The following is a 124,078-nucleotide window of genomic DNA, read 5'->3' as shown; positions in this document are numbered from 1 at the left end:
TTCTGTCTTTCTTTCGCACAAACAAAATTGGAGCTCTCCATGGTGAAGTACTCGGCATGAGCCATTCGATAAGGGTTAAAGAAATAAGATAAGTACTTGAAATTAAATCTATAGTGAATTCCACCTCATGGTCTGGTGGTAGCCGACGTAAATCATTAAGAAAAACATCAGGGAAGTGTATAACTAACTAAACATCCTCCATACGAGTAGAAGTATCCTCGTTCAGCACCACATAAGCTAGGTAGCCCTGACACCCTTTCCTCAACAGTCTATTCGCTTTCATGGCCAAGATAACACCTTGTCTCCTCGCCAACAAAAGTGATCACAGGCAAGCCCGGCCAATGGAAAATGACAACCCATAATCAAATCAGGGTTGCTCTGAGCATCTTGCAGAGTGATATGATGAACACGGCCCTGCGCCTGCTGCCGGCCTCCACGACCTCTATTTCCTTAATTACCTCGTCCCTAGACACTTTGTCCCTAACTGGGCTGATGCCATCGTGTTATCCTTGGCTCCACGAGTCAAACTATACCTTTAGGATGCAAAACGGATCACGAGAACTCAAGAAACCATAACCTCCATCGAGGTGAAGTTTGCTTCGTCATGATCCCGACTTGATTTCAAGGCTTAGTAAGAGTTGGTCGGTTTTTCCAAGAATTATTCCGACCGTTTTCCGTTAGTTTTTGGACTTCTAATAGGTGAGACATACCCCGAGGACGAACGTGGACAAACAAGGATAGGCGGCTATGATCCTGCTACTTATCAGTAAGTAGACATTTGCTTTATATATATATATATATATATATATATATACACACACACACATATATATATGTTACGGTTTCCAGAACGTTTTTCCTTAAATGATTTATGCTTTGAATGCCATGTCGTAAATGAGTTGCATTTTGAGTATTGCACTGTTATACTTGTGAATTATATTGTGTGTTGTTGCTGAGACTCAGGTAAGCTTCAGGTGAGTATGATGTGATTGAATGGAGTGTATTGCATTGGTATACATACATCTATTGAGAGCTCTTCATGGCGGCACCTCGTATTAGTGCTCCTGCCCGGGGCTAAGGTCAGCCTTTATGTGATCGTTCACCTCCCGCACCGTACGCTCACCTTGGAACCAAGTCTGGTGCTAGTCTGTAGTACAAACCACAATAAATAGTTCCGACTTGTAGGTCACCCGCGATTTATCACGCAGCCTTCACATGATTGTAGCACTTGAGTGTACATATTTATACCCAACTTATCATACAGGTCACATTAAGTGACTCTGACTCGCGTGCTAGCCTAGATTGATAAGTTATAGATCCAGTCGTACATGTCACGTTAGGTAACTCTGATTGGCATACTATTTTATATTGGTTTCACACCTGGCTTACATTTATTATTGCTGAGAAATTATGACATGGCATACTTCAGTTTTTCACTGATCTTACGTGTTGGTTTCTATACCTATGTAGTATTATTATCTGAAAACTATACGGGTTTTACGGAGAGGGGTTATTATTTTCAAAAAAGATAAATATGTTTTCCAATGCTTTGTTTTTGCCCACTCACCCTTCTGTTTTGTGCCCCTCCAGGTTCTAGGTAGCTGATTGTCTTTGGTGGCTCATGAGGCCTTTTGAGAACTTATTGGCTTCGGGTTCCATCAGAACTCAGAAGTTAAGGGAGTTCGGGCGAGAGCATTCCTAGGATAGGTGACTCACTGGGAAGTTCTCGTGTGAGTTCCCAAAAACAAAACCATGAAGGCGTGGTCAGGGCCCAAAGCAGACAATATCGTGCTACGGCGGAGCCAATCTGTAGCTTGACTGGGTTACTTTCACACACTTAGTATTATCTTTAGTATAGCTAAGTTTTAGTTGGTTTTTTATTTATTTGCATTTTCTTATTATTGTATGCACTTTTGTTGCGCACTTGGCTTCGTCACCCTCATGTGATGGCCAACCCGTCTCAACGTCGGTCAAGGTGTGTCAATTTGGTATCAGAGCATAGGTATCACAAGTGCAGTCAAACTGAACAAGTACTAATTATACAAACCAGGGAGAAAATCCCTACACTTATTTGCGGAAATGTCAGAACCGCAAGGAAATCCTCGTGAGCCACCAAAGATAATCAGCTACCTAGAACATGGAGGGGCGCAAAATAGAAGGGTAAGTAGGCAAAAACACAAAGCATTGGAAAATGTATTTATCTTTTCTGGAAATAATAACCCATTTCCGTAAAACCCGTATAGTTTCCAGATAATAATACTACATAGGTATGGAAACAACATGCAAGATTAGCGAAAAAATGAAGTATGCCATGTCATAATATCTCAGCAATAATAAATGTAAGTCAAGTGTGAAACCAATATAAAATAGTATGCCAGTCGGAGTCACCTAATGCGACCTGTACGACTGGATCTATAGCTCATCAATCTAGGCTAGCACACGAGTCGGAGTCACCTAATGTGACCTGTACAATAGGATGGGTATAAATATGTACACTTAATTGCTACGATCACGTGAAGGCTATGCGATAAATCGTGGGTCAACTACGAGTCGAAACCACCTATTGTGGTCTGTACTACAGGCTGGCACCAGACTTAAATTCAAGGTGAGCGTGTGGTGCGAGAGGTGAACGATCACGTGAAGGCTAGCCCTAGGCCTGGTCGGGAGCACTAATACTGGGGTGCAACCATGATGAGTTCTCAATAGATGTATGTATACAAATACAATACAATCCATTCAATCACATCATACTCACCTAAAGCTTACCCGAGTCTTCGCAGCATCACATAATATAATTCACAAGTATAACAGTGCAATACTCAAAATGCAACTCATTTACGACGTGGCATTCAAGGCATAAATCATTTAAGAAAAACGTTCTGGAAACCGTAACATATATATATATATATATAAAGCAAATTCCCACGCATTGATAAGTAGCAGGATCGTAGCCCCTTAGCCTCGCCTATCCACGTTCTTCCTCAAGGTACGTCTCACCTATTAGAAGTCCAAAAACCAACAGAAAACGGTTAGAATTATTCTTGGAAAAACCGGCCAACTCTTACTAAGCCTAAAAGCCTTGAAATCATGTCGGGATCGTGACGGAGCAAACTTCACCTCGCTAGAGGTTATGGTTTCTCGAGTTTCTTTGATCCCTTCTTCATCCTAAAAGTATAGTTAGACTCATGGAGCCAAGGAGAACACGATGGCAGTGTTTCTAGACTCGATATGTGGACGTTCGATAAAGTCGTGTTGGTGTGGGGTTCTCGGGTATACAGATGGCAAGGAAAAATCGAGAAAAAGGGAAAGGGAGAAAGGTATGCATACGTGTGTGTGTGTGTGTGTGTGTGGTCACAGATTGGCCAAAAGAAAAAGAAAATGTTTTCTGATTGGGCCATGGGATATAAGCTTAAATAATTGGTTCGAATAAGGAAACAAACTCAAAATCTGATTGGGCTCAAAGTTGTAGGAACCAAGGTGCTTGGTGACTAAGAAATAGTCAACCCAAAAATATAATTCCACCCATTTACAAATTCGTTTGCTAGTAACTTTTTCGTTATGACTCCAATTCGGCCTTAATTCGCGTCAACGCGCTAGTGACGTCGGGTATGATTTAATTACGTCTGTGAGAAAAATAATTTAGAAATGTATATGCACATCCACATCACTAAGCCAATGAGGGCAATATCATCACTTTACACACTCAGGGAGAAAATATATATAATAATTTGGGACGGGTCATCACATTATTCCCCCTACACAGTGCCTTTATTTATAGTAGTAAGGGAGGGAAGAATCCTCCTCCAAGGAATACAAGTCTTAATAAGGAAGAATAACTAGTATCAATCTAATCTAGGATTTACACAATCACACTTTAATACAATGTTTATAACACTCACCCTTAAAGTGTAAATACTCAAGTAGATTCGGCATCATGTAGAGTTGAGGAAGTCGACTCGTCAGCATTGATTTTAGGAACACGCTAGTCTCAAAGTAAAGTAGGAACTTGCATATGGAACTAAGTCTCACAAAAAACCTAATGGCTATGGTAAAACCTGAGTAGGGACAAAATCCATAGTCTAAGGAAAAGTGCGTGAGAAAATGTAGAGTCAAATGAAATGACTATGGGATGTTTTCAGGGATATCATCAACCCAAGGTGGGTGCCTCGTCAAAACCTCTTTAGGTAGCACAAACCAAAAGGGAAAAGTGCTCCTAATCATAGGGAAAAAGAGTACATTAACATCAAGCAAGTATACTTTAGGATACTCCCCCTAAGTTTGACATAATTCTAAAGAGAACTAACAATGTTACAACTCAGAAAGTTTATGCATACCTATTCCTTGAACAAGCTTCTGAAATGTCACCTTTGGTAGTGATTTGGTAAAGAGGTTAGCCAGGTTGTCTAGTGAATAGATTTGCATGACTTCAATCTTCTTACGCACTTGTTGTTGATGCGAGAAGAAGAATTTCAATGCAATGTGCTTGGTGTTATCTCCTTTGATGTAACCCTTCTTGAGCTGTTTGATGCATGATGCGCTATCTTCATAGATCGTCGTCGGGACATCAACGACGAGGTAAAGATTGCAGGAGCTTCGATTATGGCCCACAACTGCTCTCAACCAGAAGCATTCCCAAGTGGTTTCATGTCAAGCAAGTATTTCAGCATGGTTAGATGAAGTGGCAACTAAGGTCTGTTTAGTTAACCTCTAAGATATTGCGGTGCCTTCAACGGTAAAGATGTAACCCGTTTGAGAGTGCGCCTTGTGTGGGTCAAATAAGTAACCTACGTTAGCATAACCAACAAGGCGGGAATCGACTCGAGAACCGAGGGGGTTATGGCATCACTTGAGGATTCGTAGGGATAAAACAAGCCCAGATCCGTAGTACGCTTAAGGTAACAAAAGATGTGTTTAACACCAGTCCAGTGTCTGTGTGTTGGCGCATTACTATATCTTGCCAAAAGATTAATAGCGAATGAGATGTCGGGTCTAGTGCATTGAGCTAAGTACAATAAAGTGATTTTCACACTTATATAAGGAACTTCGGATTCCAAAATCTCTTTTTCATCCTCCTTCGGATGGAAGGGATCTTGTTTTGCATTGAGCGATCAAACGACCATAGGAGTACTTGAAGGCTTCACTTTATCCTCGTTAAAGCGGAGCAACACCTTCTGGGTGTAGTTCGATTAATGTACTAAGATTCCATCGGAACGGTGCTCTATCTAGAGGCCAAGACAGTATCGAGTCTTTCCTAGATCTTTCATCTCAAATTCTGACTTTAGGTGCGAGGCAATTCTGTCGAGCTCTTCTGGAGTTCTGATGAGGTTCATGTTGCCGACATAAACTGCAATAATCACAAAAACTGGAATGTGATTTCTTAATGAACACGCAAGGGCATAGTTCATTGTTCACATATCCTTGACTAGTCAAATACTCCATCAAACGATTATACCACATTCTTCTGGATTGCTTCAAACTGTAGAGTGAATTTCTCAGTCGAATTAAGAGCATGTTCTGAGGTCTGGAATTATTTGATCCAGTCAAAGTAAGTCATTCGGGAACTTTCATATAAATTTCCTTATCAATATCCCCATAAAGATACGCAGTTACTACGTCCATAAGTTGCATACTCAGTTTTTCGGAAACTGCCAAACTGATAAGGTAGCGAAAAGTAATCACATCCATAACAAATGAATAAGTTTCATCATAGTCAATCTCGGGGCGTTGTGAGAAGCCTTGCACAACAAGATGAGCTTTGTAACGCACAATTTCATTCTTCTCATTACGCTTCCAAACTAAAACCCATAACCAATGAGCTTCACATGTGAAAGAGTAGAAGCTACAGGTCCAAACACCTTACATTTTGCAAGCGAATCAAATTCAACTTGGATTGCTTGTTTCCAATTTGACCAATCAATTCTACGTCGACATTCATTAATGGAACGGGGTTCAATGTCATCGTTCAACATGATTTCAAGAGCTACTGCATATGCTAATGCATCGTCGATTATCATCTCATTTCTACACAAACATCATCCAAGCAAACATAATGGATTGAAATCTCTCAATTCTCATGAGGTGGTTTGGTCTTTTCAAGAACGCTTTCGTAATCTAGAATTTCCTCATGAGTTGGATAGAATGAGTAGGTGACAATCGAATTCATGGTAGGCCCAACAACCTATGCCATGGGTTTCCTCTTCTATGGGTGTGAATCCTTTGAACCAAGAGGTCTACCATGCTTTTGTGTAGAGGCAGAGGATTTGCTAGCTGCTAATGTACGTGGTTCATCCAAGATGTCTCAAACGATCATACCAAAGTGTAATTTCGTGCACAGTCCCTGAGGTAAAGTCAGCCACATAGTGGCTCTCTATAGGGCGTATGGTTGTAGTATACAGACCACTCGTGATACGCTCCATCTTCTCTAGAATACGCTTCTGGCCATATTTGTATGAAATGATGCACAAAAATTCAACTTCGTTTTCTACATAGGTTTCAGTGTAGTAGCTATTGTCTAATTATTGTCTCGAATATCTTTAACGCTTAACAACGTTCTTCCAGAACGTGGAGAATAAAGTGCCTCTTGAATGGTCAAAATAGTGCCATTGGACAACATTATATGAGCCTTTCCGTATCCTTCGATCAGGTTGGATAGACCTGAAAGGGTTGTCAGAGATGCATTCTTAAGTATGAAGTTAGTCAAATAAATGCGTTCACGCAAATAGTGTGCGTGGTTGCACTATTTGCTAGACAACTACCTATGCCATTAGCCATACCTAGAATAAGATTAATTGAACCAATCACATGCATACAAGTTCAAAAACTTAAATCCATTCAATTAATTTTTTTCAAGAAAAGTTTATGAACTTCAGGTTCATAGTACCCGCAAGCAAACGCATATATATACAAAAATATGCAACAAATATATACAAGTAGGTCTTCGAGGCCCATGATTATAATTGAAATAATTATTTGGACTACAGGCCAAAATTAAAGTTTGGGTGAAAAAAATTAAAACCCATAAGGCCTAAAAAAATAGGCAATATAATCGATGTTCCAAAGCATTGGACCAAAACCCTAATGGGCTTTTAAAAACCATAAAAAGGAGTGGGATCCAATCCCAAAAAAATGGGCTGGAATGGTCACAAGCCGAGAGTCAAGAAGCGGGCCCAAAACTGGGTAAGATATAACAGCCCAATGGGGGCATCAATTGTGTGCTTTGCAGGCACGAATGTACCAATGTGTGGTTGTGATTGGGTGTGGAGCGGTGCAAGGGAATACCACAGCCATACGGGGTTGTGATCATGTGCTTCATAGTGCACTGAGATACCATAGGTCACGTGAGCTGAGCCAAAGCAATGGGCTGTTGGAGGCGAGCCCAAAGGAAGAAGAAAAAAAAATTGTTCTTTTTTTTTCATGCTGAGAAGAAACCAAGGCCTAACTGGGCTCGGGTTTCAGTCCAAGAACACCCCAGCTTCGCTGGGTATGGTAATCGAGGAAGAAGGCTGGCGCCGCCGCTTCAAGCAACCGTGTTTTGATCAAATAACTTGGAGCAAGTAACAGGTTTGACGTGGAACCTCGATGGTGTGATGGAGAAAGAAAATCTCGACATCCATAAATAGAAAACCCTTGGATTTGAATTAGGGTTTTAGAAATTCGTGGAGATATCTTGACCAAGATCATGGTCGACGACGATTGCAAGTTGACGACTGCAGGTTGTTAGAGATGGCAATCGTGGTGACTGACCATGGCTACAGGCCATACGTGTGGTGCCATGAAAGGCGTCAGGATTTTGAGCAGGTGGACGATGTCAAAACGACGTCATGGCTCGAGGTTGCTGCTCAGTGTAGGTTCTAGAAACCTAATTTTCAATTTTTTTTCTTTCAATTCAATTCATGCATAATCAAACTATACAATTAATGCATTAACAGATATTTGATTCAATTCATGTTAATATCAATTCACATAATTCAACAATTATGAATATAATGCATACACAAATTATGTAGAATCTAAAATCCGAAAAACGTAAAGCTGGTTATGCACTATGGTGAATGTTCATGTTATCAGGGTTGTAAAAATATTGAGATAAAAACTGTTGTTTTGGGAGAACCTAATTGCATGATGGTATTGATGAACTAGTTTGATGCCGAAAAATCTTTCTTCAATTTTAGCTTTCCATCTCCAAAGCTTGTTTCACGTTCAACACAAAAAACTTAAATTAAATAAATAAAAGTATATAAATCAATATAATCAATCAAGAATAATTGAAATGTAATAGTCCTGTGATTGAAGACGAATAATTTTCAAGTTAGATTCCTAAGCACAGCGGTAAAAGCGTGTTGATAACATGTTGTGGCTTATTTTAATCTGACAAGGGAGAGAGATGACACACCCCAACACAGAATGTTCACTAGGACTCCGAATCGAGCTGAGCTAGCCGAGACCTGGAAGGTGACAAAGCCATAAAGTGTAGTGATGTGGAAAATATGAATAAATTTAAACCTAAAAGTGCCTAAATATAAGAGTGCGCTGTGAGCAAGAATGAACCCATTTCACATGTGATTATAGAGCATACGTAAAGTACAATAAGGTAAGATAAGGATTATACCATCATAGGTAGCCACCTATACTGAGATATGCCAAGAATCCTCGTCGATACGAAAGCTCAACTGCTAAAACCTGGAAGGGCAAAAAACAAAAAACGTGAGTGGGCAAAAACAAAGCTTTTTAAAACCATTTCTCTTTCCAAAAACAATAACCCTTCACCGTAAAACCCGTATAATTTCCCAGAAAATAGTAATACATACATATGTAGAAATCATGCTCAAGAGTAGGGAAAACCAAGTATATGCCATGTCAAGTATCTCAACAATGAAATAAGTAAGCCAAGGGAAATAAATCAATGTAAACTGATATGTCAGTTGGAGTCACCTAATGTGACCTATATGACTGAGCCTATAGCTCATCTACCAATTCCTACACATGAGTCGGAACCACCTAATGTGGTTTGTACGACATGCTGGGTGTAAATAGATACGCTCAAGTGCTACGATCACGTGAAGGATGTGCAAAGTATCGCAAGTCACCTACAAGTCGGAACCACCTAATGTGGTCTGTACGACAAGTTGGCACATGCCTTGGATCCAAGGTAAGCGTGTGGTGTAGGAGATGAACGATCACGTGAAGGCTAGCCCTGGCCTTGGGCAGAGCACTAACACCGGAGTGCAGGATAATGAGCACTAAATGCATCTAAACATAACCATACACACTGCAATTACTATCATCAATGTGCACTCACCTAAAGCTTACTTAGGCGTCCGCAGCGTCATGCAATAATATGCATATCTATACTAATGCATATACTAAAATGTAATGCAGTTGACATGGCATTTAAAAACGTAAATCCATTTAAAACCAGTTTTTGGAAATCGTAAAGCATATATACATATATATAGAAAACAAAAGCCTACTCATAGAACATGACGTCAGGTCGAACCCGCCTCGTGGCCTTCGAAGATCCTTGCAATGGTTTCACCTAGAAACGAAACCATTATGTAATTATGTATAACATATTAACGTATAAACAAGTTTTCCAGATTTCTTTTCATGTTTTTCCCCTAACTTTAGGAGCTTATTTCAAGCTCAATTTTGAACCAAATTCAATGATTCAAAAGCCAACTAGAAGCTAGGAATGTGGGAAACATGTTTGTACCACTTTGAAGTCGAATAGTAGCCGGAGTTGACCGGGGAAATGGTCAGAAAGTCGCCAAATGGCCATGGTCAGAATGTGGCCAAATGGCCACGGGTCCAAGTTTTCCAGAATCTGGGAAATTTCATCCCAATTTTCAGAGATAAATTTCTAGCTCGATTCTCAATCAAATTTGATGATTCAAGAGCCATATTAAAGATAGAAGCATATAGAACAATTCCATACTAAATTAGAGCCGATTTTATGTCGGTGTTGGCCGGAAAAATGACCTAAAGATGGTCAGATGGTCACAACCAAAATTTCCAGAAATCTGGAAATTTCTTCCCAACTTTCATAACTAATTTCTAGTTCGATACTTAACCAAAATTGATGATTCAAAAGCCATTTTGAAGTTAGAAATATAGAGAACAAGACCATACCAAAGTGGAGCCGATACATTGTCCGAGTTGGCCAGAAAAATGACTTGAATGTGGCCGGATGGCCACTGTTCCTTGCTCAAAATATGGGTGTTTCCCGAGAGGTTTTTCTGCATTGACTCTACCAAATCGCATTTTGAATGTTAAAGACCGTATCAGGAGTTTAAAAACGATAAAATTTGAGATTGAGGGCTCCCGAGGCTTACCTATGATCGGAAAATCAAAAACTCGCCGGAGTTGGGTTCACTAAATGATGATGCTTTGTTGCATCTCCATGCCGCCGTGACCATCCCCTCACCCACGTGGCAACCCGTGAGTGGTCTAAGGGTGGGATAAAAAAAATCTCCACTTGTGAAATTACCGCAATGCCCTTGTATTCAAAAATTCGTAAAAGCTTCGTAATAACTCTGAATTCAATTCCAATTACGCCTACGCGTTCATACTATCGAGTACTTCAAGAATACGTTAAAAAAATATTTCATACGTCTCACTATACGTTGGTCAACGAAAGTCAATACCCTCGCCTCTAGGGTATTTTCGTAAATTCATATTTTTAAAATTTATAAAATCGTAGAACTAAGGACGGGTTATCACATAGAGGCGCAAGAGAGAGAGAGAGAGAGAGAGAGAGTAGGGAGATAGATGTATTTGTAGGGTTGTATAGATGATGTGTTATTCTTACTATGCGGTGTCTTTATTTATAGCAAGAAATACAAGCAGTAATAAGGAAGAAAATTAGTTTTAAATCTAATCTAAAATTTACACAATCGCACTTTAATACAATGTTTATAACAAGAATGATAAAATGAAATAAATTGAGCACCAAAATTGTAGGGAAAATATTTAATTAAAAAACAAAGTGTCCATATCAAAACCGACCTAAAAAGAATAATTCATACCACCGTCAAAACCGAAGCAAAAAGCCCTTACTTTCAGATCGATTAATCAGGAAAAAAAAACAAAACAAAAAACCTCAGTGAAATGGAGGTGTACGGGCAGGAATTGGTTCTGATAACTGGGTGCTCGGAAGGTGGGATAGGTCACGCACTGGCACGCGCGTTCGCTGCAGAGGGTTGCGTGGTGGTGGCGACGAGCAGGTCAGTGAGATCGATGGCGGATCTTGAAGGGGACTCGCGATTTTATTTGCAAGAGTTGGACGTGGTTTCCGAGGAGAGCGTGGAGAGGGTGGTGTCGAATGTGTTAGAGAAGTACGGCCGAATTGATGTGGTGGTTAACAACGCTGGGGTTCAGTGCGTTGGTCCAGTCGCTGAGGTCCCTCTCTCTGCTCTCCAGCACACTTTTAACACCAATGTTTTCGGTACTCTCTCTTCCAATCTTTGATTTATACTTGCTGATTGCCTCTCCTCTTCGTTCATGTATTGTGATATCATTCTTGTTTTCCTGTCGTATTGGGGTAATATAAACTCGGTAAGTGATGTTTGCGCACCTGTTTTTTACTCTTGTTTGCTTTTGTCACTCGGTTTTATTTTGATTTATTCAATTCAAATGTCAAAAATTAACAGGTTATACACCGGTTGAAACGAGGTGTGTGGAAATCACTTTCCTATAAGCTAGTTTATGGATGGATAATTACATTGTTTTTCGCTCAAATTGTGTAAGAGGGAGTGCAAATGTCACTTGGTGAAGATAATCTTCTAGATAATACGGAGATGGATGAAAAATGACATGCATGACATGAATCTTGGGTCCATGTAAGGAAAAAACAACGGTTAACTTGACGGTTCATCTGATTAAGACGGTAATTGTTGAACGGACTAGTAACTTCAAGGGTTGTAAGTTTTTGTATGCCATGGACCAAATGTTACATGCTCTTAACCTTGAGAAAGACTTTTCATGGCACGGAACGTCATGGTTCTTGTGCATCCGTGCCATGGAAGTTTTGGAGTGGTGCAAAGTACAATTAACCCTTCCTCTAATTATGCGAGAAGTAGAAGAAAAAGGTATTTGGTGTCATGTGTTAGCATGGAGCTAAAATGGATACATGAATTTATGTGGCTACAAATATTATGAATGTTTTCTTCATCTTGTTTCTCTATTAGTCCCGGTTCCTATAAGCATAACAGAAATCATAGTCATGCATCTTCTGAAATCTCATCTTCTTAACCGTTGCGAGTGCATATACTCAAAGGAAAGGGTGTATAAGCATAACAGATTGCAATCATCTATTAGTGTCAATACAACGGTGTCATCGCGCTCCAGACTCCTATATAAGTCGTATTGGATCATTCTTTCAACAACATTCATCTTCTTTTGATTTTTGTATGCAATACAACAGCTTGTAAACTTAAATATGCTGATTTCGGAATATGCATTGCCTCCGACAGACTGCAAATTATATATCACAACTCAGGAAGATTACGTTGCTAATCTCAATGATAATACAAAATTAGTCATTAGTCATTCCATTCTTGATCAAAGTTGTGCAGATGGATAGCATGAGTGCTTTTTGTAAACATGATGTTATGCTATTGCTTAGGTTCCGTGAGGTTGATACAAGCTGTTATCCCCCACATGGCATCAAGAAGAAAGGGAAAGATTGTAAATGTTGGAAGTGTTTCTGTTGCGGCACCTACACCGTGGGCTGGTGCTTACACAGCATCCAAAGCTGCTCTTCATGCACTCAGTGATTCTTTAAGGTTTGTGTTTTGTGTTGTGTTATGCTCGGTAATGAAGTTTTGTTTACAAACCTCGTACTAGCAACAAAATAGTTCCTAGTTAATGAAACGTTTTGATTTTTCTGGGATTTCATCTGAAGATATCATTGGTTTGTGGGGAATAATGTTAAGATATGTAGTTGTACTTCTCTTCAAAATCTTCCCAGTTGACCTACACGTTGGCCACATGAATTTGTCCAATTTTGTACAGCTTTGTCGTCTTATATTGTTTTATTTCGCCTGTTTATGGTTCTAACCATCCTCAAAATATCAATGTTTACTAGATTGGAACTGCGGCCCTTTGGAATCAGTGTGATCACGGTTGTACCTGGAGGAATTAGGTCAAACATCGGACGCGCTGCTTTAGCCAGCTACAACCAGATGCCCGAATGGAAGTTATACAAGCCGTTCGAAGCAGCAATCCGCGCCAGAGCCACTCTCTCACAAGGTCCTAAATCAACCCCTTCAGACGAGTTTGCAAAGAAGACTGTGGCTGCCATTCTGCAGAAGAATCCGCCAGCTTGGTTCTCCTACGGTCACCTCTCTACCATTTTCGCCATCTTATATCATCTGCCACTCTTCGTTAAAGATTTCGTATTGAGGAAAGCAATGAAATGTTGACTTGTTACTTTTTATTCTGGTTGTTTATATACCTACACTTCGTGTCTGCGATCTCTTAATACACATTGTGAGGACACTTCGTATGCGTTTTTCATTTGGTTACAATAACTACCCAGGATTATTGTAAGAAAACATACAATTATAAGTATATATCAGATCCGCAAAGGGAAAATTTGAGAGATGAAACGCGACACCAAAATGAATAAACAAAAATTTGATCTCACTACAGAATGCTTTTCCTCAAAATTTCACTTTGGTTATATCGCCTACCTTAATTATTTAAACCTCACATTTGTTACACTGTCTACCTAAGTTATCAAACTCACTGAGAGTGATGAGGATGAGCATAATACACCATTCCAACTCACTGAGAGTGATGAGGATGAGCATAATACACCATTCCGGGTGGCTGCTGAAGTGGCCGGAAACTAGGAGCGGGTGGAGGCGGCTGAGTTAAGGGTATTGGTTGCTGCTGGCTATTTTGTACAGGCTGCTGAGCCAAAGGCACCAGTGGACTCACCATATGAGGTGGGGGAGGTGGTGGCCCTAGAGGCAAATGTGGAATGCTACCATAACCATATGGGCTCATGACCCCTCCTGACGGCTGTAAATATTGTTGAGATGGCGGGTTTGGAAGCATGTGAAATTGACCTTGAGAGGTTGGGGCTTGATTCTGCGGTTGGGGAACCAATGCTGATTGGTATGAATGGTTTGGCTGCACAGAAGGCGCTTGTGATGACATAAAAACATTGGCATCCGAAACTGGCACTGACCTCTCAGGTTTGGATATTGAATCAGTGCCCGGCATAGACGTGGAGGGCTTTGTCAGACGAGCATTCTTCGCTTCTTCAGCAGCAAATGTTGAAAGAACAGAAGTCATAATCAATTGAGAAGAACTTGAAGCAGCAAGCTTGTCTGCAACCAAGGCTGCAATGGCTGCAGCTGATTTCCTAGGTGTTTGTCCGCCTATAGAATTTCCATCAGTGGAAGGACTGGTCGCACTTGATGGTTTAAACACATAATCTTCATCATTGAGCCGCTTCCGCATGTTGGTGGCTTCTTCTGCCTGTGCCTGTGCTACCTACAGTCATCAAAACATAACATATCAACTTCGGAGTTGGGATACCTTGCACTATTGTCATAATAATAAAGCTAACTAATGGTGTTCCAGCTATCTGTACCGACTGCAATCAACCACTAATGACAGAGAAAGACTCATGTTCTATATACTTTGACACAATACGACAAAAACCATGTGTAAAATAATTTAAACATCAAATAAACTGAGGGGACAAGATAGTATGCTTTTAAGGAACATCAGCATGTCAACTGTTTTTATATACTGAGATCAGTGCAAAGCTTGCTAACACGATATTTTAGAGAACTTTCAAGAATGGGAATTGAATGCATCTATTACCACAAAGGTCATTGAAAACTTGACATGATGCAATCGGACCTGGCCAGCTATAAACGGGCTACATTTGGGTGATTTCCAAGTCCAACGGAATTGATGGCCAGGTAGTAAGAAATAGACTACAAAATTAGATAAGAGGGGATTAGATATGCATTTCATGAGTATTGCAAAGGCATGCGAGAGGGATTTGAAAATGACTACTTGGAAGGAATCATTTACAAATCCCTCATACATGCCTTTGTAATTCGCATGGTGCATTTCTAATCCCCTCTTACAATTTGTAGTCCATTCCTTACTAGCTTGGCCTCAACCCCTTGAAACTTGAAAATCCGTCCACCCAAACATAGCCTACATGTTGCGCCCATGAACAGCTAAACAGGTTATGACTTGGAGTACACAACAACAAAACAGGTTATGAATTGGAGTACACGACAACAAAGTTCTTTCACAGAACAGTATCAAGAGCAACGAGAGAGCCGGCCATCATTACACAAAAAAGTCCTAATGTCAAAATTCTTCTCCGTAGTTGATTTCTCTAGAGGGATTTGGTATTTCTCATATTTTACAAGAGATGCTTACTTATAAATCTGATCCTATTAGAGCTCACCAAGAAATACTTGGTCCTACAATCATTGGAGGAACGATACCTAAACCTGAGGATGCTCCAGAATCATTTCAATTGCTCGCTCGAGAACTACGATAACTCTTCAAGTCGTTTAAGATTGAAGGCAAGCCATGTATTAGAAAAGAAAAATCAAGGCGAGCCACTGTAATGGAAAGACGAAAGCCCATTAGAATGTCACTTTCTCGCTTTAGGAAGTGTGGCAGTAAAACACTTGGTCCAGATTATCTCGGAGAATTCCAGAGATCAAAACTCACACCAACCAAATGAACAGTTCCAAAAGAAAGGAAATGATGAGAGGTTCTATCCTGTTTTCATTTCCATCTTCTCAGAACTTGCACCTGCCTGTGGAAGAGGACAGTAACTCATTGTGTTCATTATTTTGGGTGCTACGCAGCTCATAAATGAGTCCTACACATCCACCCATTTATATTACCTCTTAATTGGACTTGAATGATCAACCGATTCAGGTCCATGACCTCAATTGGGTCTAGGAAATTTAGCTGCCGCTTCTTGTAACAGTTCTGGTGGTCAACTGGATGCTACCTTATGACATAAGCGGTTTTCTAGCATTCTAAAACATGAAAATACAATGTCCCACAGATCCATCAAACAATCTCCCAAGAAATACTATACAAGCAAAAGCAATATTCTACACTAGCGCAGTGGATTGAAGAGGAAGGCCCCTAATCACCAAGGTAATCCACAACTTGCCCCAAGAAATACTATAGAATGGTGATCAAATGGTGAAATTTATAATATGCTAATATTCCCTTCTCTTAAAACTTTTCTTTTTGTGGTCTGACATCTCTTAAAAACTTAATAGATGAAAAGCAGAAAATACAACTTTTTAAAAAATATAATTATTAGAGGCATACCTGCATATGAGTTCGAACGTTCTCCAGTTCAGATTCCTGAAAAGATAAATGATTCTACGAAGTCAGCAAAAGCATACACCATGAAACAAAGTGTCTTGTTTAAGGAGCACTACATTCTTGCTTATTTGCATGCGTCAGTATTGAAAACATACTCAATAATTAAAGAAAATGATGGTATGATTGGATACCTGTTCATGCAGAGCTTCTTTTAATTGAGATACAAGTGCTACTCTACTTGTTTCAACTAATTTAAGTTTATCGATACACTGCTTCAAAATATTTTCTTCCTCCTCTACTTCTTTTGCTAAAGTTTTCCGCTTTGGATCTTTTGCTGAAGATAAAAGAAAATATGCATCAGAAACAACAATCTTAAAAATCAAGGCAAGATTCCATTAAAAGGATGTAATTTGGAAACAGCTGACAATATATCCTGTCAATTACTCTAGTTAATACCATAAATGTTCACTGTATAGATTTGTTAGTTTACCATTAGTACAGGCAATGTCAACATCTTTCTCCAACTTCCTTACACGGTGAGCTGCAGACTTGCATTTACTCATCTCAGCATCTTCAGTGGGATGTTCACTGATCACCAAGTGAAATGCGGATACAATCTTCTCAGCTGGGCCTCCAATAGAAAGTTTCTATTTTCCAAATAACATGAAGTTAGAAATCTTTCAACAAGTACAAATGTACGAGCAAACTATGTGTCAAATTGAGCAAAGACTTATTTAAACAGAGATGGTAGTCCAAAAGAAATAAAATGAAGCAAAATGAGAAAAGTAAGAGCAGGCCCTTTTTCTCACCGTTCTGATAGAGCGTGAATCTCTTTTTACAATTCTGACTGAACGTAAGCGCTTTTTGCCACTGAGTTCCAATGGTGGAGGCAGTTCTTCCCCAAGCATTAGTTCTTTGAGGCTCCTTGTACGAGACCCAAATACTCGTCTCTCTTCCCAAATACCAACCTATCAATTTTGTAAGCGACAACAAAGTTAAGCCATTCTGCTTTACATCTTAAAAGAGAATAATAACCAGTTGGTCAAATATTCTTAAATTGGTTCACATACATAAAATAGCATTCCTTACGCCAGGTAAAGAGGAAGGGAAGAAGATTTAAAAGAGAATACTGACCAAACCCATTACCCAACTCCAAATTCCAGAACTTGACTTTTCAATTACAGTTAAAGGTCATGCTGTTAGTGTCTGGGTTGATTATATGAAACAAAATCAAAGGAGGATCTTACTAATCTAGATACAACTTTCTTTCCATGATCATCGCCTTGCTCATGAACAACTTTGAGAGCTGCTGGAAGAACCTTCCAAAACTCAGCAACAAATTCATTTCCTTTCCGCTTACTGTTCTGCAGGATGTCATTTGCAAGATACAAGAGAGGAACTTTCTGAACCATCTGTGCACTATGGAATTGTTTATCCCATGTTGCAACAACCAGTTCTGCTTTGCTCCGGTGAAATATGCACCAATGCGACAAAGCTTATTACAAAGTCAAGGCAACACAGACATTAAGCATCACTTCCTCAAAATTCATACAAGATAACAAGAAATATACACCTGGATATTGTTCTAACTCATCCTTAAAAAAAAAATTACAAAAAGAAAAGTGCTTTAATCAAATCAACAATATATACATTTGTTCGCAACTCATTTCATCCTTTGCTGCTGAAGCATCATCCCACCAATCTTGAGAGGCAAGTTAATGATACCGATAGGGTTAACCGAATGGTGTTGTGTGCCTACTTTGTCTAACTATCAAACCATCTCGTTGAACCACTGAACAAGTTGAGAGTGGAGTCGCAATAAATTTGGGAAATTAACCTTTATTCGTTTATAGCAACTCAGAATTTAGTGTCAGCTATTGTTTACATTTCGAACTTTAGCAACCTACGTCAAAAGAGAGAAAAGCCTATCAAAGTGTAACCCTATCAAGCAAGCATAACCGAAACAGAGAACCAGAAAAGCCAAACTACCAACTCCAGAGATATGTTAATTCATCAGTTAGGTCAAATAACAAGAAAGTATCATTCAGAGAAAATTAAAAGGGCATTGTGAAATCTTCGAACGAAATAAATAAAAGGAAAAAAAAGGATACTTTCAATGCATTGCTGGGTGCTGTTGAGCTTGGAGAGCTTGTCTGCAAGTATCTGCTCACTGAATACACTATTCATATCCTATTCCAGCAATGCACTTTCACCACCCACCCCTCCAACAATTTATACAAAACAAAACGCCCCAAAAATCATTCGAAAACAATAAAAATCTTTGCACAAAATTCAGAATACCCCACAAATTTTTCAACTTTAACCCTAAACTCGATGACGAAAGAGCTCCAGTTAGCGAAAGGCAGCAAGAGGATTGGAACAAATGTAGAGGAAGAGAGAATCAGAGATGAGAAATGTTGCACTGGGGAATACGACTACGTTGAGCAAAATTATAGAATGCCGAATTTTTATGGGAGGTTAAAGCGGGATTGATTTATAAAGAGAAGAATGGCTGAATTTGCAAAACCCTAGAAACGGTTTTCTATTTTTTAGTTGCAGGTCCCAGGCCAAGAAAAACGTTTCAAAGAAGGAGTTGATGATAAAAAAAAGGTCCCCTTTTTTTTTTTAATTTTTTTTATTATTATTATTTATTTATTTATTTATGGGGTGTTAGTGAGTCATAGGGACATTTGGCGCAATATTTTGACTTTTTGTTGAGGGAAGAAGTGAGGTTTTGTCTGACGGGATATTCTATTCACACATTTTTTTTTTAACTTTTCACATATTTTCTGAATTTTCGGTCGTCGAAAATGAATTGAAGAAGGTCAAATGACAAAAATTAATAAGGAGTGTGTGAGAAACAAAATAGGATGTGTGGGTATCACAGCCCTTGTCTGAAACTCACACAACTAAAAATAGATATTCAAACAACTCACTCATCCCATTCGATTCACTTTCTCTTAACAACTAACTATTTAACTTACTAATGTTATTGTTTTATTAAAAAAAAATTTAATTTAAAAAAAAAAACGAATCTCTAAGTTGCTGATCACGCTACAATTTAATGATATTCTTTTTCAATTTAAGTAAGAGGATTTAAATTCAAATATCATAGATGTAACATCCCACATCGTTTAGGGGAGTGGATCCTGTAAGCCTTATATATATATTCCTATCTCTACCTAGCACGAGGCTTTTTAGGAGCTCACTGGCTTCGGGTTCCATCGGAACTCCGAAGTTAAGTGAGTTCGCGCGAGAGTAATCCCAGGATGGGTGACCCACTAGGAAGTTCTCGTGTGAGTTCCCAGAAACAAAACCGTAAGGGTGTGGTCGGGGCCCAAAGTGGACAATATCGTGCTACGGTAGAATCGAGCCCAGGATGTGGTGGGGACCCGGGCCGGAATGTGACAATAGATGCAAAGTTTGATACCAATTTGTTGCCTCGCCCTTTAGTTTAAATATATTTTTGTATCAAAAGAAAATCTCCAAATTACCCATTTTTAATGAGGACAAAATATTGGAAAATCGAATAATTTTTTACTCAAAAAAATAAATAAATAGAACAGCACATGGGGCTAAACAGTTTTTGGTCTACCCCTTTACAACAGAAAAAAAAAAAAGGGCAAAGGTATGCAAAAATTGAGTTTCATGCAAAATGGCACAAATTGAGTTTCACATAATATTAAAGTTGAGTTTCAAGGTGAGTAGCAAAAACTAAGCCTAAAAGAAGTTAATGTTTCACTTTAAAAATCCAATTGTCAATAGGAGGAAAAGACCCAAAATCACTTTAAGGGAGCTATATTCACATTAGGATTTCAAACAATTTGAAAATATTTTCTTAAATGATAAATTGCATGAGATTTGTGGAGACTTTTGCAAAGACTAAAATATAAGAATTTTTTAATATTGTCGTATAAGATTTTGAAATATTTTCTTGAAATAAATGGCTAATACAATTGATCGGGCAACGATTAAACATATTCGGGCAAGCTTTATTCATAGTTGAGTAAATTTGTTCACCGATCGTCCAAATGTTAGTATATGTAGAAAGTGTTTGTGAAAGAGAACTTACTACAAGGAATTGGGGAATCAATACTACAAGTAATGTAGCAAAGCAATACAAAAGGAACTTGTAAAAGAAGTCTTGTAAAGCTTTAATGTCTTTTTGTATGTTGAGTTGAGTCTTCTTTTTCTTTCTTTTTGTTGCCTTTTATAAAACAACCTTCTACTTCTTGAGTAAGCTTTTCCCTCTCAGTTTATTCCTTCAGATCCAAGTTGTTGATGTGATTGTTGTTAAAGGATAATTTTCCTCTTGCAAACTTGAGCTTTTATCCGCTCAAAACTATAAGTTCGCCACTGAAAAGTACTTTTCCTTCTTTCTTTTTGCTGCCTTTTATAAAACCACCTCTTACTTCTAGAGTAAGCTTTTCCCTCTCAGTTCATTCCCTCATATCCAAGTTGTTGTTGTAATTGATGTTAGAGGATAAGTTTCCTCTTGCTAACTTGAGCTTTTATCATTTCAAAACTACAAGTTTGCCACTAAAAATTACTATTTCTTCTATAAAAATGACTTAGCAGCCTTCTTTCTACGTGAAAAGAGGGTTTTTTGCCGCCCATAACGACATGTCATAAAGTGTTTTGCAAAAATTGGGCTTGGCACTATTCAAATAAACACCCAATAAGTTTTTACACTTAAATCTAGTGTTTTTTTGCTCGGAGTTGGACGGGGCCATTGCTTGATTTCAGTCCAAACAAGAACAACCAGCACATCTAGAAAATTCTTATTCGGCCAAGTACATTGAAGTGCAACCTCTAAATTTGTTTGATGAATCTACTAGGGAGGTAACATCTAATATATTAGAGATGCAAAGTTTAGTTTTACCAGTGCCTGATGTCTTTATGTTTCAGATTCCAGTGTTACTATTCCCTATGTCCCTCATGCCACTTGTCCTTCAATTTCTTCCGTAGAAAGTAGTTACTTTTGTCGTGCTAACTGCCAATAAGCAACTTGTTATAACCTGTATCTTAAAATAATGTATTTTATTCTCGAAAAGTGTGCAATAATCAAAATGCCCCTAGTGTGGCTATCTTGAATAAATGTGAACCTCTGAGTTTAATTTCAATTTATCATGTTTTCTTATTTTATTAAATTAGTTTTCATACTCCCAAGTGTGCGGGCGAAAGCAGAATCGAATTAGAAGTTACGAAAGTTGAGTTGTGATTTTTGGAAGTTGGAGGGCAAAACTGTAATTTCCTTGAAAATTTTAAAGTTGGAGGGCAAAACCAAAGTGAAGGCTCCTCTTGGCAGCCGACTTGGTCTTACCTCACACTGTCGGAATACCAAGGTAAGTCCAAGGGTCATCCACCCTTGACATATTCAAGATAGTACACAATTCCACCTGGACTTCTCCGGGTGTATTTGCACTAAAATACACCACCGACTTCTGCAAGACGGTAAGCCTTCAGGAGGCGGTCCGTGATCTCACAATTTTCCTTTGTGGCTGATAAGAAGATCAAAGTATCATCCGCAAAGAGGAGGTGGGATAGTGTAGGTCTGTGGGCACTAATTCGGATTCCCTCAGGAAAACCCATCTCAGTAGCCTGCTGGAAGAGCTTCGATAACACTTCACTAATTATGAGAAATAGGGAAAGAGTGGGTCTCCCTGGCGGAGACCAGGAGTTTGGATTCCCTACCTTTATAAGGTTTAAGATTCTTTCCAGTTTAATTAATATTAGATTTACTTTTCTGTTAATTTTCCTGCGTTCATTAGGTTCAAGACTTTACAAACATCCCTTGTTATTCACAAAAGAAAATAAAGACGAGTTTATGAATAGAAAAAGTTGCATTTTCCAGAGATTGAAATTCTAATCCCACCCCTGATGCGATTCTAGTTATCTTTTATTCTTGTTTTAGTTTAAGCTTTATGTGTTTTTACTTCCTCTGTACTATTTAATTTCCGATGCCCAACTTTGGGCGACTCCTTTGTACTATCTTTTGTTGACTAATAAAGCAGTTTAATAAAAAAAATTAATACATTGTCGTTTAACCCAAGGTCCCAATCTTCTTCCTTAGATGCCCTGAACAGGAGTAGCGATAACCCAGGTCAATGTCAATTGTAGACCCCCGAGAGAGCTTTGCCAATGCACGAAAGTCAAAAAGTAGCAATGGATCCTGAATCAATTGTTAAGAAAGAATCTCATATTGACGAGAGAGTGAATCTTGAATGAACTTATAATAGGTTATGTTACTCCCCATATTGCTAATTGGTTTTATGGTGAAACCTCAATTCCTTCATCAATCTCGATTCAACCATGGTCTATAGGCAACACAAATCGAAATGCCTCTTGGCAAATTGGAGCCACTTTGAGTCGTTTCCAAGCCGAATTCTCGTTGCCAGATTGAAGATCTCGTGCTTCTTAGTTTCCAGCTAAGTCAAATATATGGACATTCCTAGTAGCGGCCGGGATCGTGACACCCCGTAATATAAACCCCATTAATACAATGTCCAACGATCGCAATCACATTATCAAGTTAGTACTCTGACGAAAGGAGGCCGATGTGTTTGAGAAGCATGTCCGGGGTTGGGTCAAAGCTCTTTGAATCCTTCCAGGCAGTAAAATGTTAGAAACCACCTAAAACAAGATACAAATGTACAATCCTGATTAACCGTGTGATAGAGAAACATTTCATCCAATAAAACAGACTCCAATAATTTAACTAAAGGTGAAGTTTGGGAACGCCAAGATACAAATGGATTCATAAACACAAGAAATAAGGCTCCAGTTTGGAAAGTTTCTACTAATAAACATAGAAACTAAGTCTCAGGCCCTCAACATAATAAAGCAGACTTGATAAAAAAACCAAAATCCTTTACGATGCGATTACAATGACCCTTCCCTGCATCTAACATGCTGACCGACTGACCCCAAAGAGAATCTGAACACCACCCATGGTTGGATTTTGGCACGCTCCTACTGCCTCGTATTTCTTTCCTGTTGTGCTGCAAGTTTTTCAGCCACTTGTTCTTCTGACAAAGGCAAGTAATAGATTCGGGGAGTTGACTTGGTTTTCCGAAAGAGATCATCCAAGGTGACAATTGGAAGATCAAGCTTCTCCGGTAGAGGCGGTGGAGGAGGCAGAGGAAGCCGCTCTCTTGCTGGGGGAGCTGTAGGCAAGGGTGGTGGAGGAGGGACAGAAGCAGGTGGTGGAAGCTGCTGCTGCCTAGGTTGACGGGGAGAAGGCTGCGGCTGTGAGGTGGTCGCGGCAACAGGAACAGGACCACCGCCGACAGGTGCAGCAGGAGTCTGAAAAGCCTGAATCCGTGTTTGCACTTCCTGAGGATCAACAAACTCAACCGCTAAGAGGCGCCCACCATTGGGCGGCCACTGTAGGTTATACACAGCATTTCGTGTCTCCAAGGCTTCTTCCACTGATGAATACTGCATCAGCACAGTAATATCCACAGTAAGGGAAGAGTTCCATTTAATTTAGAGATTAAGCAGAAACAGACGGTAAAAGCATAGTTCCAAACGAGCAAATCCAGTGGGTGCTTACAGTAACATAGCAATGAGTTTTGATGTGGTCCATCCAGAAATCAGTAACAGACCCGGTTTTTCCTAGAAGTTCTTGCACAGCTTTCAGGGTGAAAGGTCGCAGAAAATGATCAATTCTAAGGGAATTAGTTGGAGCCTTCTGTGATGGTGGAACTACAACAAATAAATGATATACAAAGTCAAAACATGTGTTGATACACATTTCCATATTAACAAAAGACCAATGACTCACCAACACGTTCTTTGGGAGCTTCCTCACTCATAGTAGAGTTTGATCTCGAAAAGTTACGCTTTAAACCGGTGGTCTGGAAAGTTTCCTTGGGTGTGACCGTCAGTTTTTGAATAGGACTTTGCAGCTCTGGAACTTTAAGGCTTTCAGAGTTCCACCTGCGCCTTTTTATAGGCTCATTGCTTCCAACTGCTGCTTGATCTGCAAGGGAATTTATCCAATGAAAAGGCCACAACAATACTTGATTATTTAAAGGGAATGGAAAGAAATAGGAAAAAAAAAAAAAAATGAAGTGCAGAACCCAGCAATATCATTTGGAATTACTACAAGATTTATGCCAATGAGGATACAGCAAGCAAAGGCAAGAATATGCACAAAACAGAAAGCAAAAATAAAAACTCTCTGGCTGTAAATAGAAAGTGGCTATAGTCCTCTTACTGAATAATTAAAATGCTGACCATCAAACCTTGATTTCTAAAGGAAAATCAATGTAAATTTAGAAACTGATTATAGTCGTCAAGATTAGTTGCTATACACAAACTGGTACATTCCTCTTATTATATACTAAGAATGTCTCTTACTTATTCCCCAACACACATTTGAAACAGTAATTCAAGTTCCTATAAAACATTGATGTACACCCTCATCTTTCTAGGTGATATATTCCAACATCCTACATTTTTTTTCTTTTTAAATAAGTAATCCAATACCCTAGTTATTAAATTCAAAAATAGCTAGACAAATTCATTAAACGTCATCACTGGGTTTCATCAATCCCTTCTCTTGAAGTTTAATTTGTTCTCCGAAATAAGTGATACAATTCATCAGTTAATTATACACATGCAATTATTGCAAGCAGGCAACGTAATATCATACATACTCCATCAGATATATGTTACCGATCAGTAGAATAAAAAAAAGAAAAGGAAATAATCAGAAGCTGATGACAATTACATATGTTGCACAAGTGAAATGCAGAAACTTCATGCAATCCAACTCAAGCAGGAGTTCTCATAGTAACTTAGTGATGTGACAATTGGGTGGAAAAATATAAATAATCAAGAAACTCCAGCTAGAATGCTCACCATTAAGCTTTCTTTTCTCAGCAGGTGGGGCTGTATGATTCTTGATCTCAACATTTTCATCCATTTTGTCCAGGGAAATATCATCTCCCACAATATCAACATGACTTTCCTCATTCACAATGGGTACATCATTTTTCTCACACATCTCTCCCACATCGTCAGAATTATACTTTGAATCAATTTGTTTACCGTCCAGCACATCTTCTTCCATAGAATCATCTCCAGAACTTCTCTCTAAATTTAATTTTTCAGAGTACCCCACATCAGCACTATCATTTTTCTTGCTTATGTCTGCATTTGTATCATTGTTGTCAACTTTCTCTCCAACAGAAGCTTTGTCCTGGTGTGGATCTTCAGCATCCAGTGGATGTGAATCACCACTGACTGGGACAACAGTGCTGGATGATGGGTCAACCATCTCCGGGTTAACATCTAATTCTAATTTGACATGGTCAGCAATTATATTATCCTTTAGTTCAATCTTTTCATTAATTGACACAGAATCAGTAGAAATAGAATCATATTTTACTTCAAACCCTAAATGGCTGACCTCAGATACCTGGTAGTTTGGAGCAGAAGAGTTGACCATGACATCCCTGTCTGTAGGCTCTAAACTCTCTTTCTCCAGTTGGGGCTTTGAATCCTCATCCTCCAGCTGGACCTTAGGATCAACATTCTCCAGCTGGGGATTTGGATTCTCATTCTCCAGCTGGGGCTCTGGATCCTCATTCTCCAGGTCGGGCCTTGGATCCTCATTCTTACGATATAGCTCTGGATCCTCATGCTCCACCTGAGGCTTTGGATCCTCATTCTCTACTATGGGCTTTGGATCCTCATTCTCCACTACGGGCTTTGGATCCTCATTCTCTACTAGGGTCTTTGGAACCTCATTGTCAAATAGGGGCTGTGAATTTCCAATTCCCTTATTAGCTTCAGTGTTCTGTGAATTATCACCAACAAATGCTGCCTCAGACACCTGAGTCTCAGTGACCCTAACACTGGTTTCCACAATAGTTGATTGAACAACCAGCTCCTCTTCAGCTATGGCACCAGCATCTTTATCAACCAGAACATAACCTTCTTGAATACCCCCTTGATCCAAGTCTGTAGCACTGGCATTAACATCAACCTGAACCGGCAAATCAACTTTTCCAGTCCTTTTACGCCCACCAGAACCAGTGCTTCTAGGTGTTTTAGCAAGAACTGCAATTGGCTCTACAACTTTATCACCATAAAGTCCGTTATCATGGGTCGAAGCATTTTCCCCTTCAATTCGTATTGCTTCATCCAACCGTTTTACCAAATCATCCTTCAAGCCCTTGGTTGTCAAACTTCGCTTCTTAAGCTCCTCTTTTAATTCTGTAACCTTCAAAAGGTTGATTGGTCGGTCGCCAAGAATCGGATATTGATATGACATCTTCCTACTAAAAACACACTCCAACCCTGATTTAAGAAAAATACAACTAAAAAATCAATAACTCTACCAAAATCAGTAACAAAAGGAAAGCACACAACAACAAATAAAAGGACCATGGTAATACATAAACAATACAGCTACCAAATGCCAATATGGAAGTAATCCCTGTTTAAAAGGTCAGTCAAACACTGCTTCTATTTAACAAAGCTAACATAAACAACAAAACACGTTCTGTACGTCTCAGAAACTCTGCCTACCATATGTTGTTTGCTGTTTAACAACTATGCATATTCTTTTACAATTAAGCCATTAAGGAAAAAAATAAAAAAATAAAAAAAAATAAATCTCCATTAAAAAAAGAAAAGAAAAAACATTTGATAATTTTATCAAAAAGAATGACAAAAGATAATATAAGTGACTTATTCCAATCAAATAATACGAAGTAAATGAAACTGACTTTGACCTGTATAGTAAAAATGATAGTAAACTACCTCAGTCGAATAAACGTCGGGTTGGGCAAAAACATAAAAATAACAATAGTCCCAGAATATGCAGAAATGCTTCCATAAAAATATACGCAAAGAACGAAAGATAACGTAGTAAAAATTAATAATGCAATTTCGGCAATCATACAATACGAAACCCTGAACTGAAAATTTCGTGCAAATCATCATATCGAACGAAACAAAAGGTCGTACCTTTGCTGCTGAAGATAGCACAATTATTATCTAATAAAATAGAGAAACCATAAAAGCACGAAACCAAAACCCTAGTTACCTAAACGCATTGCAGGGGAACGAAAAGGTAAAGTAAGTGAGAAGACTTACAGGACTGAATGCTTGACCGGCTGCTGCCACGAAAGGATCAAAAGGCCCACAAAAAAAGGGGAGTGGACAATTGAAAACCCTAATTTGACAACACAAAAACCACCATTAGAGAAAGCATCAGCATCTATGAAGAAGCAAACCCAGAAAACAGATGACAAAGCTAAATCTGAATAGAGATTCTCCCAATTGGAAGAAAGAGACCCGGCGCTGGGGTCGGTGTCGTTGTTTCCTGAAAACAACCAAAACAAAAAACCAAAAAAGAAAAAGAGATAGAGAGAGGGAGAGAGTATGTAAAAACAAGTAAAATTCTTTCTTCCTTAATTTCTCTTTTGATTTGGGGAATTTGAGCGTTTTCTCGGAATTGGGATTTCTAGGGTTCCTTCCTATCTATTTTGCTTGTCTAGTTTTCTTCCTTCTTTCTTTCTGTTTGAGAAGACGAGACGGAAGTGGGTTTCTTCTAAAAATACGATATGTGTTGTTATTGGTTTCCCGGAAATACCCTTCCCACGTGGCGAAGCTCGGGGATCTGATTGGATAGGTTATGAGGCTCAGGCCCATTAGGCCCGTCAAGGGAGGAAAATGATCCTCGTCAGATTTTTTTCTAAAGATCTTAAAAGATCTTATGATCGTGATCATTCATCGTATATCGTGCGATCAGTTTTTGTTAGGTACTATTTATATTTAATTTTAAATTTTAAATTTTGAAATGATTTCTAACCACACGATGTACGATGAACGATCACAATTACAGGATCTCTAGAAAAATGATCTAGCGAGGATCATTTTCCGTCAAGAGAAGATGGAGAGACATTTTTGTGGGACTAACTTTTAACAGCAAAGATCTCGTCAACGCATGATGTTATCAATTTAGACGTAAAATCTTATCAATTTAGGGTGGACGATTAAACTTATTGACACACTTATGAATACAAATAAGTTATACTCAACATGCATTGGTATTATATGACAGAGTCATCATCTCTCTTTAGTACAGATAATATCGTTTGTTAAAGAAAAAAACATGCAATGATAGAGCGCACAACTATTAGCAACCATTTCGGTTTTGTTTGTTTAAATATAATTATTGTTACAGTTATCTTTGTCTTGAATGACAATTGGGTATCTTTGTCTTGAGTGGTGAAGGTAGAGATGATCACTTGGATCATCATTCTTGCTTGTTTGAGGCTTGGATGCCTCGAATGCAACTGAGGACTGCTCGTCGCTAATTGCCATGGATTATGGAGGTGAAAGGTGTGACTTCTAGGGTTTCATTTTGGTTCCCAGGAAAGAAAAGCCCTAAAGCTCATGGTACCATGTAAGAAATACTTGGTTTTCAGTGTATAATTTCATCAGTCTAAATGCTTGGTTTTGTATAATACTAGCACTATGTGGCCTCATTTGGCACACCGTATAAAGCACCAGATAGTACTAATAATATGGAGTATGGTGTTTGGTGTCTGTTTGTATTAAATAGTCATCGGATTAAATAATCCGACCCACCTATTTTATCCGGTGAATACCCGCTTCCTTATACTCTCCAAAAGCACGGGACAATTTAGTCGACGCTCTCTCCCTCCCTTCATTCTTCCCCTCCCTATATTCTTCTTCTTCGTTTCCCTCCCTCTCTTCTTCTTCATTTCCCTCCCTCTTTTCTTCTTTCCATCTGCTTTCTCTGCTTACAAAAACCAACCACACTCCCTCCATTTTCCCAATCAAAACTCTCCAAAATTCCAAGCAGCTTCCAAGAAACCAAAGAATCCTACAAAACCCAATTCCTCCACTGATCACCATGAACCACCACCACCACCAGGTTCCATCCAACCACCCAAAACAAGACTCTTCTCTCCCTGCATCTTCTTCTGGCTACCGCAGGATCTCCCATGCCTCTTTGCCGCTGCATCTCTCTCTGCTTCCTCCACCACAGACTCTTCGGCGCTCTGTTTCGGATCTCAACAAACAAAGAAATAAAGATTTGTCAAATTTTTTTTCCTTCCTTTTCTTATCCTGTTCAGTACCAAACACAGTATAAATAATACGGTTATTAGTTCGATGCAACATCAAACACCTAACTAATTTAGTCAGTACTATCTAGTGGTTATTTATCATATCCGACAGAAATAGTCAGTACAGTCCGAGCTGTCAAACGAGGTCATATATATTTAAACACACACAGGCCTCGTTTGGCAGCTCGGACTGTACTAACTATTTTTGTCGAATAAGATAAATAGCCACCGGATAATACTGACTAAATTAGTCAGGTTTTTGGTACAATATCGAACTAATGACCGTATTATTTATATTGTGTTTGGTATTATACAGGATAGGAGGAATTCAAAGTATTAATACTTTTAAGATAAAAACTAATGATTAATGGGAAAAAAAAAATTACACATTCACGACCACCAAATGGGTCAAATTAAAAAAATAAATAAAAGAACAAAATGTTTAATTTAATTTCCAATTATGCCTTGTAATTATATCTTTCATTTTAACTTCCAATTTAACATTGTCCAATGTTTAATAAGATTAAATAAATAAAATTTAAAAGTTAAAAAATTAAAACCAACAGCCACTCAATTTCTTCTTCTTTTTGTTGAAGATTAATTCATTATATTTTTTTTTTATTGAAATTCATTCTAATAATTCTGAAACTTCATCTTCTTCACCTGCAACCTTCATTCTTCAAAATTTTTATCATAAATTGAAACTTGCCACTGGCTCCATGACTTTTACAGTCTGATTTTAATCGCCTTCCTCACTGTCAAACCCTAATCCCATCAGTGGTGCGCTCTCAAAATCTCCCAACAGTGCCATTGTTAGAGCCTCTATAGCTAAATCAACGACGAGATCCTTGGCCCCGCCACACCCCCCAAACTCCCTCCCTCTCTCTCCCTTCTTCTTCTTCCCCGATTGATTTTCAACTTTGAAGCTCTGCAATTAACACCCACGGACTCAAAGCCTTCGACGCGCGACGGCCAGGCCTCAGGGCTCTTGTAGCAAAGGAAGACGTGACGGCCATAAGCGTTGACAGCGTTGGCAAGAATGACGACGGTGAGAGGGATGACGGCGAGAGAAGGTGTCATGGAGAATGAAGAGCAAGAGAAGGAGAAGGGAAACGAAGTGCGAGAGAGAAAGGAAAGGAACCAGGCTAATAATCCTCTCTTTTTGGAAGGGTTTATTATGCAGGTGTATACCCTGCTAAATAGGCAGACTGACTAAATTAGTCCAACGATTATTTAAAACAGGAGGACACCAAACAACCGGGTTCATATTATTAGTCCTATCCGATCTCTTATACGACCCACCAAACGAGGCCTATGTGTGTGTTTATCTATGTTGGATAACAACCACACACAATGTGTGTGTTTATGTAACATTCCACATCGTCCAGCGGAGTGGATCTTGTAAGCCTTATATGTATATTCTCATCTCCACCTAGCACGAGACTTTTTGGGAGCTCACTGACTTCGGGTTCTGTAGGAACTCCGAAGTTAAGCGAGTTCGCGCAAGAGCAATCCTAGGATGGGTGACCCACTAGGAAGTTCTCGCGTGAGTTCCCAGAAACAAAACCATAAGGGCGTGGTCGAGGCCCAAAGCAGACAATATCGTGGTACGGTGGAGTCGAGCCTGAGATATGGTGGGGGCCCGGCCAGGATGTGACAATTTAAATATATGGCAATTTTAAAAAGAAATTAGAATTAAAATAGAGCTTTAATCGAATAAAAATTAAATTAAAAGGGGAAAAGTAGGAAATGGGAAAAAGAAAGTGGATGAGTAAAATTATGGTTATGTGTGGGTGAGAAAAGAAAAAAAAATAGCAAAAAAAAAAAAAAAAGAGGATTTTTAAAAGATTTTGGAATCATGGTGTAGTCAAATTGGGACTTAAGAGGATTTTAAAGAATGCATCCAAATCTAGAGTTAGTCAATAAGAAGAGTAAAGACTACATCCAAATCTAGGTGTAGTGAGAATGCCAAAGATTAATTTGTTAGGATTTTAATGAGTGAGAGAATTTGAAACAAAATGAAGAATCAAACCCTACCTCCTTTGATTTATTTTCACGCCCCATAAGCTCAGTCAGAAGAGAATCTGCCAACCTTTTAATCTTAATCTATACCTTCCTTATCTTCATAGTAGAACATGTCAACCTCTTTGTCTTTGCATTGTTCTTTGTTGCATGTAAAGATCATTTTGATTTATGTTCTTGTGTTGAATAGGTTTGTTAATTTTGAGATTCTTTGGTTAATTTGGAAAATTGAGATCAAATCATTCATGAGTTTCTTGTTTTAGTTCTGCAATTGGATGATTTTAGTGTGATTGTTAATTTTTTGAATTTGTGTTTAATCTTAAGGTGTAGTCAAATTAAGATTTGACAGGATTTTAATATACTTTAAAAATAAGGTGTAGACAGTTAGGATTTAAAAAGAGGATTTTAATAGATTTTGAAGTCATGGTGTATTCAAATAAGAATTTAAGAAGATTTTAAAGAATAAATCCAAATCCAAGGGTAGTCAATTAGAATTTTAAAGAATACATTCAAAACTAGTTATAGTGAAAATACCAAAGATTTACTAGAATTTTACTGAGTAATGGATTTTGATGGATTTGAAGGTGAGTGGTATAAATACCAAATGCCATCAAGAATCCAACCCTCCCCCCTTGATTCATTTTCAGCCCCTTAAGCTCATATGGATGAGAACGTGCCAACCTCTTCGTCTTTATCTTTACCTTCCTTTTCTTCAGAGTAGAACCTGTCAGCATCTTTTGTCTTTGCATTGTTCTGTATTGCCTGTAAATACTGTTTCGATCTGTGTTCTTCTATTGGTTTGTTAATTTTGAGATTTTTTGGTTAATTTGGAGAATTGGGATCTAATCATTTGTACGTTTCTTGTTTTTGTTTCGCAATTGGGTGATGTTGGTGTGATCTTTAAATTTTGAATTTTTGTTTAATCTTAATGGACGATTCTGATTGTCGTTGTCGTTGTTTAGTGGTAAGAATAATGGGTCACTTTTATTTTGTTTGATTGATGATCTTTAGGGTTCACCACCCCTCATCCCTCCCCTCGACCCACCCAATGCAACTCTAACAATGGTACAATCCCAATTGAATTCTATCCTTGTACAATTTCAATCCAATTACAGTTGTAGAATTCACAAAAAAATAAAATTGGAAGAAAGGAACTTGTATATTCAAAAATACATAATTATGGCCTCCTATAATTTGCACATTTGATTCATACAAAAGATTTGAATGGGTTCATTTCATTTTTTTTTTTAATTTTAATTTTGTGGTCTGATCAAGTATAATTTTATGATTGATTGAGTTTGAAGTGGTTGGTCATGGGTGGATGTGAGTTTAAAGGAGGGAAGATTCAGATGACAAAGGAAGATAAAGAAGCAAGGGCTGCCAAACTGAAGAAAGAGATATCTAAACTACATATTAATGGCACTCCCTTTGTCAACTAAAAAAAACTAATGAAATTACAAATATAACCTTTAATACATAAATGAAAAGAAAAAAAATGTGGGCATTAAAGAAATTTCACACAAATAAGTTCTTATTGTTTTTTTCTAAACCTCACACCATATCAATCTATCACTACGCTTTAAACTCACTATATATATATATATATATATATATATATATATATATATCTTTCTCTCTCCTTAACTACCAACGCTTTTTTTTCGGATGACTGCCAACCCTGTTAAAAATAGATAACTCCTTCCCATAAAAAAAAAATTAAAAAACAATATTTGAGAAAAATAAAAATTATATTTCTCACACATTGCTAGCATAAATTGGTTGTTGCTGGTGGTGAAAAAGGATTTGAGAAAAATATAATGCTTTTTATTATTAATATTTGAAAAAAAAAATATCTAAAAAATGCTTTTTAAGTGATTGGAAGTCTATGAAAATCCACCAAAATCTATTATAGATTTTGCTTCCACACTCTTAAGCAAGAGTGTGGAAGGCTTTTTGAATTTTTTCTAGTTAGGTAAAGTGTGAAGCTTCCTCCTTTCAAGGATGTGGGAAGCTCTCTCCCTTGGGTGTGGGACGCTTTCTTCCTTCAAGGATGTGGGAAGGGAGGAAGCTCTCTCCCTTCAAGGATGTGGGAAGCTCTTTATAGGACCTCATAAATTGATTTTGCTTCCACACTCTTGAGCAAGAGTGTGGAAGGCAATCTATATGTTGTAGTTATCTCCTATGTATTGAAGTTTTTGTTGACCTCCTTATGCTTAAAATTAATTAATGATTATTAAGCAATTAATTAGTTGATTAATAATTAATTAGTAATTAACAATTAATTAAGGGAATTGTTATTAGCACTCCTAAAATCTCATTTGGCACTCCAAACTTTCTATAATTAGAAAGAAAATACACTTGTGAGGAGTGTGGAATGAGATTTTTGGAATGCTAATAACAGTTTCCTTAATTAATTGATTAATAATTATCGAAAAAAATACTAATTAGTTAATTAATTGGTAATTAATAATTAATTAATTTAGGAGTTTTTTTGAATTTTGAATTTTGAATTTTCGTAGCTTGTGAGGATGTCCCAAGGCTTGACATGCGGGGCTTTCTCATGGTTGAGTTTGAATCTTTGCCCATGTTGGACTATATAAGAAGGATGAGTTTCCACTTCTTACATTGCTTTCATTTGCTCCTTGTGTAGTGATTTTTGAAGATAGAGTGCTCTTTGGTCGAGAGGGGTTTCGACGGTGCTTGACACCATTCTCCGGTTAGTAGCCCTTTCTTTAGATCAAATGCATCCATTCTTGTTGAATTGTTTGAGTTTCTATGCATTTGGCTAAGAACATAATGAACTAGTTGAATTTCCATCATGACTTAGGAGCATTTTAGACCTCAATCCTCCATGTAGTAATAGAGGTGTGTGTTTCTATTTGTTGTAGACGTCAGGGTCTAAACGTTTTAGTGATGAGGGCTTCTCTAGCTCTGGCTTTAGGTTCGAGCTGTCAAGGTCTTCCTTAGAGTCTTATGAAGAGGATGTGTTGGGTGACTCTTATGATCACTAAGCGTGCCTTCCATCTGATGAAGAGGCGGGTGAGGAGCATAGGTCTAGGGACAGAGCCTTAAATGCTGGTGCATTTACTTCCCACATGTCGGTAGTTGAGGAGGGCGTCTTCAATGCTATACCTATCTTTTGCTCCGAGTTTATGGCGAACCACTTAGATAAAAACTTGCTAGATAGTAGACACCAGCTTCAGGCCTTAAAGGAGTCTTGTTCTATACCCAACAACGTAGGGATGTGCTTGGTGAATGACGAAGAATTGCCTATTAATCCGTGAAAGGGTCATGTCATGTTCTGTACCTTAAATATTAAAGAAGTGGAAGGTAAAGTTGCCATTGCATCTATTGTTGCAAAAGATGATTGCCCTCATGTGGTACGTGTCTGGGCAACTCAATCCTGGTCTATGTGAGACTTTGATTGGGACTTCCATCATCTGGATGGAGTGTGGTCTAGGTGAACCTTCCTTCCCTTAATGGCGGTATTGCTTTAAGATGCGTCCGGCCAAGTCGTCCAAGGGCTATGTTGAGTATGTGTGTCAAAGTGAGAAAAAACATATAGTCTTTGGTAAGAGATAAGCATATTCTACTTGGAAAAATCATTGGTGCTTCCTTTACAAGGGTTAGGAGCATGATAGAAGTACCACGCCTGAGCGACGCATTTCTACCCACTTCCAGACGTTAGGTTGTAATGCATCCATTGTTTGCATACTTTGTTATGTGTTGTGATCTTGACTTGCTTCTAACACTTTGCCTTATGTAGTGTCGAAGAAGGCTATCAAATTGTCTGTACAAGAGTTTGACGATGTAGAGAAAGTTTTGAGGGTGCCAAAAGAGGATAGACACTTAGGCAAGCTATGACCTTTATTTCAAAAGTACGGTTTTTAGCCCTTATTGTCTAAGTGCCAGAGACAAGCGAGTAAGTCATATCCTATGTTTAACCTTTTTTGTTTTTTTTTAATTTTTAAAATAAAGTTGTATTTCTTCAAACAAAGTTGTATTCCTTACTTTGATTTTCCTTGTTCAGTGGAGAAGGTGAGCAAGAAAGTAGAGATTGGCATTAGGAAAGGGAAAGCAACCATGTTAGTTCCTGTAAACGACATTTTGTTTTACAAGGGGGTTTGCAAGCACAAGGTGAAGCCAATCCCTAGGCTTAAGTCTCAAGAGAAGGTCCTTAAGATTGCCACCTCCAATAAGGCTGAAGTTGAGGCCATTAGATGTGCTATTGTCATAGTTGCAAGGGAGGAGAGGCGACTGTTGCCTCCTCCTCCTAATATCTATCGCATATATCCTCTAATCATGGAGCACGCTGGCCAGAAATGTGACCCTAGCTCTATCCGCAAGAAGAAGTATAAGGAAGAGGCTGGTAGCATCCCCTAGAAGGACTTGAAGGTTGCCATATAGCCAAATAGCTTCAGGTACATCAACAATTGCCTTGCAAGGCGCCGATGACACGTCCGACACTAATATTCACCAAAACACCAGGGTAGGCACGTGCTGGCCAACACCCGAAGGTGACGAAGTCATATTAGGATTCATGAGAACTAAAAACAAATAACCGACATAAATAAAACTTGTAAATTTAATTATAATGAATATGCAATTGTGGATCGTGTTCAGAGCATCCAACTAATTTGAGACACTAAAACGGAATAATATTAAATTGAATGAACAAAGGGATGAGTCCTACACCGAGAGGACTCGAAGATACTGATATGGGAGTGCCTTGACGCCAAGATTGTACGCCTCAATTCTAAGTCCTAAGGGGGCGCAAAACAAAGCATGAATGGACCAAGTTGATATATGAGTAGTACTAAAACAGTTATTCATCAATGTACTAACCCCCCAAAGTTTATGAAAACTAGTATAACATAATAAGTAATAGGTTTTCCAAAAACCCTAGCATGCCATAAAACTTCATAAAACATATATTATATATAGTGTGCTTAAAAGTGGTATCAAATCGCCCGAATGCCATACATCACCCAACCAAATATAAATATCTTTCGGCCGAAGCCATCTACTAACGCCTGATCGAAACCATAGATAAATACATTTCGGCCGAAGCTATATACAAACGCCCGGTCAAAGCTATCTATAAACGTTTCATAAAACGTAGCCATTAACTCATGCTTTTCATGTATATATTTCTAATAATAAAATCATGCATTTTAGAAGGGGGTCCACTCACAGATACTCCACTGTCGAAGAGCCGTGCAAACTAGCGAAGATGGAAACGTTACAATAAATTCACCTAAGCACATAAAAGGTCCAATTAACAAAACTCTATCATAATGATTGAATTCCAGAAAACAAACGTCAGATTACTCTAAGAGGGGTCTCAGGAAAATTTGATAAAAGTCAACACAAAGAATATTCCAGGGATATTCCAGAGAATATTCCCTGACAAAATATTCCCTGACATAATATTCCATCTGGGTCGGGTCGGGTCGGTCAATGGTCAACGAGTCAGATTCAGGTCAACGGTCAATGAGTCGGATTCAGGTCAACGGGTTAGGCTAAAGCTTAGGTTGAGCTCAATAGGTCGAAGGCCTTGGGTTTAGTGGGTATGGGCCTAGTTAGTTAAATTGGGTTGGGCCCAGGCTAAAAGGTTGGGCTCGGAGCTAGGTTTTGGGCTAGGTTTGAAACTGGTTTATGAATATTGAGTCGGATCGACCCATTTTAGGCGGGGTTAGCTGGTTTCAACATAGAAGAACACCAGAGCATTCCCAGCTCCGATCAACTCCAAAATTTGACAAACACAAGTCATGCGATACCTGGATTTAAAGCTACAGAGGATGGGAAAAAAACAATACTAAAATTTGGTCTAGCTGTGGTCGGAGCTGGTCGAAAAACAACTTGGAAGTCAAGAGATTCCACACCAGAATATGGGGAAAATCCCTCCGAGTTGTTTTCAAGCTAAACCATCACCTACAACGGGTATACATACTTTATAAAACAAGGCAAACAACCACTAAGATATAGAAATAAACTCTGAGGCTAACCTAGTCGGAGGTTGATGCTTGCCGGATTTCACCAAGTTTTAGCACCGGTTTTCATGGTGCTACAACCTTAGTTTGCAGAGGGAGAAGAAGAACGAGGGATGTGAGGAGGTTCGAAAGATAGAAGGTTGGTGTGTGTGGGTGTGGTGCCGTATGTGTGAAACTCGGGAGAGGAGATGATGAGAGTGAGCTATGAGAGGGCTGAGAGAAGAGTGAGCTATTTTGAGAGAGAGTTAAAGTGAGAGAGAGAAGATTGGGAACTTAGAGAAGAGAGGGAAAGTGGAATTAGGCTGGGGACAAAATCAGAGGGTGGCCCCCCTTGGGCACACCAATTAAGACCAAAAGCAATCCTATTTCAAAGTATCTAACCCAAAGTGAAAATTTACAAAAATACCCTTCCATTCCGTAAATTCCAGGACGAGTTGTTATAGCCGAGCTACTATTAACGAGTTCGATGAGCCACTAGTTGAGAATGAATCGGATCGTGATCGGATGATGAGGCTATCTGCTTATGTAAGTGTTACTTTGTCATTTCTTTTCTCTTCTTTTTCTTTCGTCTTCATTTTCCCCTGGCACCACTGATCATCTTGTCATGTAGGTTATGACCAAGTACGATGATAGACTACGAGAGGTCGAGCGATACAAGGTGAAGTTTCAAGAGAACAAGTACCTTGTGGATGACACCAGAAAGAGGAGCAAAGCTTGGACTGAGGCCGTCGAGCTCAAGGACCAAACCTTAGAGAGGTTGAAGAGGTGAAATGATAAGAACTTACGGCTTAAAAAGCAGTCAGAGATGACTATCCTCAGCTTCTAAGGTTAGAGGGGAATGGGATAGTGCCTTGGCTGAGGTTGCTGAGCTGAAGAAGAGTCTCCCAATTGAGAGGGAAACTACTGTGCGGGAGTACTTGGGCACCCAGGCATTCTGTTAAGTTATTAAGCCTCACTACACCTAGGAAATTCGGCTTGAGAAAAGAAAATGGATGGCCATTCTTAAGCGATACCACAACAGAGGCATCATCGACAAGTACCGTAAGAAGATGGACAACGAAGTGGTGAACCCTTCGTCTTCGAACTCGATCTTAGTAGTGATGAGGAGTCTGAGGATGGTGCCAGTGCTGATGAGCAGACTTAGCAGGGTGAGGATGGTCCCGGAGATGCCAAGGATGATAGTGATGGCGCTGGAGGTGAGACGTAACATGATGTTATCGAGAATTCAGCCTCAAATGAGGATGATTCGTAATGCCTTCACTTCCTACATGCACTAGTTTGTTGTATGTATAATGTGTGTTAAGTTAGGTGCCTGACGTCTTTTTGTTTATGGATGTTTACGACATTGTACCATTTATTTTGATGTTACATGCAAAGTATTTGTACTATTATTTATGAATGCTTGGCTATGTTCGAATGGATCCTTTGTTTAGATATAACCCATGACTTGGGTATAATTGAATGAATAAACTTTGAAGATGTTTGTTTATTTATGTAGTCTTCTTGACAAGATAGTTAGACTTTATTTCATGTTGAAGCTTTAAACTCGAGTATGCAGTGTCATTTAAGTTGAGGTTTTGAGATAGGATTTTATTAGGTTAGGGTAAGACCAAGTGTTTTAGTGCTAGGAACGTAAAAGAGTTAGACGAAGTTGTCTGAATCACCTCTTTATTAAGTTCATGCCAAATGACCTTCATTACAAAAGAATCGAATGCTTGTGCTTAACGCTTATAGAATGTGAATATACTTGTAATAGTACTTTAGGTGATCAGCGTTCCATGGATGGCCAAGGGTCTTACCATCAAAACTTCTGAGTTTGTAGAAGCTAGGGCGACTGATGCTAATAACTTCAAATGGTCTATCCCAGTTTAGATTAATTGTGTCTTCGCTCGAGACCTATCACAGAGTAGTCTTTTCTTCAATACCTAGTCCCCCACTTTGAAAGATTAAGGCTTGATCCTAGAGTCCTTATAGTTGGAGACGCGTTGCTTATAAGCGATGTTCCTCAAGTGAGCCTGGTCCCTATGTTCCTTGACTAGATTTAAGTTGAGGGTGAGATGTTTGTCATTTTCACTTTGCATGTAGTTCTTAACTCGGTATGTTGTTTTCTCAAGCTCAACTAGGATAACTGCCTCTGTACTGAAGGCAAGTAAGAATGGAGTTTCTTATGTTGAAGTCCGATACGAAGTTTGATATGACCAAAGAACTTAGGGTACAAGTTCTGGCCAACAACCTTTAGCCTTATCCAAACTAGTCTTCAAGGTGCACTTAATTATCTTGTTGATGGCCTCAACTTGTCTGTTAGCTTGAGGATGAGTTGGGGAGGAGAAACATAAGTTGGTGTTGAACTTAGAGCAGAAAATCTTGAACTTCTGTTGTTAAACTGTTGTCCATTGTCAGTGACAATTGCATTGGGAATGTCGAATCTGCAAAAAATGTTCTTCCATACAAAGTCTTCTATCTTTGCCACAGTAATGGTTGCCAAGGGTTTTACTTTTGCCTACTTTGTGAAGTAGTCAACTGTAACGATCGCATAATGGACCTTGCCCTTCGCTGCAGGCATTGGACCTATAAAATTAAGTCCCTACTAGGCGTAAGGCCAATGGTTGATCATAGGAGTGAGAGATGAATAAGGGGATGAGGAATAGTTGCGTAGTGTTGACATTTGTCACTGGAGTGAGATATTTTGATGGCATCCTGATAAAGTGTTGGACAATAATATCCTTGGTAAAAAGCCTTGTGGTCTAGGGACCTAGATCCAACATGATATCCACAAATTCCTTCATGTATCTCTCAAAGGACAATTTCCCCTTCAGCAACTGTAAAACACCTTAAGTATAGAAAGGTAAAAACTTGCTTGTAGAGTTGGTTATTCATGATTTGGTAGCTGGTAGACTTTTATTGAATTTGCTTAGCTTAGACTTTATCTTCTGGGAGGGTGTCATGAGTAAGGAATTTACAAATCAAGGTGATCTAATTATCCTTCTGTTATAAGTTGCACATTTCCATGGCCATGGTGTTTGGTGCTACCAACAACTTGACATGAATGTTTCTTCCAATCTCACATTCCACTGCTAAGGCGAGGCAAACCAAGGCATTTACATGATTCTTTACTGCTCAAGGGACTTAGGTGATCTGGTAGTGGAAGTGCTTAAGAAAAAGTTGTTCTTACGCAATATATGCTGCCATAAAGTTGTCTTTAGCATCAAAGTTGTTTGTGACTTGGTTAACCACCAACTGAGAATCACTGAAGATATCAAGTTGTTTAACTCCAAGGTGTTTGGCCAAATGTAAACCTGCCAGGAGGGTTTTACACTCGACCTTATTGTTTAACGCCTTGAATTTGAAGCGAAGAACATACTTCATTGCAACTTTGTTGGGCGTAGTAAGGACCAATCTTGCTCCACAACCTTATTGGTTGGATGAGCCATCGACATAGAAAGTCCATACTGGGAAGATTGGTTCTGGTTTCCCAGCCTCTGACGGTAATGAAGCTAACACCTCAAGTATAGAAGAAATGTTAATAGGATATGTGAATTTGGCGATGAAGTTTGCAACTGCTTGACCCTTCTCAGTTAACTTCGGTTGATAAGAGATGTCAAACTTACCCAATGATATTGACCATTTGATCATTTGCCCTGAAGTGTTAGGACTTTAGAGTATCTGTCGAAGGGGATGATTGGTGAGTACAATTATAGAGTGCGATTGGAAGTAAGGGCAAAGTTTTCGAGTAGACATGATCAATGCTAGAGCTAATTTCTCAATGTTAGAGTACTGTGTCTCTGTATCTCGTAAGGCTTTGCTGATATAGTAGACGGGTCGTTCAACACTACCATCCATTCAGATGAAAACAGAGTTGAATGTTGAAGCCAAAATAGACATATAGATGATGAGAATGTCACTAACTTCAGGTTTGGAAAGTAGAGGGTTCTATTCATGTACTTCTTTAGGTTCTTAAATGCCTCGACACACCTATCGGTCCATAAAATGCACTTCTTACTTCCCTTAAGTGCTTTGAAGAAATAAGCACATCTGTCTGTAGCCTTATAGATGAACCTGGTTAAGGCTACCACCTTGCCAGTAAGGTTCTAAATGTCTTTTGAAGTTACTAGTTCTTTATGTCAAGGATTGCTTTGATCTTCTCGGGGTTAGCTTCAATGCCTTGTTGGCTAATCATGAAGCCCAAGAATTTGCCAGAGCCCACACCAAAGACACATTTGTTTGGGTTCAACCTCATTTGGTACCTTATTAGGATAGTGAAGGTTTTAGACGGGTTGGTGATGTGTTAGTCAGCATGCTTGCTCTTGATTAGCATATCATCAACATAAACTGCCATGCTCTTGCCAATCTGTTCGGCCAACATTGAATTGACTAATCCTTGATAAGTCGCACCTGTATTCTTGAGGCCGATAGTTAGCTTGGTCTTGGGGTTAATACTTAAGCGATGACAGATGATATCATGAGAGGGTGACAAGGTGGTGTCAATCTTCACCATGCGATCTAGACAGTCTTTGAGATAGAGATCTTCTCCAACTCTTTAGCAGGCAGCACTTGCTAGGTGAAAGAGTCATCTCGAGGATTATTGGGTTGACCGTTGCCCTTACGAATAGCCAAGTTGGCTTCGTCCAAGCTGGTCTTTATGACTTGATCATGTATAGAGAGGGTTCTTTGGGCACAAGCAAGTGTTGTTGCTTAACTGAAGTGTTGTAGCATGATCGTGCACTAAGTTGATATCCTTTGATGTAACCATTGCCAGAAGGTAGTGGAAACTTCATCAACAACATATGTGTGGATACCATGGCCTTGATATCATTGATGCATGCACGTCCAAACATGACATTGTATGTCGTTGGGCAGTCGGCCACTAAGAAGTTAGTGGTAATAATAGTTGTGTAAGGGCATGTACCAATGGTGAATGGTAAGTGTATGCTCCCTAATGGTTGCACGATATCACCAGAAAAGTTTATCAGGGGAGATATTGCGCGATCGAGCAAGTGTTCAGCTACATTAAGTGCCTTGATGTGTGAGCCTCCACAATCAATGGGTCATTATGGGCATGGATGATGCCTAGTTCTTCCTCAAGGTAAAAGCATATTGAATCCTAGTCAGGCTTTTTATATTTACCTCCCCTGATGTCTTCCACATAAACACTTGGTGAACATACCTTAAAGTTTGTTTACTATTTTTCATGGCCCTGTTGAAAGATTCAAGGAAGGGTGTGCCACCATTGATAGAATATATCACGTTCACCTGGGGTTGGCTACGATTATCCATTTAAGGGTGAAGAAGGAATTGATCAATTTTCCCTTCACGTGCCAAAGCTTCGATATGGTCATGGAGGGTGACAAACTTCTTGCTATCATAACCGTTATACTCATGGTAGCAACAAAACACACCCATGTTCTTTGTGGACTTATAATTTAGCTGCCTCGGCTTTGGTTTTGGTATCAAGTGAGCTATACTAGGGTAAATGGCTGCGTATGTGGCATTCAAAGGTGTGTATGTCTCATACCTTGAGGTAGGGCCTGTCTTGATCTGCACTTGGCGCACTGCGTTAACTGCCTGAGGGCGGGCGTTATCATAGTGATACCTTTGGTTATCCCAATAGTGCTCCTTACTCTTCTTATTAAAATGAGACTGTTAAGGATGGAAATCATTCATCTTGCCCTGAGATCGATATGTCTGTTGTCCTGGCGACGTGCTAGGTAAGGCAGGGAGAGATGCAATAGCTGTTTGGAAGGTTGGGGTTTTCTTACTTGGTTGGATCTGGCTCTTACTTCCCATTTGTTGATAAGGGTTTTCCTTGATATGTCCTTGCTTCGGCGGATGAATGGTTGTAAGTCTACGCCATCACCTTAGAGTAAGTTTTCCAATTGTTGGCATTGATCATGTATTTGAAGAAATAGTCACGCAGGCCTACCGTGAAAGCCTTGAAGGCAGTCTTGTCATTTGCCTCAACGTAACGAGAATACTCATGGCTGAAGTAGCTGGTATACTCACGTAATGACTCGTCTGGCTTCTAGGGAATAGTGTACAAGTCATCTGCAGAGTGCATGCGATCGGTTTGGAAAATGTGTTGAGAGACAAACGGTTTCCTCAGCTCCTCAAAGGAATCTACCGTCTCAGATGGAAGATGGCAATACCAGTTCAGGGCTCCACCGGAGAGGGTTGGAAAGGAAAAGAAAACATTGTTCTTCATCAGTATGCCTCTGGTATGCCATGGTGGACTCAAAAAGGTTAAGGTGTTCAATCAGATCATGTCTGCTAGTATATAGTTGTAAAGCCAGCTTTTGCTTCTTTTGTGCTTGGTTGATTCCAGTTAGGTATCTCGGCCTAACGTTCGGCCTTTAACTTGTTTACTTCATCAATGAGCTATAGGACAAGGGAGTCCCAAGTGGAGTCATCAATAAGTTTCCATCACCTATTGGAAGTAGGGAAGTTTGATCAAGGACATGTGATCTTTCCTTGGATTCACCGTACTAGCTTATAGGGCATGCCTGTTGGTAACCCTTCGAGTCTCCTACATCCTTATGTTCCTTCAGGACTTGTCGCTCATACCCTGGATTAGTAGCTGGCCTAAGCCATGCTAGAGGACTTAGTCTTTTAGAAACCTTTAGGTCATTGATCTTTGAGCTTATATAGATAGGGTTTTCTCGACGTTTCCTCAGAAAGTCTCGACAATCGCGATAAACAGCCTTCGATTCTTCCACTCCCTCTGTAAGGAGATGCCTCCCTCCATTTCTCCTGCTTTGGGTCGAAGTAACTGGGTTGAAAGAAGTCTCACGTTAATCAACACATTGATGAGTCACTTGCACCTCATCAGGAATATCCATGTTGAAGACCAATGACCCCCAGCATTGGGGGGCACCCAGGTGATGGTTGACGTCCACAAAGGTAATAGGTTCATGTGATTGAGTAGCCTAGCCTCATGGAGCATCTTAAAGAGCTTCTCATACTGTTCTTGAAGGATCTCATTCTTCATTGCTATCTTGTTGTTCTGAACCTTCAGCTCTTCAACTTTAGCTTAAAGAGCAAACTTCTTTTGTTCTTTCCTTCGTTGCCTCACATTAGGCACGAAGGAAGTGTCGTTCTGTGTGCTGTGGCTTCCTGTACTCTCTATGTTGGAAAGGGATGTCTGGTGAAAGGTGTGTACAAACAATGGAAACCAGCTTGAAAAAACTAGTGAGAGTAGGAATAAGTTTCGCTTTCCATAGACGGCACCAAATGTTGATGCACGAAATCAATGAGACTTTGGAACAACGTAAAGTGTCAAGTTTCTAACCTTCAATCGGTTGCTTCGGTCACCTAGTGATGATAATATGTAAAAAGATAGAGATAGAGTAGGGAAACAAATACAAGATGTACGTAGTCCACCTTAAGTCTGGCTACGTCCATGAAGTAGAGGAGTTCTCATTAATAGTGAAGGGTTTACACAAATACATAAGTTCAAGCATAATCATCATTAGTGGGTTCTAATGACTAGTTTAAGTACAATAATGATATTAGGGATTAATTGTAGGAGAATGGTCTTCTTTTATATTTAGGGAGAGTCTCCAGCTTTTGTCCATGGTCGATGTGGGACCATATGAGCTTTATTCTGACGTTGACATGTGTAGTGCTGTGATTGGCTTCTTGGTTTCAGGGAAAGTCTTGTCTTCGGTAGTGGCGCCTCAGCATGAACCCCTCAGTGGGTCTTTGAAGGTATGACGTTGATTGGTGCTTGGTAGTTTTGGCATTGGTCAAGTATGGTACAAACACTTATGAACTTAGAATTCTACATACTCCTTTAAAATCCATCACTTAACAAAATCTATTAAAATCCTCTCAAATCCTTTTTCACTACACTATCTGCAAACGCCTTGTGTCATGCCCTAAAACTGGACATGTAACAATACCGCGTCCCATTGACAACGCGATGCTATAACTTCAAATGCTTATAACACCACGGTCAAACGCTTATAACACCACATCCTCAACTAAACTTATGGCAATATTTCTCAGTTCGGCTCCTCTTGTCCACATCTTTACACATTTGGTTGACGTTACAACAAGAAAAAGAATTCATCGGAATAAACCACTACAGGTGATCATTAATATGACTACGGATTTAATTTAGATCAATGACAATTGCCTACAAACATAAATTATAAGACCACCACAATATAAATTATGCTTCGGTTCGCATAACAATATGAGTCATGCGAATTATGCATCTTTTTATGATTTAATTGTGATTCATCTACGTAGCATGACATTGTTGGAAAAATAATATCAATTACAATATTAAATCACATGGAAAATCAAGAAATAATTCATACAATTGTATGTCATATTAATGCATGCACATGAATAACCAATGTTAAATAAACATGATGGATTAGAAAGACTTGTAAATACAGTCCAGACAAATTTTAGACACTCTGTCCTTAAGACAAGTTTACGCTCCACTATAGTGCTCATGGTTGATTGGCACTTGTCTCCCAAAATAGCAACCACATTCTTGTAATAGTAGCACTGCAAATCACAAGACTCTAATAAAGTATGATTGTGCTAAATAATGTATAATTATTAGAGAGATGGGCCAAAGGCCCACTTCCAACAACACCGATATTGTCCCCAACTTGATAATTACCACCTGCACATTCCGCCAGGTGTGGGGTTTAGAAAAGATCTCGGTGTTAGTTAGAGTAGAGTTAGGTAATTTAAACACTTATTTTCTTATAGATACGGTCGATGTGACATATTTCAACACGCCTCTTCATATGGGACCGAATTTGTGGATCATACGTGGGAGATCCACACCTTGACAACCACATGGAGCCAAGGAGACTCACCCTACACACAAGGCCAAAGGACCCATCATCATCGCTCAGGGCCAAGGGGACCCACCCATCACTTGGCAGTACAGGTCATTTCCTTGACTCTAATACCATGTAGAATTATTAGATAGACGGGCTCAAGACCCACTTCCAACAACACCGATATTGTCCCTGACTTGGTAATTACTACATGCACATTTCATCAAGTGTGGGGTTTTTCACAAAAGACCTTGATATTAGTTAGAGTGGAGTTAGGTAATTTAAATACTTATTTTCTCGTAGATACGGTCGATGTGGGATATTTCAACAAATACTGTCACATTCCAGCTCGGGACGGATCACTTCCCATGCCCGCTCCACCACCATAGCATAATATTGTCCGTTTTGGGCTTACCATTCTCTCACGGTTTTGTTTTTGGGAACTCACGAGCAACTTCCCAGTGGGTCACCCATCATGGGATTGCTCTAACCCCCTTCTCGCTTAACTTCGGAGTTCCTACGGAATCCGAAGCCAGTGAGCTTCCAAAAGGCCTCATGCTAGGTAAGGATGAGAATATACATTTAAGGATTGCACCCCTAGGCGATGTGGGATGTCACAATCCACCCCCTTTAGGGGCCCGATGTCCTCGTCGACACACTACGGCCAGAGTTAGGCTCTGATACCAATTTGTCACATCCCAGCCTGGGACAGATCACTTCCCATGCCCGCTCCACCACCATAGCACGATATTGTCCGCTTTGGGCTTACCATTCCCTCACGGTTTTGTTTTTGGGAACTCACGAGCAACTTCCCAGTGGATCACCCATCATAGGATTGCTCTAACCCTCTTCTCGCTTAACTTCGGAGTTCCTACGGAATCCGAAGCCAGTGAGCTCACAAAAGGCCTCATGCTAGGCAAGGATGGGAATATACATTTAAGGATTGCACCCTAGGCGATGTGGGATGTCACAAATACTCTCTCATATAGACTCAAGGGAACACTACATAACTCTAACAATAGTAAATTATGTGTATGGATATGTCAATGTAGAAGTTGTTCAATGCTTATAGGGGGTTTCCTTATTTATAAAAATTTTAGATACCTCTTTAGAAGGCATGTGACTATTCATGAAATGTCAAAAGTTGCAACTCTTCATTAGAAGACACATATCTTTCTAACAAACCACACCGATTTTAATTTTCATTTAATTAATAAATTTAATATTATAATAATAATAATGTTAAATTTTCCAACCAACATTGCATTTCATTCAACCGTAACAAATATAAATTATTTATTTTAATCTATAATATAGTTCAATTCATCATAGGCAATAAATAATTGTATTTACCTTAACTTCATCTCGACAACACCACTTAATACTATGGTTTAGTGATATTCCTCTTCACTTGTAAGTGAGAGGTTATAGATTCGATTCTTGCCAAAGACGAATTTAAACCACATTCTTGCTGGCCCCTTATGAGGCCCACTCATCCTCTCCTTTAGTGTAGATAATATAATTTGTGCAAATTGTTCAAACAAAAAGAATATAACATTATTTGTTCAAACAGGAGGAAAAAAAAAAAAACTTCATCTCGACAACTATGGGTGTTACAACAAATTAATGAAGATTATGACTATCAACTTCCAAGCGATAGTCCCAATTATTTTCACTGATTGCAATAACTGATGAGTCTTTGATGTCACTCAGTACTACGGTCTGATTGTATTCATTTTCACTTGAAAGTGAGAGGTTTAAGGTTTGAATCTCGTGGATGGCGAATTGGATACCAAATTAGGCTGTCATTTGTGTGGCTTAGTCGAACTCTCCATTCCCTTAGTGTAAAAATATCGATGTACTAAAAAAAATGATGAGTCTTTGATGACCGATTAACTTTTATACAATAATGTGATTCAATCAGTTATTTATTAAATATTATTTTATCTATTTTTAAATACGTTCAAAACATTTTAAGAGACGCATACCGCCGATGATAAAAAAAAAAGGTCTTTTGCACGTGCACAATAATATGATTTAATCAGTTGTATTATTTTCTCTATTTTTAAACACTTAAGAGGCGCGTAGTGCCAGTTATAAAAAAAGTCTTTCACATGCATATAATATTATGATTTAATTAGTTGGCAAATGATCTTTTTTTTTTTATAACAAACGATGTTATCTATACTAAGGGGGAGGGGGGTTGACTTAGCCTTACAATGGGCTAGCAATAATGTAATTCAATCAGTTGTTTATCAAATATTATTTTCTCTATTCTTAATGTAAATTCAATAGAATGTAGATGAAAATTGAAAGACCGATTTTATTATGTGGATTCAGCAGCTTTGTTTGGTTTACGAGGGGTTTCTTCTAGCATGGTCTAATATTATTTATTTACTTCAAATACATTTAAAACGTGTAAGTCGCACGCGTAGCACACCGTGATTCAAAAAATATATTCTACACGCGCTCATGAATGAGATCGTGACTCAAAGTTAGTCGCACCAAAAAGTCTCTCCGTCTTCTCTTGAGACTCTTGTTATTTTTATGTTTTTGCCCAACGGGAAGTTCATTCGACCGAGTTAGTTTATTCGCCCCAAATAAGTAGCCATTCAGGTATTCTTCTGGTGCATTGACATTGTTACGAGTATGCATAAGAAGAAAAGAAGAAAAGAAAACATTTCGAGGAGGTATTGTTTTCGTTTAACTCATAAATCTTATATGATATCTTTTATAATTGACTGTTGCGAGTTAACTCATAAAAAACAGTTGCCGTGATCGGATTTACGCAAGATATTTACTGCACGGTTGACCTTGACATTTTAGAATTAGGGAAGCTATTAGAATCTGTATGTGATTTGGAATATTGTGTCTGTGTGTGCTTGTACGTCTATTTATATCCCTGGATAACTGATTCTCAACATACCTCCTTCAAAAGTAATTGAAACTAACTGCCTTTTTGCGGATGAATTTGGAAGCAGAGCATCACAGGAAAAAGAAGAAGACGAGGTTGAACCTAAGGGGGCAGCAGAAGAAGCAGCCGACGAGGCCTCCTCTCCATAAACCTCGGGGTTTTGGCTATGACGACGATGACAATGATGTTGAGTAGGAAATAAGTCGGCAGGCTTCCAAGAACAAGTCTCTGAAAGATGTTGAGGAGCAACAGAGGAAGGCCCTTGAGCAGGACCCGTCGGTGTTCAACTACGATGGAGTTTATGATGAGATGAAACAGAGAGCCATCCAACCTCGGGTACAAGATCGCCAAGAGAGAATGGCAAGGTACATTCCTGGTATACAGAGAAAAGCAGAAGAACGAAAGCGAAAAGCAGGAGATAATATATGAGAGAAAACTACAGAAAGAGCGAAACCAAGAGGATCACCTCTATGCAGACAAGGAACGCTTTGTCACAGGTGCTTACAAAAGGAAACTTGCAGAGCAAGCCAAATGGGCGGAGGAAGATCGACTGCGTCAACTTCAGGAGGAGAAAGAGAAAGACTTGACTGATTTTTACTTCAACCTTCAAAGAAATGTTGCTTTTGTTGCAGAAGATGTGAAGTCCAGGAAGCTAGAGACGCAGGAGGAATTAAGCAGGCCAGATAAACATGACGACAGAGATGGACCAAATGCTGTAGCATTGGAGCCATTGGGGTCTTCCAGTGTGAGAGAGGTGCATCTAGAAAAGCAGACCGAATCAGGCAAGCCAAACAAACTAGAAAAGTGGCCAATTGGTTAATGAGTTGTCGCTCCGTGGAGTGGCAAATCAAGGGGTCAAAGACCTTGAGGGACCAACCTATTTCATAGGTTGTGAATTGATCTGGTTCGCAAAGCGGGACTTCTGCCTCGTTACATTGAAGCTAATCCAAGCGAACGGCACTAGTGCACTTTTTAGGTACGAATTATGGTCACTGAATCACTGAGCATGCTAATTTGAGAGCTACCTTATGCATTATTTGAAATGCCTCTCTCAAATGTGACAACTACAAGCCAATAGCTAGTGGACTATCGCAAACCGAATAATAAACATAAAAGGAAAAAGAAAATGTCCCTCGAGCAATATAAACAGGAAATGTGTTTCTAAAAGATATGAAATTGCCAAAATCGCCAGGTGATTAAACATAACATCATTATCTGTTACTCACTTTCTTCATCACTTTCCTGCATGTCTAAGTGATTCATATTCCTTTCCAGTGGTGGAAGCCCGTCGTCGGAATCACAAGAGCCCTCCGCACCGTCACTGAGAGAGGACAGGTCTGCTCCTCCTGTAACAGCAGAAAACAAACATACGCTGAGATTAGCATACTTTTCTCCACAAAGATGCTCTTTGAAGAGATATCATCTCCGTTTGATTGAAATAGAAATCGCCTTGATGAAGACATTTAAGCAAATTGGCACCCTCAATGCATTTAATCTTACTACTATCTTGGTTACAAAACGTGATAACAAATTTAAACAATTTTTACAAAACTCAACAAAACCACCTCCTCCTGTGCAAAGGAGAGGGTCCACTGTTGGTTGGTTGATCAGGTCTCTGTATGTGCCAAACAAAAGGTAGGGGGCGCCCTTCATCAACCACCACCCCAACACTGTATTAAGATGAATAGGCTGACAAGCAGCATTCAGACGAAATGCTCCCGAAATCTTATGGGACATGACTCATGAGTCAAAACAACAGATCAGATCTTGTAAAAAGAATTTACTTTCTGTTTTTAAAAGTAAAAAGTACCTTTTACTTCTCTAGGAGCCTTGGGAACCTGACTGTTTTGTGAAAGCCAATCATTTTGGACTGAAATTATTTCAGCACTGTTTTCACATTTGGAGTATGCCTTCAGAAGTTCCCTGCATCGATGCCAATGGTCGAAAAAGTGTCAGAGACATAAAGCCAAGAATATCCTTCAGTAAAAAGTCTGGCGAATACTGAGCTACCATGATACCAGGGTGGTCATTACTTGAACATTAAGCAGTTGGATATACTGAAATTTCAGCCACATTCAACTAGTCAATCCAGAATTGTATGGAACTTTCCTTTTTAATTTGACTTCAGTCATAAATTACCTTGTCCCTAGAAATCATTAGCTAAATCCTCCGAAACTGTAAGGCCAGAGACTGAGGAGGAAAATATGAAGAGAATAACAACCTAGATCAATCTGAGAGTTAAAAAAATAAAAAGGAAATTTATTTAGCTTAGATCGTTTTTCATAATCAACCAGGACCAAAGTATGCTAGATGCATGTCATCGAAGGCTAGACATCATTTCGTGGATTGGTTGGACATTTTCTGGGTCAGCTATGGGTTTCAACTGACATAGCATTAATTTCTTACCTGGAGTATGATTTCTGATGAACATATTATGCAAAACTAAATACAACACCCAATAAAACATAATCGCATACCTATTGAGGGACAGGAAAGCATGACCCCATTTGAACTTTCCAAGCAACAAATTTGCAGTTTCTTCTTCGCCACTGTAAAATCATATAAAAGAAAAATTAAGGAAAATAGGCAACTGAATGTCTGGCAGCAACATATCAAACTGTTGACCCAAATAGAGAGAGAGGTCCACAACAAAGAATTTCATAAAAATGAAACGATCCTTTGGAGCGTACAAAAGACTTGGGAGGAGGAAAAGAGCTCCAAAGCTTAAGTCTTGATTATCAAGTAGGATGAGGTTTGGGCTGTACTGTAACCCAACAGTTATTATTATGGGAAAGAGTAAGCTGTCATTTACCCCCCTCAACTATCACGTAGTTATCAATTTACGCCTACATGAACCATATAAAAATGACCAATTTGAACCTCACCGGTAAACTTTTAATTCTCTATTCAAGAAGTTGATAAAAGTAAGGCCACACCTCCATGCCCCGGCCCCCCTCCCCCACACCATAAAAAAGCGACTCCTATCAGCCTCTCAGACCCATGACTTCTTGTACACATCAAATCAATCTAAACCGGAGAGAAAAGTTCTCTATTCTCTCCAGTTCACATATCATGAAGCCAAAAAAAAAAAAAATGAAAAACATATGTGAAACGAGGAGAAATGATGCAGTCACCGCAGACCATCACCGTAGCTGAAGGTGGATGGGCTGGTGCGCGAGTGTGTGCGTGCGGTGGTGCATGAAAGGGGATGAGAAGGGCTTCAGGGAATTGAGGGTTAGTTTTCTTTTGTAGTTTTTAGCTTTAATGGTTGAAAATGTATTTTGTTTAAATTTAAATAAATCGTTAATAAGAGAACATATGTTGGCACACGACAGTTGTTAAAAGAAAATTAGATGGAAGTTTGTAAAATTGACACCAAATCCTAAGTTGGCCATTTTTATTCGGGTTAATTGGTTGAAAAGTAGATCAGAGAGCAAATTGACAATTACGTGATAATTCAGTTACTCTATGAAAAATCTAAAAGTCATAGACCTTTAATAATATTTTTTTGAGCAGATATACCTTTAATAATATTTTTTTTGAGCAGATAGACCTTTAATAATTTTATTTTAGAATTTGTGAAAGTAGTAGACATAAGAGATTGCACTGGTGTAATTAAAGACCAAAAAGGCATCAGTGGTAGACAAAACCTCTCACTCTTGATGGTAATGAACAGAGATTCTAGTACCATATGAACAGAGCTGCAGATAATGCCTCCACACAAGATAGTTGACAGGGTCGACCATAATTTACTGGATTTGCTGCTACAAACCAAGGCACTGCAAATTATATAATTTGTAAATGTTAGGGAGCTAGTAAGAAGAAAACTGTTGAACACAAAAATTTAACTTCATGCATGTGCTAATTGCAAAAGTACACTCAATCATTCATCACACAATATAACATGATTATAACAAGCAGCAGAATATAAAAATGATAAACAAGGTTGCTATCAATTTAGACTACTAGCAAAGAGATAATTTAACATACTAGATAAATGAAATTTAATTAAACAAGGTTGCTCAGCCTGGAAGCAATGCATATCAGCTCCGTGAGTTATCTTCGCCCACCCGTGTCTCTGTTTAGAATATTCTAGTGTTGTTAACCATATGTGATTGGTAAAACCACAGCAGTAATAGGTTGCATTTCAATACCATTACGACCCCATCCACTAAAATTAATATCTACAAGGAATGACCACATGGAAATTATCATATCCTGAGAGAGCTTCGTGTCACACCCACTTCCGCAATTCTGATGGCATTTTTAAAAAGGCACATAACAGTCTCTGATTTGCAGCTACCCCCAGTTATGTTTTAGAAATTATATAGCAAAAAGCCAGACAAATAAATGAAAAGATATAACCACTTTAGTTAGAAACTGAGAAATTCTTTTTTGAATTTGTTCAATCCTTCTTTCCCAGTTAGTAACAGTCAGTATTTTCAGTTTCATATTTCACTAGGGCAGTCTATTTGTATTTTCTTAATGTATTTATTTATTTTGATACTCCAAAGGAATATTTAATTTCATTTTCATCTATACAGACAGAGAATAAGTGTGGGTGAGAGACTTTAGAGGCTTACACACACTTCAGAGGATACACTTAAATTTATCGCCATATGTAATCTCACAGACTCTTTCCAACTTTTGTTCATATAAGAGTACGTAACTACATATAAAAACTAAGCACCCATCCAGTTGTGCATTTGAAACTCTATCTTTGGCATATCAAATGTATTTCATATTTAATGTTTTGGTACTGCATATATAATTCCTTTAATGGAAATGTTGGACACTCCTGGTTGTTTGTAGCCACAAATCATACCATAACTAACATGCTCCAAGCATGCTAATTGATTGAAGAATCAAAGCTCTTACAGAGGCGAGGAGCAGTGCAACGAAGCTTCACAAATGGTACATCATCCAAGCGTGCCCAAGAGCAATCCACAACAGCTAATCCTTTTCGCTGGATTAAACTATAATCTTCTCTTGAGACACAAAGCGTCCCAACTGGACTGCAGAAATGGGAAATAACATTAGTAAAAGAAGCCATATATGAACCATGAAGCAGTAATGTCAATTCAAATGCATAACTGTTTAATGCAAGGAACAAAAGAAAGTATATACGTTTTTATAATGAACCATGAAATAATGAATGTCATTTAAATATATAAACTGTTAAACAGAAGGAACAAAGGTGCTACTACAAATTTCCATTAGAACTATAACAAGAGACTCTCCTAAAACTCATCTAAACCCAAAGTTTCTACATTTCAATCACCTTGCCCACCTCCCATCTGCCAAGATCCAGAGCAAAAATTCTTCAAAAACTGAAACATTCACTCTTTGGAGCTCAGATATTTGGGGTGTACATGCAGATGAAGCAAAACTAATAATTTGAGGCGAATGCAGAAGGCTATAATGATCCAACAACGCCCATTACATCATCAGAAAGATCAAGTGATGCTCACTTGGTTTTTGGAATATAATGTATTTAATTTTTCCTGTATAATATTCCAGCGCAGCTAGATACTGATATAAAACTAACACAATGCAACACGACATTATTAAAAAAAATTAATTAATATCATAGGTATGCTAAGGTAAAACAAGATAATTTCTTAAAGTACCTCAAAACAATGCCTCCAAAACCATTATTGACACGCAATTCCTGCAAGAATTAGTATGAATATTAACACTAAAGAAATTGCAAGAGGGAAACCATCTAATAAATCTTAAATTCCATGATCCAGGTTTTACAACTTTAGGAAATTGCATTTAGTACTATGAGTCTATGACACAATTTTATTTGTCCCATCAAGTTTCCAACATTTAAATAATATGTACTTCCATTGTGTCATAACTGTAACCCAATACACTTCACAGCATTATAAATAGTTTAATACATCAAGAGTTAAAGGCAATCTTCACATATTTGGTCGTGAATATGCTCAAGGTGCTCATAATACCAATTAGAAATACTTAACGAGGGAAAAAGATCGATAACCTTCAATGCTATGCAGGAAATATTCAACATACATAAGACGGAGCTTGTACAAAAGACTTATCGATTACAGTCGGCATCCTTCCTTTTCACCTAAAACATGTAAACTAGACCTATTTTCCATTTAAATACTTCCCTTTTATGATTGAAAAAAGTTGTATACATAATATCTAACAAAAATTTCAATGCACCAGTTACATTTACGTGAAGTAGGGATCCTACAGCCAAAATTCTGATTGAATAGATAGTTGGAAAGAAACCCGGTAACATAAAAATCTAAAAGCCAAGAAGTGATTCAAAAGGAAAAAAATAACTGGACACTTACCTTCAACAAGCCAAATCTTGAAAGCTTGCGTCCTGTGCATCTTTTTGCATCACATTGACCAAAATCCTGAATCAACAAAACAACACCAATTGATTTGAGGTTCACAAAATGGACTGAAATTGAGGATGCCATTGCAAAAGTTCATTTCAGATGGACAGAGTCAGGCCAAAGGATTCGGACATTATCTCAAACAAATTAATCGACATCAAATGGCAACTGCAGTAGATTTATACACCTTCTAAACATGACCACAAGCCATTACAGTTTAAGTATAACCAAAAATAACAATCGAAGACGAATATTATGAGGTAAATCGGAGACACAAAAGCACACTGATATGATGAGAAAATGGAAGTTGAAAGAAAAAGCAAAGAAATGCATACCCACATTGCAAGCTGGATTTTGGGACCTGTTGCTGTTGGCTCCTCTTCAGTAGCTGCAGTAACCAACCAAACAAATCAAAAATCAAAACCCAATGCCTCCATAGCAGGAATTATATCAAACACCTTGCGTGAAAAAATGGAAAATAAATTGGAGACCTTGATCAGATGGTAGGGATTCGTCAGACTGTGGAAAATGGTGATGGATCCGACTAGATTGCCCCCGGTCACGGTGAGGCTTATGGTTCTTGAACCGCTTGTTGTTACCCATTTCCTGTGCTTTCTTTTGCTTTGCTTTGGTGCGGAATCTGCGCCACCGTTCTTAGCTCTCCTCACACAGGGTTTTAGAGTGGCTCTTGGCTTTGGGGCGGGTGTAAGCTCGTTCGCTTGCTGGGCTTTTGTTCTTCGTTTATTCGGGTGTATTCAATTGAAATTAGCATACATGCCCACACGAAGTCTGTAAATATTTTTTAAGGAAATTTTATACGGTTTGCTACCACACACCTTATTTTACTTCTCACAGATCCTTGATAATTTATGTCTGTTGATCTTCTTCAATTCATCGAATCCGACAGTTGAAAATTAAAAAGGTGTGTGAGAAGTAAAATAGGATGTGTAGATATCACACCCCAATTTTATTTGAAGTATGTAGTTTCTTTCTACACTCAATTTATTCTCTTCATCAATATTGTTAATTTTTATTAAAGAATTAATATCTCTTTAAACCCAAATTTATTACCTAAATTATCCTCTCAAACCCAATTCAAAATGTAAAGTTATCTATATAGCCATTCCTTTTATAAAATAACATTTCTAATTAAATGTTTTCTTTTTTCAAAAAGGCGTTCTTTGCCCCTCTATAATTGCATACTGTATAAGACTAGCATTTCCATAGCGGATTTTTTTTTTTGTTTTTTTTTCTTTCTACTTCCAAACCTATCCCTATACTTGGGATCTAAGAGATCCTTCCATAGACTTGAATTTGCCAGAGAATGCAATGCAAGCTCCAATTTAGTCCATCACTTTGCCAGAAAAATTTGATCTTGATGTTTTGGATTTGGACGGAGGCATGTTCGATGAGGGGTAATATTCTCATAAAGCCCTTTTCATTCATCTTTTTGTTCTGCTTCTAAATTAATGTATGTGCAAATAACCTTGTTTCCTCAGGGCTTATGATAATCATCACGCAAGTCAGGAGGACATCACACTACCAAGTTGTAAAAGTTAATTGCTGTTTGGATTTCTCATATTTATTATTTGTCTTAATTATGTTCATTCGAAGAAAGTCTTAAAAAATTTTAACTTTGTGTTACATATCAAATTCCTATGGCAACATACCGTTATGTCACTATAACTTTTGATGAGGTTCACATCTTTTCTTTTTCAATGATAGAGTTTATTGTTTCTGCTCATCTCTAATGATAGTGTTTTGGGGCGTAGACAGACGGCTGAGAAAAACAAATACAATATAATATAAAAAGTATGAAATTTAATCCAAAGAAGAAGCAAACGAACAAATTATCCATAAATCGAGTCAAACCTTAATTGGAGGATTCAAAACTTCAAAATCACCATCCATCAATAGAAAAACTTGTTTTTCTCTATCAAAGCTATTAGGGTTTTAGCCATAATGAATGTAGGATAAACGAGGGGTGATGCTATAGTTTAATTATAGTGTGTGGATTTATTAATAAATTTGAGTTTTATTACTAATTTCCTTTTGTACTTGATATTAATTATGCAATAAGTTAAAATGGACAATTAGCATTTAAAATTTAAGTTGGGTGTAGAAAGAGGTTACATGGGTTTAAATAAAATTTTCCTATTTTTTATTGTATAATGTTAGGGAGATGAAAATTTTAAAACTAATTTGCAAATGATGTGTCACCAATAAGAAATAAGCATATTAATCAACACTTTAGTAATAATTCAATCATCAATTTCCATGGCATTTAGTTTATAAAATTTAGTCTACAAATTTAATCTTCCAAGCATTACCCAAATTATTATGGTGAGTACTGCTAGGTATACTAAATATGTGAACTATGGTGTATGTTCATCATACACCTAATCATCTGTCACACATCCTCTTACTTAACTTTAGTCAAAATTGAAAAAGTAACATTTAATGTGAAAGTTAACTAGAATTAGATGAAATGACATATGATAGATAATTAAGTTCATGGTAAGCATACACCATAGTTATGGTGATAAGCAAAAATGCTCTCCTAAATTTGTATACTAAATTTGCAAACAAAGTAATGTGTCACCAATAAAAAATACGCATGTTAATCGACATTTAAGTAATAATCTAATCACCAATTTTCATATCATTGAATTTATAAAATTTGATCTATAAATTTTGTCTCTCCAGCATTTAGCCTACTTCCATGTCATTAATACACTAAAATATCTCCATCTCAAATCTTTTACTTTTCATAATCATTTACTTATTTTAAGCTGTAACTCTACATAAAATTTTACTTTACCAAATGCTCTACTATGTCTTATTTTAACCATGTTACCCTACTCCATCAACTCATTACAAAAAGTTTTAACTTGTTCACATGACACGAGTATTTGGTAATATTAAACAATTAAATTAAATTTAAAAAGGAAAATTGATCATATAACACATAGTAGAAGGGTCTATATCACCTAAATTTCTAAGGCTTATTCTTCAACCCATTTGGATTACTTTATCTATGTTCATTTGGACTACTTCTATCTATGTGATGTTTCATGGACCCTTATTTCGTATTAATTTTGCAATCTTAAATTAGTGGTCTTGCCCACATAAATTTATTAGGGAAATACCCCAAAATGGGATAATTTCTTTATCTTGGGACAGAAATAGGATAAACCGGCCATGCAGGCCATGCACACCATGCACAAAACCCAAAATTACTAAAATGTCCACATATAAATACTAAAAATCCTCAATTCATTTCATCACTATTCTCATTTGCTGGATAGGGATGTCAAGAGCTCTATGAGCTCTAGGTTGAGCTTCGATTTCGAATAGAGGGAAGTCGAGAGTGAAGCTTTGAAGTGAGAGATTCTTGTTTTCATCAGTGTTCCATCCTTAAAGATATGAATTTTTTTTTTACCAAAATTTGCATTTTGGTTGGAAAGTTCCATTCTTTACGGCCAATGAAGCTTTGGAAGCCATATTTCCACTGTTATCAGGTTTATCTGTCTCTCTCTCATCTCTTTCTCTCTCTAACTCAATCATTGTCTCCATTTCTGCAACTAATTACTGGTTTGTTCAATTAGGTTTTTTGGATTTGCAGAGATGGGAAGTCGAACAAAATAGGGATGGGGAAGAGACGGCTCGAATTGTGTTCAAGAAAACTTTATTTGTTTATGGGTTTTGTTATTTTAGATTTCTGGATTTCAATTTTTGGGTTTCAAACTTAGAGTTTTGTGTTTGAATTGATGCTCAATATTTGTTAATTTTGTTATGAACTTGCAAATGTTTGTGAATTCGATCTCGAATTGGTGTTTGTTTGAAACAGTTTGTGAATTAGAGGTCTTAGTACAATATGTAAGAAATTGCACACGAAATGCACACTACATGCACAAGGAATGCACAATTATCTTACTTAAGGCATTTGCGTTGGCATAATTATCTTACTTAAGGCAATCTCTTTTGTGTACAAGTTGGATGAAGAAAGTAAGAAAAGGGAATGTCAACAATAAAGTTATGGGATCTTGGTGGTTAACCTGGGTTTGAATCATGCAGGAAAGATATTGCCGTGCAGTTTCCTCTATTGTGTATATTTCTGCTTACTTGTACATTTTGTAGGCATATTATTTGAATGTCTTTTTTCCTAAACTTTGTAGTTATTACTGGTGAGACACTAGAGTTGTTAATCTTTTATTTACATATGCAGTGGTACGATTGCCAATCTTCCATAAGATGTTGTATCTTTCGAAACCAACTTTATGTTCTGTTGAATTTGTCATTTTTTTTCACATTGCAGTTATGTTGTGGTTGCTGCTGATTATGATAACTTGCAAGTCTGAAGAAGAGAACTTGATGACCTCTTAAGTAAGGCATTGCTAAATGGTATTCTATTGTTGGTACTACGTAACGAGATTGACAAGGGAAGCTCCGTCTAAAGAAGGTTTGTCATAAGAAATGTAAGCGAACCTTTTCATGCTTCGTAAGGAATACAGTTGCCCATTATGGTGGTTTACTTTGAATAGATCGATGTTTGTGTTAATTGTTACATATGAATGTGTTTGTTTTACATATGAATTGTGTTAGTTTTACATACGAATCGTGTGTTGACCAATGCATTTTGCTGTCCAGGGATTTGAAATCCATTATCAATAGGGAAGTTTGTTGGTTCATGATATCCTCCAAGAACTCTACAAACATTGATAGTCATTAATTGACTTGTTAAGGATTCGAAGTCAATTATTTGAGTTTTTTCTTATTGGGATTGATGATATTACATTTCTGAGAGTGGATTTCAACAAAGTTATCAAAGTGGCTGTTGTTGTTTGCTCAATTGGGTTTGTCGATATCTAACCATCCATCATCGTCTTTTGCTATACGGTTGACGCAGATATATTGGGGTTGTTGCAGTAGCCTTATGTCAATGTTTTGGTTTACACGTATACACTTTGACTTTGTGAATTGTAAAGTACACACTACTGTCATTACATATGATATGATTAATTTGGTTGACGAATTTGACATTGAGAGTTGTGTAATGTGCACATTGCAATCTTTTGGATATATGTGATCCTTGTGGATTATGTTGTAATTGTATCCACTATACGAATAGCATGGCATAAATGGTGTCTTATAAATGGTAGAAGCAACTCGTTGCCCAATCTCTAGTTTTATGCATAATATGTGTATATAGTGTATATTTTATGCTCTTGTCAAGTGCATATAGTATATATTTTATGTGCTTGACATGTGCACTTTATGTACATGATATCATTTGCATGATGTATGCATAGTGATATAGTGTTTATGTTATCTATGTCGTATGTAAGGTTTATATAGTGCGTATTTACATATTTCATACTCTTCATGTTAAGGTACTTTAGGACATGGAACGCAGCTCAGATAACAAACGTATGCAGTCCTTATTGTTTATTATCGTGTAATAGTTAGCAAATACATTCCACAATACTGTTATCACCATATAATAGTTAGCAAAATGAGGTTGTACAACGGTTTTAACTCGGCGTTAAAACCCTCAGTTTCATGCTTCCACTTGGACATTATGTGTTGTGGATTGTTTTGGCTATCTGAGAAGTGGAATGCCTTTTTAGCATGATGTGGATCAAAGGCTGTAGGAATCCGTAGTAGTGCTTTTTTGTCCCAACTTCAACGTTGCTTCCAATTTGTGGGAAGAAAAAAGTCTTCCCCTTCTTTACCTTATATACAAGGTAACATATCACTAAGCACCCAAACAAAACCCATTACCTTTATAATATATTATTATTATTATTATTGAGGGACCTTTGCAGGTTTCCCTTTCTTTGTACATAGTTTTTTTATTTTGGAGGGAACCCAAGTTGACAATAAAGGTGACGAGATATAAAGGTGAGGTGGTTAAGATAATCCCTAGATCCATATCTCATTGTTCCAAGGTTTGCTTTGTTCTTGCCATTTTTCCCTTTCTTGTTTCTGTGTTAGTAGAAGAAATTCTTCCATTGCCAAACACAAGAAATTCTTCTGCCAACTTCCATCACTTCCGACAACTGAAGGTTCGGCAGGCACATTCGTGCTCGGCTTTTGAGGGTACTAAGGTAGGGTATTTATTTTCGAGTTTCTATATCAATGATTTATGGATATGGTGGGTATGCTCCAATCTCTGTTTGAAGTGTTGTATTCCACAAATTTGACGAATTTTTTCCATGGTGTGCATATGGTGTGTATATGTTAAGCATATTCTATGCATAGGTTGGGCATATATTGTGCATATGGTGTGCTTGTCTGTACCTTAATATCACACCCGCGATTGTTTACTAATTTTGATGCACCTATGTTAAGTGTAATTTCAGGTTTGTGGAACAAAACATGGGGGAAATACTTGTAATGATTTGTCATAGTGGGAGGTAGGTTACATTCGATAAGGAAAATGAGTACATAGGCAGTGAAGAGAAATGAGTTGTTGTGTCTAAATTTATAAAATTGCTGGAGTTTTTGGAGATTATTTCGAATATTGCGTGTTATGGTGCTGACATGGTTACTCTTGCCTACTCAATTCTAATAGGGTCCCATGCAAACAAACTTGTGTTCATTGGGGACGATAGTGACATGCATTTTTATGGAGTATAGCTTGATAGGCTAAATCCAGGCAGCAAGACAACCATTCTGACCGATGGAGACCATCGTTTTTGGTACTTCTTCTTCATAATTGGTACATCAGTAAGGGGTTTCTTGTCATGTATGCAACCAGTTATTGCGGTTGATGCATCTCACTTGAAGTCAAAGTACAAAAGTGTCCTCTTAGTCGCAACAATGTTCAACTGCAACTACAACATCTTCCTTTTGGCTTGTGACATAGGCGACATAGAGAATGATGATTGCTGGGAGTGGTTTTTCAAGCAACTCCATGGAGTGATTGAGGATGTACCGAATTTGGTTATAATTTTGGACCACAACGCAAGCATTGCAAACGTGGCCAATAAGGTTTTCAAAAACGCTCAACATGGTTTATGCATGTATCACTTGAAAGGGAATATTAAGGCCAAGTTTCGCCTAAAAAGAAAGATAACTTTTTCTACCACTACCACAAGGCAGCTAAATCCTATTCATGTGCCGAATTCGACACACTTCATCAAGGTGAATGACTTCGTAGCAAAGTACATAAATGATGTGGGTATGGAGAAGTGGTCACGAGCTCGAATGAATGGAAAGAGGTACAACATAATGACCACTAACATTGCCGAGAGCATTAATGTGATATTATGCTTTGCGAGGGGGCTGTCCATGCTTTACTTGATCGATTTTATTAAGGGCGGTGTTGCAAAAATAGTTTTGTCAAAGGTGGGATATAACGCATATGACCACCACCATGTTGTGCCCCAGCCCTGGTGAGAAAAAAAAAAAAAAAAAGAGAAATGGTGTAGGATGCAAGGCACAAGTGTGTCCATAAAGTAAGCGACATTGAGTTTCATATTTACTATGCTGATAGTGAAACCGTGGTCGATATACGTAACAAGACTTGCACTTGCTGGAAATTCGATCTCGAGCAATTGCCCTGCAAACACGCAATTGCAGCTTGCTTATTTGCGAACTACAACTTCTATAAGTTAGCATCAATATACTGCAGTCGTACAGGAAGCAACCTATTCTGATTCCATATACCCGGTATTCCTCGCTTTGCAATGGAACGCAAAATGTGTAGCTAAAAGCACGGTACTGGCCAAGAGACCCAAGAAACGACGTATCCCAAGAGAAGATATAGTCCATCGGAAATGAAAGCGTTGCCGGAAGCTTGGTCATAACCAACGGACTTGCAAGGAAATTGTTGATATCCCCAACACCACATGATTGTTTTCCTTGCATAGGGTGTCCCAATAATGTGCATGTCATGGTATATTTGGATTAATGTGTGTTTTTTTTTAAATGGTAGAAGCATCTCCTTGTGCATAGGTTGTGCATATACTATGCATCCATTCAGTCGTGCATTTGTTCTGCAAATAAGAAAGATATTCAATTGTCATGTTTATAACCCACACTGAATGGGATGGGGTCTATGTGAAAAAGGATATTTATACAAGTCTACCACGATGTGGGTGAAAACTCGGGTCAAATTAAGTGGCCAAATATAACCGTAATTAGAACTCTTTTTTTACAACATATTATTATTAAACATTTATGAGTTGATATGAGAAGAAATGACATCTTACACATTTACATCGAATGCACACCTCATGTAGGTTAGGATAAGACATAGAGGTGAGGTCATGTATAGCACATGTACACGCATCTACCTTGTCTTATCAATCAAGTTATGAAGCCAACCAATACATTTGCAAACAAACCATGGAAGCCAACTTTTGCTAACCAATTTCCACTTTTTAGCTTGGGATTTACACAACTATGAGGATGGTGCCTTTTCCAATAAAAGAAACCTTAAAATAATGGGGTAAGTATCATTCTATTTGCCGCTAATTGTTGAGGAGAATCCCAAATCGTACATTACATTGCTCTTTATCACACATTTTTTGTTAAAAAAATTGGGGAAAGTATCCCACCCAAGTATTTTTTGGCACAATGCATCCATACTTTGTTTAGGGACCAGAACAATTTGCTGGCGCCAATTTTTTGCCTTTTCATAGGCAATCATGTCTTTGTTCACCTATTAAACCACAATATTTCACATTACTAACTGCACATATGCACGCGCGCGCGCGCACACGCACACACACGCACACACACACACACACACATTAACACATTGCAAACTTCATCATAAGATCAGCCTCTATGCCTGAAATAGTTCGACAATGGATAATTATTGACACCAACTGGGGAATTTGACCACGAGAACGAAGTCATAAGCAACTTCGATTTCAATGCGGCAAACCTTGTGGCTAGGGAACATGCCACATTTTTCAAGACTTGAATCGCCAACATTGAAAAAGAAAAAGAGGCATGTAGGGTAAGAATTGAGCTGTTGAAGTCTATTGAGGAATGCCACAAGCTTCAATCTCGGAGGAACCGCTTCAAGGTCAAACTCCTGAAACACAAACTGAAACAGTGTTCATATGCGGACAATGTTAGCTGGTTCAAGGTCTTCGAGGAGCTTGAGATGAAGAAGAATAATGCCTATGAGGGATGAGTTGAGTTGTTCCGGGTATACACCAATCTTCACAGCGATGCCAAGGCCAACAAAGATTGGCTTGATGTCAACATGACCGACAAGCATAGCTTCCTTCGTATGCGCTTGTTCTAGGCATGGCTTTGGCCACCCTTTTTTGTAGACTGTGAATGTCCCTTTTTTGTGTAGTCTTCCAAAGTTGAAACTTATAGAGACCTTCTCAACTTGCTGCACCACTGTCCTTCTTTTAAAATTAGGACATTGGCGCATCAAGATAATACTAATCACTTTACTGTAATATGCATTGCCACTCGTTGTAATGAAATGGGATTAAGGACTACTTCCACTGCTATTTTTCGCGATTTAGTGTATGCTTTCAGTTATCCTTAAAAGAAGTTAAGAAATTTTTGACAAAAACTAAGGAACTTAAGAAAATATATGAAATTCCACCTGGACAATATGTACATATCATGTGCATGAATTGTGCACATCATGTCCATATTATGTGCCTAGGACGTGCATTTTATGTGCATGGTACATGCATGGAAAACTCATATGTATTGTGCATTGGACATGCATAGAATGTGCACAAAAATTACAAATACTAAATTTTCACATTTTTCCCAAACGGGAAATTCAAACCACGGCCAAAATTTAGGCCCAATTTTTAATTTTGGGAAACGTACGAGACACCTCATTTTTTTAATTTAGTTGTCCTTCGATTTTGGGTGTATATAAGGAAACACAAAACACCCATTTCTCTCACCCCTCTAACGAAGAAACCCATACCACATTCAAGCAATGAAACTTTCATCTTCCTGTTCCCCACCCTTGGTCCCCTCGCACCTCCCCCCATAAATCTTCTTCTTCCCATTCCCATTCATGCTCACCTCCTTTCTTCCCCTAGATGGAAGATATAGGCTCATTCGAGCCTTATGAGCTTGAAACAATTATAGGGAAGATTACTAAGTGATAGGAGCATATTTATGCGACTTAAATGGCTTGTTCTCGTACATTTACGTTATGTTTCTTTAGTTATTTTAGTTCTTTATGCTTCTTTTGTGTGTTTTCAGGTTCTAAGGGCAAAGTATGCAAAAGGATGCCTTTTGGAGCCTTTTGGAGCCTTTTGGAGCAAATTAGAGATTGGAATGGATATCATATGCTTGGAGCCAAAAGGATGGACAAAATTGAAGACTTGAAGTAGGAAAGTTAAATCCTAAAAAGACCTCATGTTTGAGCATCATTGAAAACTCCTACGCATTTTAGAACACAAAAACAACATTCCTAGCAACCTTAGGACATTGTCGTGTGTTTCCTTGTGTCTCCCTTCCTTGCCATGCAAGGAAGGGCTTTGTTCCCTATTTTAAATACTTAAACACTACCACTTATCATTCACCACTTATCATATCATACATTCATTTATCACTTATCATAATCATTCACTTATCACTTAACATATCATACACTTATCACTCATAATCACCTACAACATCCACCTACTTCACCTACAACATCCACCTACTCCACCTACAACATCCACCTACTTCACCTACAACACCCACCTACTTCACCTACAACATCCACCTACTTCACCTACAAATGACATAGCCATATGTTCCCTCCACTACTCCTATAAATACCCTTGCATTCATTCATTCATAAACATCTCATTCACAACACAACACCCCTCAAACACTTCCATAATTCCCTAGCCGTGAGCTTCCCATCTTCCCCTTAGAATCCAAACCGTGAGTCCCCCTTCCACCATTCCTCATCCATTTCCATAATTCCCCAAACCTCACCTTAGACCTTGTGCTACAACAACGAGGAAGATAAGAGGGCCTAAACGTTCATACAATTCAAGTTTGAGTTGTTGGAATGTTTAGGTGTTTCTTTGATTTCAAAGTTATGAGGAACTAAACCCCCTTTAGCTAGGGGGTGATTCGAAACTATGTTTATATTTGCAATATGAATTGATTAACTTTCGTTGGAATTTCATAAGTTGTGGATTCAATTTGTTTAACCGTTTGATTGATAACTTATTTATGAATGTTTATTAAGAATGCGCGCTTAATTTTCATGCATAAATATGACGCTAGAATATAAGTGAATTTCACCTAATCGTTATGAACTTATATTCACAAGTAGTGGAGGTTGCTTATAAACAATCGCGTTAAATGAATTCTTGGCACGAGTTTCATGCTCATCATAGTAACGAATGCCTCGTCAACACTTATAATTTTCATAATGCTTAATGATCTTTGATTGTATCTTTATTGTGCTGTTCACGTAAAGGACTTTTGGAGAATGTGGTGAATTGCGTTGCGCTAACCCATCCAATTCATTAACTTAAGGAAAACTTGACGGTTAATTTAAGCGGACCTAATTAACCCGGGGTGTTGAGTTTCATAATTTATCGAAAGACCAACTGAGAATCAATCTTGTATGCAAGTGTAACATGTGTGGAGAAGAACCCCTTGGCTATTCCATCATCCATATTTTATTCACATTCATATTTACATTCTGTTTTAATTGCAATTTGTTCATTTAGTTTAATTTTGTCAAAACCTAAATCCCCCTTTACTTTAATGTCAAATTAGTTAGAAATCAATTTAGTTTGTGTTTTTAAGAGTTTTGAGTCTTTTGAACTTGTTAGAATCTGTTTAGTTTATGTTTTAAAGTATTTTTGAATTCTTTGAGTCTAGTTTAGTGTTTTATATTGTTTTTACGTTTTTAAGTTTTTAAGTCAGTTTCCAAGAGATTAACAATCCCTCCTAATCCCCGGTCCAGAACGATCCCTACTTGCACCTATACTACAATTTGACAAAAAGAGGGTTTAATTTGTGCTCGTATAAAATCCCGCATCACTAAGCATAAGGAAGATCATGCGAAGAACATCCCATCCTTGAAGGGGAAATTGAAAAGGGCTCGTCAACCCGTGAAGATGTTAGCAGCAAAAGAGATCGAGAAGTTCATGTCATCCGAAGCGTACAATCACGCCTTGGCCAAGCAATACAAACAAGGCTTTTGATCGAGACTTAGTGAGGGGTTTGAGATATTTCGCCGCTATGCAATGAAAGTGGATATCAACTGGAAGTGGGCGACCATTGACTACTACAAGGCACTTGCCGTTGGGGCTACTCGCCAGGAATAATTTAATTTGAAGTTAATTTGAAGTCTTTTGCGGGTCCTTCATATTTTGTTATATGCTGACATTCCATGTGTGGTTTGTCATAAATAAGAAGGACCTTAATGTTTAATTAGCTTAATGTTATCTGCATATATTAATGGAATTCTGTTATCGTTTCTGATATTGGTTTTTTACATACAATACAATAACCGGTACTGGATATTATATGTCCAAATGATGCATATAGCATGTACACGTCATGCACATCACATGTACACGTCATGCTCATGAAATGAACAGGACATTCACCTACATTGTGGCATCAGGAAGCCTTAGAAGTAGAAATGTTTACACAAGGCCCTTGAATGCGAAGTAATAAAATAAGGATTACATGCTCAATACAGAAACCATGTGATTTCAAAGTGTACTAAAATTAGACTAACAAGCTAATTACAACCAATGGCAACAAAAGGCCCTTGAATGCTAAGTAATAAAATTAAGAATACATAATGAATGCTAAAACAATGCAATGCCAAACTCATCTAAAATTACAATTACATACTAAGTACTCAAATTATGATTGGAATGGTAACCCAATTGTTTGGTTATGACAATAAAACTACTAAAATAAATGGTGTCTACATAATGATTCACACAAATGCACGACCTCTGATGAACTCAATGGCAAGCTTCAGTCTGAAAAAGGCACGTTCTGAGGTTGTACGTGGTCAATGTCCAAGCCCAATGATAGGTAGTCAACAAATTTGAGTAAGAGAAGTTCGTAAACCGACCTACCAGAAAACAACAACTCCAAGTTACAACCCAGTTCATATTCAAGACATTTACAATTAAGTTTGAGATAAGTACGAAATGAACGTACTCGTTTTTCTGTTGGCCGTAATTCGCCCTTGCCTGAGTCTGAAACGGTTTATCCATCGCTTAAAAGGTTAGGTTCAAATCAATTCGCACAACCTGGAATCCCGTCGCCTTTAGAAGTTGGGGTATTACAAAACACATATAAGCAAGTTGTTTCTTCATTTTTGACCACCCCGACCTTGACCAATGTGAATCGTAAATTATGATCGTGCAAAGTAGAAGATGGACATCAGCCAACATCCACTGGTCGCCATTCAGATGACATGGGATGAATACTTGGTCAACATCATTCCATGCATGCGTGTGTGGCGTCACAGTTGCATCAGCTGACATAACCTTCATCAAGTGCTTAAAAACTGAAGCTTCTTTTGCCTTTGCCTTGGCCTTGCCTTTACCATTTCCTGTAACAAGGGTCTCAAATTGTGCGTATTCCTGTTTCATTTTTTCTCACACCGATACGTTGCAACACGATTTCAGATTTTCCCACAAAACAAATACCAAGGACATGTCTGCCTATTTGTAAATGGGGTGCAAAACGATATTACGAACATAAGTAGACAGAAGAGATGAAAACAATAATAACATAACACTTACCCATAAATAGAAGTCAGCAATTGTCCACCGCGCCCCGAAATCTCTAGGATGCTTCGTCGATCACTTCCATGTAAGGTAAAGGCTAACGTTGATGTGCTAAATCCAAGGTCAAATGCCTTGTAAAAGCCAAAATTAAACTATTGTACTAGCTTATAATGTGGTAAACAGAAACTAGTTACAAATGAAGAACAATTACTTACAAGTTTAGCTAATCCAAATAAGTCCAGTATATCGCTGGTACACAAAAAAAAGGACAAGTTGTTAGGGATATATGGACATTGAGTTCATATTCAATTGTTTGAATGACGTCTGAAAGTGAACTTACCTCGATGAACCCACCCAACGCATGAAGACATCAACGAAAACCTCCATATCCGGCTTTAGGATGATCCACATAGGCTCTGGGACAACAACAAAATCCTCAGCTGAATGACCATCGCCAACTTTCCTTCTTTTGTAGGATTCGAGAGGGGTGAAAGGGTGCACCAATTGCAATCCTTTACGTTTCCACCGCATTCTCTTACCAACATTGTTATAAAAATCTGCACCTAGACCATCTAGGCCCCCGCCTAGGTCCTAGTGAGTTGGTCACCGCCTCGATTAATTCCTAGGTGTTTGAAAATTAAGAAAATGTGCCTAGACTTGTTGAGGTGCCCGCCTAGGCCCCTGCCTAGACCACCTAGGCACCCGCCTAGCCCGCCCAGACCTGCCTAGTCACCTATCTAAGTTGCAACTCACTTAGATAGAAAACATATAACTTTTATTTTGCATTTTATTTTTTCAATAAATTGTAAAAGACTTGTTGAATACTTAAATGAACACACATTATATGTTTGTTCCCTATATTTTCATTATGTTACCAAGAAGGGGCTCCAAACCAGATGGACTGGAGGCCTAGTTCACGTCAGCACCTTTGTCACTGTGTGTACCATGCTCGCTGACCTCTGTGTCTTCGTCTTCCTCTCCAAGATAAAAACTTGTTCTTCTCCCAATTCACCCTCCATTCTAAACTGTAATATATGCAACATCGTTTGCGTTCTCGGCCTTAATTATCTCCGGCAAGTCCACATCAAAAGTAGGCAAATTCGTAGCGGGGGCTATGTCTTTTCCCCGATTCAACTTCCCTTCGTCGGTAGAGGTTTCAGGTTGAGGGGAAGGTGAAGTGAGATCTTCATAACCTAGTGGACGTTCTGGGGAACTGTTGACCTTCTCATCCTTGGGGACATTATATGCATCCCACCTCGACCTTACTGACTTTTCAGGGGTTGGGGGCTTGTCAAATGATTTTCCAGGTGTCGCTTTGTAGACGCTAAAGCTCAGCAGCTAACTCCATGTAGGCACACCACTCATCCTCCAATGCCTCTACAACTGTCCTCAATCGGACTGCCATTGTCACTAAAAATTCTTCAAATTGTCGCTTAGAAACAAACTCAAACTCCTGCGTATAAAAAATAATGATTTCATATCATAAGTCCACCAAAACCGATATCCGGTCAGAAATAATACGTGCCTGTAAATTCAAATTACAATTTACGGGGATTTGTATACTCACTGTTGACCAGGACAACAATGGCAATGCTCTAATGTGTGTGTGGTATCCTTTTTTTCGCCTTCCCTTTTGGTCTAGATGAAGGCGTGGCCTCGGAGTCCTGATCAACATCTGCAACACCTTTAATTTTGTCTTCTGGTGTTGCATCTGTACCAGCCTCAACATCATCAAACATGATGTTCCAGTAATGCTCCATCTTTGCTTCCTCGGTCGGAGTAATCGAGTGGACAACATCCTGCATCAGACAAAATCGGTGTTGCATACATAAGTAGAACCAATTTGTAATACAAAATTCACTAAGTTTATTAAAACTCGAATAAACACATACCATTTTTTGAGCAAAAATACTGCTATTCAACTTATGATGGGATGGATTTAGGTAGGTGTCCGAACAGCAAATCCGGGGCAGTAACTAAGGGTTCTCCGTGCTCATATTCGCATAGTTTTTCTACCTCAAGTACGACAATGTTTCAAACAACCAGATCTACAAAATTTAAAGCGATAATGTCAATAAGTTGTAGCAAAAACAAATGCAAAAATGCGTTCAACTTATAAAAGTCCTAGACCGTTCCCCCTGGTTTCTCTATAGCCTTTTCTTTTACAACCTTGTTACACCTGGAATGATGCGGTTCCTTAGAGATATCTCTCCCATTTTTCTTCATATTCTACCAATTGAAGTAGGTGGTAATCAATGGCTGACTCATTCTCCTTGCCCAAAACAACAAAGTAGGTGAAGTGCAATAGACCGAGCTTGTACCTATCCTTTAGACGTTGGCACATGTTGAATTACTCCTCCCATTGTTTCTAGGGTTATGTTCTTCTTCCCCCTAAAATAGATGTCTCTAAGACGACATTCATCATCCTTCTCTTTGGGGGGGGGGGGGGGCGAGCGATTCTCCGAAACTAAGTCCCGTCACCAAACAAAATTCAGGGCTCTTGAAAGTCGCAACATGTTCCCCAAAAAAGAAGGAGAAGGAATCATCACTCACTCTATCCTTAATAGCTTAAGGATAACATAGTGGGTAAGCTGCCTGAACTAGTCAATGTGATCCACATCAACCAAATGGCCAAAACATGAAGCCTCAAATTTTTTTAGTAGATCCTTTGTAAATCGGCCTCTAATATTACCCAGACACCCCAAGGCATATAACAGACAAGAGATGGTTGTAGGAAACACCTCATGCGGCAGACACACGAGTTCCGTCGGAGACGCAGTTTTGACTTTGGAACTGCAATATTTAGAACATAAGCAAATCAATTAAATAAGATAAGCATGCACATATGATATGCACATCATATGCATATTGTCTGCTCAAATTAAACCAGTTCATCAACCAACTACAAGTATGACGAAAATCAACGTGTGCACATGATATGCACAGAATATGCACAATATATGCACATAGTATCTACCAATTCATGAACAAAATTCAATCGAATATTTCCAGCAATATCAAAAGGATATGCACATAATATACATATAGTATGCACAAATTCAACGAATTCATGAAGCAAATTCAAGCGTGCCCAATATATAGACATGCATGGATTATGCACGAATTAATGAACATGTTTCAATCAATTAATTAATTTCTACCAACCTCTAAACCACATGGACGATAGAAATTAACATCAAACAACTTAGCTGTACAAAACACTAATTTGCACCCAGAACCCAAAATTCGCAATTTTACATAACCCAGGTTCAAATAATTAAATTTCATTTCAAAGCATACCTCTTTTTGGATTTTGCCATTGAAATTTTTTTGAAAGGATGTGCAAATGCTAGGGTGGAAACAAATTTTTCAAATATTTCGAAAGGATGTGCAAATGCACACTACAACAACTCCTAAATATGTAGAGTGGATGGAAAATGTTGCGTTAGTCGAAAACTGGGGTGAAAAAGGGTTCCGTTGGCCGGAAATGGGGTAGAAAAGGTTGCGTCGGTCGAAAATGGGGTGGAAGAAGGTCGCGCTGTTTGAGGTTAGGCTTGTTGGAGCTACGGGTTGGGCACCACTAATTTTCGAACAAGGAGGAAGAAATGGGGATTTGGTTTGACAAATTAACCCATTTAAATACAAGGGCAATTAGATCATCTCAAGGTGTAGGAAAAATCCTATTTCTGTCAAATTGTTGTGCATTGCGTGTGCACGACGTGTGCATATTTGAAATGTCCTATTTCTATCCAAAGATTAAAAAATTATCCTATTTTGAAGTATTTCTCAATTTATTATGGTTTAATTAACAGAAAATATATCGATCAAAAGGTTTTAATTTTATTGTCGGACAATTTTCTTTTAGGGCATATAACCAACAAGAGATAGATTTAAAACCGAAAAACCAACCGACCTAATCATGACGAACCGGCAAGTGGTTTTTATTATTTATTTTTTTATGGGACAAACGATATATCTACACTAAAGGGTGGAAGAGTAGGCTAAACCCCATAATAGATTAGCAATAATATGATTCAAATTCATCTTGGCGAGAATCAAACCTAAGACCTCTTACTTAGGGATGAAGAGAAATACCACTAAATCATAATACTAAACGACACTATATATATATACACACATATGCATGTATGTATGTATATATGAGAATGCAAAGTTGCAGCGTTAAAGAAACGCAAAAGTTGAAATTCGACCTATTTAAAAGGGAAATACAGTAACAGTAACATAGAAAGTTTCAATGGTGCGATGAAGTCATATCAATTTCCTGATAAGCAAAAATAAGTTCTGATCAATCGTAAACTTAGTACAACTCGAAGGATCTCCTTTCAGCATCATCTGAAGCCCACCAAATGAAGCATATACCTCCCTGAACCCAATCACAAAAACCCAGTCAAATGCATGCATTTTAGTAAGGTAACCACAAAGCCGTTAAACGATTAGATGACAGCAATATATCAGACATCAAATGGATCTCGACCTTTTTATGATCTTTAAAACAAGAGCGCTACTTGCATACATCACAAGCAATCCCTAAACGATATCCAAAAAAATGAATCCCACTAAACCAGACGCATGCCAGTAACGTTCACCCTGCGCGCGTTGAGTCATGAGCTCAACACGCAAATAAGAAACCTCGAAAGTTGCTTAAAAAAAAAAAAAAAAAGAAAAGATGTTCGAGAATTATGTCACGTACACTTTGACGTCAGTCTTTGAACCTTCATCTGAAGCCTTCGGTTTTCCCTTTGAAGATTCTGAACCTGCAGTTGACATTTTATACAGCAATCCATGCATTATATATTCAAATTTGTCGGCAAGAGATTTCTGCTCAACCTGCCAAAGGGTAATATTATTCAGTAAATAGATTCAAATCCAGTAACTTCAGATAACGCAATATAAAGACTCAAACCCACAGAAAACATCCAAATACAAAACGGAAGAGAATATTATTCTTACTTGTTATCACTCCCTACAGATACATGGGAAGGTAAGAGAGCAAATCAGACATGAACATGCCAATGGAATGTTCTATTATGCGCCATCAACTTTGTATACTACAAACCATTTGAAATTTTACTCGCACTAATCTATTCTGCCCTTGGCTTACCTTACTGAAACATGCGACGACATAAGCACATGTCCCCTCTATGTTTTCAATCTACCGACCCACGAGGTTACATCAAAATTCAATATCTCAGAGTTAATATATATTTCCACTCCAAATGGAATATCGGACACTAGAAATCAATGCAAAGTAGAGTACCTGTCCACGTTTTCCAGTAGCAGTTGCTCCGCTCCACTCAAGTGTGGGAGACAGCACCATCAAGAATTTGTCCTTTGCACGCATAGGATATATCTCTGTATTCACATCAAGGAGCAGCAACACACCATGCTTCTCACTCTGTGCTACAATCCGGGAAACTAAAGAAGCAAAAATCCAAATTTAATCAAAGTACCAAAAGAGCATTAGAATATATTTCAAAGGAGTTGAAAGGCTTATTGATCATGCCATTGCCAGCCAAACTCATACTTGGAAAAGGCGTTTTCCCAACAATGTGAGGGTTGGCAACAATAAACCACTTTAGACAATTTATTAGGTGGGGGGGATAATGTCTCATAGCCCTAAAGGATCGACCACTAAACAGAGTGGAGATTAAATTTCTATATATTTACAAATTGCAAAATTCATTCTAGTATAAATCAAATAGACCTCAATTCTCTTTTCTTATTGTTCGTCTAAATAAAAAAGTTCGTTCATTGTAGTTAATTTTTGTTTTTTTTGAACAAATGATATTATCTACACTAATGGGGGAGAGGGTGGGCTTTACCCTCACAATGAGCTAGCAATAATGTGGTTCAAATTTGCCTTTGGCGAAAATCAAACCTAAGACCTCTCACTGACAAGTGAAGAGGAATACCACTAGACCATAGTACTAAGTGGTCAGTTCATTGTAGTTAGAATCCAAAAGAAATCAATTCTACGACACAAAAAAAAAAAAAAAAAAAAAAAAAAATACAATGTCCACACACACATTTAACAACGAGACTCGAGTAATGCATATGAGGACCATAATTATGCTAAAACAGGATTAGATGGAAATAAATTTCAGGGGCAGATAAACGCATCTAATGAAGATTGAAAAATGAAATTGCCTGGATCTGCAAGTGGCAATGACAAGAGAGAGAGCAAGAAGCAGCTAGTTAGAAGCAAACCTTTGTCAAATTTTTTGCCATCTGGGTCCACTTTCTCAATGCTAAATATATCGTCGAATAGGAAATCGACCATTCTTACGCAAAGTTTGTGCTCAACAGCAAAGTTAGACCTACATAACCATGAAATAAAAGAAATTAAAGTCTCATAAAACGGTAAAAAGAATGATACTTGAAGCTTTGTAGAACGCAAATGTACAAAAGCGGTTCTGGGTTTCTCCTAAATTTCAAGCAACTCCAAACCATATGCAAACGATTAACAAAAACCCAAAAACATAGACCCATCTCTGAAACCGTTCAAGTGAGAAGAACCCACCAACAAAATCACAAAACTAACTGAATTCAGAGAGAGAGAGAGAGAGAGAGAGAGAGAGAGAGAGAGAGAGAGAGAGAGAGAGAGAGGTTACCAAGCTAAGAGACGGAGAGGACAAGCCAGCTGGGCGAGAGAAGGCTCTGAGGAAGAATTAGGAGTTGGGCGGGAGAGGGAGGACGAGAGAGTTCACAGAGGTACTTAGGGCTTCTTTCTTATTTATTTACGTACCCGGCCCAGAACCGAAACGATTCGTTTTCCCACTTTATTAATTTACTACTCCGCCCCTCCCCACCACCACTACCACCACGAGACACCTTCACTTCACCGCCCTCTCCCTCTCTCTCTCTCTCTCTCTCTCTCTCTCTTCTCTCTCATCACAAATCCATGTTGCGAAGGTCAATTCTGCAGATTGCGTCTCGTCGTGGACTTAGAAGAAGGATTCCGAGGCCGATTACAAGGGAATTCTCCGCCGCAGCCCCCAAAACTGCTTCCCACCACCCTGGCGATGCAGCCAATCCGCCGCCGCCGGGAAACGGCGGTTCCAGCGCCAAAATTTTCCTCGGAAGCGCTGCCGTTGGTGCTGGGCTTGTGGCAGCTTACAAAACCGGGTATCTAGACCCACTTTTTGGTGCCAAAGAGAAGAGTGATTCGGTTAAGGTTGCCGCCATTGGTTTCGAGGATCACAAACATGTAGAAGAAGAAAAACATGATGAAGAAAGAGCTGGCATTGCCGAGGAGAAGGTCGAAACGCGTTCGGATGTTCCCAATGTTGAGGGTTTGAGTGGAAGCGATGGCGAAAACCCGCAGTCTCAGGTGGATGAGGATAATAAAGCTGAGAGTGACATCACAAGTGAGAAAGGTTTGCCTGAGCATTCCCAAAATGTAAATCTTGGGTCATCATCTGAAGGGAATGTAGACGTGAAGAGTGCAGAGGAAAAAACTAGTGTGGAGATAAATGAGGCGCCCGTAGTTTCCCAGACTAGTGCAGATCAGCAAGAGAACGAGGCGAAAACACCGCCACCTCAACCGGATATTGTGCAAGACAAGGCAGAGGTAGTTCTCATTTGGGTTCCTTTTAACAATTTTAAGTACTTGTGGATATTGAATGCTGATAATTTAGGCTGCACTTTCCACTTAAACTTGATATATCACAAGAATTATGTGTAGAAACAATTGTCAATTGGACTTTAACATCGAAGAGAGCTTATTTGAATGGGTTTTAAATGCAGTTGCTTTTGGTGAAACTTTGTTTTTACAGGTTGCATTTGGTATTGATGAAGAGCCATCGGGTTCTCTCCTCAAGGCATATCATCTGAAGGATGAGGCCGATGAAAGCATTGAAATTACTAATAGGGAGGATGGTAATGAATACAATAACTTTCCTAATGAAAAAGAGGTAGTTATAAGCACTTCTTTTTTTCCTTCCTGTTTGATGCATATTGATGTTGTAATATCAAAAGGGATGGTCCAATTGTACTCACTGAATTCTGGTTGTATGAATCAATAGGCTCCCGATGCAATCGAAGCGCTAAATGATGCGTACATATCTAAAGATGGAAAGTTAGTTCTCGACTTCTTACAAGCCATTCATACTGCTGAGAAAAGGCAAGCAGAGTTAGATGCTCGTGTTTTTTCAGAAGAAAAGAGAATGTTAAAGGTTTCTACTATTACTTACAAGAATTTATTGTTCACTTTGCTTTATAAGATTAACTAGAGTTATGGGGAGCTCTTTAGTATTCATAAATTGACAAGAATTTATGGTACTTCTGTACTATTCATAAGTTTGACTACCTAACTCACCACAGGAGAAGTATGAAAAGAAACTAAAGGATGCTGCGGCCAGGGAACTGATGCTTGCAGAAGAGGCAGCAATGCTAGACAAGGTTCAAGAGCTCTATCATATATCTGATTTGTTTTATTTTCAATAGACTATCTTCTTGTTGCTTTTTTCATCTGGAGCCTTGACAGGGACGACACCTTGTATAAATTTGTACTACAATAATTCCATGCAATACTAAATGACCATGCTAGTTGACCTGTTTTACTAGTCATCCCATTGTCTCACTAGCACAGAGGAATCTTTTGTCTACTTGTGAAGAGTCTAGTCTGTTATTTGTTATACTGATCTCTATGCAAGTAAAAGATGCCTATTGTTGGTCTAGAAAATGGTCATTTCTTTGCTCAAATCCATAGGATACATATCCTGTTGAAAGACTAGTGGTGTCAAGCCCAAGGAGTGGAGATAGGTAACCCGCATATGCACAGAGTTCCATATATTCTTACCACCCCCAGATCCAGTAATCCTGATTATTCAGGACTGACCTACAAATAACTTTTATTTACTTCAATGTAGCTATTGTTCTTACTTTTATTCCAACCGTCTATAGGAAATAAGTACTTATACTTTATACTTTATAGGGAAATTTATAGTTTTTTCTTTTTTTGGTGGTGTTTTTTCAGGAATTAAAGAGAGAGAGGGCAAAAGCAGCTGCTGCACTCAAGTCGCTTCAAGAAAAACTTGAAGAGAAATATAAGACAGAACTTGAGCACAAGGTGCAAAATTGCTTTGGTGCTGTCATTTTTTGTTTTGTTTTATCTTTTTGTCTTTATGGTGCATCAGCGTATTATGACTTGTAAATTGAAATTGATACTTGAAGTAAATGCAGGAAAGTGAAGCTGAAATGAAGTTAAAAAAGGTCGAGGAATTAGCAAAAGCGGAACTGGCAGCAACAATTGCAAGAGAGAAGGCATCCCAAATTGAGAAAATGGCAGAAGCAAACCTTCATGTAAGATTACTGCTCAAGTCTCCTAAGGATAGTTCAAAACAGCTAAATGTGGATTTATGGTCCTAGTTTCGTGTTCATTTGTGTTAAAAGTTTTAAACTGTCTTAAAAAAGTTTGTGAAAATTTGTGATATTGATCTTGATGAGATAATTTGAATCAGAAAAGTTGTTGTGTCATCTACAACAATTGATTGTAAAGTACTCAGAAAATGAACTCACTTCACCCATGTCAGTGGTCAATTGAAATTTTATTTTAGTAATGGAACAAAACAATTAGGGGGAAGTGTAATAGATGCCAGGATACAATTTCATTTTTACAGAAGGTCCATTTTTCATTTGTTACATGAAATGCAACACCAATTTTGCAGGCCAAAAATTTATTGGTGTAAAATGCTTCAGCTATTTATACATAATATTTTAGTCCCTTTTTTTCTAGGGGTGTGCTATCCACACACCTCTTTTTACTTCTCATACACCCCTTGTTAAATTTTGTTCTTTGATCTTCTTCAATTCATCCAATCCAACGGTCAAAAATTAAAAGGGTGTGTGAGCAGTAAAGTGGCTGTGCTATCCACACACCCCTTTTTCTCTACTCTAAGCCTCTCTTTAGGGCTGAAAATTCGTAAAAGAACTAGTAAATGAAATCACACCTAATGGTCCACATATGATCTTTTCAAAGGGTTAAGGCATGCAGGCTTCTGTATTATACAACTTTGCGATATTAACTGATGAATTTAGCTTAAATAGATTATTCCTGGGATGTACATAGTGTGTTTGTGTGTATGAATGTATCTAATTAGTGATTGATGAATTCGTCCACTACGAAATCTGATGTTGAGGTCTTTTTGTAGATAAATGCCTTGTGTGTGGCATTCTATGCAAGATCTGAAGAAGCTCGTCAGACTCACTCTGCTCACAAATTTGCTTTGGTGAATATTATTATTATTTTTCCCATTCACTTCCTTTGTATTTATTTTGAAGAGAACATAATCTATTCATACCCCCATCAGTGATTTTTCTAGCCCTTAAGTTTTATCCTATCAATGATGTGTTGTGGGTATTGCAGGGAGCACTTGCACTAGATGATGCACTTTCAAAAGGATTGCCAATTGAAAGAGAAATAGAGGCTTTGCACACTTACCTTGAAGGCATTGATAAAGATTCAATCTTGGATGTGGTCCTATCATCTCTTCCTGAAGAAACACGAAGGAAGGGCACAGATACCTTATTGCAATTGAATCAGAAGGTTAGTAGTTATTTTCTTACTTCTTCATTACATATTTTATAGTGGAGATCTTACCCTTATGATCAAATTATCACCCTTATGTAACCTTTTACTTTTACTGTTGAACTTGGGTTTGGTCGCCTCTAGCTGATGGTAAAGACAAACCATACCTCTTTATATAGTTGATGGAAGTATTTTCCTCCTGGAAAGTTTGATTGCACGACATTGAACTGCTAGTAATTCATTACATTTCTAAGTTTTTTGACATCAAGCTGTTTGCTAAAGTTATACTCAAGTGTTGCCTCAGAAGTCATACATCATTTTAGAGCAACAGGCTACAGATGCATAACATATTTTAAGTTACTACCCCAGTCAAAGATGTCTAAGTTTTTCAAAACTGTTGATGACATGTTGTCTACTTCTTTCTTCATTTATTAGCAAGGATTCTGAGGAAATTGCCCTATCCACCATTTTTAAGACATGACTTTTGGACTTAACTAGGCTGATATTGATAAAGTTTGCTGTAGACGAGGGTATTTTTAATCTATTGTGTTCACTTCATATGCCTGGAATTTAGGACAATGTCGTGCCTTGTTTCTAATATATTTTTTGGTTGTCAAAATATGTAAGATTAAAATTTAGTATGCTTTCTTGAGTACATATTGACTAAACTTTTCAAATATTCTTAAATGTTTGTTCGATAACTTGAGTTCCAGTTCTTGGGATTATAAATTTGCCTTGGGTATTTCCTTATGAAATGCATAAAGGTACAGGTTCACTGTGAGCAATATCCTGACTTAGAGAGTGTCTATATGAAAAATGGATGAGATATTAATTGAAGTTGCTTCAGATATATGAATTCTCACCATTTTTAGTATGAACTATGAAGTTCTGTGAACTGAAAATAGTTGAGTGCTTCAAGTTGTGTTTGTGAATTCTGAAAATCTTAGTAAGAATTTGTAATACCTAGTGGTGTACTTGCTAAACTTAATTCTCGTGCAGTTTGATGCCTTGAAAGGTACAGTACGGCACCTCAGCTTAATCCCTCTTGGTGGTGGTGGCATTTTGGCACATTCCTTGGCACACATTGCATCCTGGTTGAAGGTAAGTAGATATGAGGTCTGGGTTTCCGTTCTAAATTCACTAGTAGTCTAGTAAAAATGAACTTATTGGAGTGCTTGGTGTACTTGCCCTCGGGGTTTTGTATAGGTGAAGGAAGTTGACCACTCAGGGGACGGAATTGAGTCCATCATCAACAAAGTGGAGCACTACCTTGCTGAAGGAAAGATAGCCGAAGCAGCAGAGGCACTTGAAGAAGGAGTGAAAGGCACCCAAGCAATGGAAGTAGTGAGTGAATGGGTGAAGCATGCTAGGAATAGGGCTATCACAGACCAAGCTCTAACGCTTCTCCAATCATATGCTACTTCTATCAGCGTTACATAAAGTCCATTTCTTGACTACACATACCCAGCCTACCATGTTTAAATGGAGGGGCTAACACCTTGAGAGATTTGTAAAATGCCATTCGATCCAGTGTTGTAGTTCTCCATAATTGTTTAAACAAGCGAATCATCCAGTTCAATGTGTTACCAGCAGAAAGAGTGAAAATGTCAGTTCTTTTTCATGCAGGGTCACTGCCATGGGAAGTTTCCGGATCGTCCCTTTGAGTGGCATTTTGTTTCAGTTGCTACCAAGTTTTGCTTAGTCAGTGCGTCAGGACATTCTTGAAACAGAAGCGACCAAGTTTGTGCACAAGATGAATAAATGAAATTGTTCTCTTTTTGAGTAACTATGCTATTTGAACACCATCATGTGTTAGGGGTTCCTGTTAAGTTCGCTATTAATTTTTATATACTAAATTGTTTGCTATTGGTATAACTAAGAATCGTTTGATAATCATTTTATTTTCATTTGCTTTTTTTTTCTAAAAATTGAACACTCATTTGGTAACTATTTTCAATTTTTTTCAAAAAAAAAAAATGAAAAATGGAAAAAAAATGTTTATTTAAAGGAACGAGGATCCTTTCTGAATCCTTTTTGTGAGGGTTCTGGGGATTCTTAAATCGTGTTTGTTCATCGTACATCGTGCGGTTAGTTTTCGTTAGGTACTGTTCATGTTTGATTTTAAATAAAAGTATTTAAAATGATTTATGGCCGCACGATATACGATAAATGAACACTGTTTAAGGATTTCCAGGATCCTCATTCTTTTTAAGGGCCTAAGACCATCTCCAACTTTTGTATTAAAATCCAAAATTTTTAACCCAAAAATAGTTTTTCTGCTTGAACCCTTGTGTTAAAAATCTTGTTGGGGGACTTTTAGGTCGAGGTGGATTTAGGCTTTAAAAATGTCCTCTTGTCTCCCTTGGTGCGGATTTGTACCAAGTCTTAGGATATCTCGACAGAGATGGCTTGTCTTAGGAAATGCCTTGGTAACATCTACAGCTCGAAGATGGCATGATTGATCAAGATAATGACTTGCTCAAGTGAAGTGTCATGTGGAAGTTAGAAGATTATCAGTTTACATGAGAGAGAAGGGATTTGCATGGTTGCATGGCATCCTTGACGGGATAATCTGGGCTTTCCTGAGGTGGTAGCAAGATTTCTACTGGTTGAGATGTTTGATGGAAGGCTGTGAGGATTACTAAGGTTGCATGAATGGTGATGCTTGAGGACGCTTCTGGACTAAATGGAACTCTTTGGGCTTATTTCCTGGGTGGTTCTCTCCCTTGCATTCTGTCATATCTCTCTCTCTATATTCTACTTGTGTTCTAACTCCCCTCCAATGGCTTATCTCCCTCATTTTTTAGATGAAGGGTTTTTCTTTAGGCTTCAAAGGGATCTCCTTTTGTGGCTTGGTCTTCCCCTCTTTTCTTCCAGTTCCTCCTATTATTCCCTTTTTGGTGTAAGATAATTGCATTATTGAGACTTGCAATTTGCTTTTTCCCGAGATGCGCCTTTCCCAAGGTGGCCTTCCGCAGGAGTTACTTCTGGTAGCGCGCCTCATGGCTTTTGTGCATTGATTGTCTGTGCAGGTTGGGAAGGGAAAGTCAGCATTGAATGTCTAACTTGCTCGGCTTAACATGCATTTAATGCAAGAATCTAGTTTAGTTTTAACTAAGGGGGTTGGCTTGTTGAGGAAAATGGTAAACTAAGCTAGTTCTCTCCCAATGTTGCATGCATGAAATACAAAGGGTATGGGCTTGGATCTTTGGGCCACCAAGCAGCGCAAAGTCTTCCATAACCCCAATTCCACGTAGGCTAGATAACCTTCCGTAACCATCCCCTTCACGATCCACTTGACAAGCCCCGAATATGTGACTTGGGCTTAGCATTGATAGTGACTGAGGAAGCATGGCGTGATGAATAGGCATGAGCATAGCGTGGATATCCGACTTAATCACCGTGGTATGGCATTTTGGTAAATATATTCCTTGTCGATCCCACTCATTGGCATGTGTTTAGGCTTGAATGTAGGCTTTGCATGACAATTGAGCCATGAGATTTGGTTGGATTGATGTGTGAAATTTTTGGGCCCCAACATTAGCCTTTTTGATTATTTGGGCTATGAGAATCCTTGAATGGGCTGAATAATCAACCCCAAGCCCAAGGGATTCCTTTTTTAAACGTGGGCTTCTTGATGAGACTATTCCCCTACGTGGCAGCTGATAACTCTCTGCCGTTGTGCTCCCTCGCTTCTCGTGCACGTCCAATCATAAGGAGAAACTCTGGGTATTCCTCAGCCTCCACTTGGTAACCCTTACAAACTGCTCTTCTCCTTAGGACAAGTATTTAATTTGTCCCTGCTTTTCCTTCTTTTTCTTTAATTCTCATTCCTTCTTCAAATTACCCATAACTGCTTTTCTTTCAAATTCCTTTTTGCTTTCTGCGCTGGGTTATGACATCACATTCGTGCTTCTTCGTGCTCTGCGACAAGGTTTTCTTTAGGTAAGGAAATTCTTCCTTTGACCCTTATTTGAATTTTTCTTTTCCCTTTTGCCTTTTCTGTTTGCCATGGTCATAAAATTAGGCATGCATCTCTCCTATTTGATTATGTGTTTTTAAGATTTTAGGTTTCAGCATGGATGCACAAGGGTTGTGGATCATTCCTTCGAGAAATCAAACTCCACTCCTTGGGTAGTCTTGTTGCATCGAAATCATGTGTGTTTGCCTTCTGCAATTTCTCTCTTGCTTTCCATGTATATTGTGCAATTGTAATTTAGCCTAGGCTTTTTTGTATGTTGGTGCGTGCTTGAGTGGGATCGATTGATCAATGCATGATAGGCTTGGCATGATTAGCTTAACTGCATACAACCTATTTTTGCTTGGGTACACATATAGCACACTTCCCCTGGCTGGATCTTTTAGGGCTTTGATAGCATGACATATGTAGGGAAAGATGCATGTGTTTTGTATGCTAGCATGAGGGAAAATAGTCCCATGTTTAAAGTCTTAGACTTTTGCATGAAAGGCTTCGAATTTTATGCACGTACCTTTTTGCTTTCCTAGGGCGCGCTTGCTTGCTTTTCTGGGGCAGATTCCTTATCGTGTTTTGTTTTGTATGCTTGCATGTTGCATTGGCTTGTAATATCTATGGTTTGACTGTTACTTTCTATAAGTACGTTATAGCTGCGAAATTACCCAAATGCTTAACTACAATGGATGGGTTATTCACTACTGAGGTCCGTCTTCAACGAGGCAAGCCGCCGCCTCCTCTTAGTTCTCAGAACAAGGCTTTCAAGGAGAAGGAGCCTTCCTTAGACTTGGTCCCTCCTATGGATCCTAGGCACATTTCTTGGTGCTGCATTGAGAATTGGTTGTTTCCCGCTTTGCTGATCCACTTTGAGTTTTCCTGCGGTGAGGCTACTGGCTGGGCAGATTGGTGGATACTGAGCTTAGCTTTGCGAACTAGTGCATGACCCTGACAAGGGCAAAGGTTTTCGATGCTGTCTTTATGACTAAGAAGCAAGTTGTCTGCCTTGAGCCTGAACTTCTTCACCACATGGTTAGGAGGTGGAGTACAGAGACCCATACCTTTATTTGCGCTTGGGGAGAGTTTACCCTCACTCTGGAAGGTGTCGCCAAAGTTATGCATCTTCCGATTGTGGGTAATGTGGATCCCTTCTGCTATCTTATTCCTTCTGCAAACATTGCTACTTTTGATGTTTTGAAGAATAGTGCTCATACTTCTTCGAGTAAGGCCCTCCGATTCAATGAGTGGATTAAGCATTTTTGGTAAAAGAAATAAGAACCAAACTGCCGATTCAAGGCCATGTTGTGTATGTGGCTAGGCCGCTTTATCTTCTGTGACAGTAAAGATACCTTCAGCGGCCAAGTGATTCATTGGGCCATTGCAATTGCATGTGGCCATGTGGTCCCACTGGCTTCATTGTTTCTCGGGCTTCTCTACCATGAATTGGATCAGCTTCATACTATGGAAGAGCAAGTTGTGAGTAGTGCCCCATTGAAATGTTTCCTTTGTGCTAGCTTTCTGCAAATCTTCTTGTGGGAGCGTATGAAGGGTCTGAATATACCCATTACCATTCCGGTGCAGCAAAGAGCCACTATGTTATCGACTTTTCCTCTTACTTGCCTGAGAAGCTCCCGCTAGCTTGCCGTTGGTTCGAGAAGATTTTGATGAAGAAGCAGGACTTCTTGGAGCTTTTAGACAATGTGAACAACTTTGTTTTCCGTCCATACATGTCCGTCTCTGAAGGTTTTGCCTCTGTTATGTTTTTTTTCTGATGTTGTTTGTGGTGAGGATTCAAGTATGACGTCAATTCCTCTCTTCGAAAATATGGATTTCCCTTCACTCACCAAAAAATCATTGGCTTTGTTGGCTCCTTCAATCCCCTTCATGGGGGAAGATAGCGAGGAAATGAGTGCAGTCTACTTTCTTTTCTGGGTGTGACGCCAACTAGGTTTTGACCAAGGGGTGCCGATATCTTTCCTTGCTAAGGCCTCTTTCAATAAATTATTTTGGAGTTTTGTGTATGCGCTTCCATAATGTTTTCGTCATTTCTAATATATTACCAATCGAACCCAGGTTGGTCGCATCTCTAAAAGCTATGTCGCTTATTGGTTGAAGTATTTCTCTGCCATCACCAAATTCCATGGTGACAAGTAACCGCAGTTGTCTCTCAGCGTTGTCAACTATCTCAGACTGGTGTTAGAGCCTATAGATGCCGCTTTCGATTCAAATCGCCGATGCCTTACATCAGCAGAGGAAAACAATGCTTCGAGTAATTCTTCCCAGAGCACCAAGAAGAGTAAGGCATCAGGTGAAGGAAAGCCTGCAAATCAAGGGAAGAAAGTGCCTTCGGGTATATTTCTCGACTTAACTTTTTTTGCCAATTTTCCCTTTGCATGCTTTTCCTCAGTGCTTTACACGTTATACCCCACATGATGTAATGAAGCACTTTAGGCCTTGAGTGGTGAATGATGGTCCATTTAGCAGCAAGCTTGACGCTTCCCCCACTCCAAAGAAATCAAAGAGTGAAGGTTCTTTAGCGAGCCAAAGATTGGTAATGGTTATTTCTTTGCTCTTTGCTTCTGTTGGTTTACGATTATATGTTAACCATGACTTTTGTTATAGCCAAGGCTCTTACCAAGGAAGCAACTCATGCTGGCCCTGCTGGTAGGACCAAGAGTGCTCGGGCATCTACTTCTTATGACACTTCCATGCCTTTTGAGTTCCTTGATATTACTATTGCGAGTGATGAAAAATGGAGAGCTGGGGAAACTAACGACAATGAGGTAGCTGGCGAAGGCTTGGCCATTGAGGAAATTAGCAATACAAGTGCTGAGTTTGACCCTGGAAGCGGAGAACATCCTTAGGCTTCCCTAGGGAAGGACATAAAAGGTGAAGACAGTGGCAGAGAACTAAGCGGCAATGATGACAGCAAAGCGGCAATGATGACAGCAAAGCAGCAAAGGATGTTGATCTTGATGAAGTTGATAAATTTTGAACGATGACGTTTAGGTGGAAGTAGAAGATACAAGAGTATGCTTCCCTATTTTTCGTTGATGCTTGCCCTTGCGTGAATTTGCTACTGTCCACTTTTTTCTTAAGCCTTTAAATTTTGCATAAGCCTGCTTGTGCATGTAGGAAGTAGCTAAATTTTGCCTAGCTTGTTTTCTTCGTGTTTTTACATGTGCATGTATAAGCATGTTGGCTTGTTGGAATTCTGCCTTGGATAACTTTTGTGAGTTGAACTACTTTGTGTCTCCGCTTGTTGATTTGTCCCTTCATTTGTGCATATTTTTGTGCTTTCCTTGCAGGTGAATGTTGGTGTTGTGAGGGCTATAGAAAGTATTGAAGCCCCCAGTTGCGTTATTCCCGAGCCTACAGCTTTTCCTAAGAAGGTTCTTTCAACTAAGAGGCAAGCTTTGGTTAAAGGGTGGGGGCATCATGGCATAAGGCTCTCGGGAAGCTCAAGCATAATATTGCCAATGGAGCTAGAGTATTAAATTTGATTGAGGAATTGATCCCTTCTGGCGAGGTTATCTCTTCTTGGGTGGACTTTAGGGGAGTAAAGGTTCACTCCGGGCTAGCTGATGGGTTGGGCAAGTTCTTCGAGCATGCCGATGACGTAGATGTGAGCTTGAGAGGTTTATCTCCCTTCATATGTGGGATGATCTTTGAAGAGCTTGGGATCCTACTTTTATGGCATAGAGCATACTTCCCTATTGGAACTCACTGAGCACAAGTTGCTATGTTGGCGAGATATGATTAATGATGTAGCAGCTTTGGGTGTGCTCGTGGGTTCTCTAGTCGAGAGGCTGGGAGAGTTGCATGATACTATGTTCGGACTTCAGCTTGAGAAGGAGAAAGGTATCCTGGATTAATTCATTAAAGTCAACATATTGTAGTGTAACTAGAGGCTGAGAAGATCAAGTTGAATAAGTTGGTTCGTGGGAGCTCCAAGGAAATAGCGACGTGCCTTTAACTTGCAGTGGATCAGTTGCATGCTAGCACCTCTAGCAGTTCCTCCGAAAGGTATTGTTCTGAGCTAACCCCTCACCTTCCTACCACTGCACGCTTTACATGACTATTTGCATTTTTCTAACACTCGACTTCTTTTTCTTGGCAGAGCATAAACCTTGAGATGTTGAAGTAGCGGGGTACAAAGTTGCTTTCCCCAATTTACTTTTACTTTCTATTGTAATTTCCTTTTAGACAATTAGCTTATCACTCTCTGAACAATGGCCATAGGGCTGTTGCTTTGGGTTTTGCTCATTTGCCCTTGACTTCTTCCTTTGGCTTTGGATGCTAATATTGAATTTGGCATAATGCTTGTGATGTCATTAATCTTGCAATGACATTGGTTTTCTCTTACTTCAAGTGCATGTGAATTTGCTAGATGAAATTCTGTTTAGGCTTTGAGACACAGGCTTGAGATTTTGCTTGCTTTCCAAGGGAAATAGCTGATCATGTTGCTTGGCACTTTGCCAGTGAGTTTCCCTGAGGAAAGATGGAAAAGATGTCGCAGCTTCCCTAGGGAAGCAAAGCATGTAAGGAAAGCTTGACTTGCTCAACATTGATTTGCATTGTTAGGCTTAGCATTGATTTGCATTGATAGGCTTAGCATTAGCATTGATTTGCATCGATAGGCTTTGGCATGATTTGTATCGATGGGCTTGGCATTGATTTGCATTGATAGGCTTTGCATGTTTTGCCCTTTAGGGCGGCTTGCTTGATGTGGGCTTTTATTATAGCATTGGCATGAATACTACTAGAGCTTGTTTAGAAGAAATCCTCCTAGTTACTCTTGCCAATGTAAAGCACCAAATGTACCAAAGATTTTGACAAAATGCTCGTTCATTTCATTAGAATTTGGGGTACATCAATCGTTGCATAGCTTTACAAGGCCTTGTAGAGTAAGCAAAATGATCATTACATAAAAGGAACTTGTTCTTCTAAAATAGGCACGAGCGTTTTAGCAGTAATACGGCTTTAGCCACTTTGCATTGACAGGTTTCGTTAGCATACCTTCCTTGACTGAAGTCAAGTAGTAGAAATCGCTTCGATAGGCTTCCTGCACCATAAAAGGTCATTCCCAGTGTGGGACGAACTTCGAAGGTCCAGAGATTTGCCTCCTTATGTGTTCAGCTACGAGATCTCCTTCCTTGAAGTTGCGTGACTTGACTGGGCAATTATAGGCTCTTTTAACCTGTTGGTGGTATAGGGCTGTTTTCCTAGCTGCTTCCATTATTCTTTCTTAGAGTGACTCAAGATCTCTCCAACTCCATTCTGTATAGGCTGTGGTATTCCTTGAAGACGTGCAATAGACCCAAAGAACATCTGGGAGATGCATGCTCCAACCTCCAGAGTAATTGTGCATAATATCACTTAGGATCTTTAGTAGTGCCTTATTTGTGGCTTTGGCTTGACCGTCTTTCTGGGGGTAGTACGGCATAAAGCGATGATGCTTGATCCTGCAACCATAAACTGTGATACCTACCTGTTTGTTTTCCTTAATGGAGTTAAATATTGTAGCTCCTGTTGCTTTCTAGAGAGGGATTGCTTCCACCCAAGTACTCAGTGGCAACTAAGATCCATTTGTTGCCTTCACAAGCTGGGTTGATTGTTCCAACCAAGTCAAGCCCCCAAGTGTGGAATTGTGGAGTATGTATGTCTTGTAGCAATGTTAGAGGCTTGTGGGTCAAGTTCTCATGAACTTGGTATACATGGTATCTCTTGACCATGTTGTGTGTGTCTTCCTTCATGGTTGGCCAATAGTATCCTAGGCTCAGCAGCTGCTTATGTAACTTTTTCCTTCCTTGGAAATAGTTGCCTCTTCTTCTTCGGGAAACAATGCTAGCATGTCTTACGGAGTCAGATTTTACCATGAGGTATAGCTTGTGGGCTAGGAAATAGTGGCGTAGCCATTGTGATGCATAGACAAGAGCTAGGAAAAGCCGTTCTGTCTTCTCCTTTAGCAGGCTGACTAGTTCTTTCTCTTCCTTGACAGTTAAGCAAACATTAATAGAAATCAATTTTTGCACAGAGGGATCACCACTTAGACTTACCTCTTCAAGCTTTTTTGCCACTGCGATGGATCCATCTTGCATGCATTTTGGCGCAGGCATGATTTTCTGCAGAGATCCATCCTCGACAGTAGGTGTAGGCATGTCTTTAGTTTCCTTGGGAAATTCACTTGCTTGGCGTACAGTGCTTCCATACTCGGGGCTTTCCCACACAATATGGTTAGGCCACCCAACCCGTCATAAACGGTGAACTATGGTATCAACTAAGGGTGGGTTCAAAAAACCAAAAACCGAAAAAAAACTGAGAACCAAACCGGACCGAGGCCGAAAAAAAATTGAACAGAAAAAAAATCGAACCGAATCTTGTTGGTTCGGTTTCGATTTTTGGGGTTCGAGTTATTAAATTAATTAATAAACCTATTCTAAACAGCACCATTCTACACTTTACTTATACCGTGTAACCCTAATTCCCTAACCTTATCTGTGTGCGTCTTCCTCTCGGCTCTCTCCCATTTTCCTAGTTTGCCTCCTCTCCCTCTCACCCGTAAGTCTCTTATCTCACCGTCAACTTCTTCTTGCCGTTTCGAGTCTCGACAGCAAAAGGTTAGTCTCACACTCTCACTTCTCTGTGTTTAATTATTTGTTCTATTTATCTGTTGAAAACTTGAAATTGGTTCTGATTAGAGAATGATTCATTTCATACTTTGCATTTTCTATTAATCTGGGATTTTCTGGGTTTCTTTCTGCAACAATATATTATATGTGTAGTGTGGTCATGAGAATTTTAGATTTTTCTGGGACGGTTTTAGTTTCTGGGAGGGTAAACCTTTTGGCCGTACTGGGTGGTTTTGGTTTTTATAGATTGTAGAGACACCAGAGAAAGAGAGGGTGGAGAGAGAGAGATAGATTGTCACTGTGAACTGAGTTTCTAACGATGTTGTTTGCCATTTTTTGTTGCAGTAATCTGTTTAATTCATTTGATATAGCTAAGCAAGGCAGAGTGACTCTGCAGTGAGTGCCTAACCTTACTAAATTTGACTTTGAACCCCATTAGTGTTTTGATAATTAATTATAAAAGGTTTAGGTTGGTTGCCTTGATCGAGGAAAAATCAAAATAGAATGCCCAATTTGTCAGACAGTACCGCTGCATTGCACCTGCATTTTATTTTCCAATTTGTGGTCAGTAAGTATGTTGTCATCTTGCCTTGCTCGTAAGTTTATTTCCCTTGTGATCTATGTTATATGTTTAAGGTACAAACAAACTAGTTTTGAACAAGTATGATAATTGTGCAGATTGCCAAAGTTCTCTTTGGAGTCTGGAAGATGTATTACAAAATGGCTGCAAGCTTTGTTTTCTTAGGGATTTTTTTTTTTTGAAAGAACGAAAGAAAGAAAGGAAAAAAAAAAAAAAAAAAACCGAACTGGGTCGAAACTGAATAAAAAAAAACCAAAAAAAAATGACCCAAACTGAAAATTTAGTTTAGTTTTCGGTTTTGGCAAAAAAACCGAACCGATTTGAACCAAACCCAGCCCTAGTATCAACCAAGGCTCGCCTGGTGAAGGCCTCGTTGATTTGTTCTTCTAAGTACAATGGTTTTCGATGATTAAGGAAAACCACTTCCATGTCTTCGTCAGCGAAGATGATGGCATTGTTGTTCTTAAGGAAAGCCCTCTACAGCTGGGTAGAATAGCATTAAGGGCCATAGTCCTCAAAAACATGCATTAGAGTTTCAGCATCAACAACCCTTGTTTCCGATCCATATTCAAGCTCGTCGAAGAGGGATTTGAACTTCGTGTTTTCCTGGAGGACCTGCGCTGTAGTGGGCCCTTGCCTTTGGGAAAGGTAACGCTCAGCTACATCGGCTTCCATGTCGGGAAGGCTGCACAGTCATAGTTGTCATTTCCTAGTTGAGTAGCTGTTTTCCTAAAGTTCCTTTGTTGTATCCTTCAGGCATTTCGATGGTGAAGACCTAAACATCTAGGCTTAGGGCAAAATCCATGAGATTTGCATTCTCATCTCCCCATCCCTCAACTTGAGGCCATGGTGTATGTTAGCTTTGAGGCTTGGAGTATTTGCACCAGCAAGCATTCTCCATGTTCCCGGAAGGTTCCCAAATAGCTTACGGTGACCTAGGGTTGTCGATCTAAGGGTGGTAGGCATCATCATCTCTAGAGCATGTGATGACATCTGTGACCTATGTTCCTCAGCATTTCAGCAAAGGGTCAGTGTTTATGGCTTGCGTCTTGCATGGAAACTCTAGTGTCATTTCACGGATTTTTGCAAGGATAATTTTCTGCAAAGTTTGGCATACAATAGAGGGATGTCCCACATATTGATGGTAGTAACAGTACATGGGATCCCTTTAATCTTCCCTGGAAGGGGTTCTGTATGGCCAGAGCAGCTTAATGACCCCATATGCGAGCATGGTATTGAGGATGGTTAGGAATTCCTCGTCAATGCACGCTAGTGGAGATAGGTTTCCCTATCGCTATCATTTTCCTTCATTTTCCATAGGTTGTAATTGGATCTATTATCCACAGCTAGGGCATGACTTCTTTCTTATCAGTTTTCCAGGATTTTCTTGTGGAAGGCTTGACTGATAAACTAGTCTTCCTCACAACCTCCAGAACTGGCTGATACCGATGTTCTCTAAGTACACCTTGTAGTCAGCTATAATGTTGCTGATGCAGATCTCTATAAATGCTTCTTCGTCATTCTCGTCATAGAAGTCAAGGGCGAGGTCTCGGAAACGTTTAACAAAAGTCATCGGATATTTCATGTGCTTTTGATGTGTATTGTTGAGCTGAGTTATCGTTACCTTTTCCTCATGTTGGAACTACTTTTAACAAGAACTTGCTTGCCAACTCTTCCCAGGTCTAAATGGAACCTGGTATAAGGGTGGTGTACCAAGTATAAGCACAATTCGTTAGGCTTTTCGAGAACTCCTTGAGACGGAGGTTGCAGTCGCCGGCATGAAGACCCAAAGCGTCAATGAAACAGCTTATATGTTCCTTAAGGCTACCCTTCTTCCTATCAAATAGAACAAGGTTGGGAATCTCATATCCCTTAGGATATGGCATGTGGAGAACGTTGGTCGGATATGGTGGCTCAGGAAAATATTTCCAGTCCTCCGAGCTTATGTTCAACTGTTTTTTTAGCATGGCTATGACGTCTTTCTAGGTAACAAAGGATAGTGTTTTCTCAGGACCCTTGTCAGCAGCAACAACTGAATCTCTTGAGAAGCCTTTTCCCTGGGCTCGCTTAGCTTCGGGATTGATTTTTTTAACTCCTTCACCAACGCATCAATTTCTTTTTGGGCTTCATCCAAGGCATCAATTGCGACCTGTCCCTAGTAGAGTCGCCAATTTATGTTGGGAGACTTTTAGGTCGAGGTGGACTTGGGCTTTGAGAATGTCCTCTTATCTCCCTTGGTGCAAATTTGTACCAAGTCTCGGGATATCTCAAAAGAGATAACTTGTCTTAGGAAATACCCTGATAGCATAAATGGCTCAAAGATGGCATGATTAATCATAATAATGACATGCTCAAGTGAAGCATCGTGTGGAAGCTAGAAGATTATTAGTTTACATAAGAGAGAAGGGGTTTGCATGGTTGCATAGCATTCTTGGCTGGATAATTTGGGCTTTCCTAAGGTGATAGAAAGCTTTCTAATGGTTGAGATGTTTGATGGAAGGCTATGAGAATTACTAAGGTTGCATGAATGGTAATGTTTGAGGATTGAAGTATGCTTTTGGACTAAACAAAACTCTCTAGGCTTATTTCTTGGGTGGTTCTTTGCCTTGTGTTCTCTCTTATCTCTATCTACATTCTACCTGTGTGTCCTAACTCCCCTCCAATAGCTTATCTCCCTCTTTTTGTAAATGAAGGGTTCTTCTCTAGCCTTCAAATGAATCTCCCTTTGTGGCTTGGTCTTCCCCCTTTTCTCCCTAGGCCTCCTATTATTCTCTTTTTGGTGTAAGATAGTTACACTGTTAAAACCTGCAGTTTGCTTCTTCCTGAGACGCACCTTTCCCAGGGCGGCCTTCCGTAGGCGCTACTTCTAGTAGCACGCCTCATGGCTTTCGCGCGTTGGTTATCTATGAAGGTTGGGAAGGAAAAGTCAGCATTACATGCCTAACTTGCTAGGTTTAACATGCATTTAATGCAAGAATATAGTTTAGTTCTAACTAAGGGGGTTGGCTTGCTAGGGAAATGGGTAAACTAGGCTAGTTTAGTTTTATGAGCATTTTAACCTAAAAATATTTAGATTCTGACAAATATTGAAAAATCACTAAACTGACACCATGAAACTTGTGGAGCATTATAAAAGAATATGAAACACGTGAAAGATTTGTTTTTAATTATTTTAGCCATTGAATTTAAATTTGGACTGTTAGATTTTTTTTTTTTCTTAACGTTGGATTTAATTTTATTAATCTTAGTTGTTGGATTCAATGAATTTTTAAATATTGAACTAAAAAACATACACATATATGGTGGGCTAAATTTGCCCCAAAAATGAATTTTGGCTTAAAAGTCATGTTTGACTCAAGGGTTGGAGCAAATTGGGGTAGATTTAGAACAAAAAAATTTGGGTTTTACTCTAAGGGTTAGAGTAGGTCTAAGGGCTGTTTTTTTTTTTAAAAGCACCTTATTAGAAAATTTGAAACATCAAATGTGTTTGGTAAAAAAAAAATAGAAAAAGGAATTAAAAACTGCTGCCAACGATGATAGAAGGGGTTGGTTTAGGATTGTGGTGCTTCAAATAAAAAAGCAGCTTATTAAAAAATCTGAAACATTAAATGTGTTTGGTAAAACAAAAAAAATATATTATTATTTTTTTAAATTGATATTAATGGCAGTGGAAAAGCATAGAAAAGTAGAAGTAGGGTCTACCATACTTCTAAAAAAATTGTTTTTTTTTAAAGCATATTAATCAATTCTTCTGTACTTTTTCAAATGGAAAGTATGCCATCACATGTTTTATAAAATTACAATATTTGCCCCTACATTATTGTCTTTAGTAATTATTATATGACATTAAATACTATATCCTTTTTAGTCATTTAACATATTCAAATCAATTTATATAAAAGTTTACCAAACATTCAGACACTTTTTTTTTATTTATTAAAAGCACTTTTACAAAAAAAAGGTTTACTGAACACTTAACAACTTTATTTTACAGCTATTTATTCTCACAGTACAACATAAACAGTTTTTTTTAAAAAGCACAACAATATCAAACTAGCCCAAAAGTCATGCTTCAAAAAGAAATTTTTTTTTTCAAAGCATAGTCATTAGTGCCTATTTAATAAAAATTTACATATTTTATAAAATTACAATCATTGGCCCTATATTATTCTCTTTGACAATTATTATATCACATTAAGTACCATATCATTTTTAGTTATTTGACATATTCGCAACAATTTATATAAAAGTTTACCAAACACTCAGATTGTTTTTTTCTTTCTTTTTTTTTCTTTTTTTTGTTAAAAGCACTTTTACAAACAAAAAAAAATGTTTACCAAAACTCAACAACTTTATGTTACACCTATTTATTCTCAAAGCACAGCATAATCCCATTTTTAAAAAAGAATAACAATACCAAACTAGCCCTAACAACTCCCGGGTTTCCACATGCATAGCATAATACTTTAGTACTTTGGCTATTCATTATTAAACTATTCATGGTTATCTAAACTACATATTAATAAAATCCTTTTTATCAATAAAAAAAAATCCATGAAATTACTATTATACTCTTTTATACATAAATGTAAGAAAATATTAGAAAGGAAAAAAAATGTGGGCATTAAAGGAAAATAAGTTTTTCTTTTTTTTATTTTTTATAAACCTCACAGCCATATCACCATATTAATATTTTTTTCACTTTTTCTAATTTCCCCAGTCCACTAATTTTTTTCACTTTTTCTAATTTCCCCAGTCCACTTTTTCACTTTTCTAATTTCCCCAGTTCACTTAATCTGTCTCATTCCCCAGTCCACTATTTTTTTGTTTTTTGTTTTTACATAAATTGACAGTAATTAAACTTAGTCCTTGGTTGATCTCCAGGTTCTGATTCTGTCTGATCTGATAATAAAAGTTTTTTTTATATAAATTTAAATTACACACATTGCATCTAGTACAATTTATGAAAGGACACTTACATCCCAATTTTTATAAATAAAAAATTGAATACATAAATCAAGGAACTCATTTAGACTTTTGAAGAAGCTTAAATTAAACTAAATGCAAGTGTCAATGAAACACTAAAGATTTATAGTTGTGCATTGTTTTGTTTTTCTCCAATTGTTTATAACAGGAGAAGATTACAAATTATCCCACCTTTTTTCTTGCCTTATAATTTCATAAAAGGATTATTACGTGTGGTAGCCAAAATTCATTGGTCCAGAGGGGACGTCACTTGTTGGTTTGAATTCGCTTTTGGTGTGAATCGAACATAAAGATTTAGTAGAATCTTCAAGAAATAATAATCCTTGCACTCATGGCCCAGACATAGATCATGATCATCGATGTTGTAAAAGATGCATTTGGTATATGATAAATCATTTCCTTTCCCTTGGTAAACCCCCCGGAATATGTCTCTTTTTTATATTTACTTTCTCATCTTTACCAAACATGATAATAAGAAAATATATTTCCCATTCTTAAGAAGAGTTTTCCCATAGATTCATTCTTATACACCAAACACACTCCTAAATGAAACTTCTAACTAGGCCCCTCGTCACGTTTCCCTTAGCCAACCTTTGTGGCTAAAGGGTCAGAATCACATGGGGTTCAAACTAACCACTTAAGGAGAGTCACGTGTGCTCTAATAAATCATCTTCCCATATCTGGCTCTATATAATGGCATGCTCATATCTTGATATCCATTTTCCTACCGTTAAAACTAACTTAGGTACTATAGAACCTTTGGCTCACACCACAGCAATGAGACAATGCCTTATGTGTCTTTTCATTTTTTATTGTAAGCACCTGAGAATAATTCTACTTTTGTATGAAATTTGTTCTCGCACAACGGGAACGTTGAATTATACTTTTCTTTTTAATTTTTGTTTAAAAATAAAGATGTATAAATTGAAAACATGCAAGTGGCACATTTCCTAACTTAGGTGGCAGCCTGCAATGCAGCATCACACATGACATGAAAGAAGAAACATCCACATCTGACAGCGAAGATGCTGTGGTGTGGTTACACTATTAAATTATTAAATATTATTAAATTCTATTAAATTATTAAATTACTAATTAATTAATTGTTAGTATGAGCTATCAATCGTAATCGTAATTGGTTGTGAAATCAAAGTCAAATGAAATCTTTTCTACATTAAAAATGAAAAGAATATGGTCCATGGTCGTCACCACAGGGCCCCACCTCACTCACACACACGTACAATACAACATATCAATGCAGAGATATTTACTTCTCAACTAATTTCTGCTTTGGTTAAAGATTTCTTCCTAAATGGTTCAAGCCTTCATCTAATAAATCATACTAATATTGTGCTTATCCCAAAGGTGGAGAATCCTGAAGTGGTTGCTAACTTTAGACCAATTATTCTATGTAATGTTTACCTACAAGATTACTACCAAAATTTTGGTAAGTAGAATTAAGCCTTTACTTGATAGTTGCATTTCTAAAAAGCCAAGGGGCCTTTGCCCCTGGCAAGTCCATTCATGATAATATTCTTATTGCTCATGAAATCTTTACTTCTTTTAGAGCTAAGAAAGGTAGGGAGGATTCTATGGCCATTAAACTTGGTTTAGAAAAGGTGTATGACTTCCTCAAGTGAGATTATATTAAGGAAGGCGTATGACTTCCTCAGGTGAGATTATATTAAGGAAGTATTGGTTAAGTTTGGTTTTAATGACCATTGGATCAAGTTAATTATGGAGTGTATTACTTCGGTGTCCTTCTCAGTGATTATCAATGGTAAGTCACATGGTTATTTCTGCCCATCCAGAGGTATTAGACAAGGTGATTCCATGTCCCCATCTATTTTCATCCTCTGTATAGAGCCTTTAATTAGACATTTAGATAAGTTAGGGAAGTCACCTAAAAGTAATGTTGGCATTTTAACTGCACCTAGAGGCTATAGAGTTTCTAATTTGATGTTTGCAGATGATTGTTTGATTTTTTTTTCTCATGCTACTGGCACTGCGGCCATGAATATTGCTAGGGTTTTGGATAATTTTGCCTAAGCCTTTGGCCAAAAGTTAAACTTTCATAAATCATCTCTTTACTTTTCTAACAACACACCCAATAACATTAGAAATGACATGGTTAATATTCTTGCTATTCAGCATAAGACCACAATAGGTAGGTATTTGGGTATTCATAATATTATTTTCTGGAAAGATCAAGTTAATTCCAAATCAAAATAAAGAACAAGTTAGTTGGTTGGCGAATACCCTTTCTAAAGCTAGAAGAGTAACTTTTATCAAGGCTAATCTCTTAGGTGTTCCCAATCATACTATGTCACGCCCCGATCCTGACATACGTCCAAGATTGACATGTGACGTTATCCGTATATCCAACAGACCCCACATCCGGGTTATGTACAAAGCATAATTCCATGTTCGAATTGCTTAGTAATTTTCGTATACTTTATGGCTGCATCTAACTTCCTTGTTAGACTGCCTACGTACCCTAAATAGGGATCAAGCCATTTGTAGTTCACCATTCACTACACTCGAACATTCATCACATAAACCACTATGTCCCAACAAAATACCATGATTCAAGCATGCAACATCTCAAGGATCATTCGACGAAGCACAACAATATTCTCTACTCATCTTGCTATTCACACACACACACATATGCTTTCCAACACCATTCAATAACCACAACAATCAATAACACATACAATACATCGAAATGCAAGGTTAGAGCGACACAGTTCGACCAAAGCTTACATCTCTGAAGCTGAAATTGAAACCAAGTAACCAACAAGTCAAATGAATCCAGATGGAGCAGGGATTCCGGACCTCTCAACGGAATCCGAGTGGATACGATTCCGGACCACTTAATAGAATCACAAAGCACGAGGGATGCCGGACCGCTCAATGGAATCTAGACGGAGCAGGGAATGGAACCACTCAAGGAACCCTAGCAGAACCCAGTTCCGAACCACTCAACGGAACCGAGCGGAAGTCCAAGAAGCATAACAACGGCTCTAAGAAACAAGACATGAATCAAGTTACTCAATTCATGAAGGCTTAACAAAATGAAACAAGCACAAGTACTAAATTGAGAATGGGTCAACAAGGCGAGAAATGAAACGATATCGAAGCAACAAATCCCCATCACAATGGGTAAACTATCCACTACTAGCCCTCACATTTCATAAGCAATTCAATATGCATTTCAAATCACATGTCACGAACATTTTTAATACACAAGTCAAATCACATTTTGTAATAATAGATCAATGGCTAATTATTTTAATCACATTTTCAATAGAAAACATATTTATAAAACAAGTCATATCCACAAAGGATGCTAAATACGAAAACAGGGTAATAACTATACCACTAATATTAAAGCCACTCACATTTCACCACATTATACTTGTCACGCCCCGGACCTAGAATCACTGAAAGAATTGATTTCCGCACCCAGTGCGTGAATAAAACTAAAATAAATAAAAAGAAACTGAAACAAGTTTGACAAATAGTTCTTTGAAAATACTGCGAAATGATGAATAGGCTGGTAGGTCGGGAATGAATTGAAAATCAACTTATTGAATATGCGAGTCAAATATGCTTGATTCGAAAATCACCATTCGACTTCACGTACATCTCACGAATCCCTTCTCTAAATTGATCTGCACCCTCATATACTTGGATTCGACTTCCCGATCACTGAGGTGAAAATCTGACTGAAATCTGACTTAACTCAAGTTATGAAAATACAATGAAAAAGTTGGAAGGCTGCAAATTTCTCTCTGTTTCCTTTCTTCTTTTTTTCCCCTCTGTTTCTTCGGGTCTCCAGATTAGGGAAACAATGGGTGCTTTGCTCTTCTTTTTATTCCCTTTTTCTTTGTGGTCCAATCAAAATTCAACAGGTGTGACCACATGTCAACCACAAACAAGACTAACACCCTTAGTTGGTTAGCTATCAATTTGCCACGTGGCTAGCTCAACCCTTTGTGCAGCAACATGTCATCCATTTATTCGTCCTCTAAACTCTGAAAATTATTCTGAAATATACTATTACTTCTGGATTAACTAATCTCAATCAAAATAAACTTATTTTTTCATTTTTTCCGATATCTTAGGCATCCGAAATAACTACTACTTTGAAACACTTAATAATTTCGGGGTTTCACATTCTTCCCCTCTTAAAATAGATCTTATCCCCAAGATTTTCCACTATTAAATAGTGAAAGATGTTTCACATTCGAACTATTTATTTTAAACAAATCAAAACCTCACTCTATGATTTCATTCCCTGTTTGAAAAAAAATGATCTTGGTCTTTGTAAATATTGGAATCTCCAGCAGTAAATATTAGCAATACATATAAACATCATTGGTTATACAACAACATTACCACAATTATTTCTCAAAATTCGAGTGTAAATAATCCAACCTGATGACCGGTTTCGCAGCTGATTACCTTACCTTTATCCACAATTCCAGATAGGGTAACGAGAGTGTCCATTTACTTTCTACACCACATGGATCGCAAGTATGGGTACAAATCTGTTTGTGTAGGCCTCCAGAGGTTTAGGGGATCGAAAGCTAAGGCATCGCACGGTGCCCTTCACTCCTAATTCTTCTCAATTTAGAAGTGTCCATTTCTACAGCTATACCACATAGACTATTCCGCAGGATTAGTCCATTAGCATAACACCCTCTAAAGGTTTAGGAGATCGAAGCCCAAGAGAACCACATAGTCCTTTTCACTCTCTGGTCATCAAAAGAATCCATGGAAGCCACACTCACTCTCCCGAAAGTGAGAGATTAACAATTATTATTATTATTATCATTATTATTATTATTATTATTATTATTATTATTTTTTTTTTACATGAATGCACCTTTATCATAGGACTCATGAAATGATTCAATATCCATGCACTTCACGCCAACAAAATAGAATAGGTAGTTTAGTTAGAGTTGAGAGAGAAGGACTATAATCATACACAGACCAACACACAACACTAGCTACTACTACTATATGCAAATTCCCAATTCACTCCACAATTAGCCCCAAAATTGTTGATATATAAATGATATTATTTGTTAACCACAATCCACATTATTAGTCCCACATACAATCCTTGTCAAACACCAACTTAATAAAAGGGGCAAAAAAATGTCCTAAGAAATCAAAATTTTAACACACATAAGAACTAAACAGAAAATCCTTGTAATCATATTCTAACTGGAGGTTTCATCAACATGGAGAACATGAAAATTTGCTCAAAATCAAGCTCTTAATCATCTACCAAGCTACCCATAATAACCAATGATTCAATCAAGCTAGTAATTCATGTAAGAACAGATAAATTCCTGGATTCCCAAAGTCACAAATTATCTCACAATCCGTAAAATAGCTTTTAAAATTTACCTTGAATTGTAAAGCTCAGCTCCACAACTTTGTAAGTGAAAATGATTTCCATACTTTGTAGCTGAAAACGATTCGTTACTCGAAAATTTACACCAAAGTTACAATTTTTGGAACATGGTTTTATGAACAACTATTTTCTGCTTTTTGAGCAGCTACTCAATGAAGAACTCGAGAATATGGTATATTGTAGAGTGGAATCGTCTGCTCTGATACCATTTTGTTACGCCTCGGACCCGGAATCGCTGAAAGAATTGATTCCACACCCAGAGGGTGAATAAAACTGAAATAAATAAAAAGAAACTAAAACGAGTTCGACAAATAGCTCTTTGAAAATGATGCGAGATGATGAATAGGTTGGTAGACCGCAAATGAATCGAAAATCAACTTATTGAATCTAGGGTTCTAGACTAACCTTATGGAAATGAGCAAGGGTAAGGATTCTAGATCACTCAACGGAATCCAACTAAAATATGGCACCTACTGAATGTACCAAGTATAACTAATCTTCATCACCCCTAGAATGCGTATGGTCCCCCATTCGCGGATATACCAAGCATGACCATCTATGTACCACTGCTACATTGTGCAATAAATCCATCACACAACCTATCACTACCTCTACCCCTATAAATTACAACGTAGGCACTTGCACTATCAACTTCTCATGGCCACCCACTAACATATCATGCAAGCATATAAATTCTGCAGAATACTTATAATAGAATTCTAGGATCACATGGTCATAACCCTTATCATACATATCATTCATATTATCAAGAAAATAAATAAACACATATATATCACAATATGACGTCCCATACACGTAAACCGAGGTATATATTATCTAGGATAACTCACTAACCAATATAGACCCAATAAGCCCTACATAGTCTCCAGTAATACTGATTTTAATATTTAAGATCAATTCATAACATATTGACCAAAAGTCAAGTCTCTGTCAAAGGTGAGGTCCACAACCCTATACAAGTTAATCTGGAACATCCGCCCATGGATTTCCGATTCGTAACTTCCCAAGGGTCTCATTTATCTTCTAGAACAATATTCTAAAGTTTTAGGACGATACAACGGTCGAATCTCCATCAATCACTAAGATTACGAGGCGATCAAAGTATGGTTTTACAAACATAGAAATTCTATTCGGGAAGATCCGTACATCAGATTCATGATCTGTAAGTTCCTATGGTCTTCAAATATTACGTACTATAACTCATTAAGGTTTGGTGATGATCCAACGGTCAAATTATTGTCAATTACAAAAATCGTCCAACAAGGTCAAGTTTGGTCGGGATTTACTCCTGGGATGATGAGCTTCAAGTTCCAAGTGGTGGCATCGGCCACAGCTTTGCCGATTCACCAAAAAAATGAAAAGGGTGGCCGGAGCAATGTTGGTTTTCGTCGATTTTTATGGCCTGGCATTGCCATATACGATGGTTAATCAAGGTGGTTCTTGGGTGGGTTTTGTAAAGGGAAGTGAGAGCATCAAGATGGTGGTGTGGCATCGAAAAATACCATCATAGTTGGCCGAAATCGACATCGGAAAGTCATGGGTCACTGGGTTCAACTGGGTTACAATTTGGGTTAGGGTTTCTGGGCTTTTTGAATCAATTCCCCGAAATGGAAACCTGCCCATTTCTGGGTTTCCACAAATACTCCTTGCTAACTATAGTATGTCCACATGTCTAAATGGTCTCACTACTTCCTAGGCTCATAACTTCTTCGTTCCAACTCTGAATTAAGATCTATTTGTGCCTACGCGTTCGTGGAATTACGCTCTACCTAACAAACTCAAGATTTGACCGAAAAGGTCGAGAAATTTGAAAATGATGAAAGTACCCCTCACTACGCTTTTTCTCAAAATCGGAGAATTAACAAACTAACTTCAATTAAATCTCCGTAATACGTCAAAATTAAAAATAAAAAAAATACTAATTTTGGGGGTGGGATATCACATACTATGTCTTGCTTTAAGTGTCCTGAGAAAGTCTTTGAAACTTTGGATAGAGAAAGTAGGAGGTTTTATGGGGTAAAGATAGTAAGCTTGTTCCCATGGCTTGGAATAAAGTGTGTAGACCGAAAGATAGTGGAGGTTTGGGCATTAGGAAAAGCAACCATTTTAATAATGCCTGTCTTACTAATAAGCTTGGATGGAAAATTTTAACGGATAGTCAAACTGGTGAGTACAAATTGTTAAGAATAAATACCTAAAAAGAAAGGATTTCATCAAAGCTAAAGTAAGGCAACATCACTCATGTGCCTGGAAGGGTATTCTTAAGTCTAGAAATATCATTAATTCAGGGATGAGGTGGATGGTGGGAAATGGTGGAAGCATTTGCTTATGGACCCATAATTGGGTTTTTCCTTTCCCCCTATCCAACTTGATCTAGACTAATAACTTGGTTGACATTGATTCTGATTTGAAAGTGAGTTATTTCATCACTAATGGTCAATGGGATAGGAGTCGATTGAGCCAACTAGTTGATAATGATGTTGTGACAAAGATATGCATCATCCCTTTGCCTTTGAAGCCTCAAAAAGATGAGTTTTGTTGGGGTCCTAATGTGGATGGTAAGTTTTTGGTTAAGTCGGCAACTTGGATCCAATGCAAGAAGAAGAAGAAGAAGAAGAAGAAGAAGAAGAAGAAGAAGAAGAAGAATAATAATACTAGTGGGATCCTTAAAAAAATGTGGAAGCTTCAAATCCCTAATAAAGTTAAGATGTTTAGTTGGCTTCTTATATTAGGAAAATTGCATACAAGAGATAGATTATCCAGATTTGTAAACAATATTCCTTCCCTCTGTCCTATGTGCAATGCTAAGGATGAGAATAGAGGCCATTTATTCTTGAACAGGAATTTTGAAAGATTAATTTGGAATGATCAAGCTATTTATAACCCCATGAGGTTAAACCAACATCCTCATTTCATTGATTGGCTTAATGAGCTTGATTATAAGTCTGATGTAGGCATGTGTGATCTTAGTAAAGCTTTACTCATTTGTTGGCAAATCTGGAAGGAGCGAAATCTGGTGGTTTTCCAGAATAAAGTGCCAAACCACTCCTAGATTGTTAAGGCTGCGTTTAATCTTAGAAAGGAGTTTATTGAAGCCAATAATGCAAGTCTCATTAGGCAGAATGGCAACTCAATTCCTTAGCTCTCTTCTATTCGATGGCATCCCCCTACTGCAGGTTTTGTTAAACTCAACTTTGATGGCCTTGTGGTGGACCAAGGTGTTGCTACTGGGTTTATGATTAGGAATGAATCGGGGAACCCTATTGCTACGGGGGCTAGATTTACTAGTCAAAATTCAATTTCTGTTGCGGAATGCCTTGCTTTGCAGGATGGCCTTGGCTAAGGCTAAAGGTTTATCCCGCATCATGGTGGAGGGCGATTTAAAGTTGGTGATAGAGGTTATTAGGGGGAATTATCACCTCTTGGAGATTGAGGGCCATTCTGGAAGATATCTGTTGACTGGCTGGATTGTTCTCGGAGGTCTACTGGAACCATGCCTTTAGGGAAGCGAATTTCCTAGCTGATGCTGTTACCAAAGTTGGTTTTTCAGTTTCTGATTTTCATGTGTGGGATAAGTCTCTTCCTGGGGAAGCTTCCATGGCTTATCTGTTTGATTGTACCCAAATTGGTTGCCCTAGGGGCTTTTCTCTTTAATTTATTCCTTTTTTCTATTAAAAAAAATTGCTGCTTTGATTTTTATTTTTAATTATTTTTTGTGAGAAATGATTTCACTATAGAAGAGTAAATTATGTTGAGAAAGAAATAGACAAGTTTTTTTTAGGTAAATTACATTTTACCCCTCAGGTTTTGATGCAATTGCAAACTTATACAACATCTTTAAAACATTTCAATCTTATACATTTATTAACATTTTATTTCAATTTCATACATCTGTTAAAAAACCTATTAAGTTTATCGTTAAGTGATGACGTGGCACATTTTGGTCTACATTTGTGTGATGATGTGGTTGCCAACTTTGCACCACGTGGATAAAAACAAATTAAAAATTAATTAATTAAAAAAACAGTGGGCCCACCAACCCATCCATTATTACATAACTTCTCCATCCATTCATCCTCACCCAGTTACCAACCTCATCTGCCCTAGACCAAGCTGGGCCGCCCATACCACGCCCTACGCCACAACCTACACCACTACCAACACCATTACGGAGCGATCGTAGGACCTTCTTCCACCACCACCCCACGACCCGTCCCTGCCCCAACCCGAATCCACTCTGAGCAGCTGTAGGAGGAAAACCCACCCAAAGCAACCGAATTAGCCTGGTACAACAACAAGGACACCCACCTAGAGGAAGTTATGGGCGTCTGCGAAGGCTTATTTGCAGACATGGTTGACAAGCTTAATGACTCGCTGGCCTCCATCAATGTGAATTAGGGCGAGAAGCTTCTCTCCGCCACCAAAATCAATGACTCTCTGGTGGATCTCAATTCGACCCTCATTCAAGAATTTAAAGCAGCATTGCAAAATCCAACCAATTTTCTAGCAATAGTTTGGTGATTGTGGCGAAAATCCTAAACCTTTCTAACGAATTGAACTTTCCAATTCACCAGAGGTTACTCGAGGTCGGAGGATCTGAGATGGGTTTTTCGGGTTGGGTTAGTCTGAGGGATAGGAGGCTACTGCAGGACAACAATTTTACGACCACCATAGTGGTGGCAACTGGCAAATGACGGGATCAGAGATGTGAAGACGATTCACGAGGTGTCAAAGAAGAGAATGTGTTGATGGAGAAGATAAAGTGGTTTTTAGATTTGTTTTGATTTAATATAATTTTTTAAATTAACTTTTTAATATTTAGTTAATTTTATTTGCCACATCATCACCTAAATGTGGGCCACCATGTGCCACGCCATCACTTAATGGTAAACTTAACGGGTCAGTTAACGAATGTATGGTATTGAAATAAAATGTAAGTAAATGTATGAGATTGAAATGTTTTAAAGATGTTGTATGAGGTTGCAATTATACTCAAACTTGAGGGGGTAAAATGTAATTTACCCTTATATATATATATATATATTTTTTTTTTTAACAAACGGTATTATTTACACTAAGAGGAGAGATGAGCTTAGCCTCACAATAAACTAGGCGAGAATCAAATTTAAGACCTCTTACTTACAAGTGAACAGAAATAGACAAGTTAAACACTGTCATACCAATGCTTAAGTTAGGCTTAGGGGATGAATAAAAGTTCAAGAGCTTAGATTGTCTTGGTAGAGGAGTTTTTACGTCTCATGTGCAAGTTAGATTTGTATCGGTATAGTTAAGCATGATGATGGCTTGTTAAGGTACATATGGTGGGAAAAGGATTCTCGCTGGATCCTTTTCCTGGGGATCCTAAGGATCCTGTGATCATGACCGTTCATCGTACATCATACATCATGCGGTCAGTTTTCGTTAGGTACTATTTATATTTAATTTTAAATTTTAAATTTTGAAATGATTTTTGACCGTACGATGTACGTTGAACGGTCACAATCATGGGATCCCCAGGAAAAGGATCCAGCGATGATCCTTTTCTTATATGGTGTATTGTGACTAAAGGTTATGAACCATGTTACCCTTCCCATCAAATCAATTTTTTTCTTTGACTTGGAAGATTTGATAAGGGGAGTCATTTGAATAATACTTGGTTATTTAAAGGATGACACACCTCGACCGGAATCGAGGCATGTTGGCCGTCATGTGAGGGTGACGTAGCCATGTGCGCAATGCGGTAGTGATAGTATTATGTAAATATGGGTGAACAAAAACCATACTAGCTAACTTACACTAGACAAATATATAAGTGCGAGTGAAGGTATTTAAAGTGTAGATACACATATTCAGAGCATAGGTAACCAAGTGCAGTCCAGCAGGCGAAGTATTAATTATACAGGATATGAAATAAAGTTCCTACATTAATTAAAGTCTGTCAGAACCGCCATAGAGTCCTCATAAAGCACCAACATGAACATCTAACTAGAACCTGGAGGGGTGCAAAACAGAAAACGTGAGTGGGAAAAAACAAAGCTTTTTAAAACTTTTTCTCTTTCCAGAAATAATAACCCCTCATCATAAAACCCGTATAATTTCCCAGAAAATAGTAATACATAAGTATGTAGAAATAATACTCAAGAGTAGTGAAAACCAAGTATATGCCATGTCAAGTATCTCAGCAACGAAATAAGTAAGCAGGTGAAATAAATCAATGTAAACTGATATGCCAGCTGGAGTCACCTAACATGACTTGTACGGCTGAGCCTATATCTCATATACCAATTCCCACACACAAGTCGGAACCACCTAATGTGGTTTGTAGGACAGGCTGTGTGTAAATAGATACACTCAAGTTCTACGATCACGTGAAGGCTGTGCGAAGTATCGTAAGTCACCTATGAGTCGAAACCACCTAATGTGGTTTGTACGATAGGTTGGCACTTGCCTTGGATCCAAGGTGAGCATGTGGTGCGGGAGGTGGACGATCATGTGAAGGGTAGGCCCTGGCCTCGGGCGGAGCACTAACACTGGGGTGCAGGATAATGAGCACTAAATGCATCCAAACATAACCATACACATTGCAATTACTATCATCAATATGCACTCACGTGAAGCTTACCTGGGCGTTCGTAGCGTCATGCAATAATATGCATATCTATACTAATGCATATACTGAAATGTAATGCAATTGACATGGCATTCAAAAACGTAAATCCATTTAAAACCATTTCTGGGAAAATGGAAAACAAATATAAGTATATATAGAAAACCAAAAGCCCACTCACTGGCATGTAGCAGGGTCATAACCCTCGAGTCTTGCCTGGCTACGCTCGTCCTCCAGAAACGTCTCACCTATATGTGAAACAACTAATTTAACGTTAATTTTAAGCACATAACCAAAACCGTGTAATAACTTCTCATACGTTGCTCAATTAGGGTGTTTGAATATACCGTCGTGGCCTACTCAGCACCAAGAGCATCTCCATATTTTTACAAAAAAAATTCTGGTATCTCATGCGCCCTCATGCGCTGGCCAATGCACGGCCACACATGCCTAGCACATTAGATAGAAACCCTAACGGTGTTAAGGAATATTCTGTTAAATAGAAGAATATTCCGTTAGATTTACTTGACGCCGTTAGTATATTCCATCAAAGTTGACGGAATATTCTCTATCTTCTCCAGTGGTCTTCACTGGAGCCGCTGCCGGCTGCTGTCTGCAACGCCGGATTCTGGAAAATCTTAAAACCTTAATATCTCCTTGAATTCTCAACCAAAATTCATGAATTTTATATAGATTTGAAGCTCTTGAAATCTAGAACACAACCATATGTATTTGAAGTCCTAAAATTGACGAAAAACGGCCGAAAAAATTCTTGGAAAAACCGGTTAACTCCGCAATTCCACAATCGTGCTTAATCCGACTTCCAAACTTCTCCAGAACTAGTCTAAAATGCTAGGGAAGTTGAGTGAGTACCTTACTAAGCATCAAAACCAAGTGAATCACCCACGATCACGTCGAAGCTATTTTAGCTCTTCGCTGAAGTTTCTGAATTTCGGGGCTTTTAAGATCAACTTACTTAACAATTGGTACCACAAGATTCTAGAGCTCAAGAGAAGTATGATTATAGAAACCTCGAGTTCGATCTGTAAAGTTTGATGGTGTTTGAAGGTTGAAGGGCTTGGGTTGTACGGACGAGAGAGAGAGTTCGAGCAGAAAGGAGAGGGTAAGGGTTGCACGTGTGTGTGTGTGTGTGTGGTCACGAGTTGACCAATTTAAAATGATCTCAAGCCCTAATTGGGCTATATAATTTAAGGCTTACACAAAAAAGTCCAAATAGTAATAAAACCAACCCAATCTCACTTACTCATCCGTAACATTTTCGTTACGAACCCGATTTGGCCCTAACTTGCGTCAACACGCTCATGACGACACGTACAATTTAATTACGTCAGCAAGAAAAATAATTTAAAACTATATGCATACATCCACGTCACTAAGCCTCGAGGGCATTCGTCACTTTACACTCTCGGGGAGGAAATATATATTTATTCGGGACGGGTCGTCACAAAGGATGAGTAGAAGTTTCTACTCAAAATTGTTCGTTGTTGATTCATAAAATTTGATTAAAGTTGTTCATATTATAAATCACTCTATAAATCTGCCAAAAATCATTGAATAAATGAACTTAGTTTTAATTCATTTTTGGCATAAATAATCTTTATAGAGATTCATGATATGAATAGTTCTGATCATAAGTATAAATCTCTATAATTCGAATACAAAGAGTTTTGAGTAGAAGTTCATATTCATCTTTGAGTCAAACTTAAGCTCGTAATAGAGACAAAATAACACTATACCCAAACTCTTGAATCTGATCAAATCAAATGTACAAGACCTACTAGGAAATGTTTAGTACTCATCTTTAACCACAAAACATGACATGTGTTGTAGCTTTGATTTACATCCTTGTCGAAATTTGGGCAGCCCGGCTGCTCAATCCCTTTTCACAGGTCATACAGAAAATGCCAACAAACAAGAGGAACTCTTTGACAAATGAAAATTAACTTTCAATTATATTGGTTTGCGAAAGAAAACACCAAGCTTTCACTTCGGAATCACACAAAGTGTTGCTGTCTCCTTCCTTAATGATTGACCAATTAGTTTTTAAGTCCTGACTTTCAAGGTGTTGACTGGATCGATTAATTAGAGTGATGTTATCCACAAACTTATTTTTAATTCTGACACATATTTTCGATTTTCGGTCATTCAACCAAAAGTATTCAAGAAGATCAATTGACAAAAATTAATAAATGTGTGTGGAAGATAAAAAAAAAGTTTGTGAATAACACTACTATGAAATATAGCCTATCAAAAAGCATAGTAAATGGGGTATTTTGGAGGATAAATTAGAAATCTAGACTTTTTAATATGAAATTTTCCTCTTGTAAAATACTGTATATAATTGGTCCAAGTTAGGATTGAAACTTTTTATAACTAAAAGGTCTAGTTGTATTGTTACTTAGTACAATGAGTTAGTGGTACTCATTTTCATTTATAAGTTAGAGGTTTTTGGTTTGATTATTGCCAAAGGCAAATTTGAACTGCATTATTATGGCACGCCTATTGTGAGGCTTAACTTACTTTCCCACTCATTTCACAAGAATTGAACCTAAAATTTCTCACTTACAAAAAAAAAAAAAAAAAAAAACAAGAAAAAAAAAAGGAAAGGTTGAATAATCTATACTTCTATCTATATCTATACTATTAAGAGAACCCTCCATGTCAACTTTTATCCCCTTTTTTTTCTATTTTGCCCTCACTTTTGATACACACTATTGACAAAAGGAGGGCAAAATAGTAATTTTGTACCTTTTGACAAAACGACAATCATATCCCTATTTTTCCTATTTTACCCTTTTTTTTTTTTCATAAAATGACAATCATATACTTATTTTTCCAATTTTACCCTCACTTTTGATACACAATATTTACATAAAGAGGACAAAATAGTAATTATGTGTTGACCCTAAAAACTACCAAGCCTACGTGGCGCACAGGCCGAGTAATTAATAAGCTAACTACGTCATTTGGTTGTGTGCGGGGCATGCCAACTTGTCGGCTGAGCTCGGCCGAGGAGTAAAATGTGTTGATGTCGCGTTGAGCATGCTGCTGACTTCTTGATCTTCCGACTGCGGCCGAGGAAGGAACACGTCTCGGCCTTCGGGTTCTAGAGCCTGAAGACAAAGCTGCTAGTCTTGCGAAGTTCACGGATCATCGGCGCCAGGTTCGATCATGGTGATTATATTCGTAAGAGTATAAGCATGCCAAATTGGCACCAAACTATATGGACACAAGTACTCAAAAGAGATGTATGTCTTGATGGTGAATGTGGTTCGGCCGTCAAAATGCCGAACTCTAAAACTTGTGAATATCCAATCATAAAACAACTCGGCGTTCAATGCGCCTAGCCCAGTAATCTGTAACACCTCACTTCGCCCAGAAGGTTGATGAGATGACTTCTACCAACAAGGACTCAAAAATCCTTGTCGACTGAGACTTGGGTAGGTAACCAGTCGGGCGAGAAGCAGTGTTGTTTATCCAAACTGAAGGTGCTTCTTGATCGGCTGATTCTACGGCTCCAGTGCTGTTTATCTAAACTGAAGATGTCGCCGGTAACCTTCATAGTGTTGTTTATCCAAACTGAAGGTGTGTCAGCGGGAAAAAGAAAATAAAAATCTCAAGGTTGTTGAGAGGTTTCGCGTAGAGCGAGAGTTTGCGGATGGGCAGTTTGTGTGTTGAATTGAAGAGAGTTTACCGTTTTTTGCCGCTTTATATTTATAGGGTTGGATATTTGCTTGATGACCATGCTGTAAAACCCATGCTATAAACAACCTTGAACAATCCTCATCACCACAATACGCGGCATGCACAATATCACCTCTTGATTTAGCGGCTCCCAAGCACACGTGGAGGATATTCCTTTGATCTTTTTTTGATAATTATTGGAAAAAAACTCCATAATTATCTCTTTTTAATTGACCACATCTGACCAAACAATGATGGCTTTATCCCATCATCATGTGAGCCATGGTCAAGAGATCACCACGTCACGATCCTTGTGCTAATGGACTCTTCCCAATGTGTCCATAGGCTGAAGCCTACTCTTTTGTTCAGATGTCATCCTAATCACATCACCATTTCATAATTTCACCTTTATCACATGCATGGATTAATTGCATGAAACTAATCCAATAGTAACTGTATTGCCGCGTGAATCTGCCAACACTAATATGCCAAATATCCCCAATTAATTTTGAACTGCAGTTTAGAGATATTATTTGTATCACGTTTATCTTGTACAAGATAATTCATTATTTATCATAATTATTATGATAAAAAATCATAATATTATCCTTTGACAATAATAAAATTATCTTCATTTTGTATCCGAAGGTGTGGAGTTATGCTTACTCAACAACCTTGATTGCACGGACCGATAGTGTAAATTAGGGTCCAAATAGTATGTAATATTAAAAAAATATATATGCACTTATTAAGAGAAATTGTTCACACATACAAAGTGTATGCTCTTTGCTAGTAATTAGTTAAAGTTGTATGATCCCTTAGCCTTATTAGGTGTATGGTACTTGTCTATGCCACTAGTAATTGCCTTTTATTGATAAAATATTAAGTTGCCAAAATAATTCCAGCCAACTAAGAAAGAGAGAGAGTATCACATCAAGAGAGACAAATGTGCTTCGGCTCGGCTTTAAACTATTTAGCTCAATTTTATAATTTTTTTATTTTCATCCAAAATTATGTACTCTGCCAAACTGTGATTGTTTCTTTTTCTTTCTCAAAATGAAAATTATAGAAATTGGCAAAATTATTCGTCAACGTTTTGCATAACAATTTTTTTCGATTGGTAGATATAAAAACGTGAGAAAAATGTATTCAGTAGACAATTTTGTGAAAATAAACTTAGAAAACAATATTTAACTTAAGTTCTGTCAAGGTCACTTAGTACTACGGTCTAATGGTATTCCTCTTCACTTGTAAGTGAGAGGTCTTAGGTTTGCTTCTAGTCAAAGGTGAATTTGAACCACATTACTGTTAACCCATTGTGAGGCCCACCCCCTCCTTCTTCCCCTCATGGTAGATAATATCATTTGTTCAAAAAAAAAAAAAAAAAGTTTTGTGAAAAATCAAATTGATATTTTTTCTGTTTTCAAATGACGTTTTACCACATTTGCAAAAATCAATGTCTTTGCGCTCTGGTGAACGTTTGATGTCCAAAGATTCTCTTTCCCCTAACAATGGCTATTTATGCACTAATGCTATCACTCTACTAAAAAACATTATAAAACGAAGTTCGAGTTTAATAAAAAATAAAATCATGTATGTCACCACTATCATCACCATCACAATCACCACCGTTGCAACCATCTTTGAAATCACCACCTCCCACTTCCATGTCCTGCACTGCCATTACCTTGGCCACCATGGCCACCACAGCCACCACCACCTCCACCATGTCACCAACGCCACAACCTACACCACTGTCACCTGCAACTTCGCCGCTGCCACCATCACCACCACCACTATATTATCCATTTACATCACCTTTACCATCTCACTGTTCTGGCCACCACCATTGCCACCATCGCCACCATCATGTTGGGAATAGAGCCTCACATCAAGTTAATGACAAAATACAATACAACTTATATTTTGATATTTCATCCCAAATATCACTAAGGACTTTTGTGATAAAATCTAGCACCTAGAATAAGTGATTAAGTTGAAACAATATTAGCGATGTTGGTGGTGAACCATATTGGGCCTATAAAGTTCATCACATCACCATCACCACCTCCTCTCACCACCATTGCTACCATCACCACCATGACATTCTCAACCCGATTTCTCTAACCACCACGACCTCCATCATTTCCACCCCATTACCCTTGCTACCAACACCATTCCCGCCTCAACCATCATCTCTACCACCACTGCCACCATTACAAAACACAAATATATATATGACATTTTACATATTTGTACCAAAACGCGTTTTTAATGTTTTCATTCTCAAAAATCACTCTCGAATTAACTACCCAAATCATAACCATAAAAAGTTCTATTTGTCGTTTTCATTTTACAAAACAATTCTTTAAAAATCGCTCTGCAAAACATTACCGAACGGGCCTAATACTTTCACAAGCTCAATTTGTACTTTTACAATGTGATTTGCTAAAAAAACCGGTCGACTATAGAGCTGAAAAGAAAGCCGAAGCCAAGCCATGGAAGCGTTTCACGCTTGAAACCGACTGTCGGTGGTCTTATTAGGCTGTGACGGTGCAGCTGTCTGTCATTCTCTCTCTCGCGCTTCTTCACTGTATCTAATGTAAGCGTAAAACTCGTCCAACAGACAAAAAGGAAACTAAAAAAGAAAAAGGAAAATTATATAAATCTCTATCTTTTTGATTTGTTGCTTGTAGACTTGTAGTTGTGGTGTTGTTGCGCTTCAATTCCCTTGTCTTTTACGAAACCCAATTGCCAGCTCAATCGAATTGATGCACCAAACAGCTTCTGCATCTCTCACTATCTCAAGGTCTCACCTCCTCCATCTCTCTCTCTCAATTGCAAATTTGCACATTTGCACAATTGGGTTTGCATTTGTTAGTGTTGCGCTTTGACTCCCCACTGAAAGCTCCGGACTTGATTCGATCTCATCCGAATCCTCCTTCCTGTGAGAGAGCAATTGTATGTTGATCTGTTCCTTTCTTCTGCAGAAACAAGAAATGCAAGTGAGGAACAAGTCAATTCAGCTTCACTAGCTCACTCACTCAATCGTGCTTCAATTTGTAGAATTTGTGGTAAATTGTTAGATTTGTTATCTGATCTGGATTCCTTGTGTTTGGGTGGCAGGAGGCTGTGAGGTGAGGTAGATCTGGAGAAGGCCAAGCTGGTCTCTTCTCTTTACTCCTTTTTCCTAAGGAATCTTGAAGAGTAGCAGCAAAGCTGGCATGGCAACCACAATGGGATGGAGGTATGCTGCCACCAATGGCAGCACCCTTTCCACTAATGATCTGGTACCCGTACCCGCCTATTATGTCGTTTCTGTTTCATTTCTATTTCTTATGTTGGTTTCTTTCTATTATGAATATTGGGTTGGCTGCCATTTTCCATCTTCTTGTTTCATTGTCCAATCATCTATATGCCTCATTCTGCTGCACAGTGTTTGGTATGGATTATTACTCTAGAGTTTAGCAGATTTAATATCTAGTAGCACTGAATTTTAAGTGATTCGGGAATGCGTTTCTGGGAGCTTGGGAAAATTTAAATTTGGAATTGGATTCATAACCGATCCCAAGAAGTCTGTTTCCCACCCAAAAAATTGGTTGAGAGTGGATATTGAAAAGCAACTCACAATGATCCCAAGTTATGAAGAAAAGAAAGAATCATATTGAGAAAAATTAAACCGGTAGGGGGGGGGGTGGTGGAGAGGGTGAGATTTCATGTTTTAGATACAAAAGCGCATAATGGATTATTCTCTCATTGCTTTCGTTCTTGTGATTTCAGGAAAGGAATGGTGATGCAAAAGTTCAAGATTCGGAGCCTCCAACACCACATTCTCTTTTAAAGATGGGTTCAAGGTTGGTTAAAATTTCTTTCCGCAAACTATTTGGCCAAGTTGGTTAAAGGAATTTGTTTGCATATGGGAAATTTTTTGCCACTTGGTAATCATTAAGGTTCTAGCAGGTTATGCTAGCGAGTATTTTGCTGCTTTCTGTGAGCTAGTGTCTGCTTGTGGCAGGATGGAGAAATACTTGAACCGGTCTCCCTTAGGAGATAGCACTTCCATTAATGATAGTTTGTTTCTGTGTCTAATCCTAAGGGAGGAGGTCATATACTTCCAAAATGATTTCACGCAAACGAAGCTGGGGATCTGGTTGCTTGCTTTTTTTAATGGGGCTTGTCTACTCTTCTACACACTGTCTCTCCATTCTAGCAAAACTTGATCTTTGTTTAGTTTATCAATTAAGAACCACATCTTCTGTCTCAAATTATGACGGAATTAATACTGTTTTAAGAACCACTTTTTTCATATCATAATCATACTTTAGAAGTTCTTATCTCCATCACAGGAGAAAGAACATACAAATGTTGGATTTTGTAGGCAGGAAGATTGATAATGTTATAGGTAGTTTTTCTCGATACTTCCTACACATCGTATTCCTTCCAGTGCATTAAATGCTCACTATGTTGGTGGAGTTTACCAATAAATGCTGTTACGATAGAATCAGTAATTTGTCACTTGGAAGCAATGATGCATTTTGGTTACCTTTGGTCGGACATCTTTCAAATATTTTTTTATTTTTTAAAATTTTATGGGTTTGAGTTGTTTGATGGAATTTAACTAGTGATCTGTGTCTTCTGCAAGCTGTGAATAAATGAGACCCAATAACAGGTTGTCAATTTGAAATATTAAGTGTCACTATCAATTATTTCTGAGGTTATAGGATTTGGTTTTCATGCCACATATATTTGGAATTCTGTTATCTTGTAATTATGTCATGTTGTTTTACCTTCTTCAGAGTCGTATTTTCTTGTTTTGGATGCAGGCTAATAAGTGGTTTTTGTTTTTTTTGGGGGGGGGGGGGTGGTGGGGTGGGGTGGACCTTGTCCACTGTGTTGTATTTTCTTTAGTTAATAAAAGCTATGTTTATTATAAAACAAGGGGATAATTCTGGCTAAGTTATCTTTGGTTCTCATATTTCTTACAGAGATCGTAGTAGTAGCATGGAGGATGCAGATGGGACATTGGCAAGTGTTGCTCAATGCATTGAGCAGCTGCGTCAAAGTTCCTCATCTGTACAAGACAAGGAGTATTCGTTGAAGCAGTTGCTTGAGCTTATCAATACTCGTGAAAATGCTTTCAGTGCTGTTGGATCTCACTCTCAAGCAGTTCCAGTGCTTGTTTCTCTTCTTCGATCAGGTTCAGTTGGAGTTAAGATACAAGCTGCTACTGTTTTAGGCTCTCTCTGCAAGGAGAATGAACTCAGGGTGAAAGTCTTGCTTGGAGGATGCATTCCGCCATTGCTTGGTCTACTCAGGTCCAGCTCAGCAGAAGGGCAAGTTGCATCTGCGAAGACAATTTATGCTGTTTCTCAAGGTGGTGCCAGGGATCATGTTGGATCAAAAATATTTTCAACTGAAGGAGTTGTGCCAGTGCTCTGGGAGCAGCTACAAAAAGGGATCAAAACTGGTAGTTTGGTTGATAGTTTGTTGACTGGAGCGTTAAAGAACCTATCCAGCAGCACTGAGGGATTCTGGACTGCAACCTTCCAAGCTGGAGCAGTGGATATACTTGTGAAGTTGCTGACAACCGGGCAGTCAAGCACTCAAGCTAACGTGTGCTTTCTACTTGCATGTATGATGGTGGAAGATCCATCTGTCTGTTCTAAGGTGCTGGCTTCAGAGGCTACCAAACAACTTCTCAAGCTTTTAGGATCCGGAAATGAAGCTTCTGTTAGAGCAGAAGCTGCAGGTGCTCTTAAATCTCTTTCTGCCCAGTGCAAAGAAGCAAGACGGGAAATAGCTAACTTCAATGGCATTCCTGTATTGATAAATGCTACAATAGCCCCTTCCAAAGAATTCATGCAGGGTGAGTATGCCCAAGCGTTGCAGGAGAATGCGATGTGTGCTTTAGCAAATATTTCTGGTGGTTTGTCATATGTTATCTCAAGCCTTGGGCAAAGCCTTGAATCTTGCACTTCACCTGCCCAAATTTCTGATACATTAGGGGCTTTGGCTTCAGCTTTGATGATATATGATAGTACAGCAGAATCTAATAGAGCATCAGATCCTGTGGTTATTGAGCAGACATTGGTTTCACAGTTCAAACCGCGTTTACCGTTTCTTGTTCAGGAACGAACCATAGAGGCCCTTGCGAGTTTGTATGGGAATTCTGTACTCTCAGTTAAACTTGCCAATTCAGAAGCAAAGCGTTTGCTTGTTGGTTTGATCACAATGGCAACAAATGAAGTTCAGGATGAGCTAATGAGAGCTCTTCTTGCACTTTGCAATAGTGAGGAAAGTCTGTGGTGTGCGCTTCAAGGCCGTGAAGGGGTTCAGCTGTTGATATCACTTCTTGGGCTTTCATCAGAACAGCAGCAAGAATGTGCAGTTGCACTGCTTTGCCTGCTTTCCAATGAGAATGACGAAAGTAAATGGGCTATTACTGCTGCTGGTGGCATACCTCCACTTGTTCAGATTCTGGAGACAGGATCTGCAAAAGCCAAGGAAGATTCAGCATCAATCCTTAGGAACCTGTGCAACCACAGTGAAGATATACGTGCATGTGTTGAAAGTGCTGATGCTGTTCCTGCATTACTGTGGCTTCTAAAGAATGGAAGTTCAAACGGAAAAGAAATTGCAGCAAAGACTTTAAATCATTTGATCCATAAATCTGATACAGCAACCATTAGCCAACTTACTGCATTATTGACCAGTGATCTACCTGAATCTAAAGTGTATGTTTTGGATGCTTTAAAAAGTATGCTGTCCGTGGTCCCCCTCAATGATATATCACGTGAAGGTAGTGCTGCTAATGATGCAATTGAGACAATGATAAAAATATTGAGCACAACTAAAGAAGAGACTCAAGCCAAGTCTGCATCAGCTTTAGCTGGAATATTTGAATCCAGGAAGGACTTGCGTGAAAGTAGCATTGCTGTTAAAACTCTTTGGTCAGCCATCAAGTTGATTAGTGTCGAATCTGTATATATCCTTGCAGAGGCCTCACGTTGCCTTGCGGCAATATTTCTTTCAATTAAAGAGAACCGGGATGTGGCAGCTGTTGCTCGAGATATATTATCCCCATTAGTTCTGCTTGCTAACTCTTCAGTTCTGGAAGTTGCAGAACTAGCAACATGTGCTCTGGCTAATCTTATTTTGGACAGTGAAGTTTCAGAGAAAGCAGTTGCTGAAGATGTTATTTTCCCGGCTACTAGAGTTTTGCGTGAAGGCACAGTACCTGGAAAGACCCATGCAGCAGCAGCAATTGCTCGCCTGCTCCATTCTCGTCAAATTGATTATGCTTTAACTGATTGTGTGAATCGTGCTGGAACTGTTCTTGCATTAGTTTCTTTTCTAGAATCTGTTAATCATGATTCTGTTGCCACATCAGAGGCACTTGAGGCACTTGCTATTCTATCCAGGTCAGAAGGTGCTTCTGGAGATATAAAACCTGCATGGGCAGTTTTGGCTGAATTCCCGAAAAGTATTACCCCGATAGTTTTATCCATTGCTGATGCAACACCCTTGTTGCAGGATAAGGCTATTGAAATATTATCACGGCTTTGCAGAGATCAGCCTGATGTATTGGGTGACACAGTTGCTACTGCTTATGGATGTATTTCATCAATTGCCAAAAGGGTGATCAATTCAACAAAATCAAAAGTTAAAACTGGAGGAACTGCACTACTTATTTGTGTTGCAAAAATTAGTCATCAGAGAGTTGTGGAAGATCTTAGTGAATCAAACTTACGCACCCAGCTAATTCAAGCTCTTGTTGCAATGCTTAGTTCTTTGGGAAGCCCAGGGGATAATGAGAATGATTCTATTGGCATTTATAGGCATGCTAAAGAGGAAACAAAGATTGATGAGTCTTATTCAAGCACAGGAGTAATTAGTGGTGTCAATTTAGCTATGTGGCTACTGTCTATTCTTGCCTGTCACGATGAAAGGTGCAAAATTGTGATTATGGAGGCTGGGGCTGTGGAAGTCCTCACTAACAGGATCTCAAATGATTTCTCACCCTACTCACAGGTAATCAACTCTCTTATTTTGCTTAATGTATTCACTCAATAAGGAAGAAGATCAAGATACATTGGATCATTTCTGAATTTGTATATACGCAGATCCATCATAGGAAAGTGTTGTTCACTACCTATCTGCTTACTTAAATATTGCTTATAGCCCTAATGATCTAACCTGGTTTTGTCCTGGGTGCAATGTATGCAGATTGAGTTTAAAGAAGATAGTAGCATATGGATTTGTACTTTGCTGTTGGCAATCTTGTTTCAAAACAGAGACATCATACGAGCACATGCAACCATGAAATCTGTACCAGTACTTGCAAACTGGTTGAGATCAGAAGATTTGCCCACCAGATATTTTGCTGCACAGGCGATGGCCAGCCTAGTCTGTAATGGTAGCAGGGGGACTCTTCTATCTGTTGCAAATTCTGGAGCAGCAGGCGGGCTCATTTCCCTACTTGGCTGTGCGGATATTGATATAAGTGATCTTTTGCAGTTGTCAGAAGAGTGTGGTTTAGTACGTTATCCTGAGCAAGTTGCCCTTGAGAGGTTGTTCAGAGTTGAAGACATAAGGGTTGGTGCTACTTCCAGGAAAGCAATACCTGCACTTGTTGATCTACTCAAACCCATTCCAGATCGTCCTGGAGCACCATTTTTAGCACTTGGGCTTCTGACTCAGCTTGCGAAAGACTGTCCATCGAATAAAATTGTAATGGTAGAATCAGGAGCTTTGGAAGCACTGACCAAATATCTTTCACTTGGCCCTCAAGATGCAACTGAGGAAGCTGCTACAGATCTGTTAGGTATACTATTTGGCAGTGCTGAAATCAGGAGACATGACTCTTCATTTGGTGCTGTTGGTCAGCTTGTGGCAGTTTTACGGTTAGGTGGAAGAGCTTCAAGGTACAGTGCTGCTAAAGCATTGGAAAGCTTGTTTTCTGCTGACCATATAAGGAATGCAGAAAGTGCTCGACAAGCTGTTCAACCCTTGGTGGAGATTCTCAATACTGGTTCCGAAAAGGAGCAACATGCTGCAATTGCTGCGTTGGTAAGGCTGCTGAGTGAAAATCCATCAAGAGCCTTGGCAGTTGCAGATGTTGAGATGAATGCAGTAGATGTTCTCTGCAAGATTCTTTCTTCAAATTGCTCAATGGAGCTGAAAGGGGATGCTGCCGAGTTGTGTTGTGTTCTCTTTGGAAATACAAGAATCAGGTCAACAATGGCTGCAGCTAGATGTGTGGAGCCTCTGGTGTCTCTTCTTGTGACTGAGTTCAGTCCTGCACAGCATTCAGTTGTCCGTGCGTTGGATAAACTTGTTGATGATGAGCAACTGGCAGAACTTGTTGCTGCTCACGGGGCAGTTATACCTCTTGTAGGTCTTCTATATGGTAAGAATTACTTGCTCCATGAAGCTATTTCTAGAGCCCTCGTGAAATTAGGGAAAGACAGGCCTGCTTGCAAGATGGAAATGGTGAAAGCTGGAGTAATTGAGAGCATACTTGACATCCTCCATGAGGCACCCGATTTTCTCTCTGCTGCTTTTACAGAACTGCTCCGAATATTGACCAACAATGCAAGCATTGCTAAGGGACCATCTGCTTCAAAAGTGGTTGAGCCCCTTTTTGTGCTTCTAACAAAACCAGAGTTTGGACCTGATGGGCAGCATAGTGCACTTCAAGTTCTTGTCAACGTTTTGGAGCATCCACAGTGTCGTTCTGACTATAAGTTGACATCCCACCAAGCTGTTGAACCTATTATTCCCTTACTTGATTCTCCTGCTCCAGCAGTACAACAGTTGGCCGCTGAGCTTCTGTCACATTTACTCTTTGAAGAACAACTTCAAAAGGATTCAGTGACTCAGCAAGTGATTGGTCCTCTCATACGGGTTCTTGGCTCTGGTATACACATATTGCAGCAGAGAGCTGTGAAGGCCCTTGTTAGTATTGCGCTAATTTGGCCGAATGAAATAGCAAAAGAGGGTGGTGTCACTGAATTGTCCAAGGTGATATTGCAATCAGATCCATCTCTTCCTCATGCCTTGTGGGAATCGGCTGCTGCTGTTTTATCAAGCATTCTGCAGTTTAGTTCTGAATTTTATTTGGAAGTGCCTGTGGCTGTGTTGGTAAGGTTGCTTCGTTCTGGCTCAGAAGGCACAGTAATTGGTGCATTGAATGCTCTTCTGGTACTGGAAAGTGATGATGCAACCAGCGCAGAAGCAATGGCTGAAAGTGGTGCTTTAGAGGCTCTTTTGGATCTTCTTAGATCTCATCAGTGTGAGGAAACTGCTGCTAGGCTGTTGGAAGTATTGTTGAACAATGTGAAGATCAGAGAAACTAAGGCTACCAAGTCTGCTGTATTACCATTGTCTCAGTACCTCTTAGATCCACAAACCCAAGCTCAGCAAGCGAGGTTACTGGCAACTCTAGCTCTTGGTGATCTATTCCAAAATGAGGGCCTTGCTCGAAGCACTGACGCTGTTTCAGCTTGTCGTGCACTAGTAAATGTGCTTGAAGAGCAACCTACTGAAGAAATGAAGGTTGTAGCGATATGTGCTTTGCAGAACCTTGTCATGTACAGTAGATCTAATAAAAGAGCAGTTGCTGAGGCTGGTGGCGTCCAGGTTGTGTTGGATCTGATTGGTTCAAGTGATCCAGATACTTCTATTCAGGCTGCAATGTTTGTTAAACTTCTCTTTTCAAACCATACCATTCAAGAGTATGCTTCTAGTGAGACAGTAAGGGTGATTACTGGTAAGTTATTTTTGGCTTTTACGCAGAATTTTATTTGAGCTATCTAAGTAGGTACCTTCTTTAGTTTTATTGTGGTTAAAAGGTGCAAAACGATTCTATGCTGTGTGCGACCATAGTAGAACCCTTAGGTTGAAACTTGAAATCAATAATTAAGTAATCCGCTAATTTATATTAATTTTTTTTTTGTTGAAGTATTAGAGTTAGATTAATCATTTTGGTTCACGTGAATAATCATGTTAGTTCATTGAAAGGTTTCAGTTGGTACTTGGATAACCTTGCTTCTGAAGCAGATATTTTTCTTTGTTCTTTTAAAAAAAATAACTGATACGATTTTTTTGGCCTCATTAGCTGCTATCGAGAAAGATTTATGGGCAACCGGAACTGTGAACGAGGAGTACCTGAAAGCTCTGAATGCTCTTTTTAGCAACTTCCCACGACTTAGAGCCACAGAACCTGCAACGTTAAGCATTCCTCATCTTGTTACATCCCTCAAGTCAGGGTCAGAGGCAACTCAAGAAGCTGCCTTGGATGCACTCTTTCTTCTTAGGCAAGCTTGGTCAGCATGTCCAGCTGAAGTTTCTAGGGCGCAGTCAATTGCTGCAGCCGATGCAATCCCCTTGCTGCAATACTTAATTCAGTCTGGCCCACCTCGGTTTCAGGAGAAGACAGAATTTTTGTTACAATGTTTGCCGGGGACATTGGTGGTGATAATCAAGCGTGGAAATAATATGAAGCAGTCAGTGGGAAATCCTAGTGTTTATTGCAAGATTACACTCGGCAACACTCCACCTAAGCAAACTCAGGTAAAATGCTTTTAAATGCCTTCTCTCCACTACCATTTCTATTCACAAGTGATATATGAATCTTATTTTTTTAGTTTGGTCGAATATATGAATCTTTATTTTGGAACTTGAAGAAATGCAAAATAAATATCTTAGTAAATGCCTAAATTCTTTTGTTCTTCATGTTGTTTCTTCATGTTGACATATTCAAGGAGAAATCTCTGAACTGTGATTTCTGTTGAATTGTAGGCCATTTACCGTATTATATTAAACGAAGTATAGTTCATAGTTATTGCAAGAACAGTAGAATTCTGGAAACTAAATATGCTAGCCATGTTGATTGTGTTTCTGGGATATAGCGCATGGTATCTTTTCTGTTTCTCCAGTGATACATGACCTTGATATTGGTGCCATTTTAACCTCTTATCACGATTTTGTGAATTTACAGGTTGTTTCAACTGGACCGAATCCCGAATGGGATGAAAGCTTTTCATGGTCCTTTGAGAGTCCTCCGAAAGGCCAGAAGCTCCACATATCTTGCAAGAACAAGAGCAAAATGGGAAAGGTAAGTGGACAAAGATGTCGCATATAGGCACTTCTATTTATAATAAGAGGATACCTTTTCTCATCTGATCCATCATTTTTGATCTACCAAATAGCTGGTAACCAATTCTCATTTGATATATTGACAGAGTTCGTTTGGAAAGGTAACCATCCAGATTGATCGTGTAGTAATGCTGGGAGCGGTTGCCGGAGAGTACACTCTGTTGCC

The 124,078-nt window shown here is 38.5% G+C and overlaps 8 protein-coding genes and 1 pseudogene across 16 annotated transcripts in view; 5 read left to right on the top strand and 4 right to left on the bottom strand.

Moving 5' to 3' along the window:
• The first annotated feature begins 11,020 nt into the window (after window positions 1-11,020).
• On the top strand, window positions 11,021-13,497 carry LOC137721033 (short-chain dehydrogenase RED1). Its single transcript, XM_068460155.2, has 3 exons — window positions 11,021-11,443; window positions 12,623-12,782; window positions 13,085-13,497. Exons 1-3 carry the CDS (start codon window positions 11,107-11,109, stop codon window positions 13,419-13,421), a joined length of 834 nt encoding a protein of 277 aa, XP_068316256.2. The 5' UTR covers window positions 11,021-11,106; the 3' UTR covers window positions 13,422-13,497.
• A 96-nt stretch (window positions 13,498-13,593) lies between these two features.
• On the bottom strand, window positions 13,594-18,901 carry LOC137721031 (uncharacterized). Its single transcript, XM_068460154.2, has 7 exons — window positions 18,444-18,901; window positions 17,580-17,827; window positions 17,142-17,300; window positions 16,823-16,979; window positions 16,524-16,666; window positions 16,336-16,371; window positions 13,594-14,502 (listed from the first exon to the last, which is right to left on the bottom strand). Exons 1-7 carry the CDS (start codon window positions 18,517-18,519, stop codon window positions 13,786-13,788), a joined length of 1,536 nt encoding a protein of 511 aa, XP_068316255.2. The 5' UTR covers window positions 18,520-18,901; the 3' UTR covers window positions 13,594-13,785.
• Window positions 18,902-23,017: 4,116 nt separating this feature from the next.
• Window positions 23,018-27,903, bottom strand: LOC137721030 (uncharacterized). The gene is made up of 5 exons (XM_068460153.2): window positions 27,445-27,903; window positions 25,201-26,643; window positions 24,119-24,316; window positions 23,888-24,039; window positions 23,018-23,772 (listed from the first exon to the last, which is right to left on the bottom strand). Exons 2-5 carry the CDS (start codon window positions 26,615-26,617, stop codon window positions 23,305-23,307), a joined length of 2,235 nt encoding a protein of 744 aa, XP_068316254.2. The 5' UTR covers window positions 26,618-26,643; window positions 27,445-27,903; the 3' UTR covers window positions 23,018-23,304.
• A 21,322-nt stretch (window positions 27,904-49,225) lies between these two features.
• LOC137719894 (uncharacterized) lies at window positions 49,226-49,994 on the top strand (annotated as a pseudogene).
• Window positions 49,995-50,261: 267 nt separating this feature from the next.
• On the bottom strand, window positions 50,262-56,323 carry LOC137721046 (uncharacterized). Of its 5 annotated transcripts, none has more exons than XM_088699254.1 (11): window positions 56,043-56,280; window positions 55,887-55,939; window positions 55,504-55,569; window positions 54,805-54,845; window positions 54,456-54,678; window positions 54,053-54,184; window positions 52,863-52,953; window positions 51,652-51,723; window positions 50,985-51,097; window positions 50,624-50,844; window positions 50,262-50,520 (listed from the first exon to the last, which is right to left on the bottom strand). In XM_088699254.1, exons 5-11 carry the CDS (start codon window positions 54,511-54,513, stop codon window positions 50,434-50,436), a joined length of 774 nt encoding a protein of 257 aa, XP_088555380.1. In that variant the 5' UTR covers window positions 54,514-54,678; window positions 54,805-54,845; window positions 55,504-55,569; window positions 55,887-55,939; window positions 56,043-56,280; the 3' UTR covers window positions 50,262-50,433. The 5 variants fall into 5 exon arrangements, with proteins under 5 accessions (XP_088555380.1, XP_088555383.1, XP_088555377.1 ...); XM_088699257.1 differs by having other exon boundaries at window positions 55,891-55,939; window positions 56,043-56,254; XM_088699251.1 differs by lacking the exon at window positions 54,456-54,678 and having other exon boundaries at window positions 54,053-54,189; window positions 56,043-56,323.
• Window positions 56,324-61,932: 5,609 nt separating this feature from the next.
• On the top strand, window positions 61,933-63,215 carry LOC148699272 (uncharacterized). The gene is made up of 3 exons (XM_088694699.1): window positions 61,933-61,947; window positions 62,194-62,951; window positions 63,053-63,215. Exons 1-3 carry the CDS (start codon window positions 61,933-61,935, stop codon window positions 63,213-63,215), a joined length of 936 nt encoding a protein of 311 aa, XP_088550825.1.
• A 10,243-nt stretch (window positions 63,216-73,458) lies between these two features.
• LOC137720863 (DNA-directed RNA polymerases II and V subunit 8A) lies at window positions 73,459-76,033 on the bottom strand. Of its 2 annotated transcripts, none has more exons than XM_068459974.2 (5): window positions 75,902-76,033; window positions 75,498-75,607; window positions 74,548-74,705; window positions 73,981-74,117; window positions 73,459-73,653 (listed from the first exon to the last, which is right to left on the bottom strand). In XM_068459974.2, the coding sequence occupies exons 2-5, from the start codon at window positions 75,568-75,570 to the stop codon at window positions 73,539-73,541; spliced, it is 483 nt and encodes a 160-aa protein (XP_068316075.1). In that variant the 5' UTR covers window positions 75,571-75,607; window positions 75,902-76,033; the 3' UTR covers window positions 73,459-73,538. The 2 variants fall into 2 exon arrangements, with proteins under 2 accessions (XP_068316075.1, XP_068316076.1); XM_068459975.2 differs by lacking the exon at window positions 75,902-76,033 and adding an exon at window positions 75,811-75,849.
• Window positions 76,026-81,604, top strand: LOC137720862 (MICOS complex subunit MIC60, mitochondrial). Its single transcript, XM_068459973.2, has 10 exons — window positions 76,026-76,860; window positions 77,066-77,203; window positions 77,315-77,464; window positions 77,613-77,690; window positions 78,268-78,360; window positions 78,474-78,593; window positions 79,442-79,519; window positions 79,657-79,836; window positions 80,818-80,919; window positions 81,025-81,604. The coding sequence occupies exons 1-10, from the start codon at window positions 76,192-76,194 to the stop codon at window positions 81,256-81,258; spliced, it is 1,842 nt and encodes a 613-aa protein (XP_068316074.2). The 5' UTR covers window positions 76,026-76,191; the 3' UTR covers window positions 81,259-81,604.
• A 32,828-nt stretch (window positions 81,605-114,432) lies between these two features.
• Window positions 114,433-124,078, top strand: part of LOC137719665 (protein CELLULOSE SYNTHASE INTERACTIVE 1) — a 10,009-nt gene continuing 363 nt past the window's right edge. Inside the window, exons 1-8 of one of the 4 annotated variants that reach the window (XM_068458705.2) lie at window positions 114,433-114,562; window positions 114,880-115,043; window positions 115,534-115,607; window positions 116,739-119,784; window positions 119,980-122,524; window positions 122,873-123,327; window positions 123,755-123,871; window positions 123,999-124,078. The exon at window positions 123,999-124,078 is cut by the window's right edge and continues 363 nt beyond it. In XM_068458705.2, coding sequence (XP_068314806.2) covers window positions 114,978-115,043; window positions 115,534-115,607; window positions 116,739-119,784; window positions 119,980-122,524; window positions 122,873-123,327; window positions 123,755-123,871; window positions 123,999-124,078 — 6,383 coding nt within the window. In that variant the 5' untranslated portion in view covers window positions 114,433-114,562; window positions 114,880-114,977. Of the gene's footprint in view, window positions 114,759-114,879; window positions 115,044-115,533; window positions 115,608-116,738; window positions 119,785-119,979; window positions 122,525-122,872; window positions 123,328-123,754; window positions 123,872-123,998 lie in introns of all 4 variants that reach the window. The other 3 variants (XM_088699234.1, XM_068458703.2, XM_068458704.2) reach the window with 3 other exon arrangements.

The sequence above is a fragment of the Pyrus communis genome, chromosome 1, assembly GCF_041283825.1.
Source record: "Pyrus communis isolate YQ-2024b chromosome 1, ASM4128382v1, whole genome shotgun sequence".
Taxonomy (NCBI): Eukaryota; Viridiplantae; Streptophyta; class Magnoliopsida; order Rosales; family Rosaceae; genus Pyrus; species Pyrus communis.
The sequence above is the reverse complement of the archived record's forward strand: the minus strand, read 5'-3'. Positions and strand labels throughout refer to the sequence as shown.

Bases quoted from the DNA above. Each gene is read 5' to 3' on its own strand.
- LOC137721033 (XM_068460155.2), top strand. From the start codon at position 11,107: ATGGAGGTGTACGGGCAGGAATTGGTTCTGATAACTGGGTGCTCGGAA. The intron at 11,444-12,622 runs GTACTCTCTCTT...GCTATTGCTTAG, and splicing joins TTTTAACACCAATGTTTTCG to GTTCCGTGAGGTTGATACAA. The intron at 12,783-13,084 runs GTTTGTGTTTTG...AATGTTTACTAG, and splicing joins GCACTCAGTGATTCTTTAAG to ATTGGAACTGCGGCCCTTTG.
- LOC137721031 (XM_068460154.2), bottom strand. From the start codon at position 18,519: ATGAATAGTGTATTCAGTGAGCAGATACTTGCAGACAAGCTCTCCAAG. The intron at 17,301-17,579 runs GTAAGATCCTCC...CAAAATTGATAG, and splicing joins AGAAAGTTGTATCTAGATTA to GTTGGTATTTGGGAAGAGAG. The intron at 16,667-16,822 runs GTAAACTAACAA...TTTTATCTTCAG, and splicing joins TGACATTGCCTGTACTAATG to CAAAAGATCCAAAGCGGAAA.
- LOC137721030 (XM_068460153.2), bottom strand. From the start codon at position 26,617: ATGTCATATCAATATCCGATTCTTGGCGACCGACCAATCAACCTTTTG. The intron at 24,317-25,200 runs GTGAGCATTCTA...ATTCCCTTGCAG, and splicing joins TGAGAAAAGAAAGCTTAATG to ATCAAGCAGCAGTTGGAAGC. The intron at 24,040-24,118 runs GTGAGTCATTGG...TATTTGTTGTAG, and splicing joins AGCTCCCAAAGAACGTGTTG to TTCCACCATCACAGAAGGCT.
- LOC137721046 (XM_088699251.1), bottom strand. From the start codon at position 56,154: ATGGGTAACAACAAGCGGTTCAAGAACCATAAGCCTCACCGTGACCGG. The intron at 51,724-52,862 runs GTACTAGAATCT...ATGATTTTACAG, and splicing joins TCTGCAGCTCTGTTCATATG to TGGCGAAGAAGAAACTGCAA. The intron at 50,521-50,623 runs GCGATTTCTATT...CTGCTGTTACAG, and splicing joins GCTTAAATGTCTTCATCAAG to GAGGAGCAGACCTGTCCTCT.
- LOC148699272 (XM_088694699.1), top strand. The intron at 62,952-63,052 runs GTGAGAAAAAAA...CTATGCTGATAG, and splicing joins CATGTTGTGCCCCAGCCCTG to TGAAACCGTGGTCGATATAC.
- LOC137720863 (XM_068459974.2), bottom strand. From the start codon at position 75,570: ATGGTCGATTTCCTATTCGACGATATATTTAGCATTGAGAAAGTGGAC. The intron at 74,706-75,497 runs GTTTGCTTCTAA...TTGCTTCTTTAG, and splicing joins TGGCAAAAAATTTGACAAAG to TTTCCCGGATTGTAGCACAG. The intron at 74,118-74,547 runs GTACTCTACTTT...ACCCTTTGGCAG, and splicing joins CTACTGGAAAACGTGGACAG to GTTGAGCAGAAATCTCTTGC.
- LOC137720862 (XM_068459973.2), top strand. From the start codon at position 76,192: ATGTTGCGAAGGTCAATTCTGCAGATTGCGTCTCGTCGTGGACTTAGA. The intron at 76,861-77,065 runs GTAGTTCTCATT...TTGTTTTTACAG, and splicing joins TTGTGCAAGACAAGGCAGAG to GTTGCATTTGGTATTGATGA. The intron at 80,920-81,024 runs GTAAGTAGATAT...GGTTTTGTATAG, and splicing joins ACATTGCATCCTGGTTGAAG to GTGAAGGAAGTTGACCACTC.